This window comes from Sceloporus undulatus, chromosome 2 (genome assembly GCF_019175285.1).
Source record: "Sceloporus undulatus isolate JIND9_A2432 ecotype Alabama chromosome 2, SceUnd_v1.1, whole genome shotgun sequence".
In the NCBI taxonomy this organism is placed as follows: domain Eukaryota; kingdom Metazoa; phylum Chordata; class Lepidosauria; order Squamata; family Phrynosomatidae; genus Sceloporus; species Sceloporus undulatus.
Window position 1 is genome coordinate 219,725,761 of NC_056523.1, and position 144,179 is coordinate 219,869,939.

The 144,179-nt window shown below is 42.2% G+C and overlaps 2 protein-coding genes and 1 long non-coding RNA gene across 6 annotated transcripts; 1 reads left to right on the forward strand and 2 right to left on the reverse strand.

Moving 5' to 3' along the window:
- Positions 1–2,619: 2,619 nt before the first annotated feature.
- On the reverse strand, positions 2,620–18,829 carry LOC121923134. Its single transcript, XR_006102317.1, has 3 exons — positions 18,608–18,829; positions 8,725–8,919; positions 2,620–3,271 (listed from the first exon to the last, which is right to left on the reverse strand). It is a non-coding gene; the product is annotated as an uncharacterized LOC121923134 (long non-coding RNA).
- Positions 18,830–32,341: 13,512 nt separating this feature from the next.
- LOC121924304 (low-density lipoprotein receptor-related protein 2-like) lies at positions 32,342–95,940 on the forward strand. 4 transcript variants are annotated; one of them, XM_042455644.1, is made up of 32 exons: positions 32,342–32,358; positions 34,227–34,346; positions 36,331–36,558; positions 38,040–38,153; positions 38,253–38,372; positions 41,393–41,518; positions 42,343–42,549; positions 44,588–44,756; positions 46,433–46,601; positions 49,812–50,034; positions 50,933–51,058; positions 52,287–52,511; positions 54,611–54,928; positions 57,592–57,801; positions 59,671–60,027; positions 63,878–64,093; positions 66,903–67,141; positions 68,750–68,879; positions 73,641–73,816; positions 77,505–77,691; positions 78,737–78,955; positions 80,843–81,023; positions 82,607–82,808; positions 83,093–83,257; positions 86,505–86,705; positions 88,651–89,197; positions 91,105–91,233; positions 91,856–91,963; positions 92,598–92,834; positions 93,582–94,104; positions 95,263–95,380; positions 95,870–95,940. In XM_042455644.1, exons 2-32 carry the CDS (start codon positions 34,319–34,321, stop codon positions 95,912–95,914), a joined length of 6,243 nt encoding a protein of 2,080 aa, XP_042311578.1. In that variant the 5' UTR covers positions 32,342–32,358; positions 34,227–34,318; the 3' UTR covers positions 95,915–95,940. The 4 variants fall into 4 exon arrangements, with proteins under 4 accessions (XP_042311578.1, XP_042311579.1, XP_042311575.1 ...); XM_042455641.1 differs by lacking the exon at positions 32,342–32,358 and adding an exon at positions 32,638–33,592; XM_042455643.1 differs by lacking the exon at positions 32,342–32,358 and adding an exon at positions 32,638–33,548.
- Positions 95,941–104,269: 8,329 nt separating this feature from the next.
- Positions 104,270–105,908, reverse strand: CLDN23 (claudin 23). Its single transcript, XM_042448238.1, has one exon. It carries the CDS (start codon positions 105,408–105,410, stop codon positions 104,631–104,633), a length of 780 nt encoding a protein of 259 aa, XP_042304172.1. The 5' UTR covers positions 105,411–105,908; the 3' UTR covers positions 104,270–104,630.
- Positions 105,909–144,179: the final 38,271 nt, after the last annotated feature.

The following is a 144,179-nucleotide window of genomic DNA, read 5'->3' on the forward strand; positions in this document are numbered from 1 at the left end:
TCCTTATGAGAAGATAACCAGTACCATGACGGAGTGGGCCAAGCACACCCTTTTGGCCGCTGCTACAGCAAAGAAGAGGACCAAGTGCACCTTTCGCAGTTTCGCTGCAGCAGCAGAGGTCACTCTCTGGGTTGTCACCTGATGGAGGCAGTATATTTGAGGGCACTGGCAAGCAAGAAAGTGCACTTTCCCACTCGTCCAGCACCCACATGGGACCCTACACGGGTCCTTCAGAGGCCACAGTGCCAACCCATTCAATAGTGGCAGCAGCTGGGGGCATAGTGCCTTCAGGGTGTGCTGATTCCTGAAAGCCTTTCTAGGTGGGGGGCTGCAGTGGTCAGGGTGGCTGTGCAACCGAGGATAGGGCAAGGCAGTTCTCACACACATACCGAGTGACACCAGCTTCAGGGACACTACTGATAACAGTTACAATGCTATCTCTAGCTAAGGCTGATTTATCAGGCTAAGGATTGCAATATGTATTTCTGCGTATATATGTGTGTATAGCATTGCTCTCCTTTGCTCAAGCAGCTCAGAGTGGCTGTTTTCATCCTTTTCATATCAAGTGATCATCCGGATGTTGCAATTCAATGCTGAAAGTCCCAGGTAAAGGATCCACCATGGTCCTGTTTCCTGGCACTCATGCATATCAAATGGTTTTTGTTTATGCATATGAAAAAGGTTTCTGGGTCCTCCATTGAGAATAGCATGAAAAATGACCAATACAAAAACAACATAAAGTAGCAAGCAGGACTCACTGGGTGGCCAGAATATTCCAAAGTCAAACACCATACTTTGAACTATGGAGAAATCCAAGTTGAAACGCAGTCCAGAGGGTATCTTTTAAAACACTAAATGTATGTTCAAAAGATTTATACACTTGGGATTTGTTACAGCTATCTTCACCATTAAATTTCATATGGTCTTTATGACTAACACCATAGTTGAAGCTACAAAGTACTTTTGTAGTTTTAGCTGTGCTTGGCATCACCTTTCAGATTTGTGTTAAAGTAGCAGTCTTTCTATTGGTTTAAATGGCTGATCAGCTGAGACTCTGGAGAGGAATAACTGTGTTCTGGGTAGATGAATAGTCCTATGCACAGTTGCTCTGGGGGCTTCTGGTTTGCATTTCTGGGCATGCTTCCGTTTGTGCATCATCAATGGCTAATGTTTAAACAGTTCTTTCTATTTAGTCTAGCTCATCTGGGTGTTGCCTGAAAAGCATTCTGTCATAATATAATTAGCTGCTGAGATATGACCCTCATAATGAACTCAGTCCAGATCCTGTGACTGGTTCTTGAAACACAGGAGATTAAGAGAAAAGGCATCTTCCTTGTGTGTAGGTTCTGCATACCAGGAAAAGAGCAGGGCTGAGTGTGCCAGCATCAATCACCCACTGCACCCAGTTCTCATCCTCGTCTACATATAGAGGGAAACTGTATGTAAAGGAAAGCCTCTATACCTACACATTCTCTTCAAGATTTTAAAATCTTTGGGAAGCAGGGTTCTAAAATCTCAACAGAGAACCTCCATAGACAGCAAATGTTCCCCTTTGCAGCGAGTTGCCCTTTGTATACAGCAAGAACAGTGGAAGTAGCACAGAGCTAGCACACTCAGTTCCACTTTGTGATCACACGTAGAGCTTTGTGAATGAGCAGAATATATGCGCAGGGATAAACAGTGCTGTAACTTTGACCTACTGACATCTGCACCATGGAAAAATTTCTTTCAGAGGGCCTACCCTCCTGATACTCCTGAATATGTCAACCCGAATCTAGTCCAGGCCAAGGCCAACTGTAGCAGGATGGCCACACTACAGATCCTTCAACAAAGCCAGCTGTGTTTGCAGAATGATACCCAGGGTGTGGAGTGGACTCTAATGAACCAACTCAAGGCTGGTGTTTATTCTTGTGTGCCTTCAAATAGTTTCCAACTTAAAGCAACCCTAAGGCAAACCTGTCATGGGGTTTACTTGGCAAGATTTGTTCAGAGGAGGTGTGCCATTGTCCTCCCCTGAGGCTGAGAGCATGTGACTTGCAAGGTCACCCAGTGGGTTTTATGGCCAAGCTGGGAATTGAACCCTGGTCTCCAGTCATAGTCCAAGACTAGGCTGGTACTCTAGCCAAATGATTTCCAAGGTTCACTGAGGTGGTCAGTACCCCTCCAGACAGAAGGCAGGGGAACATAACTAGATGCTCCACCACATTCTTAAATTTCTCCAGAATGAAAACATGGTGCCCAAAAGAAGGTTGCACTAGAACCCTTCTCCCTGATATGGTAAGATTCCATTTGCAGGCATTTTTATGTTGTTCCTTTTTTTAGTATGGAGGAACACTGAGTAATGTAAACCTCAACCCGCAGTCTAAAGTGCTACAATCCAAGCACAGGGTTATTACTTCTAGAAAATATTGGTCGGAAACACACTTCCAGTTCCCCCGTAAGCAGGCAGAGTATCAGATAAAGTAAGAGGGTAAACAGAGCCATGCAGGAGACAGAGAGCAAACAAAATAGGAGCCAGATAAGCAACAGCAAGGCAGGGAACACAGGAGTTATTCAGACATTGTTTTTGTTAGTGCGACTATGCAAATAATCTCATGCATTCCAGTTTTGTTGTTGACATTTTTTTTTATCAGAACCTCATCTATGTGCATCTCTGCAAATTCTTTTGCTTACATGTGTCAGCACTGCACAGAAAGATAGCGTTGATGGTGCAGATGCATTCAAAACATATTTAAGGCATGCAGAACTTTATCACAATTTATCTTTCCATTCACATTCAGTTATTCACACAGCTGACAATGCAAATCTTTTAGGAAAAGCTGAGAAAGAACCCAAGATCAGTTATTCTGGGTTATGTGGGGTGTGTGTGTGTTTGCACACACCACTAGCTTTCTCAGGTTCATTTGAAATAGATGTGAACAAGAAATATTCAACTCACATTCTACCAGGATTATTTTTCACCATACCGGGAAATGCAGTCCAATAACATCCAGAGTGCCACAAAACTCTCACCCAACTTTATGTGAATGAGCCAAAATTCTAGTACGGGCATTGGTTTGCAAGTCAATAAAATATTTTTGCTAGTTGTCAATAAATATTGCCAAAGGCAAGCTTAGAAATAAATGGGTAAGTCAATGACAATTAAGCAGAAATGCTTGTGCCACAGATTGATTCACTTGATGGCTGGTATATGCAGAGCATTTCTGTGTGACCTGTTTTCCTCTCCTCACTCTCCATATGGTGCAAGCTGGTCCAGTGAGAGGAGGCACATCTATAATGTAAAACAAACATTGATTTAAAATTTACTCCTTTTTCCCAGGGAACACTAGTTCTGTAAGGTTGTGAGGGGATCTCTTGTATATGATCCATAATACATCACCCAGAGATAGACATGTGGTTTATTTTTATTTCATTTACATGCCACCTTTCTTCTGGAGTGGAACCCAAGTTGGCTCACACAAACAATGGTTGCGTTCCCACTTGCCTATAAAGCAGATCATGAAGCGAATTAAGAGGTGTCGTTCCCACTGATGCCCGAATTAGTTCCTCAATGCCCCGGAATCATTTCCACTGCAATTTGATTCAAAATCGAATTATATCGTATAATTCGAATTAGACGCCTATAAACCGGCTTAAAAAATAGTAGGTTATAATGTGGGTTATTTTTGAAAGCGGGGTACGATTCGTGATATCCGAATGGGAACGACAAGGCTGTCTGATGCGGGAACCTGGAGATGGGAGGAGCAGCGCTCAAGGGGCTGGCCTGGGGGTATCACCCTCTTTGGTCTCTTTCTGCATTGCCAGCGCCATTTTCTTCAATTCGCATAGACTTTCCCCCGGTGGATTGCAACCTCCCCTCTGCTCCACATTCATAGACCGATGTGTGAGGAGAGCCATTGAACAGCATTTTAAACTATTCTTTTTTCTTTTTTTACCTCTGCCTGAGCGCCTGAGCAGCAGATGGGCTTTGCAGTACATCCCTGCTTGATCACCCCCCAGACAGCCCAGGGAACAATAGGGAAGGCAAAGCAATTTTGGGGAATGGAGAGCCTGGATGTCCAGGGATCTGGCGGGGGGGGGGGGAAATCGAGCCTTATCTTCTCTCTTCCCCAAAGATTCATTCCCCAATAATGAAGCCCGCTGCCTTCTCCTCCTTGATCTGATTTGCCAAGCCTCCTTCTACTCTGGGGAGACACAACAGAAGAGCCTTGGATGCAGCCAATTTTCATTAGCTGCCCTAAAAATTAAAAAAAACCCTAGACTTGTGATTTCTGAAGCCTATGCGCTTTATTGACAGCTTGTGGACACAAATGGGAACGGGGAGCAAGTTAATCCGCTTTAAAATAAAGCAATTTAAAATAAATGGGAATGAAAACAGGATCTAAATAAATCAAGGTAATTTGCCCCTTTTGGTAATGGAAACGATGGAAAAAATTTGAATTATTCCCGGAACATAATCCGAATCAGAATCGTGCCAATATAATCCGTTTTATCTGCCAAATGGGAATGCCCCCAATGCACTAAAAAAACTGACAATCACATTTAAAACATGGTTTACAAGCAATCACATTAAAACCAATGCTATAAACAATATGAAATCATTCAGAAGCATAGAAAAGGTTTTTGTTTTAAAAAAAAACCAACCCCATTCCATAACAAGCAATTACCCATTAAAAGTTTCCTGGAACAAAAAGGTCATGGCCACTACAATTCAACCAAGTCAGTCACAAGCCTAACTAAACCAAGGCGCATTACAGACGGGCCTAAGCGGCGGCGTCATTGTGCCAGGAATACGCGCGAGAGGCGGCGCTTCCGGACGCACCTTGCCCCTCGTGCCGATTCCGTATGGCAAGATGGCGGCGCCCTATACAGACAGGCGCAGCCATCTTGATGTAACGGACGCACAGCATCCGGACGTCTAAACACGGAAGAGACGTCGCGAGTGTGCGCTTTGGCACTTGCGACGTCTCTTCCAGGTTGCCGGAAGGAGCGCGATTTTCGCGCTCCTTTTTTACAGCGCGGGGAAGTCACGCGGTTTGGCTGCAGCGGCTTCCCCGTGTTGCTACCGGCAGCGGCCCAAGACCACGGTCTGTAACGGGCCTATGTCAGGCACAAGAAATTTTATAAGGTTGCCTTGAATGGAATGTTTTGTCCTGTACCTGTCTTTGTTCTGTGCCAGATTAGTTCAAAATTATTCCATAATCATAATCTCTGGTAATCAAGAAGCTGGAAAACTTGGTTCCCAGGGTCAATATGCTATTAATGAAGTTGCAGCAAGACTGGATTTGGCATCACATCAAAACACTAAAGTGGAATTGATTTTATAAAATATTGAAATGGATAATAAAATATGGAAGTGAAAACCAAAAGGAACTACTGTATAAGTGCAGCCTCATGCTTTGCAAAGGGTATGTGGAAGGCAAGAGTTTTAAAGCACATGTTTGGGGAGAAATGCATTAATGTGGCCTTGTGATGGAATAAGAGGGAAATATAGTGAATTTACCCTTACACACAGAAGGTCTTTAAACCAAGTGTTATGAAAGATTAACAAAGGAAGTCTGGTACTTATAAACACTTATTTGACAATAATGCAAAAATTTAGTAAACTCATAAATTGCATATGTTGATTCCAATAATACAATTTCAACCATCCAGTAGAATAACAAAACCATATACGTCATCTAGAAAATAATCATACAGCAAGAATATTTTAAAGTGACCATAATGTAAAGCATTCTATCCTGAAAAGGCAATCCTCTTGAAGAGCAAAATTAAACCCATTCAGTGTTTAGTTGTCAAGTGCCAATCAAATCAAGATAAAGATTTGTATATTTCTGAAGTGTATCAATCCCTACTTAAAAACCCATCATCTTTGGGAAGAATGCAGAATCCCTGTCCTTCCTCCTTCACTTCATTCCCTTAATCCTGCTCCCTTATTTCCTACCACCTCCCTTTCACTGGTGAGGCTGCTGCTTCATGGGGAAAGACAATACCTCCTTTTCTCAACCTGCTCCTGTTTTTGCTTTCTCCTCCCCCCTGCTTCCCAACTGATCATGACCTCTAGATCCCAAGGGGTTTTAAAGAAAGCTTCTCCCTTCCAGTACCGAAGATGTGCTTGGGATGGAACTAGGGGGAAAGAAAGAGAAAATCCCAAATTTAGTTCTTCTCTTTGGCCATTTACATATGCAGGAAAACTAGAGGAACAGCGATGGGAGGCTAAATATGCTTTCTGACTTTGCTGAAGCTAATTCAGGTAGTGTTGCTGTTGTTTTTTTAAAAAAGCAATGAAATAGAAATGTCTTCTCTCAACTGTGTTTAATTATATTTCATTAAATACAGAATACAGAGAAACAGAATCGTTCTCAATTGGCAAAGGGGTCAAGCAAGGCTGCATTCTGTCACCTTATTTGTTCAACTTGTATATAGAGAATATCATAAGAAGAACAGGTTTAGACTCAGAAAAAGGAGGCGTGAAAATAGCAGGAAGGAACATATTCTACAATATATAGATGACAGGATACTGCTAGCAGAAAACATCACAGACTTAGAGCATTTACTAAGGAAGATAAAAGAAGGAAATGCCAAGGCAGAAATTGCAGTCAAGAAATAAAAAACTACAGATGGGAAGGGCCGCCATGAAGATCCTAAAAAGTAAAGATATACAACTGAACACTAAATTTAGAATCCCCCAAATCACTGTATTCCCTATCACCATGTACTGATATGAGAACTGGACAGTGAAGAAAGCTGATAGGAAAAAAATCAACTCATTTAAGATACTGTATGGTGATGGAGAAAAGTACTGAGAATACCGTGGATGGCCAAAAAGACAAATAAATGGGTCTGAACTCTCCTTGAAAGCCAAGATGATCAAACTGAGGCTGTCTTATTTTGGCCACATCATGAGAAGACGTGACACATTAGGAAAGACAATAATGCTAGGAACGATAAAAAGTAATAGAAAGAGAGGAAGACCGCACACCAGATAATAATTAATAATAATTTGTTTTATTTATATACCGCTATTCCAGAGATCATAGCGGTGAACAGCAAGTAAGCTAATTAGCAAGTAAGCTAATTTGCCCCCAACAGTCTGGGTACTCATTTTAGCGACCTTGGAAGGATGCAAGCCTGAGTCGAGCTTGGGCCCTTTTGCTGGTCTTGAACTCGCAACCTTGTGGTTTCGAGTGAATGGCTGCAGTACAGGCATTTAACCACTGCGCCACCAGGGCTCCAGATGGATGGACATAATTAGAGAGGTCACAGACCTGAAGTTGCAGGACCTGAGCAGAGCAGCAGAGGACAGGGGTTTCTAGAGATGTCTCATTCACAGGGTTGCCATGAATCATGGTTGACCTGAGGGCAGTTAACAACAACAACAATGCATTTTGGTGACTGATGTGAATGGGGCCATTTCCCCATTCCATTTAAAGCTGTCTGAATTGGCTGCCATATCTAATTGCCTACTGTTCAGTTTCTGGAAGCAAGTCACATTTGGAGGCTTCCGCACCCTCTAACATTTCAGAGATGAAAATTGGACATGTGTGGCCAAGCAATATCAGAGTCTGTTCAAGAAAGCAAAATTTATTGATGAGGAAGAACACACAAGCTAGGAGAGGCTGCAGCAATTTGCTTTTCTTGGGGCATTCTGGGAAGGGCAAGATTGTAGCACCTTCTTTCTTTTCTCCCTGGTGACGTAACCAAGTACAAATTACCTCTGTACTTTGAACTCAGTTTGAAACACCTGAATTAAGAAGAGAACAAAGAAAGAAAATAGGAGGAGGAGAGAGAAACTGGGACATTTTACAAACAGCTGAAAGATGAGATGACAGAGGTTTATTTGAGATTGTCACTGCCAAATTGGCATAGCTGAAGGGCTTCTTCCATTGTGTTAGTCTTGGATACAAGTGATCAGCACTGGCTCTTCAGTAAAATAGGGGTGATGCCTTTTGAGTACATTCTCAAGGCTTTGGTGTGGGATTCCCAGCCATTCTGTACTCAGCAGCAGCCTCAGTAGATGCCACAGCCAGCAAATCCTTTTGTACTTGGTAGAAGATAAATATGCAAAGGGTTCTCGTAGCACCTTTGAGACTAATGGAAAGAAAGAAGTTGGTAGCATGAGCTGTCGTAAATTTGAGCCTACTACTTCTTCAGATGTATCTGAAGAAGTAGACTCAAGTCTATGAAAGCTCATGCTACCAACTTCTTTTTTCCCGTTAGTCTCAAAGGTGGTGCAAAATCCCTTTGCACACTGATTTTCCAGACGAACCAGACTATGGAGTTTATCAAATCGGAGGAATTTCTCTTAAATTCCAGTGAAAAGAAAGTGGGGCCAGAACACATTCACTTAAAGTTGCTAGTTTCGTGCAATTACATGAATATGCATTGCATTCGAACTGTCTCCCCATTGCCCGAAAATAGCATGCCATTGCCCGAATTTGCATGTGGCAATCTATCACACAATAACGTGAAACCACATGATTGCGTTTGGACTGACTTCCCATTGCCCGAATTTGTCTGTAGTGAGTTATCACACAATAACGTTAAACCCCATGATTGCGTTCAGATTGCCATCGGATTATACTTCCAATTCCCCTTGTCTAATAAACTCCTATGTCTTGGTAGAAGACAGTTGCCATACTCTACCCAACAGAAAACCTGCACTGATGAAGAGTTCATCCAGATATTGTTTTTTAGTGTGTCTTTGCGAATAATTTCACTCACGCATTCTAGATATGTTGTTCACCTCATCTCTGTGCATCTCTGCAAGATCAGTTGCTCACACATGTCAGCACTCGAATAAAGATGTCGTCAATTATGCAATGTATTCAAAGCATGTTCACGGCATACGGATTTTTATTCAGATTTATCCTGGGTTTCTTCACATCGGTTATTCACACAGCTGGGAATCCAAATATTCTAGAAAAAATCAGGAAAAAACCCTCAACATTGATTATCTCAGGTTAAGTGGGTTTTTTGGCAGCCCCCCAACTTAATCAGATGAATGTGAACAACAAAGATTCAATCCAGATTCTACCTGGATTATTTTCACCATCTGAATAACCCCTAAGATTAAGATTAAGCCAGACACACTTGTTTTAACTGTTAAGGAGTTTCAGGAATTCCTTCATTCCTAGTATTGTTCCAAAACGTCTTCCCGTAACCCCCCTCTTTTCCCCCCCATCAGGCAAAAAGAAAAGAAATTACAATCATAATTTAGAAATATGTCATGTGCAATGTGCCCATTTACCAGCAGGTGCCGTCATGAATATACAGTCAAAATATTTCTTCTAACAGGAAGCCCTTCTTCTGTTCCTCAGTGTTCAAAGAGAAAGGAGGGCTCCAAACTACTCTGGAAAGGGAGCATGTCCCATTGAACAAAACGGTCCTTACTTCAGACATGTTTGGTTTCTGCTGTATGTGATAATTCCATACTGGATGGGGAGAGAAAGAACTGCTAAAATTAATGTTATAGTATTTTTGCTCCCAATCATTAATTAATGATGCAGTCATTTAGCAGGTAATTTGTATCTGCATACTACCCATTTGGACACTACGCCACCATAGTGTTGGATTTGAGTGTTGTACCACAACTTTGGAGACCACCTCAGCCATAAAACCCACTTGGTGTCCTTGGGCAAGTCACACTCTCTCAGCCTCAGAGGAACACAATGGCAAACCTCCTCTGAATAAATCTTGCCAAGAAAACCCCATGATGGGTTCACCTTAGGGCTGCTGTCTGTCAGAAATAGCTTGAGGGCACACAACAACAAACTACCCATCTAATGTTGAATTTTATTATTATGTAATGGTGGGAGGGTCTAAGGGGATAATGTAATACTACTATTGTTGTATTTGTAATTTTATTTTGTGTTGTAATCTCACCTCGATCCGTAGGAACCTTTTGCTAGTGGCACCAACTATGATGCACTTAACTGTGCCATACCAAGACAAAGCAAGCATCAGTAGTTTTGGAGGAAGGGGAAAACCAGGTGGACAACTCTGGCAGTGACTGTTGCCCACCAGCACCTGCTGTCTGAGGCAATTCCCTCACCCTGCCCAATGATAGGGCTGGGTTTGAACCTCACCCAGCCCAAAACTTGTTCATTATAAGAACTGTATTATAGTGGGCCCTTAAGTATCTGCTGGGTTTTAGTTCCAGAAGCCCTGGATAACAAAATACATGGCTGCTCAAATCCCATTAAATACAATAGCATAATAAAATGGAATCCCTTTATAAAATGGCAAAATCAAAGTTTGTGTACTGGAATTTACATTTATTGTGAATATTTTCAAGCTGTGGATGGTTGAATCCATGGATAAAGAATCTGTGGATAAGGAGTGCTGACTTTGTTCTCACTTTATTTCCTTGGCAGGAGAAAGAGGAGGAGGAGGAGGGACTGCTAATCTCATTTCTTGCACAGTCTCATTATTTATGGAGCATAGCCAAGCTTTTCTGGCTATACTTTGGGGCTTTAAAATGATTGCTAATATTGATGTTCCACGGTCACTGAAATTGCAAATCCTCCAGTAAAATGATCCCGGGCTAATGTGGTTGTCTGCAATAAAACACTGCATGACCTAGTTAAACCAAAACGTTGAGAGTGGTTTTTGAATTGCACTATTTTTGTCAGTGCTTTATGATTCAAAAAGGGAGGACGATAAAAAGTCATCAGTGCAAGCTTAAATGTTCCGCACACTGTGAAGGAATTAAAATTAAAGCAGTTATTTAATCCTGTCGAGAATGGGATCAGCTTTGATGACACACATGCCATGCCAAGTCAGCTGGTGCCCATTGCAGCTGGTGGAGTGGAGAACAAGGTCTCCAGAGGTGGAACTAAGGGGTCACCAGAGCCAGAGTGGCACTCTGAATCTACAGCAGCACAAACCACCAAAAAGGGAAACTGGGGCACTCTGAAATCATGAGTGCAAATTGTGATGGGAACAGGGTCAACTCAGCACAAAGAAGCACTTCTTTGGACTTGACATTTGCCTCAGAGCACAGAGTATCAGAGTGTAAAACAGTGGGAAGGAATTTGCACAAAAGAATAGTTTATAATAATAAAAGAAAATGTGTGTCCATGCCTGCGTGTCTATCTTTGCCCTAGGTGCAAGACTCTGAAACACCTGTAACTTGGTATGATTCTTAAGGGGACAATAGAGGTTGTTGTTCTTATTTATTGCCAATTTGACTTTGACATATGGTGACCCTCTGAATGAGAGATCTCCAAGAGCACTGGTTATCTTTTTAATTGATGCTAGTTAATTAAATACATACCAGTGTGGTGCAGTGGTTTGAGCATTGGAATAGGACTTTGGAGACCAAGGTTTGAATCCTGGCTCAGCCATGTAAAACCCAGTGGGTGACATTGGGCAAGTAACACTCTCTTAGCCTCAGACTGAGGAATGGCAATGGAAACCCCCTCTGAAGAAACTTGCCAGGAAAACCCCATGATAGTTTTTTGCCTTAGAGTCACCACAAGTTGGAAATGCCTTGAAGGCACACAACAATAACAACACAACAACAAATTCAGTAGTATTATCTTCATTCACCAAAGAGTTGCTGCCACACAGCAGAATTAATGCAGTTTGACACCGGTTTAACAATTATGGAGCCATGCTATGGAATCCTGGGAATTGTAATTTGTTGCAGTACCAGAGCTCTCTGACACAAAAGGCTAAATGTCTCACAAAAGTACAAATCCCAGAATTCCACAGGTAGTGGCTGGCCAGAGGACAGGTGAGTGAGGCAGCAGGGTGGATGGGGTGGTCTTCCGCTGCTGTCTTGGCATGCTCTTCCAGGTATCCACACCAGATGACTCCAATCCTATTGACACCACTGCCTCCTGCCCTGTTTTTAGTTGTTACGTTTTATATGTCGTCCTATTTCAGGCTTGATATTTCCAACTGCCAGACATTTCCACCCCAGAATGACATTACTAGAGAGGGACAGAACAGAAAGAACCAGAGCTTGGGTACATTGCTTGGGCCAAAAATTAGCATTTTTATGCTTTGAAACTGCGAAGTACCAGCAATGTCTTTTTTCTTCGCCCAGATCAGCTAGAAATTAAAGCCACAATCCTGTACATACCTTCCCCTCACCTGCAGACACTTAACAGCATTGAACTGGCAACCTTAAGTGCATACAGTAGTAGGCTTTTGGACCTGGTCATGAGGCTCAGCACCCAACCTTTTGAAATCTCATTGCCACCCTCACTTTAAACCGGAAACGGATGCCCTTGCGTTATGCAGAAATTCATATTCCATGATATCATTGGGCCCAGATGAAGGAATGGCTATGGGGAAGCTTTCTGGAACAGCATTACATCCAACATGTCTCAATTTCCTTGACTTTTCTGAAAATCCTATTGCATAAGTCAGACAGAAATGCAATTACATCAGCAGCATCTTAGCTTAAGTCCCTTAAATGTACGTTTTTCATCAGCACAGCATGAACAAGCATGCTGAGGTCAGTTGCTGAATTCTGTACAGAGAGCAAAGCTGAGAGGCGGGCTTTCATGAAGCAACCCTAGGAGTCTTCCATGCAAGATTTTCCTCCCTTACTTTAACTTCCCATCTGTTCTTGGCTGTCCATTTTAAAGGTAGTGCTTCCTCCCCCTCCATCTCCCATTAATACAACTGGAGAGCATTTCCCGTTAAGTCTTCCTTAGCGACTGGCAGACATTCAGATTTAATTGGTGTTTCTTTGGATGCCTACCAAAACTTTGTTTATATTGATCTGCTGCTATGGCTCAGGCTACATCAAACAGGCAGACGGTCCAGCAGCAAAACAATGTCAGCAGCTTGCTTCTGCACAAACTATGCGGCATCCTACATTTGCTTAACAAATGCATGCATGGTAGCATCACACCCAAACACAGTACTTCCTAGTATCACCTAGTTGTTTACCACAAATTAATGTGGTATTGCAACTCACTTTTCACATTGAGAGGTGTAGGTTTCTCTGTGTGTGTCCTACTTAGGGGTTATTCAGATGGTAAAAATAATCCTGGTAGAATGTGGGTTGAATCTTTCTTGTTCACATGCAGTTCGAAAATCCAGCCAGCATTTCCACCACTGCCTCCATTTCCCTCGGCTTAGCATCGGAAGGCTTACTGATACATTTGTACACTTTTTGTGTTCGAATTTGAACTACCCATGATAACGGAAGCAGAGTCACATCACCAACAGTGAAAGTGGAAATGAAATAATGAAGATGTGCATCACTTGACTGACATTAAAAACAATAACCCAAGAACAACTGAATGTGTTTGAAATGGAGGCTCCATTTTAAATTGATATGATGGCAGTGTGAAACAACAGGGTGAAAATGCCACGGAGAGATTCAATCACAGTAAATGTAGTGGGAACTTTGATTCAGTATTGCATTGCCACAGATTCTGATCTCCTCAATACAAAAACATAAGTGAACAGCCAGGTGCTCCCATGCTTATCTTTGAGACAAGCTTTGGGTGGCTTCTGGAAAATGGACTGAAAGGTTTCCACAAAGCTCTTGAAGCGGTTTGTAACGTGTTCAAATGTCATAGGCGTTGAAGCCAACTGATGTGTGGAGAACCTCTGCTTCAACATTTCCTTTTCTATCTCACTCTAGTCCTGGCAGGAGAGAAGCACATTTTACAAGCTCCAAATGTTGCCTGCTTTGTGTTCTTGTGTATCTACACTTCAGCAACAGCATGGAAGCTACTTAGCCATAGACTCAATCCACTGGGTTTCTGTTACATTTAAGAACCTGAAACTAAGTGGGAGAGACCAGTTGCACAAATTCTTCCTCAGTTGGGTTCAGGGGAGACGATCAGCTGGGAAAGATCCAGATGACATACAGAATCAAACTATTGGTCCATCTAGCTCAGCTTTGTCTCACTTACAATGGCTAGCATCCTGTTGATGAAATACGCAAATGTAATTCCACCCTATGCTTGCCTATGTAACTTTTTGTGTAGATAGGTATTCCCTTGTTCCATCTACAATGACCAAAGTCATAATTCAAAATGACTTTAATAGATTAAAAAGCTAGTCCAAAGCTAACAACATTAATTTCAATATCGAGAAATTTAAGGTACTGTACTTGGACAGAAAAAATGAAATGCAAAGATATAGGCTGGGGACACATGGCTTAAGAAGAGTACATGTGAAAGGGATCTACGAGTCCAAGTAGACCACAAGCTGAACATGAGCCAACAGTGCGATGTGGCAGCTAAAAAGGCCAATTCAATTTTAGGTTGCATCAATAAAAGTATAGTGTCTAGATCAAGGGAAGTAATAGTGCCACTCTATTCTGCTTTGTTTAGGCCTCACCTGGAATATTGTGTCCCAGTTCTGGGCACCACAATTCAAAAAGGATGTTGAGAAACTGGAGGATGTCCAAAGGAGGACAACTAAAATGGTGAAGGGTCTGGAAACCATGCCTTATGAGGAACAACTTAGGGAGCTGGGGATGTTTCGCCTGGAGAAGAGAAGGTTAAGAGGTGATATGATAGCCCTGTTTAAATACTTGAAGGGGTGTCATACTGAGGAAGGAGCAAGCTTGTTTTCTGCTGCTCCAGAGAACAGGACCCAAAACAATGGATCCAAGCTCCAGGAAAAGAGATTCCACCTCAACTTTAGGAGGAACTTCCTGACAGTAAGGGCTGTTTGACAGTGGAACACACTCCCTCAGAGAGTAGTGGAGTCTCCTTCCTTTGAGGTCCTTAACCAGAGGCTGGATGGCCATCTTTCAGGGATGCTTTGATCGTGAGTTCCTGCATGCCAGGGGGTTGGACTGGATGGCCTTTGTGGTGTCTTCCAGCTCTACAATTGTATGATTCTATGATTCTAATGGGTGCACTCTATTTTATATTAAAAATTGGATTTAACCATGTATTAGCTTTCTGCTTTATCCCTCCACGCATGTTACACATGGAATGTCTGTTTCTCTGAAGGGCTGCATAATTCCCACACCAACTATAAGACTGGACATTGTCCCAATATAAGAGAGGAAAGGCTTCCTGTCTCTTCAGTATCCGTGTAAAGAGAGGATGTGCACAAGTACACATGGCTGCATATGAAAAGTGAACTTATCAATGTCACAAAGCACCTTTTTGCATAAGAAAAGAAAGCCAAAACAAAGCCAGAGAGAAGCAGCTTTTTCCTTGCCTTTCTGCATGCTGTCCGTATGACTTCTGTTCTTTCCCCAAGGGAGACATTTGTCAAAGCATACCTTTTGTGCTCTGGAAAAATCCATTAGACAAAAGGCATGCCTTTATGACTGTCTCCTTTGAAAAGAGAACGGAAGTCCTACAACAGCATGGAGAAAGGCACTGAGAAAGATGCTACTCTCCCACTCCGTTTTGGCTTTTCCCCCTCCTGCCATCTATCCTGGAGTCCTTTAGGTAAACAGCCATGCACAGCAGCAGTGGGCATAGTGCATACTTCCAGATGTTGGTGGACTACAACTCCCATCCACCCTACTGATGGGGATAGTGGTAAAGAATGCTGGGAGCTGTGATTTAGCAATGTCTGGAGGCCCACACTTTGCCCAAAACTGATAAACATGTGGTTCATTTTTATTTCATTTATATGCCACCTTTCTTCTGGAGTGGACCCAGTTGGCTCACAAAAACAATGAATTAAAAAACTTGACAATCACATTTAAAACATGGTTTACAAGCAATCACATTAAAATGAATGCTATAAACAGTATGAAATCATTCAGAAGCATAGAAAAGTTAAAAAAAAACCAACAACAGCCAGTTTCTCCCCATAACAAGCGATTACTCATTTAAGCTTCCTGGAACAAAAAGGTCACGACCACTACAATTCAGCCAAGTCAGTCACAAGCCTAACTAAACCAAAATCAGGCACAAGCAATTTTACAAAGGCCTGTACCTGCCATTGTTCTGTGCCAGATTAGTTCAAAATTATTCCATAATCATAATCTCTGGTAATCAAGAAGCTGGAAAACTTGATTCCCAGGGTCAATATGCTATTAATGAACTTGCAGCCCCACTTCTTTAACATCATGACTGGCAACTGACAAGCACTGCATTTTTGGTGGTATGAACATGCTGGCTATAGTGTTAAATCACCAGGAACAGATGATAGTCCTACTGAACTGGTACAATCCACACAATCCAACTCCAGTGTTAACTAAAGCATGCCCCAAAATATGGAAAACAAAGAGATGGCCAACACACTGGAAACAATCAATGTACAGTCGGCCCTCCTCATAGACAGGCTTGCCTTCCACAGCTTTGAGGTTATGCAGAAGGTAAGTCCCGTCAGAAATAATGGGGCACCGTGAGCACGTGCCCCATTATTTTCTATGGGCCTTGAGCATATGCTCTTTTCCCTATATGCCGGGGACGGGGTCTGGAACGGAATGATTCCCCCGCCTATGGGGAGGGCAGACTGTATATCCCAATACACAAGAAGGGAGATATAAAAAATGCAGCAGTTATAGGACCATAGCATTAATCTCATAGGCAAGCAAAATTATGCTCAAAATTCTGCAACACAGAATCCAACCATACATGAAGAGAGAAATCCCAGAGGTGCAATGTGGTTCAGGAAAGGAAGAGGCACTTGGGACTACATTGCAAACATACAATGGCTAATAGAGCGCACAAAGGAATGTCAAAAGAAAATCTTCATGTGTTTTACAGCAAAGCCTTCAACTGAACAGATCATGAAAAACCATGATAAAGACATAGCAGTGCCACTACGTTTGATAGTGCTGTTGAGAAATCTGTACTTAGGACAAGACACTACTGTCAGAACAGAACACAGAATAGCGGTTTATAAATCAAACTTATTATTATTATTATTATTATTATTATTATTATTATATGCTGAAACAGAATGCTTACCAATTGATAAAGCGGTTTGGCAAGGTTGCATTTTGTCACCCTATTTGTTCAACTTGTATGCAGAAAATATCAAAGGAAAAGCAGGATTAGACTGAGAAGGAAGCAGGAAGATAGGAGGAAGGAACACCAGCAGTCTAAAATATTTGGATGACACCAATATCATGGACTTGGAACAATGTCAAGTGCTCAGACCACTACACCATGCTGGCTCTCACAGGAAAAAATGACGGAGGCCTATGGTTTGGAAGAAAGGTCAGATGTAAGCCTGAGGGCAGGGAATTATAAAGATTGTATGTGCGCTGTGTAAATTTACAGCGCTTTATAAATAAAGGTTAATAATAATAATAATAATAATAATAATAATAATAATAATAGCAGGTAGCATTGTAACCACTGATGCTTCACCATTGCTGGCTGCACTGCTGTTACACAGCCTTGCTTGCAACACAATAATTCACCCGATTCCTTACAAACAGCTGGAGGTTTTCCTTGACACACTCCAATGGGAAAGAGCTAAACAAGAATTCCTCAAGAGGTTAAAATCCATCTCCTGTGACTTTAAGAGGGACAAAGGCTTTTTATCTTCATATGTCAATCAGCTCATCTTTATGGGTATGTTTGCTTTACCACCCACCTTTTAAGATAATTTTCTCTGCCTGTAATATTTGCATTTCTGTTCCCTCTGGCCCTTCTGATTTCAACCCCTGATCTAATGAGTTTAGGGAGAGGTGAAGCCATAAACCCTAAACCAATCTATGCATGTACAAAGATTTTTCTTCACGATACATATGCTGATATGTACATGTTCCTATCGCCTCCCAGTGATTGTGAAACCACCAGGAGATGCATCAGTGTTTGCATTTTGCTTCCTCTACTTCTCCCACACATCCCAAGCATGTGTATTAGTACTTCCCAAGTATTGTAGGCATGTGATGAAGGGAGCTGCTTGTTAGCCTTTTAAGGTCCATTGTTTTTTAAAGTGTTTCTTTCAATTAATGCCCTTTTACTTTTTAAATGCAATGTTACCCTTGGGAACATTATCAACCAACTACTCAACATTATCAGAGGCTGGATGGCCATCTGTCGGGGATGCTTTCATTTAGATTTCCTGCATGGCAGGGGGTTGGACTGGATGGCCCTAGTGGTCTCTTCCAACTCTACGATCCTATGATTCTATGAGCAACCAACCAACTACATATTCAAATTACACTTTTGTCATTTAGATCTGAACAGAGCTTTATGAAGCTTTGGGGTTTTTGTAACCACAACTCCCCAAACACGCTAGCCAACATGAACATATTGGCTGGGCGATTCTGGTAGTTCAAGTCCAAAAAGTAACTTTTCCAAGCTCTGACTTGGACTCCCAGTCCAACTTCTGCATCCATTTTCAAAAGGCAGGAGGAGGATGCAACATTTACTGTAAAATGATTATTTGAACTGAAGATCAATATACTGCAATTAAAGTTATGTACATTCATGACACAATTCTACTTCCAACACTGTTTTCATATTCATTTTCAAGATGGCTGTATGTGTTTTTATGACATATTTCTCTCTTTTATCTTTCAATCTCAAATTTGCCCAGAATTATATATTTCAGTGAGGAGTGGGTGATGCTGAAAACAATTGCCCGAATCCAAAATGTTAGGCGTTTATCAGACAGGGTTTCTGCAGCTCAGATCTGGGGCTTCTGCAGATTGGGCCATTTGCATTGACATGATAAGGAGAATGTATTTTCATACCTGGTTGCTCTTCTGTTGCTCTTCTGAACTGAGGAGGAATCGAATTGAAGGAAGTCACATGATGCGGATTCAGGGAAAGCGGAGTGAGTGCAAATTGTAGTTCCACACCAGTGCATACCATGGGGGATTCAATGCTTCGAATTGGGACCCTTGCACATGCTCAGTGGGGCCCTGAAGGCATCCTGAACCTTTGCATTTCCGGGACTAAGAAGGGAGCCAGGCTCCACTTTCATGCTAGCCTCACCTGAATGACAGCTGCCCCTTTTTTCTTCCTCCCTTCTAGATTCCCTTCCCTGGCAGCCAAATTCAAAGGGTCTTCCGTGTCACAGCCCCGAGCCAATTCATCCACATCTATATCTATCTATATCTATCCCAGTGGTCCCCAAACTGTGCCCTTTAAAGGATCCTGGACTTCAGTTCCCAGAAGCCTCAGCCATGTTGGCCAATAGTCTGGGATTCTGGGAGCTGAAGTCCAAAAGCCCTTAAAGAGCTATATCTCTATCTATATATTATCTACAACCATCCTCCTGTCATTCAGTTGCCTTCTCTTAGGTTGCATCCACACTGGGGAGATAATCCAGTTTAAATCCAGTTTAACTATCCTGGCTCAGTGCTATGGAATTCTGGGAACTGTAGTGTCCAGAGACATTGAGCCTTCTCTGCCAGAGAGCTCTGGTGTATGTGTGTGTGTCTGTATGTATGTATGAGTGTGTGTGTATATATATATATATGAGTGTATGTGTGTGTATGTGTGTGTGTGTGTATATATACATATATATACACATATATGTGTGTATATATATATATATGTGTGTGTGTGTATATATATATATATATATAGAGAGAGAGAGAGAGTGTATGTGTGTATGTATGTATGTGTTTGAGATAGATGTTGAGATTGACAGGAGGATGGATGTAGATGTGCATGAAATTGACACTGAGCCTTCTCTGCCAGAGAGCTCTGGTGTATATATGTGTGTGTGTGTGTGTGTATGAGTGTGTGTGTATGTGTATGTATGTGTGTGTGTGTGTGTGTGTGTGTGTGTGTATATATATATATATATATATATGAGTGTGTGTGTGTATGTATGTGTGTGAGATAGATGTTGAGATTGACAGGAGGATGGATGTAGATGTGCATGAAATTGACATTGAGCCTTCTCTGCCAGAGAGCTCTCGTGCCTCGGCCAACTAGTAACCTAAATTATTATTATTATTATTATTATTATTATTATTATTATTATTATTTTAAAATAATAAATTATTATTATTATTATTTTAAAAATAAAGTATTACTATAATGGGAGTTGGAGTTTGTTGTGGGGTCCTTGACTCGAGGCTATGGAATTCTGGGAGTTCCATCTCTCCCTCCATCCTCATGTTTCATTTCCTTCACATCTATTTTGCAAACATTAGTATATATCCTTTGGATAGATGTACATGAGGATGAAATGAATGGGGCTCTAACACAGGATCCCTTTGAATTTGGCTGCCAGGGATATGTGTGTGTGTGTGAGAGAGAGAGAGGCAGAGAGGGAGAAAGCGCTGCTAGCCTAGCAAAGTTGCATTGGGGAAGAGGGGGGAAGCAGAGAGAGAGTTCCAATGGAGCCCCGGTTGCCCTGAAAGCAAAAAAGAGCCACTGAAAGTAAATGGGGCACATTTCAGCAGGGCATCATGGGAGATTTGCAACCTGGAGGTCTTGTGATCGTGTTCAGGATTGGGATTCCACACCAGACCAATTCGCAATGAGTTTGAATTGAGCCCCAAAGTGAATTGTGTCAATCCACTTATTTAGCGAACTTGCCAAATCGCCACAAAATGAGGAGTCAGTAAGGATTCAGTTCGCAAGTCCCGCTGAAGGGGCTCACATTTAAAGCTACCAGGTATGAAAATACATTCTCCTTATCATGTCAATGTGAATGGCCCAATCTGCAGAAGCCCCAGATCTGAGCTGCAGAAACCTCGTCTGATAAACGCCTTAGTCTCCAGCTACACTGGATCACTTGTTAAAAGATAAATTAACCATTCAGTGAGACCATTTTAATGGGGACTAGCAATTGGATTTGGTGACTGTAATACAAAATCTTCCCTGTGCATGGTTGAATCGTAATAAAACTTATTAGTAACAGTTTGATCCTGCAAGCATTTTAATAAAACTAAATATTGCTCAATTTAGGCCTCCTCCCAAACACAGTGCTTTGCCATTTAATTCTTTACAAAATTTAGGCCAAAACCAATCTTATTTCTTAAGTAGCAGGATTCAAAATTTTAAATAGATAGTTCCCCAAATTAGCCCATTCTTGTTTTGTGAGTTTTCTTACAGCTACATTTCCAACCAGGGCTCCCATACCTTTAAAAATTATGTGGAAGACCCAGAAAATTAACTGGGTGGCCTTGGAGCAGTTATGCTCTTTCAACCTGACTTATCTCTCACATGGTTGCTGGGAGGACAAATGCGGAAGAAGGAAAGCCATTGTTATTGTGTGCCATTAACTTATTTCCAATTTATGGTGGCCCTAATGCAAACCTATCACAGCAAGATTTGTCAGAGTTTTGGCTTTTTCTTCCTCTACGGCTGAGAGAGTATGGCTTCCCCAAGATGACCCCGTAAGTTTGCATAACCAAACAGGGATTTGAGTCCTGGTCTCCAGGGATATAATCCAAATCCTCAAACTACTATACTCTCATTGAAGGAAAAAGAGGGATGTAACTGTAATTAATAAATAAAGGGGAAACACTGCAGGTGATGTTTTACATGTCAAGCTACACCTGAATTTCCCTCTTTTAAACAACTGTTAAAGGCGCAAGAACCCTGTCCTCTTTTCATTTGGTTAATATTATCTGTAAATATTATTACAGTATTATTAGAGAGCTAGCATGGTCTAGTGGTTTGAATGCTGGACTAGGACTCTGAAAGACCAGGGTTTGAATCCCTGCTCAGCCTTAGGGCTGACCTAAGTTGAAACCTTGGGCAAGTCACACTCTCTTGACCTCAGAAGAAAGTAAAGATAAAACTCCTCTGAATAAATCTTGCCAAGAAAACCCTATGATAAGGTTGTCATATTGTTGAGACAACATGAAGGCATATAACAAACATACAGCTAAGTCACAGAGTGGCCAGATGACAATGAAATCATCTCCTCAACTGTTGTCTCAGCAGGTTTAAACTGACATGCAAACTTCATTGTTCTTGTGTGCCTCCCCATCAATTTCAGCTTATGGCAATCCTATCACAGGGGTTTCTTGGCAAGTTTCTTCAGGGGTGTGTGGTATGGCCACACTCTGAGGCTGAGAGAGTGTGACTTGCCCTAGGTCACACAGTGGCTTTTCATGCTCAAGTGGGGATTTGAACCTTGGTCTCCAGGTTTGAGAGTCAGTGTAGTGAGCATTGGACTATGACTCTGGAGACCGGGGTTTGAATCCCACTTGGTCATGGAAGCCCACTGGGTGACCTTGAGCAAGTCACAGTCTCCCTGCCTCAGAGGAATGGAATGGGAAACCTCCTCTGAACAAATCTTGCCAAGAAAACCCCATGATAGGTTTGCCTTAGGGCTGGCCTAAATTGGAAATGATTTCAAGGCATGCAGCAGCTCCAGAGTGGTCCAAGGCAGAAATTCCCATGTGTAGAAACATACTAGGGATAGCCAGAGCGGTGTAGTGGTTTGAGCATTGGACTACAGCTCTGGAGGCCAGAATTCAAATCCTGGCTCGGCTGTAGAAACCCGCTGCATGACCTTGGGTGAGTCACACTCTCTCAGCCTCAGAAGATACCAGTGGCAAATGTCCTCTGAAGAATCATGATAGGGTCTCCAAAAGTCGGAAACAACTCGAAGGCACACAACAACAGCCAAACTTTTTAAGTCAGCCTTGGACCCTGACTCTAGATCCCATGGTTTGATTCCCAGCTCTGCCATGAAACCCACTGGGTGACCTTGGGCAGGTAGCATGCTCTCAGCATCACGGGAAGGCAAGGGCAAACTGCCTTGCAATCCTGCCAAAAAAAAAAAACCATGATAGGGTTGCAGTAAGTTGGAAGCAAACTGAAAGGACACAGCAGCAGCAGCAACAACAAAGCCTGTGCAATGAAGCTGCTTTTGTTACAGAACCCAGTTTCACAGCGCAAATTAATTAAGAATTAAGCACACTAAATTAGGGGTAACATTCACAGGTCATTAGCTATTAAGATTGCATCATGGGCTGCATCTGCACTGCAGCAGTAATCTGGTTTGGCCCCACTTTGACTGCCATAGCTATGCCATGGCATTCTGAGAATTGTAGTTCCTTGTGGCATTGGTGCTAATAATAATAATAATAATAATAATAATAATAATAATAATAATAAAAGTTTACTTATATCCCGCCCCTTGAGGTCAATCGGGGCGGCTAACAACGATAAAATACAATACATTGTAGATCAAAATTCCCTCCCCCCCTTAAAAAATTATTAAATCAATTATAATTAAAACCAACTAATTAAACAATATTAACACATACACATTATTACAAGACAAAAACAAAACAGAACAAAACAAATAAAACAGTAAACTACGGTAGCATTTCCAAGGAGGACCTTGGGGACTGTCATAAGAACAGGATTCTTGAGGCCAGGGTTATCTATTCCGGAAAGGCCTGCGGGAAGAGATCCGTCTTGACAGCCTTTTTAAAGCTGTCTAAAGATGTCAATTGACGGATCTTGTCCGGCAGGTCGTTCCATAATCTAGGGGCGACTCTATCACAAGATTTTCTTGGCAAGTTTCTTCAACGGAGGTTAGCCATGAGCACCTTCTGAGGCCGAGAGAGTGTGACTTGCCCAAGGTCACACAGTGGTTTTTCATGCTCCTATGGAGATTTGAACCCTGGTCACACCATGGCTTTTCATGCTTGAGTGGGGATTTGAACCTTGGTCTCCAGGGTTGAGAGTCAGTGTGGTGTAGTGGTTTGAGCAGTAGCCTATGGCTCTGGAGACCAAGGTTCGAATCCCAGCTTGGTCGTGTAAACCCACTGGGTGACCTTGAGCAGGTCACACTCTCTCAGCCTCAGAGGGTGGCAATGGCAATGCCCTCTCTGAAGAATCTTGCCAAGAAAATCCTGTGGTTGGGTTGCCTTAGGGTCACTATAAGTGGAAAACAACTTGAAGGGACACAAAAATAACAAAGCTTGTGCATACAGGAGTGACTCCACACTGTCTTATGGCCAGTTAGTCAGGGGTGAAGTTTTAGGATCTGCGTTTCCCTTATTTAGAATTAAGCTCCACCGAGTTACAAGGGGCATTCACTGGGCATCAGCTATTAGGATGGCAATATGCATCCGCACTGCAAAAATAATCCAGTTTGATTCCACTTTGACTGCCATAGCCCCATGCTATGGAGTTCTGGGAATGGTAGCTGTGCCTCAACAAATTATCATTCCTAGAATTCCATAGCATGGAGCCAAGGCAGTCAAAGTGGGGCCAAACTGTATTATTTCTGCAGTGCGGATGCAGCCCTAATCTGACCCCTTGCCCTCATTTCTTCCAAAACCACCCTCTGCACTGCAGCAGCTTCTGTCACGGAAGTAAGTGTGCTCAGGATGATTGCCAGGTGAAACAATCAAAGCAGGGTGAACAAGCTGATTGGCTCTTACCTGCGCTGGTCTCATCCAATGGGGTTCTTGTGCGGGGGATATAAGCTGTCCAGGGACTTTGTCTTCTTAATAAGCTTTTTCTCTCTTGCTGATCTGCTCTCCTCTCCTTTTAGTGTGCCTGGAATGAGGCACTTTCGGCTCCAGATCCTCCTGCTTTTGGCTGCCTGGGGCACTTGGGGTGGCTTGTTACCTGTCCCAGGTAAGCTTTCAGTGGGGCTTTTGCCAGGGAGAGATGGAAGATGCCTTAAGGCTGGAGGGTGGAGATCTCTGTCTGGATTGGGGTATCATAAAAATACTTCTGGCCACCGGCTGGTTTGGTGGGGGGAAAGGATTACGTGCAGAGTGACCAGATGTTCTTCTTTTCCAGGACGGGTCTTCCATTTCTGGCTTCTGTCCAGGAGGAATTCTAAAATGTCCTCCATTTGGAGCATGGAGAAGAAGCATGAACTTATATTTCTATGAGTGTTTTTTGAGTTTTTTATTGGTCATGTTCTCCATTTTTTTTGAAGCTCCTACATTTTTGTGGTGCCTTTTCTTCCTAGTAGTTGAGACAACTGGTCCATACTGGTTAGGTGACACTCCAGTGACAAATATTCACTTAAACTAGTGGGATGTGCTGTTTTTGAACCAAGGCACCTAGGGTTGAATTCTGCTAGGATGGCTAAATAGACCTTTCTGTTGGCATTGGCAGAGTCAGAGTGGTGTAGTGGGCTATGACTCTCTCAGCTTTAGAGAATGGAGATTTCAGTCCGCTGAAGAAACTTGCCAAGAAAACCCCATGATAGCTTCACCTTCAAGGCACATAACAACAACAACAACAACAACAACAACACTGGCATTGGGAACTTTTGGTGTACCAATTGGCCATGGTGGAAAGGGACCTTAGTAACTTGCTTGTGAGCTTTCTAGAAGGGTCTGTATGGTCACTGTAGGAAAGAAGATGCTGGGTTTAGGTAACCCATCTTCCTTCGGTTTGGTGTTCTCCAAATATGGTGTCAAACATGTTGCCGGCTGGGGTATGATGGGAGTTGTAGTCCAACGTGAACAATATCCAGATTGCAGAAGGTTGTAATAGATGTTCTGTGGGTGATGTTTAGCAGACTTTCATCTTCTTGAAACATTCCCTTCCATTTTTGGTTCTTGGGCAAGTCACGGATCTTTGTGTTTTGCTCCTGACCTTGTCATAATCGGTGGCTTCATAATCCCCTGTTTGGATTGCATACAACTGTTTGTTTCTGACCATCCCTGTCTGTTTCTGCAGATTATGGCACCTCCTGTAACACCTCTCTCCAAGCTGCCTGTGGAGATAAATGCATTCCTTTGGCATGGCTTTGTAATGGAGAACAGGAATGTCCTGACGGCTCAGATGAGCAATGTGGTAAGTCTCTCAGAAATAAGATGGCTCTGAAAGACACTTTTATAAGCAAGTGATGGGATATAGAGACTTATGGCCAGTAGTGGTTTGAGCACTGGACTATGACAAGTCAGACCAGGGATTGAATCCTAGCTCTGCCATGCAAACCCACTTGGTGATCTTGGTCAAGTCACACACTCTCAGCCTTACAGGATGGCAATGGCAAACCCCTCCGAAGAAACTTGCCAAGAAAATCCCATGATACAATTCAAAAGAATAATACAATATAAATATCCAAAAAGGAACACCTTGGTGTCGCTGGAAAATGGAAATGACTTGAAGGCACACAACAACACTAATAAACATTTGGGGATAGATTTGGCAGTAGCCTTTATTGTTTATGGCAGCCTGTTTCAGGTAATAAGTGAAACTGGTAGCCTCTTTGTCACATCCTGAATGCCTATATGCCCGGATTATTTGTCCCATGTGTACACACTTGTCTAAGTCTCTTTCCACTTAGGGTTGCCATAATTCTCTACAATAAACTGGGACAAAATGTAGGACAAAATTTAGACCAAAATATAGGACAATTGTAGGATAAAATTTAGCCCAAAATGTAGGACATGTAAGGTCCTCCATTTTTCTGAAATGTCCTACATTCTGGTCTAAATTTTATCCAATTGTCCTATATTTTGGTCTAAATTTTGTCCTACATTTTGTCCTGGTTTATAGTAGAGCCCTGGTGGCGCAGTGGTTAAATGCCTGCACTGCAGCCATTCACTCAAAACCACAAGGTTGCGAGTTCAAGACCAGCAAAAGGGCCCAAGCTCGACTCAGGCTTGCATCCTTCCGAGGTCGCTAAAATGAGTACCCAGACTGTTGGGGGCAAATTAGCTTACTTGCTAATTAGCTTACTTACTGTTCACCGCTATGATCTTTGGAATAGCGGTATATAAATAAAACAAATTATTATTATTATTAGAGAATTATGGCAACCCTATTTCCATTAGGAGTTTCCAGATTATGCTTTGTTTGCACTGCTTTGAAAGGCAAAGTGGGCAGCTTTGATGTTGGTGGAGTAGTGGATTTACTCTGGGTAATAGTGTGAGCTTAACAGGAGCTATCTTAGAATAGGTTCTTTAAATTTCCTTTAACTATGTTCCTTCCATTATCATTGTCATCATATTTATAGTATTTGTAACCTATGTTTCCCCCCAAAATTGGGACTCAAAGTGACTTGCAATTCAAAAGAACAATATAATACAAATACTGTATCCAAAAAGGAATACACTACTGAAATAGAATTAAATTATTCACAGTATTGACTCAATTCAGACCTCAAGTTAAAAGAATAAAATAGTTCAGTTAAAACAATACAGTACCCCTAACTTGTTTTAAAACTTGCGATCCTTAATAGCAAGCTGCCCAGGGCTTGGGTCACCTTGCTTTCAGTTTCAGAGCAAAACCCATAGTGGGTTTATTATCCCACTGATGTTGAATCTGTCCTGCTTGTCACCTGAGGGGACCTAAGTGTCTTGCACAGAATTTTTTGAAGTATAGGGTGGTCTATGATCTGCAAAGTAGCCCAGGATCATCTGATCCATTTGTGAGTGAATGTTGAAATTCTTGCCATATTCTCCACTCCCCTGTAGCTAAATCTCATTAGCAAGAGGCTAAGGAGTTGATTGAGGCAGGCACAATGCTTTAGATCAGCGGTTCCCAACCTTTATTGGGCCACGACCCCCATTGGGGATGAAAGTCCCACCCGTGGCCCCCCTGATAGGTTGGGAGGCCAGGAAGGGGCGAGATTTTCGGCTGCATACAAGCCCCGAGCAGCTTTGCGGCCAGAACCCCGCCCTTCCCAGCCACCCAACCAATTAGGAGGCCACCAGGGGAGAAGGGGCAGGACTTCCGGCCTCAAAGGCCTCTGGGGCTTGTAGTCCCTCCCCTTCTCCTCATGGTTGCCTGGCAGCCGCGGAGAGAAGAGGGGAGGAAGCCCTGACCGTCCCTTCCTCCCTGCGGCTGTCGTGCAGCCGCGGGAAGGAAGAGGAGGAGGAGGGACCCTCCCCTTCCTTCCTCCCCGCGGGGTGTCAGACAGCCGCGAGGAGGAGAGGGACCCCCGCCTCCATTCCCTGCCTCCCGTGGGTGCTTGCACCCGCGGGAAGGAAGGGAAGAGGAGAGGCCGGGCCCCTCCTCCATTCCCTTCCTCCTTGCGCGTGCCTGTGCCAGCGCGGGCACTCGCAGGGAGAAGGGAAAGGAGGGAGCCCCGTCCCCTTCCCCCTTGCCATGCCTGCTCCAGCGCCGGCACCCCGTGGGGAGAAGGGGAGGCGACCCCCAGGTTGGGACCCCCTGCTTTAGATTAATCTGATGAGAGTTGTCCCTTTCTTCATGCAGTGGACAGTCAGCATCGTGACTTATGAGAAACATGTTGTTGCACACTGGTCATGCTCTTTTCACTTGGCTGTATGCACTTGTGGGAGTGATGAAGCATACCAGAAAAGCTCTATCCAGAGTTTTTTCAGTGTTGTATCTAAACAGGGACTCCTTGCAAGCTGGAATCGTAAGCCAAGAACAAACCCTGTCTGTGATTCTGACTTGTTAGGACAGCAAGCAGATAGGAATCTTGATTCCAAACTGATGATAAGTAATCCACAGACAGAAAGGGTTCTTGCCTTGTTTGGGTGCTTCTGCTGGCTGGAAGAGCCAAGTGGGGTGAGAATGTGTTTTCTCTTTTCCAGTTGGCCCCATTCCCACTTGCCCATTTTCCTGGGTGGGACCGGGCAGATCCGCCTCCTCCCAAATCTCTCCGGAAACAAGTGCCCACTATAATTTACTTTAATCAGGGTAATTTAACCCTGAATAGCCATTGCAGCTCTTTGCGGAGAGTTCACATTTGCAGGTACCAGTTTAAAAGAAGGCTCCTTTGCTGTCAATCAAATTCAGTTCCACTTTCGTCAAGGTGACGTTTCCTACAGCAATTGGGCAATCGGTTGGGTGTTTCCCCCTCCTTTTTTAAAAAAAAAACTGGCAGCAGGGTGCGCATATTCTGTCAAATTTAAAAACCTCCAGGTGTGTGTGTGTTGTGTGTATTTGGGTCACTACAGATTATGGATCTACCTCTGCCTCCGTTTTCAACCCCAAAATGCAATCCATGCGACCTCAGAATGGCTCATACACATACAGTAATAATAGCAGTAATGATAATAATAAATTCCTCACCTCGGAATGCCATCTTTTCATCCTTTGCTTTCCCTCAGCCACCCCAGAATTCCTTACAGACACATACAGTAGCAAAAGCATTCTGTATCAATTTGCCAAATTAAAAGAGAAACATTTGTAACATTCGCATTGTAGTATTTTTGCATTTAAAAAATAATTTAGAAAAAAAGCCTCTTGCAAAGTGAGCTGCCGTGCTGGAAGCAAGCAAATGAAAGGGAAATGTAGCACAAGCACACACACATTCTAGCTATCTATACATATCACCCTGTAGCAAAAAGCATTCGCATAGTCTGTCAAAAATAAAAAATAAAAAGAGAGAAAGCTGCCTGTGAGAGGGAGACTTGTTCCATTCTGTGCCCTCCCTCTGACCTACTCTGATCTTGACCCTTCATCCTGCTCCTTCCTTCTCCTCCTTCCGAGTCTGCCCTTCATGGCCCCCTTCTTTCCTCCGGCTCCTTCATCCTTATCCTTTGCCCCAATGAAGGGGAGGCATGTTCCGCCCCCCTCTGACCTAAATCCCTCCCCTGAACTTGACCTGAACATGATTGGGGACAAGTTCATATTTGCCGGACCCATTTCCCCCCAAAAGATACAGCTTTTACCCTGCTTTCAAAAGACTTGTGCCAAGGGGCATTTGCCCTTGAATGGGTGTGAAAGCCTTGTTTTTGCTTGTGGAAGGATCGGGGCCAATATGATCTTCCTGTGGTTAATCCGGGTTCTGATCTGGGGTAAAAGATAGTCTGAATGGTCCCTAAGTGAATATTAATAAACCTGATAGGAAATCCTTCTCAATGCCACAGGTGGCATAGGCGAGCACCTGAAATCCCTGGCATGCTGAGTGGATCTGACCTGTACCTCAGTTTGCCCCATGAGCATTTGGCACTGCATTGGTGCTAACTCACAACAAAGCAGCATAGATTGTTCTTACATTTGCTTCTTATATGTAATTGAATACTTTCACATCATTTGCTTGCATGTTTACGAGTGGCTTTAGTGAACTGGACCTGGGAAAAGAGCTATTTTGCCCCTGAGCAATAAGGTCTCATTACCTGTTCACTAGCATTCTTTTACCCCTTATTGAAACATATCTATTGTGGATGCTGATTGGTTAGAAAACACCCTAAAGTAAGAGGGTCCTTTTGGACAATCATAATAATAAAAATAAATACAGATGCTGGTGAAACATCAAGAAGAAACTCTTTTAGAACATGGCCACATAGCCTGAAAACCCCACAAAAAGCAATAAATATTACTGCTAGAAATAATATCCAACCCTTTCTCTAAAATTGGGATTCAAGGTGGCTTACAACCCAAACTAAAAACATACAAGAAGTGAACAATTAGAGTTCAATTCATGGTACTGAAACAATTTAAAAAAACATTTGAAAAATAAAAAATGCAATTAATATGTGGCCGCCCGATTCATCAGGCAGGCCGTGTTGCCTCCGGGAGCTTTGGCGCTGCAAGGCTGCAAACGGGCTTGGTCGTGCCTCAGTGTGCCTTGCTGGGGTGCTCAGGCCTGGGATTGGTGGCCAGGGTGGAAATGGACATCCGCCTCCCGAGGCCTCTCCGGGAGGCGTGGGGTCCCTCTCTATGGTCTCCCTGGGACCTCCAGGGCGGGCGATTCGTCGACTGGCCTTGGGCGCGGGGCGACTTCCCTCCTGTCTCTTCCCACATACTGGCTTATTTAAGGCCACATGGCTTCCTGCTTGGAGCCATTTTGCTGCTCGCTGCTATTGCTGCTCAGTGCCATCTGCTGCTCGGTGCCATTTGCTGCTCGCTGCTATTGCTGCTCAGTGCCATCTGCTTCTCGGTGCCATTTGCTGCTCGCTGCTGTTGCCGCTCGATGCCATCTGCTGCTTGGCTCTAGAGCTCAAGGCTTGACTCTTTTCCTGGCTTTAGGCTATAGAATTCTGGGAGTTGGAGTTTGTTGTGGGGCCCAGAGCACATGACTTGACTTTTTCTGGCTGGCTATGGAATTATGGGAGTTGAAGTTTGTTGTGGGGCCCAGAGCTCAATGTTTGACTCTTTCTGGCTGGCTTTGGAATTCTGGGATTTGAAGTTTGTTGAGGAGCCCAGAGCTCAGGCTGGACTCTTTTCCTGGCTCAGGTCATGCTATTTTGAGAGTTGGAGTTTGTTGAGGGCCCAGAGCACTTGGCTTGACTCTTTCTGGCTGGTTATGGAATTCTGGGAGTTGGAGTTTGTTGTGGGGCCCAGAGTGCCAGGCTTGACTCTTTCCAGGCTGTTGGCTATGGAATTCTTAGAATTGGAGTTTGTTGTGGAGCACAGAACAAAAGCTTGACTCTTTCTGGCTGGGTATGGAATTCTGGTAGTTGGAGTTTGTTGTGGGGCCCAGAGCTCAAGCTGGACTCTTTTCCTGGCGCAGGCCATGCAATTCTGGGAGTTGGAGTTTGTTGTGGGCCCAGAGGGCAAGGCTTGACTGTTCCTGGCTGGCTATGGAATTCTGGGAGTTGGGGTTTGTTGTGGGGCCCAGAACTCTGTGCTTGACTCTTTCCTGGCTCTTGGCTATGGAATTCTGGAGTTTGAATTTGTTGTGGAGTCCAGAGCTCAAAGCTTGACTCTTTATGGTTGGCTAAGGATTTCTGGGATTTAGAGTTGTTGGGGGCCCACAGCTCAGGCATAACACCTTTCTGGTTGGCTATGGAATTATGGGAGTTAAAGTTTGTGGGTGGAGCCCAGAGCTTATGGCTTGGCTTTTTCCTTGCTGGCTATGGAATTATGGGAGTCGGGTTTTCTGGGGGCCCAAAGCTTTGGGCTGGACTCTTTCCTGGCTCAGGCTATTTTATTCTGGGAGTTGGAATTTGTTGTGGGGCCCAGAGCTACAGGCTTGACTCTTTTTGGGCAGGCTTCCCAGCAGGGCCTCCAATCTGGATGCTCTGCCCAATCAACTGCTGGCATTTGGAATGGATCGGCCAACTCTGATGCCAAAAGATCTGGGGGCCTTAGTTAATTTGCTGATGTCCTGCCTTCACTTTCCATTTGCTTTATCTGCTTTCCACCCACATGCCCTCCTCTTAGGGATTGCTTGTTATTGCTGTTTGGCCTGGATCGGTTTTGCCTACCAATTGTCAGATCTTGGATTTTCTGCTGTGATAGATACCTATTGCCGTGATTCCAGATGTATCTGTGCTACTGATGGCTATTTGGCATTTGGGCTTTCCTCCTGAACATGTGGAAGACATTCAAAATGGTCCGACAACTGCTTAGTCACTATCTGGAATATTGCAGATTCAGTTTTGATGGGCTGGTACAGGTTGAGGGAATTCACTGGCTGTGCTGCCTGCCCTTGGACTCTGGTGCTGGACTTTTGTGCTTGGGGTGGTAGAATCATAGAATCGTAGAGTTGGAAGAGACCACTAGGGCCATCCAGTCCAACCCCCTGCCATGCAGGAAATCCAAATCAAAGCATTCCTGACAGATGGCCATCCAGCCTCTGTTTAAAGACCTCCAAGGAAGGAGACTCTATCACCCTCCGAGGGAGTGCGTTCCACTGTCGAACAGCCCTTACTGTCAGGAAGTTCCTCCTAATGTTGAGGTGGAGTCTCTTTTCCTGTAGCTTGCATCCATTGTTCCGGGTTCTGTTCTCTGGAGCAGAAGAAAACAAGCTTGTTCCCTCCTCAATATGACATCCCTTCAAATATTTAAACAGGGCTATCATATCACCCCTTAACCTTCTTTTCTCCAGGCTAAACATCCCCAGCTCCCTAAGTTGTTCCTCATAGGGCATGGTTTCCAGACCCTTCACCATTTTTGTCGCCGTCCTTTGGACATGCTCCAGTTTCTCAATGTCCTTTCTGAATTGTGGCGCCCAGAACTGGACACAATGTTAGGATTGGCGGAAGGCGTTCCTGTGGAATGGCCTTTTGTCGCGGCAGCATAGGTCATGGATCTGGTGGGTGTGGTTTCCAGGGCTGCGTAGCACTGGTTCGGGAGTCCCTTTGGGACACGGGAGCGCTGAGGGCATGTGTTGTGGCCATTGTGGGGGCCACAGCATGACAGCGTATCCTGGTGACTAGGGGTTTGATTAAATACATGCAATCGGATGGTTGCATGGACGAATATATGACGTTCTCTTAGCTCCTAGGCCATCCCGAAGCCTGGCTGTTACCAGGTATTACGGTTCATCATACAACAGCGGGTTGTATGATGATCCAGATCCAGACCTCATGCTTTGGGCCAACCCTACTTTGCTAGCTGGTTGCTTAATAAAGCTGTGGCCTTTCCTCCATATTGCTGGCTCCTGTTTTTCTCGTAGCGGTGGCCTCCCAGGCAAAAGCTTTCTAGTTTTTACAGAACCATCTTTTTAAAAAATGCCATCCTTTAAAAATTGTATGTTTTAAAATCCTGCTGGAATAAAATGGTCTTTGCCTGGTGAAGGAATGATAGCAAGGAAGGGGTGATTCTTGCCTCCCTAGGAAGGCAATTCAGACTCACAGCTTAGGGGCAGCCACCGAAAAGACCCTCTCTTATGTCCCCACCAACCAGGGTGACCAAATAGTATACTTGCAAAGGAGGACAAGGCACCATGAAATGTAGAACATTCAACAAAAATGTAGGATACCAGGATACCAAATCAAAGCAAAAAACACTCATATAAATCTGAATTCATGCTTCTTGCTCATGCTCAAAATGGAGGGCATTTTGGAATTCCTCCTGGACAGAAGCCTGAAATATAGGACATATCCTGGAAAAGGAGGACACCTTTTCACCTTCCCACCAACCATGGTAGGGCTGAGAGAAGGACCTCTCCTGAGGATCTCAGGACCTGGGTAGGATCATACAGGGAGATTGTTAGCCTAGACCTAAGCTGTTCAGAGCTTTATTGGTCATAACCAGTACTTAGAATTGTGCCTAGAAACAGACTGACAGCCACCAAAGCTGCTGTAGTGGGGGCATTGTATAGTCTCCTTATACCAGCTCTGTATACCAGCGGAAATTTCTGAAAACAATCTTCAAGGCAGCTTCCTGTATAGCATTTTGTGTGTGTCATGTGCCTTCAAGTCATTTCCAACTTACGGTGAACCTAAAATGAAGCCATTATGGGGTTTTCTTGACAAGATTTGATCAGAGTGGGTTTGCCAGTGCCTTTCTCTGAGGCTGAGAGTGTGTGACTTGCCAATAGCCTAAATGGGATACAACCAGACCATGTGCCACTGGCCAGAATAGTCATCTGAAGGGACAGTTGCAGTTGTTGCACAAGCTTTAATTGTGCAAATGTACTCCATGGTCACTGCAGAAATCTGGGTCTCTAGATTCAAGAACGAGTCCAGAAGGATACTCAGACTGTGAAGATGCATCTTCAGGGGGAGTGTAACACCAATCCGAAACAGGATGAGTCAAACAAAAACTTAAGGGAAATGGTTTGGTGAAACATACTTGACTGACTTTAATTCTTCTCTTCAGATGAGGAATGTCATGGTGATCCCACTGCCTGGCAGTGCAATGATGGAAAGTGTATTGCTGTCTCCTGGCTTTGTGATGGAATCAGTGACTGCATGGATGGCTCCGATGAAAAGAATTGTGGTATGTAGACAAAACATTTAAACAAAATTGCCAGGTAGCTAAAGAAATCCATTACTATATGTGACACAGATGCCACTTGCCCAACACTTATAATAATAATAATTTCTTGCTCACCTCTTCCAATGGATCGAGGCAGGGAACAATGACAAGGAACAGAGAAACAACATCAATTAAAAGGCATCAGTTAAAATACACATCAGTTTAAAATGACAAATAACATATCCACATATTTAAAAGATCCACATTTAAAATTCACAATTTAAAAATCATCTGGATAAGTCTGCTGGAAGAAACTGTTCTTCAATGCTGTTTTAAATTCAGAATATTGAATCTCTTCTGGCAGGTTATTCCACAGTCTAGGGGCGGCTGAAGAAAAAGTCCTCTGACTTTTTGTGTTCCAGCAGTACAGTTCTTGAATCCATGGAAGCACTCTGCATAGGAATTTCAATGGATTAGTTGTTCAGCAGATACCCTAATTTCTGCTCACACATTTATTTATTGGATTTATATCCTGCTTGCCTCCCAAAATGGGATGCATAGGAAACCAATAGAACATGGGATATTTCCCTTCAGATTGGTTGGATAGTCCTTGCCCTGTGTGCCAGTTTCTTCTGATACCAGGTCTGCAGTCCCTATGAGCACTGCAGAGTAAAGTTTACTGAACACAGGGATTTATTTCAGAACAAACATATCTAGAACTAAGCTGTCTGCCTTGACACTGCTTACTCGGCATGTGGCAACTGTAGAACTACCTGCCAGATCATCTAAACTAAAATTAATAACGGCTCTACTATTTGGTCTGAGACTAAAATGATTGTTTTATACCATGTTTTTAATATTTTATTGGAATTATTGAATTGTACCTATAATTATACTTACACTGTGTGGTAATAATAATAATAATTTTTATTTATAGACCGCTATTCCGCAGTGATCATAGCGGTGTACAATAAAATTCCAAAACAATACAAAAAATTGCAAGGCCTCTCTCCCCCTCAAGATGGTGGTTGGAGGAGGGCTCTTTTTCTTCCAGGCCAGGCCTCTCTCCCCCTCAAGATGGTGGTTGGAGGAGGGCTCTTTGTCTTCCAGGCCAGGCCTCTCTCCCCTTCAAGATGGTAATATGATACATATATATTGACTGTACCTGTAAACCGCTTTGATCTTGCTGGAAAAGCAGTATATAAATAAAGTTTTATTATTATTATTAAAAGGAAGTGGGATTAATGCTGGCATTCTTCAACATTTCAGGGCACACTGTTAGAGGAAGGCATGGTACAAGCTCTTAAATAGTATAATGGAGTAGGATATGTTGTTCTGGCTTCATTTGTGATGCTTGTCTCAACACTGGGGATACAGAAGTTTTTGTTTTTCAAGCCAACACTTGCACTCACAAGCAGATTAGTTTAAAGATGCATCAATCCCAGAACCAACTGGAACATGCTGGAGATCATGTGAATCAACAGCTTGAATATCAGAGCTGGAAGACATTTTCTGAATGAGTACATCCTTGTTCTGAATCCTGGATGTTCATTGTGTTTTTGAGCCATTTCTTCTCCTCATCCATGCTGTTTCTGAACCCAGTTTGTCCTTGTTCCACATATACCTGACTAGCCAGAGTGAAAGCTATTTTAGGAAGAATAACCTTTCTTAATTATGAAGTCAAAATGCTGAAGTGTGGGTATGGGTTCACATCTTTTAGAGTGCTGGAGGCATTCACTGAACAACACAGGGATGTCTGGAGGCTGCTTTATTGTTGCTGTTGCCCATATTTGCTTCATGATTCTAACTAAGAAGGGGAAAGTACTGTCTATGGGCCACATGTAGTTCTCAGATTGTTCCCCAAAACTGAAAAAATAAGAGATGAAAAATTCCCTAAAATGCTCACAAAAGTCTTTCTAGTGGCTGGTGGTGAGAATGACAGTGTTTAAACCACAGATCACATGAATGAACTCTGAAGAAATAACCTCTTCTAATATCATTGCAGTTTGTGCAGAGAAAAAGGTCAAATGCCAAGGAAGTGATCAATGCATTGATCCGTGGGAAATCTGTGATCAGCATAAGGACTGTGAAGATGGCTCAGATGAAGCAAACTGTCCTCCAAATAGTTGCCTGGCTGGCCAGTGGCAATGTAAGAACAAAGTATGTGTTATGGAAGACTGGAAGTGCAATGGCATTGACAACTGTGGAGACAACTCAGATGAAGAAGTTTGTGGTAAGCAATGTGGCGTGGTTAGAACATGTGCCTGTTGAGTATTCATTTTAACATTCTATATCTTAAACCTGCATAGGCTCCTTGGAGTAGTGGGAATTAAGAGGCTGTGGGATCACAACATTTAGTAGATGAGCTGGGTTAATCCCATGATAGGTCAGATATAAGTATTTAGTTATTTTTATATTGTTGTTGTTACTCTTGATGACAAACTTAAAAGTACCCAGTTCATTAAGATTCAGTTTTTCAAAAGCCTGAATAGGCATCACCTTGGAAGCAATTTCTTGACCCCAAACATGTGGAATTCCACGCTGCTGAGGGATTTAAAAACTTACATGAGAAATTCTGTACAAGCATTTCAATGATTACCTTGAGTTTGCCATCAGTATATACAGTTGGCCTTCCATATCCACAGATTCTTTATGCACAGATTTAAGCATCTATGGCTTGAAATTATTAAAAAATACATAAATTCCAAATAGCCAACCTTGATTTTGCCATTTTATATAAGAGGCACCATTTTGCTATGCCACTGTATATAACGGGACTTGAATGTCCACAGATTTTGGTATCCATGGGTGGGGGGTCCTGGAACCAAACCACAGTGGATACCAAGGGAACACTGTCTTAACACTTAAGAATACAGTATAGCAGGTTCAATTCAGACTAGGCCTAACATATTATTATTGTTATTGTTATTATTATTATTAACATTAACAGTGCCTACTGTGAATGGACAGCTGGAAATGAAGGATAATTCTTTCCTACAGAGGTCTTACACAGACACAACTATTAATTGACCTGTAACTTACTAACAAAGAATGTTGACTGGAGGCCAGCTTAACTGAATGCCTAGGAAAGCTGATACCAACTTCTGCTGAGAATGCAGCATTGTTATCTCAGCTCTATTTACCTCAGAAGACCATACTAGACACATATCCAGGGTTGAAACTGTTAAAACACTTGATCAGCATCTTGAATGAATCTCACATGAAGCATCTCTAGTGCCTGGGTATCAAATGGGTTCCTCTGGCTGCAGTTGCACTTGGCCAGCATAATGAACTCTGTCCAGCATAGAAGCGAATGAGTCTCAGACTGAACACACCACTGGTCTTTGGCAGGATTTATTGTCTTGGTCTCAGATTACAGTTGTCTCTCTGTATCTATGGATTTTTTTAATTCATGGCTTGGAGCATCTATTCTAAGGCGTGAAAATATTCATAAAATATATAAATTACAAAAATCTAAAATTGATTTTGCCATTTTATATAAGGGACACCATTTTACTATCCACTATAGTTAATGGGATTTGAACATGCATGGATTGTGGTATCCATGGGTATCCTAGAACCAAACGCCAGTGGATACCAAGGGCCCACTGTACTTTTCTTTTATCTGTTGTGTTCTTCTGTTTGGAAATAAATAAAACAAAGCACATTTTAGCAGTGTCAAAAATTCTAACTAAATTGGACTTCTGAACACAGCATCCTGCCCTGGAGGAATGATCAACTGTGATAAGGGGAAATGCATCCTGGAGTCCCTAGTGTGCAATGGAGTGGCAGACTGTGTAGATGGTACAGATGAGCCCAGCACTTGCGGTAAGGAAACTTCTCCTCTCTAAAGCTTGTAATAACTAGTATTCTACGCAATAGAACTGATACCTTTCTAAGCAGTTAACTCTTGCTCTGAACTTCTAGGCAAAAACTGCTCTCTTAACAATGGAGGATGCATGGACAAATGTACGGAGACTTCCTGGGGTGTGAGGTGTTCATGTGATCCAGGCTGGAGTCTGCACGCTAATGGTCAAAACTGTACAGGTAAAATAAAATAGGCATGTTTTATTTAGGACTAAAGAGGAGTCTCATAAAACTGTAGGCTTTCAGTCAAAGTGGACACACCACAGAACGTTTTGGGGTGCCATGACAAAATTAGGAAATGGAATATTTGCCAAGAATAGCATGAAAACTGTATTTCATAGCTTAATGGGCAAGTAGACATTCCCCCTAGGAGCCCTGATGATATCCCCATGGAATTGTAGAGAATTCCTAATTGTTAGCTACTGCTGCAGTAGTCTTACAGCTTTTCACTCTGTATATAGTTCCTGGCTTTAGAAGTAAAGCAGAGTGAAGCCCTAGTATTTTAAAGTGTCAGGAAGTGAGTATAGGGTTATGGGGACTCAAAAGTAATGAGATATAATAGTATGGGGTATAATAGTGTTGGCAGGACATATGCCAGCTTTGTAATGGATGTAGCGGGCAACATTGCTACCTAGGATCAAGAAAAAAGAGCAGTAGGTTCAGTTCTGTCAGATGGTTACAGAGGACATTATCACACATGGGGCAAGGTGTTATCAGTACGCTGATGACACCCAAATATGGTTCTCTATGTCTCCAACTGATGCAGTGATAAGGGAAGGCATCTCTCCTCTGAACGCCTGCTTGAAGTTGATAATGGGCTGGATGAGGGAAAACAAACTCAGAGTGAATCCAGAGAAAACGGAAGTACTAGTGATAGGTCCCCAAGGTCTAAGGAAGGATATTTGTCCACCCATCCTTGACGGGGTCACACTTCCCCTGATGGACAAAGTTCGCAGTCTAGGAGTACTCCTGGACTTGTCCCTACAGTTGTCATCTCAAGTAGATGAGATGGGCAGGAGTGCTCGCTATCAACTTTGGTTGATACGTCGACTGTGACCCTGCCTAGACCAAAGGGATCTTGAAACAGTGGTACATGCTCAGGTAACCTATCATCTAGACTTCTGTAATGCGCTCTACATGGGGCTACCCTTGTACCAAGTTCAGAAGCTTCAATTAGTACAAAACATGGCAGCCAGATTGGTCACCGGCTCTTCAAGGTTTGACCATATAATACCTATATTGAAAGATCTTCACTGGCTCCCTATTAGCTTCTGGGCACAATACAAGGTGTTGGTTATTACCTATAAAGCCCTACATGGCATGGGCCCAAGTTACTTAAGGGACGACCTCTCCCTTTATAATCCGCCCCGCACCCTTAGATCATTGGGTAAAAATTTATTGGAAACAAGGAATCCCAAATATGCCTCCGCAAAGAGCCTTTTCTATAAGGGTTCCGAGTTTGTGGAATAGCCTTCCTGAGGACATCCGCCTGGCGACCTCACTACAGGCATTCAAGAAAGCGATTAAAACCGAGCTTTTCCGCCAAGCTTACCACGATATGATATAAAATACTGACTGACATGTTCCCAGAAAGAGATGCTGCTCTATTCCCTGATTGTATTGTTAACTGGTAATTTAACTGATAATTGTTATTGATATGCTGAGATTTTAATGTTAGTAACTTGTTTAAAGATTTCTATATATATGTTGGATTTTATCTAGTCTGTATCCCCGCTTAGATCCAATGAGAGAGGCGGGGAAACATAAATAAAATTTTTATTATTTATTTATTATCCTATTGGTTTCCCGATGCGATTGACACTAGTTTATGTGTCCAAGACAGTTCTTACCACATTCTCCACTGGCTGAGCATACACAGCCTGTATACAACCCAGGCTTATCCTGCATCTTTTCGTCCAGACTTTCCCAGGGACAAAAAGCCATAAAATAAGCCAGGGTTGCATATGGGATGCATATGCCCAGTCACTGGAGAATGTGGTAAGACCCGTCTTTGACATTTAAACACATGTTTAGCCCATTGGGAAAACAACAAGATAAGGCATGTGCGATGATGTCCAGACTCTTGAATCTTATCTTGACTATTCCCCCTTTGGACTGACCTTTCCAACTCTCTTAAATGGGTATGCAGAGGCAAGGTTCCCTCAGGGAATATAAACCTTTTTTCTTGACCTACCAAGGTGTCTATTTTCTGATAAATTAAGGCCTTTAGATGGTATAATCTGAGAAGGTAATAATAATAATAATAATAATAATAATAATAGGATTTATTTATATGCTGCCCAATCACTGGGAATCTGGGCGGCATACAACAGAGGCAATCTAAAAAGTCATGACACAAAAGGAGAACGGACTGGTGAGGGGGGGGACGGGATCAGGTCCAGCAGTTCTTCTCTCCCTCTAGTACAATTGGCCCTCCATATCCATGGATTCTTTTCCCATAGATTCAACCATCCATGGCATGAAAATACTGGAAAACATAGTAAAATTCCAAAAAGCAAAGTTTGGTTTTGCTATTTCATATAAGGGACACCATTTTGCAACACCATTGTGTTTAATGGGACTTGAGCATCTATAGGTTTTGGTATCCAGGAGGGGTCCTGTAATCGGGCCTTAAGTCCACTGATGCCCCTAGTCTAAAGGAGCATCTCTATGTAGCACAAACCAGGCAATGTACAGTTAGTGTCCACATGGATCTCCTAGGCTTTTTTTTAGGGGGTGGGAGTGGGGGCAGGTCTTCCAAAGGTACCTGCAGACATCCCAGGTTTGGGGTGCATGTGTATGTGAAACACTTTGTATGAGTGCACTTTACAACCATCATCTGTTTAGCACCACCAGGGTTCTTTTTCAATCAGTCTCAAACAAGTGAAAAAGATGTATGCGAAAGACTAAAAAATGCAGCAAAATGATCAGTAGACAGGCATTCTCCCAAGGCTTTGGGAGGAAGTTACTGGACGTTTTGCAGATAAGTTATGGCCCCCACATTTTGTGGGGGGCTGAATGGCCCTGGACTGAATAAGACAACTTTTTAGGGCCCTGCATGGGGAGGGGCAATGCAGAACAGCCTCTCAAACCCAGCAATACAACTCCTGCCACTGTATATATTTTTAATTATTGAATTTATATCTCACCTTTCTTCGAAGATGGCATTAAAGGCTCTTGCTCTGCTTATTGATTTACAGACATTGATGAGTGTGCTCTGCCCTTCAGTCCCTGCAGCCAGTTGTGCAAGAACACAGTTGGTTCTTTTACCTGTGATTGCGTCCAAGGATATCAGCTGTCCAGTGAAACGGTTTGTGAGGCTGCAGGTAAGCCATGGATCAAGGCTTTTGGAAGAAAGACAAGACACACTAGCTTTTCATAAATACTCAGGAACAGTTCTGTAGAAGTGAATGTTCTTGTACAAGGAGGCTCAGGTGTAATCTGAAATGTCCCAGAGTATATCCTTCGGAAAGAGTACCTTTCATGATTGAGGGCAGATAGATTTTGGAACTGACAAAACAGTTTTTATCCAAGACTTTAGTCAGTAGCTCTCTTGCATTTGTTTAGGCTAGGAAACACCCTTTCAATCTGTTTTGTGACTGTAAATTTGGTAAACACATGACAAATACATGCTCTAGATATTGATGGATTATTCAGCATAGGCCAAGCATTCAAGAGCTGATAGGATTTGGGATTTAAAAAAAATCATAAGGGCCATGGGTTCCCAAGTCCTAAAGTATAGGGTTGTGAAAGCTTCAGATTTGAAAAGAGCCATAACGGCTGCTGTGAGCAAAGTGTGGTTGTATTGTCATCTTAAAAATTAGCCATAATTGGGGTAGGAATGCGCAGTATAAGAAACTTATCACACACATTATTTTCCCTGTTATGGGAACGGGAAGGGGATGCTTGGGGCCAAGCACAACTGGGGAAAAAACGGATTTTATTGCACAGCAAATCATCCTCAAAATGGCCCCATGTCGTCCCCCGGCGCCAAGCCGTCCCCATTCAGTGCTGTAATGTACAGTTAGTGTCCACATGTATCTCCTAGGCTTTTTTTTTTTTTTTTTTGGCCACACCAAAATGATGCTCCTCAGCACTGAAAAGGGGACAGCTTGGCACCAGGGCTAACCAAAAAAAAAATGTCTTCCAGGTGGTGCTCCAAAGGTACTGCTAGCTGTCGATCATGAACTTGCTCTCCTGGATATCAAAACTTTCCAGTTAGAGACTTTAGTCTCTACTGAGACAACAGCTGGTTCTGTTGCCTATGACTTGTTAAGGAAAACTTATTATTGGGTTGATGAAGGGAAGAGGCTGCATATCTATACATCTGGAAAAAGTGAAAGAGTCCTCTATCCAGGTAAGCCTTTAGTGTGTTTTTAGGTACACTAAGCTAAGATGTGATTTATCAGCACTCTCCCTTTTTTCCAAGGCTACAGAAGAACTGGTTAGGCTGCACTGATGCATTATATTATTTTGAGAAAAACCAAGGAGATGAAGCTTAAGTTTCACAACTAGGGACCCCTGTTCTAGTTGTAAAGCTAACCAAGTATCCTTGGGCTAATTATGCACTCAATCCCACCAGTTGGTCTAACCTACTTCTCACAGTGGTTGTGGGACTAAAGTTAAGAGATCCATAGACACTGCCTTGGGTTCCTTAAAGAAAAAGAAGCACATGTCACTGTTTGGTGTCTAAATATATGCTTAGTAAACTCGACTGGCTCTGTTTAAATAAAGCATATGTCACTGTTTGGTGTCTAAATATATGCTTAGTAAACTCGACTGGCTCTGTTTAACACTTAAGAGTTAAACATTACTTAACCTAACAGAATCCCTGAAGCCAGAATAGAGAAGATTGTCTACATGTGTTTTCCCAAAGAGTAAAAGAGCTAGAGAGCATTTAATGGTGTTAAAGATGTCTTTAACCAAAGAGCGAGACTTTGTGGGCTGGGCTCTAAACTCCTGTTTGGCTTATTGTGGTAGAGTAGTGGTTTCCAACCTTTTCAATGCCCCACACCTCTAGACAGTGCATCACTAGGGATGGTGTCACCTGGTGCAGTAATTCCTGGTGTAACCCCATCCCCACTGACCTCCTGCCATCCTACACCATACAGAATCCTTGGCCCTGTCCAGACGGGCCTATAGGGCACCCTTGTCATGTGGTAGGAGTTGGCCGAGGGCGCACCACCCATACACGCCTCACCCCTAGCACATGACGAAGGTGTCAAAATGGCGGCGCCCTGTACACGAGCGTCACCATTTTGACGCGACAGGCGCGTAGCGTCTGCATGTCACGCCCCCATAATGATGTCACGAGTGCGCCATTATGGCACCGCAGAAAGAACCCACTTTTGCGGGTTCTTTTTGCTGTGCGAGGGAGCCATGCGGTTTGTCCGCTGCAGCTTCCCCGTGCAGCAAAACAAAGCCCTTTTGGGGTGGTCTGTACCCCCCCCCCTTAGTAATGTTTTTTTTACTAATTTTACTCATTAATCATAATTTCTGTATATTACTTAATGTAATGGTAAATAGTTTGAAATAAAAAAATTAGAAAAACTAAAATTATACCTTTAAAATATAGGAGAATATACAGTCTAAATGTACATGAAACATTATGTACTTTCATGTAGTTAAAGTGAAAATTTGGTAAAATGTGATGTTTTTAAAGACTATTTTTAATGTGTTTTTTTTAAAATAAATTTTAAAAGCTGGGGCCTCTCCTTTCTCCTTCTCCTAATCCTCACCCAACTCATGCCATCTCTTCAGCATTTTAAAGGAATACTCAAAAAGATTGAGTATTGATGACTCAGGACTTGTCATTCAAGGGCATGAGCCACTCTTGCACTCCTGGTTGGGAACCCCTGTGGTAAAATAATGGACTTGGTGAGTAACAGGGAGAATAAACAGTGAATAACAGTGAGGCCATAATTCTGGATTGTTCCTCTTTGGACAAAACCTGTTATTTCTAAACTCCAGCATTAGAGCTAGATGTGAAAGGAATATGTTCCACATTTCATGGGTTAACTAGGAACTTTATCATACCCGTTTTTGTCTCCCTTATGAGTATGGAAAGAGGATGCTCGTGTGTGTGTGCGACCGGCCAAAAACGGGAGTCCTCTTTCCGTACCCATAACGGAGACAAAAACGGGTGCGATAAAGTTCAAAGACTCATGGCAAATAAAATACTGTACAATCCAAAAATAGTATGGGGATCTGTGCTTCTCATGCTCCCAAGGAGAGCTGTATTACTTTCTTATATAGGTAGCTGTTCTTTGATAATCCGTTCCATGGAGAGTGGGGTAGCCTGGGCATATTAGTACCTACTGAGTAGTCAGAGATTGTTTCCTTAAACCATGAAAATGTGGCATGAAATATCTGAACTTCTGTAATCCTATTTGTAGATGTAAGAGATGTCAACAGCATATCTGTAGACTGGACCACAGGACAGCTGTATTGGACCAGCAGCAATCCTCATTCCATCTCTGTTGGTTTGAGTGATGGTAGAGGATATGTGAAGATCCTGGAGAAGGATTTGGCGCCTGAACAGCTAAATGTATTTCCAGAAAAAAGGTAAGATTATCAGAATAGGCATGACAATAGGGATTTCCTTCTGAGGCAAAGTAGCAAGTTGTACACACACCCATCTCCATCCCCACTTGTGGAAAGGTACATACTCCTAAAGACAAGCCAACTTGTTCTAGTACATCAGGCAAAAAAGATAATAATCCTGGAACCACTCCTCTTCCCTTTTGTGGAAGCAAAAATAAAATAATAACCAAAATGAATGCTGATCTGCTATGCTTTTTATGGCATCCAAGGTGTGCTGCCTGGGGACACACCACACTTTGCCATGTTGAATGTGATAACTGGGTTGTGAGAGATTCTGTCTAGAATGGCCTGACTTTGAGTCTCTGAACTGAATATGTGATCTGGTAGCAGAGGGAAGAATCCTAACTTTTGAGGTTGTGGCTATCTGAAAGGCTGTCATCTTTCAGAAGGCCTACCCATTAAGGTTGTCAAAGCAATGCAATGCTGTAGTTTCTTCTGTTTTGCACTGGACGTAGCTTTTAATAGAGCTGCCAAGTCAACCACATTAGCAGTTCTACAAAGTGGATTTTTTTTTAAAAAAAATAGATTTCAAGGGATACGAAAAAATGGAAGGCTAAACAAGGAGAAGAGGGGTTCTGAAAAAGCTGGTAGTGCTTTTAACTGTAATTAAATGCTTGAAAATGCATTTGGATGTGTGGGTAGCAAAGATGTATTGAATGCTTTTTGTTGATGCAAATGCTATTTATGAGTTCTGTTACCCTTTTCAAATTGGCACACAAAGAGGACAACTGCATTAGCCCCCATATTCCTCTAAAATGTTATTTGATGCATGTGGGGAGATGCTAGCATGCTCACCGCCTCGCATGTTGGTTTAAACTAAGTAACTGAACATCTGAACAGTTATAGGAGAAAAAGTAAATATAAATGTGCAATGATAACTCATACTTTTCCATTTGTATAAGCTAATTATTCATAAGGTGCTGGGAGCAAATGGGATTGTTCTCTCCTCTTCCCTCTTGTTGTCTCCACAAAATATTCAGGCATCGTCTGGTGTACGTAGAAACCAAGTGTTACAACTTTTATGATAAAACAAAAGTTTATGGAAGGGCAACTTTTCTGTACATACTGTAGATTGGTGGTGCAAAAGGTAATCTGAGCAGATGCTCAGTGGCAGCACTGATCTGCCTAGAGTTTCAAAAACTGTTCAGATCTTTAACCTGAAAATGTAGGGCAGGGATGGATAGCAAAACAAATGACTATAAAGCTTAGCTTCTAATGAGACAAAAATCGTTGGTCACCAAGGTCAGGAGTATTCGAAACACAGCTCCTGCAATTCTTAAAGCAATTTGTTTGTGCTCTGACTTACTGTGGACTTTAACACACATGAGGAATTTCTCTTAATTTCAAATGAAAAGAAAGTGGGGCCAGAACTAGTTCAGCAAATTTACGTGAATGCGAATTGCATTCGAACTGGCTTCCCATTGCCCAAAAATAGCATGCCATTGCCCGAATTTGCATGTGGTAGTCTATTACGCAGTAACATGAAACCCCATGATTGCGCTCAGACTGACTTCCCCTTGGCGAATTTGTGTGTGGCGGTCTATCGCGCAATAACGTTAAACCCCATGATTGCGTTCAGATTGCCATTGGATTATACTTCCAATTTCCCTTGTCTGGTAAACTCCCGTCTCTCCCAGATACATGTATTGGGTGAATCGTGGTGCAAAAGGAAGAACAGTGATCGAAGCTGCAGGGATGGATGGTTCTGACAGGCACATATTTGCAATCCTAATGACAGAAGAGCCTGTGGGATTGACTCTGGATTACATAACCAGTAGACTCTACTGGATCAGTGAATACAAAGAGGTATGGATGCCAAATACACGTTAAATTCAGAACCAGCTATATTCATCCTGTAGCACAGGGTTAAGAAGTTTTGCAGTTGCATCAAATGTAGGAAGTGGTACACTAGCTAATTCAACTTTAATTCTGCACAGGTAAATACTTCTGGCTACTGCTGGAAATGTGGCTTGCCCTCTCCTGGTTCATCCAAGTACAGTGATCTCTTGGTATCTGCTGGTGTTTGGTTCTAGAACCCTCTGAGGATACCAAAATCCATGGATGATCAAGTCCCATTAAATATAATGGCATAGTGAAATGGTGTCCCTTAAGTAAAATAGCAAAATCAAGCTTTGCTTTTTGGAATCTATACATGTGTGGAATATTTTCAAACTATGGATGGTTGAATTTCTTGATAAAGAATCTGTGGATATGGAAGGCCGACTGTATAATAAAGTGATGTGAAGAAACCCAAGCTCACTTCCCTTGAGATGTTTTGAACTGTATCTTCTATGATTCTTCAGTTTGACTATGCTGGCTGATTGAAGTTGCAATTCAAAGCTGGAAAGTACCAGGATAGAGAGGCTACCATAATTTAAGTTATTCTCCACATGGCTTTTCTTCCTGTGTGTTGGTTTACTGCTCTCTACTTTGAGAATAATCTTCATAACAGTTAATTTTTTCCAGGTAAACATTATCTTTAATCGTAAATGGGGTGTCCTGGCCCATGTACCAAAGTTCAGTTTGTGTAGTGTGGGTGGTCCCTAAAATCGTCATTTCTTGAGTAAGCCCTAAGCATCTGCCTAAAGTGGCTACATCTAAACAAAAAACAAAAAAAACCTGCAACTAAGTATTTCCCCTCTCTTAAGTGCAACAAGCAGCTAAGCATTGTCCTCCTAGTGTCTATGGACACTATCACATGGAGGAGGCAAGCATCATGAAAATGTGATTAAAACATGGTAATAGCATGATCGGGGGAAAGATTATCACACCCTGCATGCTTTTCCCATTCGTGTCCCATGTGTAAACTGTAATGGACACTTCTTTGGGTAATAGGAATTTTCATTATTACCCAATGACGCATCCATTACAGTTTATGCACAGGACACGAATGGGAGAAGCGCAGAGGAGTGTGATATCTTTCTCCTAATCATGCTATTAAAATGTTTTAATCACGTTTTCATGATGCTTGCCTCCCATTTGATAGAGCCCTTTGCTCTGAAGTTAACACCAGGCTTTTAAGTACAGTTTATTTACTATTGCATGGCTACCTTGTAAGCGTTGCAGAAATAATAGGTCTTGGTAAGAAGAATTTTGTGCAAGTAATATCTCCAGCCATGGTTCAATGATAAAGATGATCCTTGTTAGTCAGTTCTTAAAATGCAGTGTGATGTTTAAGGGGTATTTGATGTGAGATGGCTATGTTGAGATAGCAAGGTAATGCCTTTGCAGAGCTAAGGGCAATGCTGCACTGGAATACGCACGCAAGAGGGCTGGCTGCCTGGATTGTACAGTCTAGTGGCACCATCCTTGCAGGATACTTTAGCCAAGGAAGCATGTGAAAGAAGGAAAGGGATGGCTGTTTTTTTAAACAGGCTAAAAAACCTGGCTTAATACTGATATTTATATTTTACATTATTTTGTAATATAAAATATTGCATTACAAGTGGTGTGTTAGCTGTGCTGTTTTCCAGTTTTATACACTATAATTTTATCTTATAAATAGCTGTGAGGGAGCTCTCTGCAAAAAGAGTTACAATTCTGAAATGTCTTGGGTGCAGTCCATGCTTATTCCTCTACAACAGGTGTTCCTCCTGCAACTCCAGTGGGTGAGAGATGGAATTTCAGGGGGTGCTGCCAAGATACTTGCGTGAATCTGGATTTAGTTCTCTTTTGTCAGTCAAGACAAAATCTAGGAATTACCTGAATCCACAGGCAGACCTGCGGATCACAGCCAGCAAAAACGTTCCGTTTTGACAAAATCCTGAATGAGAAGCAGGAACAAAGAACTCACTGGATTTTATGTTCAGAACTGGAATTGATTTTACTATTTACAATTTTTGAGTAAATTAGGATATAATGCTGAATTTAAATTTGCATTTTATGCACTGAGTTAAAAGCTTATTTTTTTAAGTTCAATTTCTTCACTCACCGTATTACATGTGGTTCAATTTGTGGTTCAAAAAAAAAAAAAAAAAGAGAAGAGAAGAGAAATTAGTCTACTTCATCTTCAAATGGGATATTATTTTTGTAAAGGGCACGACCATTAAAATTTCCTAGGGGTGTGAGGCATCAAAAAGGTTGTGAACCACTGATCTAGGAGAGTCATCAGCTTAGCCTTGGAAGGAACTGTGCTCTTGCTGGGGAAGAGTTCGATAGGTAACTGCTAAACATAGATATTCATACTAGAGATTTGATGGAGTTATGTCCTTTCCCTCCCCACCATCTCACAGACAAAAAGTTCTAGGGTCTGCCTGAGTACCATTATGGCCTACATACAACCCTAGAGGAATACTCCCGTTAAATATAAATGTAAATCCAAAGTTAAGTAAGCAGGAAGAATGGTATAACAGAATGAATGCATTAAAAGGCTGAGAGCCAGAAGTACAAATGGCTTGCTAAATTTATCCATCTGCAAGCATCTTAAATGTTTTTAAGGCAAGGACATCCTCTGGATGATATTGGACTACATCTCCCATTAGCATTTATCAGCATTGCCAACAGGAATGATGATGAGAGATGCAATCTGGAAGACACACCCCGTCCCTATGTAAAGGCTGTGTACAAAGGGGGCTGTGAAAACAGGGTTTTGAAGTGAGCTTTCAAAGCATGACTGTTATGTCTCCTAGTGTCTCTGCATGCATCAAAGCATGACTGATTTGGCAAAACAAAGCCCAGTCTTGGTTCACTGTCTCCTTCGGACTGTAAATTTGCTTTACTTTAATACTAGTTGAATTGTCATCAATATGGGGAATGTGTGTGTAGGGAGGTGCATTTTCACATAACAAGCCATAGCATTTGGGTGTGCCTATGTACAGTGTATCAGAGCATTTGAATTTGTGTGTGGGGTGGGGAGGCTGGGGAAGGGGTAGTTATGTGTTAAGACATGGCCAAGTGCACTCACAAACATACAACTGAGCCATGGAGAAGCAAGCTGGCAAAAGCTGTAGCTATTACTATTGAGAATAGTTCTCTCTGTGTGAAGTTTGAATGCTGACTTGCCTTGCTCTGCTCCAGTCCATAGAGACCATAAAAACAGATGGCACTGGCAGATACACTTTTCCTGAGATGCTGCTGAAAAACCAGGACCCTCTGGGGTTTGGCGTGTTTGAAAACTGGTTCTTCTGGGCTGACAAAGATCACTTGGTCTATTCGTCCTACACCTCCCCACGGGTCAGTGTGTTGCTGAACCATTCTGTCTCTGCGCTGACAGTGCTGCATGAGTTACAGCAGCCTCAGAGTAAGTAAAGGTCTCTCTGGCTAAGAGTGGGCAAAGCTGACCAAGGAGCAGGAGTTACTTTTCCCTTCTCCGACACCTCAGTATTGTATGTTGTATGCATTTGTAAGCCATGTCATCACAAATGCATGGGCAGAACTACTTTAGCGAACTTCTTGTTGGCCTTTTAACCACATTAGCTCCTCAGCTAATAAAAATAAAAATCAGAAATTATTTTTGGCTTGTAATACCTCCAATTCTTGAAGGCAACCAATATAGCATCTTCAGTTATATTATCAAGGCTTCCCAATGTAAACACTACAGTGTGGCATAATGATTTAAGTGTTGGAGTGCAACTCTGGAGACCAGGGTTCGATTTCCAGCTTGGCCATGAAACCACTGGGTGACCTTGGGCAGGTCACACTCTCTCAGCCTCAGGGGAGGCAAAGGCAAACTATTTTTCATGGAAATGACCTGGAGGCACACAATAGCAGCAGCAGCAGCTTTTGGAAGGGCGATAATAAAACCTCATGGGTAGAAGCCAAAACACCAAAAGTGCTTCTGGGGCTCAAAGTATGAAGAGAAGTAGCATTGCTGCTCACTTGAAAGCACAAATAGGCTCCTGTAGGAAAAAGCAAGCTCACAGATAAGCTGGGCCCAAGTATTGTGGGGCCTTAAAGGTTATACTCACCATTTTGAATTAGGTCTAGTAATGGACTGGTAGCCAGTGAAACTATTGTAACAAATAAGCTATATAATGCTTGGTAAAAGGCCCAGGAAAACAGTCTGTCCACAGCATTTTGGACCAACTGAAGTTTCTGAAACATCATTCAAAGGCAACCTCATATAGAGTGTGTGAAAGTAATCCAAATGCTATCTATGTTGGGACTTCTGAAGTCTAATTTGTGATTTTGGTCATTAGGTAATACAGCTGTGTGTGTTCCTGGATCATGCAGTCACATCTGCCTTCCGTCACCAGTTCATCCCAAAGGGTACAAGTGTGCCTGTCCAGAGGGCTTTTTTCTCCTGCCTTCTGCTGAATGTGCAGGTAAGCTTTCATTTAAACTGGGGAGGCATAGATAAGAGAAATCTTTTTATGAACTGTTTGGTGGGAATACAGTGGTGCCTCGGGTTACGAAAGTAATTCGTTCCGCGGCCGCTTTCGTAACCCGAAAAGCCTTCGTAAGCCGAAATGCCATAGGCGCTAATGGGGAAAAGCCGCGTTTCGTGCGAAAAAGCCGAAAAAAGCACCAAAATTTTTTTTCGTAACCCGAATAAACATTCGTAACCCGGAACAATTATTTCTTATGGGATTTTTTCGTATCCCGAAAATTTCGTAACCTGGGTATTTCGTATCCCGAGGTACCACTGTATAACCATATTCATCTTAAATGCCAGTTTTTGGATGAGCTTATTTGTAAAGGGATGCACATGTCAGACCTTATGCAACTACTAAACAAATTAGTGGTGTTGTGGAAACATAGTAATGGAAACATGTTGTTGGTTGTGAACTGTCCTCAAGTCACTCCTGACTCATGGCAACCCCATGGATGGGATATCTCCAAGACCACTTGTACATTGCTTTGCTTAGGTCTTGCAAATTAATGCCTGTGGCCTCTCTGATTGAGTCCATCCATCTGACATGCAGTCTTCTCTCTTTCTACTGTCCTCCACCTCTCTTAGTCTTATTGTCTTTTCTAATGAGTTGTGCCTTGCCTTCTCATGATGTGTCCAAAGTATGTCAGACTCATTTTGATCATCTTGTCTACAATATCCTCAGCACTCTTCTCCAACACTACAGTTCAAATGAGTTGATTTTCCTCTTATCCACTTTCTTCACTGTTCAGCTCCTTACATGGTGATGGGGAATACAATGGCTTGGAAACTTGGAAACTAAACTGGCGAATTCCAGCCAAGATGACCTGTTATCAAGTTGGTTGACACGTTTTTTAAAAAATGGGACTGTAATTAGATGCTTTTCTGTGGTCTGTTTTCATGAACAATCTCTTAAAGTTGTCTCTGATCATCCAGCACTTTTTGTGCATTGCCTATGAGCTTGCATCTCTGTTCAGAGAAGCACATAACAGTTACAATAAGGTGCCAACTCTAGAGCATGCTTAGATGGCTACTGAAGTCCATACTTGTTTTCTTACCTGGGCGGAGCAGTACATAGGTTGAACAATACTGAGGTAGTCAAACACTGAGCTCTGATAGGTAGCAATTCATATAAGGCTAGAACCAAAACTGCTTTGTTCAATACTTGTTCTCTTCCATAGAACTGAATGTCTTGTATTCAACTGCTAATCAAATCTACTGGCTGCCAGTTGGGCTCGAGGGACTGACACAGCAACCTCAACTGATGCTGGAGTGGCCAGAAAACATTGACTTCCAAGACATGGACTGGAGCAGGGGATTAATCTACTGGACCAATGCCAAGAGAGAACTGATGCGCTTCCATAAAGAGACAAGGACAAAGCTCATAATTCCTACTGACTCACCAGGTGAACTGCTGCATATTGGTATAAAAAAGAAATATAAGAATTTAAGCCACTTCCTAACATTACTTCTTTCTAATGCTAGTAGTAGAACAACAAATGGGAATTAAGAGAATCGTTTAGAGTTATGGAAAGCTAACAGTTTACCCAATTGACAAAAAGAGTTTCCTAAAACAGTGTGGAAAGCAAGATGCTAAGGAAAAAGAAATCTAACCATAACGCTGCACTTCACCAAAAAACAAAACAAAAACTAGAGTTGTTATTTCAATATCTGATGCAACTTCATATTTAAAAATTGTATGTAGTATCTTAAAAGGACAAATTTCTTATGGAATTTGTACCTGTATGAGAATTTACAGCTGGATGACAGGAAAGCAGGTAGAAGCCAGTGGGCCAATGTATAGAAGTACCATAAGCCTGAAAATATAGAATTGAGAAATGGTTTTATTGACAAAAAAAAAACATATACATGGACTTACTACTGATTATCTTAAACCATTGTCTAAAATGCAGGGGACTGGAAGCAGTCTGCTTTCTCTATCTTGGATAGGCTTGATTACAGGGGTACCCCGGGTTACGAAATTAATTCGTTCCGCCGCCGCTTTCGTAACCCGGGATACTTCGTAAGGCGAAAAAGCCATAGGCACTAATGGGGAAAAGCCGCGATTTCGTGTGAAATAGCGCCGAAAAGCACCAAAAATTTTTTCGTAACCCGAAATAACCTTCGTAACCGGGAACAGTTTTCTTGAATGGATTTTTTTCGTAACCCGGAAATTTCGTAAGGCGGCGCATTCGTATCCCGGGGTACCAGTGTATTGTTCTTTAAGAGGGGCCTTATCTCAGTGCTAAAGCATCTGCTAAAGGTAGTTAAATTTTAAAACATTTATTCTGGTTGAGTTAGAAAAGATATGTGATGGCTGAGATTTGAGAGTTTGTGCTAGAGTAATCCATCTAGGTCAGTCCTGCATAATAAACTGATAACAAGGCAGCATCATAATTGCTGCTAGTTAGTAGATTTGCCTTTGAAGCTGATAGTGGGAAAGACAGGATGGTGTTAGAAATCTGACAGATCCTGCCATGAAATTAACTGGAGTGTATGCTGCTTTATTTTCTGCTTGCTTTATCATTGTGTATGCTGTCTATCATTGTGTATACTGTCAATGACCTGTAGAACTGCATAAGAATGGAAGAGGGAGTTTGCTGGTAAGGTCAACAGGGTTTGTAGTATCTGTGCTATGTAAAATAATTGCTGAGCTAGACAATGAACAGATGGATGAAGGAAGCTGGTAGCACAGGATCCACTAAGGTCAGCTGTATGAGCAAGTTGAATGGGCTTAGGAGAGATGTGTGGGGAAAAAGCAGGAGCTAAATAACACTGGTTGCAAAAATGTTTGGTTTGTGAACAAATGGAGGAGGGCATGAGTTTATGGGTCATGCACATTGCTAACGCCATGTAGGTGTCTGGGGATTGTGGTAGTTTTGTCTGTAGAAGTCATACTGTTACCTTCTTTGGTTTCTGAAATAAAGCTTTCTGTTAAAATACAGAAAGACTGATTTACTGACCCAAAGGAAATGGGCAGTTTCTGGCAGGTGGGAATGCTAAAAGCTTCCTTGCCTATTTAGCAGCTCTGTAGTCAGCAGAAGGGTCTTGAAATAGGAGAGAAAGAGTACATATTCATGGAGGAGTTCGTACAAGGGATGGGGCATAATCTTGAGTGTGGAGTTACAGTTTCTGCCTCTTCCCCTACAAGTGGTCTGTTTGCTTTCAGGCTGTAAGTTTGGGTCAGCAAATGTCAGGTAAAGAGATATATGGCCTACTGGGTGAAACTGAACATGGTTTGGAACAGCTACTTTTTGGACTATAATTTTCAGAAAGTCAGAATTCTGCCAACTAATTTAACTGTGGGTTGTTGGGTGGGGCCTAGAAGTTCAAATCCAAAACAGTAACTTTTCCAAGCTCTAAAACTGAATTGGAGGTGTGGTGTTGATACTAAAAGCAAAAAACTGTTTAGTAAGGATAATCCTAGAACTGATCCCTGTGTATCTAGCTGAGGATTATAAAGGAGGATGATAAGATGAGTATTTACTGCTTTCTTTCCTTCTAGTTTGTGCAGCAACTGTTGATATACCTTCTGGAGACCTCTACTGGCTGACATGTAACAGAACTCAGATCAAAGTTACTAGCTTTGCTGGCATGATTACCAAGATCCTCTATCAAGTGGCAACCAATGGTGTTATAAGGAACCTATTCCTAGACTGGCAAAGAGCGTCCCTCTACTGGCTGGAAAGTGGCAAACCTCTTCAAAGGATGGACCTTCATGGTAGGGATATCAAAGAAGTGTGGAATGAAACTTGGGCAGAAGATACCCTAATAGCCTTGGACTTAAGCTCGTGCAACTTCCTCTGGACTTCCAAAGAAATGGGTAATGTGTCTTTCCTTTGGGGACATAATTGTTAAAACTGTATAGCTTCTCATTCCTGTTGCTGCTGTTGTTGTTTACTGTCCCAAAGAGAGTGGGCAGTTGCTGACAGGTAGAAATGCTGAAAGCTTCTTTGCCTATTTAGCAGCTCTGTGGCCAGCTCTGTTGTCTGCCTTCAAGTTGTTTCTGACATATGGTGACCCTAAGGTGGAGCTATCATGGGGTTTCTTGGCATGTTTCTTCAGGGGGGGGGGGTGTCATTGCCATCCTCTGAAGTTGAGAGAATGGGACTTGCCCAAGGTCACCCAGTGGGTTTCCATGGCCGAGCCGGGATTCAAACCCTGATCTCCAGAGCCCTAGTCCCAACACTCAAAGCACTACACCACACTGGCCAGTTTCCATTAGCTGTTAATAAACTTTACTGTGGCAAAACCTGGGCTCTGATAACAGGTTTTCTCTTGCTTGTCATTAGTATACTACTTGTATTAACACTTTGCAATTTGGAACAAAACATGGGGCTGCCTTACGAAATGATTTAAGACAAGTCTGTAATGACCTCCAGTCCATGGGAACATTCATTTAGTATCTGGGTTAGAGGTAAAAAATTTCCAAAAGGTTTGAAGCCATTGAAAAAAAACTGCTTTTCTCCAGTTCTGGGGAAAAAATGAAAATTTCAGAAAAAAAAGAGAACATGTGATAATAGTACCCTTTGGCGATTGAAAGTCAGGTTGTTACTTCAGCACCTTTAAGTGTATCATTGTACCATAACCTTAGTATTAAACCAAAGTGTATAGTTCAGTTTAACATAAAACTATTTTGTTTGGTTTATTAAAAGGCAATAATTAGATCGTGAACTTGTGTTTTGTTGCAAATGGAACTTCAGAGTCATGAACTGTTAGGAATTCCCATACTGCAGGGAATGTCTGTTTTTTGACAGCATATCAGTAGCAGAGAACAAAACAATACAAAGAAGAAACCCACAATATTAATAAAAAAGAGAAAATTATTTTGTTCCCTCTAGTCTTCAATAGCGCCAATCAAACCAAAGGCATGCATTCCTGAAAAAGGAAGCCAAGACCACAAATTGCAATGATGTGAGATGCTTTACATAGTCTTATATAAAAGTTGTTCACTTACATAGTTTTAGAAATAATTTTGGGAGAGTGTCTATACAAGCACCTTGTCTTAAAACGTTTTATTATTTTAATCCAGCAATTCAATTATTTTCATTTTTTTTCTAGAAAAAATTTTCTTCCTTGGGTTTTCACATCTCTAATCCAGGCATGCAACTAGCTAAAGAAGTTATGCCTGTGATGTGTGCACTGGATTCTCCATGAAACAAAGCTATAAGAATAGAAATAAAGAGTTGACATTCCTGAGATTTAAAGGCAACCGGTCTTTAAGCTGGATCTGTAGAAAATATTATTAAATTAATAACCTTATGAGAGCCAGTGGTTTCACTGTTGCACTAGGGCTATGGAAGACTAGGGTTTAAATATCCTATCAGCCATGAACCTTATATGCAAGTCACATTCTCTCAGCCTCAGAGAAAACCCCCTCTGAACAAATGCCGAGAAAACTCTGTAATAGGTTCACCTTAGGGTTGCCATAAGTCAGAAATGACTCAAAGGCACAAAACAAGTACGTGGGCCCTTGGTACCCACTGGGGTTTGGTTCCAGCCAGGACCTCCCGTGGATGCCAAAATCTGTGGATGCTAAAGTCCCAATAAAATGGCATAGTAAAATGGTGCCCCTTACATAAAAGGGCACAATCAAGGCATGCCTATGGAAATTTGGATATTTTTAAAGTATTTCCAAGCTGTGGGTGTTTGAATCCGTGGATAAAAAAATCCATGGATAAAGAGGGCTTACTGTAACCATATAAAGTAGACTGTATTCCAGTTATCCAACTTGATGTTTGCAAGTTATATACAGTAAGAAGATCTTAGAATGGTCCCACTTTAATGTCTATGCGTCTGATAAGAAAAGAGAGCTGCTCTCTTTAGCAGATGCAAACATTATTTGTCTTTATTGGATTAGGGGAGCCATAACTCATGGTGCATATCATAGCTTCAAGGTTTAACTGATTTAAACATGCATCTGAGAAATTAGGCTCAAGTCTCAAAAGCTCATGCTACCAGCTTCTTTTTTTTTTTGGGTTAGTCTCAAAGGTGCCACAAGATCCCTTTGCAGACAGATTTTCCAGACTAACACAGCTATGTCCTTAATTTAAATGTGGTGAAAGCTAAAACGTAAAGGCAGCTCAAATACTCTAACGGTTGGTCTATGGAATCATTCTGCAATCTGATACCAAGGGCTATGTTGGGATTTGTAGTCCGGTACATCAGGAGAACTCTAGATTGGCTTTAATAGAACCTATCCTTCTGAAAAGATCTTATTTCTAAATAAAGAGTAGGGCCTCTACCCACAGCCCAAATCTAAACCTCATCAAAACCTCCCTTTACTGTGTGGTATTTTCACAGCATAATGCTGAAGACAAGACAACTTGTTAAGGCATCAGTATGTTAACACTAGAGCTGTTGGTCTGCTCAGTTCAACTTTGCTAGGAATTAGAAAATGCTGTCATTGAGTGGTGTGCATATATGTTTATTTATTAAATACTTTTAACCAAGATACTGAGTACCATCTGCTACACTCCTTCACAGTGCTCAGAGCATTGAATCTCATCACACACAGAACATACAATCTGATGGACAGATGGAGCCAGGGAGTGGCAGCTGCTTATGGGCCTTACCTGGTGACATTCAACGAAACAGTGCTTAGCGTCTGGAACAGAAGATCGATGGAGCCCTCTATTGTTCAAGCAGCTAATGTACATAAAGCAATGGTGTTATTTAACACAACTTTGAGGACTGGTAAGATGAACTTACATTGTGATTTATTTCTAGGCTAGTCACTTGAAATGTTAGTAGATGTTAATGGTGTCACTTATATATGTTTTATAGGAATCTCTTCTGCACACTCACTTGATCTGTATAATCTGCATGCTTATAGATGGCATCCCTGTTATCCCTCACTCTTGATTGGAGCTGCTGGGACATCCAGTGCAACTACATATACAGGGCAGGGTTTCATGCTCCTGTTTTTAATATATCCAGCTTACAACTATCATAGCTTTTTAAAGCAACCAAAGTCCCAACTTTGCTGTAAGAAAATGATTTTCTGTCACCACTCTCTTCTGTGGCTTGCTGCATTTGGCTTAAGCACACCTGCCTCCATTTCACTTTACAAGTGCTATGGAAGACTAGGGTTTAAATATCCTATCAGCCATGAACCTTATATGAGTGTGGAATGCTGCATTTAAAAAGTAATTTGTTCTGGTTACTTTTTCCACATTTCAATAAGTAATTTGTTGCTTAATTTAACTTTTTTCTTTTCTTTAAAAAAGCACATAAATACCAAAATGGTCTCCAGTCCCTTACTAAAAACCCAATATTCAGGGAGCAGCATTATTTCTTAGACCAGAAGCCTGCCCCCAACAATAATATGATACAGGTCAAGTTGTGGCTCATTTCTAAGCTCTGCTGTACAGGAGAAGAGGGCAGGACTTGTGAAATGAGCCGCTCAGAAAGCAAATAGCTGAGAATTTAAATCTTGAAATTCATTATGACATGCAGCAGTGCTTACTGGAAATGGTGGTTCCTAAAAAGGACCAGATGAATTCATGGAAGGGAAAATTGGTGGATGTCAGCTATGACAAGTTGAGTGGAGCCTCTTAGGTTAGATGCAGGGAGAGCACTATTGGGGGGAGGGTATTATGTGCCCTACCTGTGAGCTTCTTTCAGCTTAGGACTGGCCACAGATGGACAAGATAGACCCTTGGGTCTAATCCTCTGCTATTCTGGTCCCATAGAAGTGGCCCACCTTCCAAATTACAGTGCAAGAAATAGCTAAAATAGTGGATGCTGTTCACTACATTCAAGTGTTTCATGGACAGACCTGCAGGCCATACCTTCCATGCACATTGCCCCAGGGAGAATCCATAGTATCTCCACTTTAAAACATCAGGGGCAGGTGATCATCTGACAAAATTTTCTTGGAAAGCTGCTTCATTTGGGGTACCAATATTGGACAGGAAAATCTGACTTAATATCAGGCAGCTTCCTATATATTCAAATTCTGCAGTGCCAGTCTCACTGTACAGCTGGGCATAGGGCTGTCAGGTCTTTGGGGTCTTGAAGCCTACCCTGGTCCAGTTGCAGTAAGAGGAAGGAAGGAGGGAAAGGACGGGGAAAGGACAGCACTTTGTAGGTCTATGTTGGAAAGAAAAGGCAAATGTTCTTGAGACAATAGAGGAAACAGCTTGAATCTGGCACCTACTGGGAGTTTCTGGAGGAAAATAACTAAAGCCCTGAGTGTTTGGGTATGATTTAAGGCCTTTTACACCAGCTTGAACAGAAAGGTCTGGTAAGATTTGCTAAGGTATATAATATATGCCTACTTGTTTTTCATGTCATGGGCAAAAACTTAGCAAGGAATCAGTGGACCAGAGGCAAATTCATGAGGCATTAGGGCTGAAGACCATCTGCAGTAATAGACTACAGCACCACTATCCAATGATGGGGCATATCAGCAAAATCATTGACCACATCTTTTCTAAAATTTAAAGCAAATCCTCTATTGCTTCTCATAAATATTAAATGCTGAATATGATTGCATGAATACTGATGTGTTGGGGACGGTAATATGGTAACTTACTATTGGAATTTTATTATATTTTGTAGTTGTAGCACAACCTGTTCTTGCAACAAAACCTACCATTCCTGCAACAAAGCCTGTCATTCCTGCAACAAAGCCTACTGTTGTATCATCACCTACTACTACCACCAGTACTAAAGCAGTGCCACGGACGGTATCTACAAAAGCAGTACGCTCAACTACCATTAAGTCTACTACAACAATGCTAACTAGTACACATACAACCAAGACTACATTCTTGACAACTGTGTTTTGTGGATGGGCAGAAGCAGCTTGCCGAGATGGAAAAGAGTGTGTGTCTTTTGAATACATCTGTGATGGAGAGAACGACTGTACAGATGGGTCTGATGAGGATGGCTGTCCTGAATACTGTAATAGACCAGGTATTAAACTCTTGCATGCCATATGCCAATAGTGCAAGCAAAATACATTTGGTGGTGTAGGATAATTAGGTTTTGCTCTGATCAGAAAATGGCAAAGGGAGTATATTGCCCAATAAAATCATATAGTACTCCATGGACTGCAGTTGGAGCACCTCCTACCCTATGAGATGAGGGGCTTAACTTAGACAAGCTGTTGGATTAACATCAGGCCACTGCAGGCCAACTTCAGTGGCTGAAATCACCTTTTTCCTAGTGTGATCACTAGGTAGTAGATGCTTTTGTTCATATTGAGATCAGTTTAATAAGAGAAGGACCTAGAGATTCCTAGAGAAAATATATTAATCAAATCCACAGAAGTCAAAGCCGCAAATGTGAAGGGCCAACTGTACCTGTATATATTTGGCTATAAGCTGACCTCATGTATAAGTTGAGGGCAGGTTTTTTTGGATTTTGATATGACCCGTGGATAAATTGAAAATGAAATTTAGGGGCATGTAATAAAGGATGTAAAGGATGAAGCAAAGGAAAACAGTGCCAAAGAATTTTCAAAATTCAAGCATTTCTGTGCTCACCATAAAGGCTGGATGGATGAGAGAGTAAAGGGGGTTGGTCCTTCTTTTAAGTGCTCCAAGAGAGGATTAAGCTCTCACCATTCACCAGAGAATGGTTCATTTTTTATTTTTATTTTTTGGGAAAAGATTTTAAGTGCAGTATTAACACTGACCAGTGGATAAGTTGACTCAGGTTTTTTGAGTCAATTTTTGACTAAAATGTCTAGACTTGCATATGAATATATACAATAAAACATGAGTTAAGATTAAAGAGCTGACAAAATGTGTTTTAGCAGTTTTTAGGATATCAGAGTATAGTGGTGGTGTGGGATTTGCTAGACAGTGTGAAATAAAATCAACTGACAAGTTGCTGATTTCTTAAAATAGACCTGCGGATGGTGATACATCATCATTCTTATGAGAACACTGAAGCAGTGACAGTAATGTTCTGTCTATTCTTCCTAAGCTTTAGCATGGAAACATGGTGCTCTGTGGCACAATAGCCATCAATGGTATGAGAATATCTTAAATCATGTTATCTGTGAATGACAGTTACTACCTTCACCACCTTAACCTTTGTATGCCTTTGAGAGTTCAGCTCCAAAGCCTGCATTCAGTGTTCTAAAAGAATCGGACTAGGAATTGTGCTATCCTCCAGATTATGTTGGACTGCACCTCCCAGTATTATTTATCGTTAGCTATGTTGGTTAGGGTTAATGGGAGCTGAAGTTCAGCAACATTTGGAGGATTGCAGATTCCCTACTACAAGCATAGAGTTAGGATTCTTTCTGGAACTTAAGTGGACAGCATATCATATATACAGTAGAGTCTCAATTATCTGTCCTATGATCATCTGACATTCCAGATTATCCGACATCACGGCTTCTTGGGGGCATGGCTGTAGGCATTTCTGCAACCCCAGACATGCCCCCAAACCAAAAAAAAAACCCAATGTTGTTACTGTAATGTTACTGCAACGTTACTTTTACTGTTACTGCAATAAAACTTCAATACATTTGCAATTCACAGTAATTTCAAGGCTTTTCTTGGACCCTCCAGATTATCCAATATTTTCAGCTATCCGACTATCAGCCCACCCGTTTGTCGGATAATCGAGACTCTACTGTATAGAAATTTTAGACAGAAAAATTGAACCCCCAAAATCCTCAGTTGACTTATGCACAGGAAAATGTAAGTACAGTGCACCCACACCGTACGTGGGCTCACCATACGTGGACCTGAAGTCACATGGATGGCGAGCCCTAATATGGTGAATGGGGACACTCTGCACTGCGTGCTTTGGGGCTGTGCCCCATTCAAACGAATGGGGCTTGAGCATACCCTCAATTTACCTTACACAAGGGAGGGGTCCAGAACAGATCCCTGCATAAAGTGGGGGTGTACTTTAACTTTTATTTTAAAAAGGACCATCCCTGGTGAAGTCAAGAGTATATTCTGCCCTGAAAGCACTGACCCCCCACTCCACTCTTTCATTCATTCAGCCTTGTGTGAGCACAAACAGTTATCCCTGCTAGAGTTTTTTTAAGTTCTTTGGAATTGTTTTCCTTTGCTTCATCCTCTAGATCAGCGGTCCCTAAACTTTTTCTGTTTACTTCCCCCTTTTGTGTTGGGTGACAACCCTAGTGTTCCTCACCCTATGCCTATTTCTTGATATTAAGTCTACTGCTCTTCTGCAAATTCAAAACAACCAGTATTGGTCACTACAGGGGTACCCCGGGTTACGAAATTAATTCGTTCCGCCGCCGCTTTCGTAACCCGGGATACTTCGTAAGGCGAAAAAGCCATAGGCGCTAATGGGGAAAAGCCGCGATTTCGTGTGAAATAGCGCCGAAAAGCACCAAAAATTTTTTCGTAACCCGAAATAACCTTCGTAACCGGGAACAGTTTTCTTGAATGGATTTTTTTCGTAACCCGGAAATTTCGTAAGGCGGCGCATTCGTATCCCGGGGTACCAGTGTACTCTTTTTGCATCTGGTCATCCTGGGAGTAGCAATGGAGCAAGCTGGCCGAATAGCAACTGAGAAACCTCTCACCCATGCCATCCCCCCAGCAACGGCCACTGCAGGCAACAGGCCTCTCGATTGCTGGTCAACCAGCTGCTTGGTTGCTGCTCCCAAGGTGACGTGTACAAAGGGAGAAGCTTCTCCATGATGAGGAAGGACTCTCAATCCTTCTTCACTGGGTGGAGATGGGCACAGCTGGTGTGTGTGTGTGTAGGGGGTTACAGAGGGCACATGCTCTGGACCGGAGACTGGCACAGATGGGGAAAGGGAGAGATTTTAACTACAGGAGCCACTCTAAGGTGAAGGACTCTTTTCAAGAATCAGCCCCAGATGCTCCTCCCTCTCCTTCACTAGAGACACGTCTTCCCCCCACACACATACACAAACATTGCTTCTTCTGTTACCTCTTCTTTCAGCCAGTCCTATGAAAGAAAACAGGAGCAACAGAGCAGCTCCAACCTGCCAACCATGTCCCAGCAAAGCTCGCAAAGCTTAAATAGAGTCCCAAATGTGAAAATTCCTTTTTGCCACCACTTCTCCCTTATTACCATGTTCTCCAACTCCTTGCTCCAGTCAGTCCATCTGTCCCAAAATGGTACCACTCTGAGCCATATAAGCAACATCCTTCATCCAAGTCTTGAAAGAGTTTCCCAGCTGCCACTGCCACCATCAGTGAAAGATGCAGCTAAGGGAGTGAGCTTGTGTGGGCAGGCGAAGAGCAGGAGTCACCACCATGTGAAACGATAAGTGAGGCTGCCATGTGGTTCTAAGGGACCCTGAAAAGAAGTTTCATGCTCTCCATGGTCCTAAAGGCTGTTGGTTCCCCTTGTCTTTCTTACACACCAATACTTTGTTTGAACCCCCCCTTGCCATCCCCTTTTTCCTCACCCCCTCCTGCCCACTTTCCCCCTCACTGCCCTCCTGAGTCTTTCAACCACCCCTGGAGGAGTATACTGCCCACTTTGAGAATCACTGCTCTAGATCCTTTGTTACATGCCTCTAAGAATTACCCTTGACTTACCCACGGGATATATCAAAATTCATAGTTTTGGCCCAAAACTTGCCCTAGACTTACATGTGAGATTGATATAGACTTACACGTGAGATTGTAAGTATATACGGTTGCTACAACTGTGCAAGCAGACATTGCCTCTTCCCCTGCAGAAACATTTTTGTAACACATCTGTCAGCGGTGCTTCTGTTTCAAATATAGCCCTGTTGAATCCAGAAAGTCCTGACTATTGAACCTATTTGTTCTTTCTATCCTTCGTATAGGAATCTTCAAATGTAAGAGTAGCAACAAATGTATTCATGAGAGATACAATTGTGATGGAGTATGGCATTGTCCCGACGGCTCTGATGAATCAGATTGCTGGAAGCCAACGCCGGAGTGTGCCCTACGGTGTGATAGCAACACACGTTGTGTGCCTGAGAGTTGGATTTGTGATGGGAGTCTTGACTGTGCTGATGATGCAGATGAACAGGGCTGTGGTGAGCAACTTTATAAAAGTCACCAGGGGTGCCCCAATTGGAACAAGCAGTGGCTTTCTCTACCAGTTGTGAGTTGTTATCTTGGGGAGGGGTATATCTCCTTGAGGCTGCTTCCCTAAAACAGTGTGGGATGATAATAATAATAATAATAATAATAATAATTTGTATTTTCCTGACTCTCTCAGGTGGATCAAGGTAGGATTACAGCTCATAAAATGCATACAAAACAGTTCGGTTGTTGTTGTTGTTGTTGTTGTTGTTGTTAATCTTTATTTATATAGTGCTGTAAATTTGCACAGCGCTGTACATACAAACAATAAAATAGATAAGAGTAAATCTGCCCATGGCGTACAATCTAAGAAATAATAGCATAATACTTATAAATAATACACAACAATACAGGAAATGTTCAATAAAATACTATACAGTAGTAATTACATTAAAACTTACACTATCATCAGTTACAATAATAATGCAGTCATACAGTAATCAAGGAGCTGGAACAATATCTCTTACACAAGGTCAGGTGGATAAGCTCACCGGAAGAGATCCGTCTTAACTGCCCTCTTAAATGCCTCCAAGGAAACAATAAGACGGATCTCCTCTGAAAGACCATTCCACAATTTAGGAACAACTACAGTGAAGGCTCTTTGGGAAGTTGTTGCTAATCTAGACATTTGTTGTTCTAACAAATTTTTCACAATTGTTCTGAGAGTGTGGGGTGGATTGTGTAGGGAGAGGCGTTCCTGCAGGTAACTCAGGCCCAAGCCATGTAGGGCTTTAAAGGTAATCATGTCTGTTGTATTATAGGCTATCATGTGGGAAGACTGTAGACTCATGTTTACTTGCAGATTCATAAAAAGACAGCAGTTATCCTCTGCAACAAAGATTTGGATGGGATTGCCCAAATTAGCCATAGTTTTAAAATGCAATCAAAGCCTTAGAGCCTGAACAAGGAGAAACTCATGAAATGCATTTGATAGAGTGAGCAATATGAAATGTAAGAGAAATGGCTTTTGATGTTGTGTCTGAAGAGTGAACAGCCAAGTTCTGAACACAGCAGATGGTCTGGGGCTCATTTTGCCAGTGTGTAGATACATGGTGCAGTGGTTTAAGTGTTGATATACAACTCTGGAGACCAGGGTTCGATTCCCTGCTTGGCCATGGAACCCACTGGGTGACCTTGGCAAGTCATATGCTCTCAGCCTCGGGGAAAGGCAATGGCAAACCTCCTCTGAACAAATCTTGCCAAGAAAACCCCATGATAGGTTCAACCTAGGATCTTCATAACTTGGAAATGACTTGAAAGCAAACAACAGGTAGTTACTCCGGTTGTTTACAGTAAACCCCTCTACAGCTAGGGGCTGCCACTTCCTTGCCTGGTTTCTGTATCTGTGTGATGTGTAGGAGAGTAATGTGCATTAGCATGCCTACACATTTGATATCATATCTTTTAATCTAAGTCCACCATTAGGGTCCTAATTGAGCCTGATAGAGCCAGGAACCCCACAGGGACATAGCCAAGGGGGGGGGTTCTTGGGGCCCGGACCTCTCCCTTCCATTAGAAAAATGAATGGTGTGTGCTGCTGCGCCGCCGCACCCAAGCCCCATTATAATGGTGGCACTTAGTCTGGACCCCCCCTTCCTAAAATCCTAGCTACGTCCCTGATCCCCATAAAGCACCTCCACTACCACTTAATTGCTCTGTATATTACCCTTAAAAGGAAGGTGTTGCAAGGTCCCTTCCCACTGTGTGTCTTCAGATAGCACATTACATTAAAGGATTTAAGAAAATGTTTTGCATCCAAGGCACAGAGATGTGCAAGTGACAAGAGCCTGATTGTGAAGGGAAAAAGCCTTAATAAAATAGAGCACCAGGCATCATAGCCAGTGATCCCCCCCCCCGCCCAAGATCTGCCAAAAATTGAAAATGCAATGATACACAGCAGGCCAAATGAGGTATTCACTATTTGTTCACCCTCCTGGAGACAGATTTTTAATGATTTCTTTTTATTAAGTAAACAATAGAAATATAACAATTATTTACATGCTGATATATACATATTGTCATTGTTCCAACATGTTATTTCCACATTCATTGAATAATATCTTGTCTTTTCCTTCTTATTTCATCTTACATCTTGCATATCTTCCAGTCTTCCTTTCTTAATTTCATATGCTTTTCTTCACTTCACATGATTCCATTTAACATGGTTCCATTTGTTATGTTTCGCATTTTCTTTCCCTTTCTTTTTTCCCCATTCTTCATTATCCTTTCCCCAATTAGATCTCCTCATTCTACATTCCAGTCATTCTACCCTCTCACTTCTCTATGCTCCTCTGACATTTTCACATATCTTCAAATTACTACCTCTTACTTTCTTAACACTTGCTCATGCCTTCCTTGACTGACTTCTCCATTCCACCTTCCTCCCCTTTTCTCTCAATTTTATAAAATCTTTTCCCTTGTTTTAAAAATAATGCTATTTTATCCTTTGTGTGCCCTCTAAACTTGACTTTCCAGCCCTTAGTCTCAAGTGATTTAGCTATGCTTCTTGCAGATCCCATTAGCTTTCTCCCTTTTCTGGAGACAGAATTGGAGAACAAAGAGCTAAATGATACTCTTTGACAAATGCTATGGGAGTCATGATTTTATTAAACCCAGATATTTTCTTGTGTAATTCACACACCTGTAACTAGAAAATGGATGCCTGTTCATATGTCTTATTGGATGAGATTTCAGCGAAGTCTGTCTCAGGTGTTTTGGAAGGGACATGGAGACTTAAACCGTGGTGCCATGTACTTTCAGTTCATCCAGAGTGTTCTCAGCATGATTTCCAATGTAAAAGTGGCCAGTGCATTGCTTACTATCTGCGTTGTGATGGAGACCATGATTGCAAGGACCACTCAGATGAAGCTGACTGCCCAATCCCCAAAATACATCTGTGCCCTTCAGATGAAGCCAAGTGCCCTGGAAGTGGAGAGTGTATCCTAAAGGAATGGCTCTGTGATGGGGATGTGGACTGTAAAGATGAATCTGATGAACAGGTATAAATGGCAAAGGATAATAAGCTCCGCAGTTTATTATTATTGTCAAGTGATCCATCTAATAGACATATGTGTAGAAAAGCAAACTATAAGCAGAATGAATTAGGAATCTGAAGGTAAAATACAGTGGCATAACATTGTCACTTTGGCACAATACTGTTCAATATGGGGAGAGAACAAGATAAATTCCATCCAGGGAACTGAGGGGTTATTCATAAAGTGAAAATAATCCAGGATAAATCCAGGTTGAATCTCCGTTGTTCACCTGTACCCCAAATGCACCCAATTATGTTTGGAGGGGGGCTGCTAAAACTCCCACTTAACCCAGAATAATTGCTACTGGGTTGGGGTTTTTTTTAGTTTTTTTTTTAAGATTTGCATCATCAGCAATGTGAATAATTGATGTGAATAGACCCACGATTAAACTCTACATGCGTTGAATGCTTTTCAAATACATTTTGCACCATCGACTCCATGTTTATTCAAGTGCTGGCTCGATAGTGTGGTTCCATAGTGTGAATAACCCAGAATGCATGAGTGAGGTTATTCATATCGTTCTGCAAAAATAAAGATGTCTAAATGACCCTTTTGAGTCTTACTCACTAGAAAATCTTCTTAGCCATTTTGTTGAGGCTTTTTGCATGGTCTGCATAATTTGTTCCAACCCTAGTTTTGGGGGGTTCCTTCACGTGTTCAATTATGCAAATAATCTCACTCACGCAATCCAGGTTGTACTTACACTGTAGAACCACATCTATGTGCATCTCTGCAAGTTCAGTTGCTCACACATGCCAGTGCTCAAATAAAGATGGAGTCAATGATGCAAATGTATCCAAAACACATTCAAGGCATATAGAACTTAAACCTGGTTTATTCCAGGTCTTATTTGCATTGGTTGTTCACACAACCAAGTATCTGAAAAACGTGGACATAAACCCAACATTTATTATCTTGGATTAAGTAATTTTTAGCAGCCCTCCCTCCCCTACTTAATTGGATGTATTTCAAATGCATGTGAACAATGAAGATTCAACTCAGATTCTATCTGGATTATTTTCACCGTCTGAATAACCCCTTAAATGCTAGGACTAGAAACTTACTCAAACAATGCTAAGATTGTCAAGAAGACAGTATTGTGAGATCAGATTTGAGTTTACAATATGATAATAATAAAAATATTTATTTCTTTGCTTCCTCTCCCCATGGATCGAGGCGGAGGACAACAACAATTAACAAACAACATCAGTTAAAAAGCATTGGTTAAAACACCCATCAATTCAAAGGACAAATAAGATGGGCCTATATTAAAACAATCCATATCTAAAATTTGTCATTTAAAATTCACAATTTAAAAATAATCTGGATAAGCCTGCCTGAAGAGACTATGTAATAGCTATATAACTACAACAGCTATGTAACTACAGTAATCACTGCCTTGGTGACCGAATCCCTTTACCAACCAAGCCTTTCTTGGGACAAGATCCCAAGTGCAGTTGAATGCTTCAGGTACCATTCCTGCCAGGTACCAGGATAGCTATTCCTCCTGGACAAAAGACTGCAAAGGAGAAAATATAACCCATATTCTTTTCAAATGTTGTCTCCTTTCAGGACTGCAAGTTGTTGAAGCGAGAATGCAGCGCCAACCAGTGGCAATGCAGCAGCTTAGTGGAGTGTATCCCAGATCTTTGGCGCTGTGATGGGCAACCTGATTGCAAAGACAGGAGTGATGAGATTGGGTGTAAGCAATTATCTTTCTAATCTTTTGCCTGGCAAAAACACTTATAGGCACTAAAAGGCTCCAGTATTGAATAGTTTGAATTGTGCTCCCTTTAAAAGCCACAAGGAAAATAGATTTTTGTGGGTTTTTCGGGCTATGTGGCCATGTTCTAGCAGAGCATGGCCACATAGCCTGAAGAACCCACAAAAAACTATGGATGCCGGTCACGAAAGCCTTCGACTTTACACAAGGAAAATATTTTGCCTTGAGTCATGGTTGCTAAAACCACTGGTGCTGTATAGGAGCAAGCAGGATAGGAATTCTATAAAGAAATCAGAATGACAGAATTTAATTTAAAAATCGAAGCAAGTTCCCCTCTTTTCTAGCCCAAGACCAAACAGAAGCAGCAGAAAGTAGAGTGAAATGACACTTTCTTTATGTAGCTGAGGCTGCATCCACACTGCAGCAATAATGCAATTTGACATCACATTAGCTGCCACAGCTCAATTCTAAGATTTGTAGTTTTGTGGGATATTTAGCCTTCCTCTTGCAAACTACAAATCTGAGGAATCCATAGAAGGAGCTATGGAAATTAAAGTAGTGTTAAATTGCATTATTTCTACAGTGTGGATGCAACTGGAGTTCCATACCGGTGAAGGACCAGCGCAGCTTAGGTGGGCGGGGGTGTGTGTGGCCTTGGTACATAGGAACACCGTGTCCCTCACCGGGAACCACATCCATCAGACCTCCTATATCGAGTGTATTTACCTGACCCTAAAGGCTAGGGACAGTCTAGGGATTCTGTTAGTGTATCGGCCACCCCGTGCATTAGCGGACTCCCTTAACGAGCTGACACAGCTGGTCGCTGAGCTGATGTTGGAGACGCCCAGGCTTCTTGTCCTGGGCGACTTCAACATCTCCCTCACGGCCAGCCATGTTCCATCCGGTGCGGCTCGGGAATTCATGGAGACCATGGCGGCCATGGGCCTGTCCCAGCTGATACAGGGTCCTACGCATTGTGCGGGTAATACTCTCGATTTGGTCTTCTGTTCGGATGCAGAAAATCCGTGGGTGGAAATAGCAAATGTTTCTCCCCTGTCATGGACGGATCACTTCCTGGTAGAGGTGAAAATCAAGGCCTCTACCCAGATCTCCCCCAGGGGTGGTGGACCTGTTAGGATGGTCCACCCTCGAAGGCTGATGGAACCTGAGAGGTTCCAAGAAGCCTTAGAGGGGCTCACGGTTGGAAATGACGGCGACTCTGTTGATGCCCTCACCGGTATTTGGAATACCGGTCTTTCCAGGGCTATACACAGGATCGCTCCCAAGCGTCCTCTCAGGCCCGCTTCCAAACGTAAGCCCTGGTATACGGAAGATCTCCGGGCGAGGAATCGGGTTCTGCGACGGCTAGAGTACCGTTGGCAGAAACACCTTCGCTTAGACGACAAGACTCTCCTAGACCAACTGTTAAAGGACTACGGAGAGGCAATACGAGCAACAAAGAACTCGTTCTATGGTGCTCGTATTGCGTCCGCTGAGTCGCGTCCGGCAGAGTTGTTCAGGGTGGTCAGGGAGCTAACTCAGCTCCCTCCCGCCCTGAACCAGATCCTTGAACCTTCTAAGGCCTGCTGCGACCTGTTTAACGACTTTTTTCGCGGATAAAACTTCTCGTATAAGCGAAGGTCTGAACGCTGACATTATAGTAGAACCTAGGGTAGAAGTGTCCAGAGCCTCTGTGGACTATGTTAAACTGGATCAGTTTGAGTTGGTGAGTACCGAGGATGTGGACAAGATCCTCAGAAGTGTTCGGAAAACAACCTGCTCTCCTGATCCCTGTCCCTCGTGGTTAGCGGCCCAGGGGGGACCGGCGGTAACATTATTGTTACGCCGGATAATTAATACATCTTTGAGGGATGGGCTATTTCCATAGGATCTTAAATTGGCCATAGTAAAACCGATCCTAAAAAAGCCCTCCCTCGACCCCCTGGTACATAATAATTATCGGCCTGTTTCGCTGCTGCCATTTTTGGGAAAGGTGATCGAGAGGGCGGTTGCGATCCAGCTTCAGGTGGTCTTGGATGAAACGGATTATCTGGACCCATTTCAAACTGGCTTCCGGGCGGGTTACGGGGTTGAGACGGCCATGGTCGCCTTGGTCGATGATCTCCGTCTGAGCATCGACGGGGGAAGCGTGTCCCTGTTGGTGCTCTTGGACATCTCAGCGGCTTTCGATACCATAGACCATGGTATCCTTCTGGGACGCCTGGCAGAGGTGGGAATCGGGGGCACTGCGCTTCAGTGGTTCCGGTCCTACCTCTCCGGGAGGTCCCAGATGGTGCAGCTGGGAGACGTGTGCTCCGACGAGAGGCCCCTTAAAACCGGGGTCCCTCAAGGAGCCATTCTGTCTCCCATGCTATTTAACATTTACATGAAACCGCTGGGAGAGATCATCCGGAGACATGGGGCGCGGGGTTATCAGTACGCTGATGACACCCAAATCATTTTCTCTATGTCTCCGACTGATGCAGTGACTGGGGATGGCGTCTCTCCTCTCGTGGCCTGTCTAGAGTCAGTAATGGGCTGGATGAGGGAAAACCGACTCAAATTGAATCCAGAGAAAACGGAGGTACTAGTGATAGGTTCCCCTGGTCCAGGAATGGCGGTGGTTCCACCTGTCCTGAACGGGGTCACGCTCCCTGTGAAGGACTCCGTGCGCAGTCTGGGGGTGCTTCTTGACTCGTCGCTTCACCTGACTGCTCAGGTGAATGCGACGGTCAGGAGCACCTGTTATCAGCTTCGGCTGATTCGCCAGCTGCGCCCATACCTGGCCCAGAGGGACCTAGAAACTGTTGTACACGCTCTGGTAACTTCGAGACTGGATTTCTGCAATGTACTCTACATGGGGCAACCCTTATACCAAACTCGGAAGCTACAAATGGTGCAGAATATGGCAGCCCGGCTGGTCACTGGTGCTCCCAGGACCAGCCACATAACACCGGTTTTAAAAGATCTCCATTGGCTGCCCATTCGCTTCCGAGCTCAATATAAGGTGTTGGTTATTACCTATAAAGCCCTAAATGGCTTGGGCCCAGGATACCTAAAGGACCGCCTCTCCCCGTACATTCCGCCTCGCACCCTGAGAACATCTGGGCAGCAATTACTGAAGGTGCCTGGGGCTAGGTTGACCTCCACCGCACGGAGGACATTTTCCACGGCTGCCCCAGCCCTTTGGAATACGCTGCCCATTGAGCTCCGCTCATCTACCACCCTGGCCCAATTCAGGAAGGATTTAAAAACCTTCCTGTTTCAACAGGCATTCCCCGATTAAATATCCTGTGGGCCTCCCTCCTCTTTCCGTGGCCAAGAGGTTGGGCTATGGGGCTTTTTTGTTATTTTTCGTTGTACTGATGTATTTGCACGTTTTAATTTTTTGTATTATTGTGGATTGTGTCTGTTTTTAATTGTCATGTAAGCCGCCCTGATCCCTGGAAGGGCGGGGTATAAATAAAAAATTTATTATTATTATTATTATTATACTAGGGAACTCTCTGCACCCTCTCTAAGAAGGCCACCTCCTATTAGCAGTAAAGCAATACCCAGTTCTACAAGGCAACTGCAACCTCTAATAAGTACTCCTGATCCTGTAGAGCAGGGGCAGACTGTAACTCCCAGCAGCTTCAGACTGCAATACTGATACTGAGGGATGGTGGGAATTGCCAGCTTACAGCACCTAGAGATCATCTTGATTCCTATCCTGGCAGTTGAGTAATTTCATAGTATCACTTGCAAAATAGTTTTAAATTTTTTTTTTTTTTGCACCTAATGGGAGGTTGAGAAGTAGGGTCTTGCTGGTCATCAAGAATTGTGCTTAACAGACAAAACACCTCTACAACTTTGTCGCTTGAGGTCCAAAGAACATGTGACAGTACCATGCCATTGCTTTAAAAGCTTTTTTTCTTTTTCTTTTTGTATTCCTTCAGTAATGTTGGTCTATATTCTCTGTTTTATGTATTGTAGTTGTAGTGCTAGTATACTGGAAATTCTTTGTAGTAAAAATACTTTATGAAGTATTCACTACTCCCCTCTCCTGCAGTCTTTCTGCTCAGCTCATTCTCCCTTCTCAGGATTCTGAGATGAGCATGGAGACCACAATATTCATTGTCATAAAATCAGAAAATAACTCATTAACAGCAATTACTTCAGTGACAAATGTAGAGCACTAATAATGTGTTATTTGTCAGTGAAAAAATAATTACACAACCAAACGTAACCTCCAAATGGAAGTGAATTAAGACTAGCCACAACTCAAATTTCTTGGTTTTTTTTAAAAGACATCTAATTTAAAGATATTTAAGGTATACTAATGAAATATACTGGTCACAAAATGTTGTAATAATTACAAAATAGGCGTTGAACACACACACACACACACACACACACACACACACATTCTCTCTCTCTTATGTAAATCTTTCTTCCTTTACAATGTCCAGTTACCAAAAAGAACAAATGGGAGTGGGAAAAGTTTGTTTTTTCTCTTTAAATTATCACTCTCTTTTATAATTAATTATAACAATATTTTTAAAGTAAGCAATAAAAGCAATTCATCTTTAATGAGTAGCTTCCACTCAGTACTCCAGGACCCTGCTAAGACTGTCAACTTTTGTTTTAAAAGAATAAAATATAAAGAGCTTAGTCTGACCCCTTAAGAGCACACAAGGTGTGTTTTGTTTTGATCTGGTTGCTATCACAACCTGAAAAGCTCTCCTTGTTCTCTTACAGGCAAGGCCCAGAAGTGCCAGGGCCATGAATTCCAGTGTGGTGACATCTGTATCAGTCACACACTAGTCTGCAATGGGAAGCCTGACTGTCAAGGTGGATTTGATGAAGGTGGCACATGTGGTTCACCATGCCAAAGGAGATGCTCGCAGATCTGCTACCAGTCTCCTACTGGGTCTGTAAGTAGTAGTAGTAGTTGTAATATATTTTTATTTCTTATCTGCTTCTCTCTAGGGCTTGAGGTGGGGTACAACATACATTGAAATACTTGTTGTTGTTGTTGTTGTTGCGTGCCTTCAAGGTGTTTCCCACTAATGGTGACCCTTTCATGGCGTTTTCTTGGCAAGATTCATTCACAGGGTGTTTGCCGTTGCCTTCCTCTGAAGCTGACAGCATGTGACTTGCCCAAGATTACCCAGTGGATTTCATGGCTGAGCTGAGAATCGAGCCCTGGGCTTCAGAATCATAGTCCAACACTCAAACCACTTGAAATACAGTGTGTGACTAAACACATGAAATGAACACATAGGTTAAAACACATAAACATAGGATTAAGATGACCATTACACACTGAAGTCATCCAGACATAAAATTAAAAATATACCAATTTAAAATTCATGCTGTCAGCCCTCTATATCAGTGGACAAGCCATCCATGGATCGGAGCATATGTGAATTGCTCTATCTCATCATCAATGACAGAGCATGGATACAACCATGCCAACACAGCTATGTGCATCCATTGGCACTAAAACATTTATGTTTTCTGCTATTTGCAAGGGTGTGTATGTCTGGAACTGTACCCCACCAATATGTAGGGCCAAATGTAGTTTAAAATGACTGGGTAGGCCTACTGGAAGTGAGAGGTGTTTTAAATTCAGATAGCATATTAGCTGTCACATCTCTCACAGCTGTCATTCTACAGTCCAGAGACAGCTATCAAAAAGGTCTTCTGGGTGACAATTGCCAACTTATTCCAGAATGGTTAAAATAGATGAACCCCCAGATGACCTGAGAATACAGGGCAGATTATATGGGTAACCTAGACCCAATCCTTGTAGGGTTTTGATAGTAATAACCAACACTTTGTACTTTGCCTAGAAACTAACTAGCTGCCAGTAGAAGGATTTTAATATTTAAGTAAAGAACAGTATTGAAAAACATCTCCACCTCTAGGTCTATCTGAGCATAAAAGTGGCATCTAAGGTGATTTGCTGCTTCCTGGGTTCTGCCTGCATGGTTCAAGCTTACTTTAAGTAGGAGAGCTAGAAAGTTTTCATGGTGTAGCTCCAGGATTCAGCTTTAATGCTGTTGGACAATCTGCAATTAAAAGAGAACATCTGCTCCCTTGCACCTTTTGTGGTTTTTTTCCAGGTGCCCTGTTGAAAGATTTTTTGTAGCACAAAATGCCAGAATCTGCAGTAGAAACATTTAGAAATGTTAGAAGATTACAATAACTTGTGCCCCCTTTAAAAAAAAAATCTCACAAGTGATACCAGGTGATCACAGAAACACATGTCTAGAAGCATCCGGTGTGTCTGTATTCAACAGCAGAATTCTCATTGGACTAAATAGAGTGAAAATAGGAAGATGAGCATTGTTCTTAGTTTCCTACCCTTTTTTAAATTAAATGTGGGATCCTCACTCTTTAAGTCTCAGTATGGGATTTTGTAAGATGTAGTTTACAATGAAAAAAGCCTTGGGTGACCAGAGGGCCTCCTTTTCCTGGACATTTCCTACATTTTGGCCTTATGTCTGGGAGGAATTGTAAAATGTCCTCTGTTTTGAACCATGAAACCTGTCCTTGCAGGCAAGCAAGAGGTAGCTCAACAGATTTATCACTGCTGCAAAGGGCTCTTTAATTTTTGCCAAGCAAAAATGATAACCAAAACATGACTAAAATGTTTAGCCTGCCCTGCAACAATACACCCTCATGACTACAGAAAAACTGTTAAAAATATTTTTAACTTTGTATGTTTTATATTGGTAATTTTGTTATATTTTCGATTTTCATTATACAATTTTAATTGTTGTTTTAATGTGTTCTATATGTGTTGTTAGCCACCTTGGGTCCCATTTTGGGAGAAAGGTGGGATAAAAATAAAATAAATAAATATTAAATAAACTGTTGAGCAGCAAGATCCAAGTGTATGGGCAGAGGAGAAGCGGTGAGAAGACTGTCACTGGCCATGTGGTGGTTTTGTATGTGTATGTGTTTTCTGACAGAGCTGTGGAAAGAAAAGATGGATCTGGGTTGTTGAAGCAAATCAGTGGCATCATGGGGAAGGCGAGAGACAAAACTGTGCAATTTGGGTTGAGGAAGAAGCAGGAGGGATGAAAGTAAATAAATTCAGTCAAGGGTTTGTTGCTAGTAAAGTACAATTTTAAACATTTGTCTTGAGTTCTATAAGAGTACTGCAAGCTAACAAAGCATTTTATCCAAGATAAGTTATCTCAAAGAAATAGTTGAGTGCATAATAAAATACAATACATGTAATATAGCTGTAAATAAACTATATGAAATGAATTTATATTTATATTAGTGTTTTTAGCTTTTATTTGGTGATATCCTACATTTTTTCTTGAATGTTCTACATTTTGTGTTGTCTTGTCCTTTGTGGTTATGACACCTGGTCATCCTGAGAAAGCCTGATATCCCTTACATTAAGTGTTAAGTTACCGTATATATTCATGTATAAGTCGACTTCATGTATAAGTCAAGGGCAGTTTTTGAGGCCAAAATCATGGATTTTGATATGACCCGTGGATAAGTCAAGGACATGTTACAAAAGATCTAAAGGGGGAAACAAAGCACCACTTCCCTCTCTACATCTCCCTCTTTGGACCTCTCTCAAGGGTCACAGTATCAGCATGGGGAAACAAGTCTGGGTGCATATATACATACACAAACACACACACACACACCTCTTTGCATCGGCATTTCCAGGCTCATGGCTTGCAAAAAAAAGGGGGCACCAGCCTTGCTGTCTCCCTGCCTTTAAGCCCAGCATTTCCAGACCTTGGCTAGCAAAATAAAAAAATGAGGACATCAACCAGCCTTGCTTTCTCCCTGCTTTTAACCCCAGCATTTCCAGACCCATGGCTTGCAAAATGGGGTCCAAGCCTGGGCATGCTCTCTCTCTCTCTGCATCCCTCTCCCTTCCCTCAGTAGCTCCTTTTAGCTCCAGCTGTGAGGAAAGGCTGAAGGATCTCTCTCTCACACACACACACACTCTCCCTCGCGGAGAAAGGAGAGGCTGCTGGCGCTGGGACTCAAACGGGGAGCTGTTTACTTGGCCACAGAGGAAGGTGGGCACTTTTTTTTTTATTAACCTTATCAGCAGTAGTAACCTATTGAGAGATTCCACCTCAACATTAGGAGGAACTTCCTGACAGTGAGGGCTGTTCGACAGTGGAACAAACTCCCTCGAAGTGTAGTGGAGTCTCCTTCCTTGGAGGTCTTTAAACAGAGGCTGGATGGCCATCTGGATGCTTTGATAGTGATTTCCTGCATGGCAGGGGGTTGGACTGGATGGCCCTTGTGGTCTCTTCCAACTCTACGATTCTATGACCCTATGACCCTTCCATAAGTCGATTCTTGATTTTGGAGTCCATTTTGGGGCATAAATTTCTCGACTTATAGTCGAGTATATACGGTATCCTCCACTTCCGTTTCCTTACCCTATCCAGTAGGAGTCTTCTAGCTTGGTATAACTAGTTGTGGAACATCCACCAACCTTGTGTAGTGAATCTCAGAAAGCAATTTATTTCCCTTGAGGCCGGGGGAAGCAAAGGAAGCAATGACTTATGCTTATCTCTAAACTGAAGATGCAAACAGCTCTTGTCAAACTTTGTTTTTTTTTTTTAGAAATGTGCTTGCCATGAGGGATTCAGGCTAAGAAGCGACATGCGTTCCTGCAAAGATATCAATGAATGTAAAGAACTGGCAGAAGAGAAGTGCAGCCAGACCTGTATCAACACAATTGGTGGCTACAGCTGCACTTGTCACCCTGGCTACTTGTTGGAGCCAGATGGCCACACATGCAAAGTGGTTGGTAAGATGGATAGCTTGGCTTTCCCTGGAGGGATCTGTCAGTTTGTCTGGAAGTGGGATGAACTTCAATTTCCCATAAAGCGTTTATAGCCGTGGCCCCTAAATTATGGAACAACTTACCAGAAGAGATCCATCTCATTGCCACCTTAGAAGCCTTTAAAAAGGCACTTAAGATGGATCTCTTTCAGTGGGCCTATCCACCTGACCTTTTATAGCTGATTTTTATGGAACATTCCCACTCTGACTTGATAGCATGGGAAATTGATAATAATTTGGCCTTTTTAGTGATTGGTAGTAATATTGCTGTTGTTTTACTGACTGTATTTTTAGATAATATTGTATCTTGTAGAAAATGGCAGGTGTCATGCCTCCAGAGCATCTTTGATGCTCTTGAGACATTTACTTAGTCGAGATTATATAGGCTTTTCTGTGTATCAGTTTGGGAGGGGAAATAGAGATCTACAGCTTTAAGAAAGACAAGGATTGTGGGAAATCCCAGGGTCTTATGCTGTCTCCCTCTAGTTAATTTCAGTGTGTAGTAAGATTTCAGCCAAGTCAGACCTGGAGAGAGTATTTTCCTTTGACAAAGAGATAAGTCCACAGAAGAAGAAAGATAGTCCTCAGAAGAAGAAAGATAGAATCCACTGAGAAGAGAGCAAGGTATTTAGGAAGGACTGTTGAGAAAGAAGAAATCAGTTTCATGTTATTTGTGTTTATAACCAGTAAAGCTTTTGAAACTTTAGAAATTTGTGGACAAGTCTTTTGTTCTGGCTGTGTTCCCGAGAGCCAGAGGCCTTACTACACCCAAAGTCCATAGCATCGCTCTTGGGACAAAACAGCAGGAGAGATACCACTAGTAAACTATCCCTTGGGCTTCTATCTTTCTGAATTGCCAATTGTGAAAGAGTTCATATTATAGGACATTAGGATTGCTAATATACCCCCACCCATAGCTAGCAATTCCTAGAACACCATGCCAGCATTTTGCTCAGGGTCCTGCTGCAAAGATGTGAAACGGTAACATAACAATTGCTTTGTCTTTGTAGGCTCTGAACCAATGCTGCTAGTTGCCATTCAATTTGACCTGATCCTGTACGGATTAAGGAGCATGAAAGAGGATGTCATCTTGACAACTGATAAGAACTTCATTATCTTTTCCATTGACTATGATTTGGTGGAGCAGAAGGTTTTCTGGATGGACCTTAATGCAGAAAGCATTAAATGGATGGAAACAAAATCTAAGCAAAGAGGGACTCTAGTAAAAGGTAGGTCTTCATTTGGTTCAGATACTTGAGAACTAGGAGACGAACTAATTGGCTTGGAATGAGATCAGCGTAGCCTAAATTTGTATCATGGAAATCTTGATGAAAGCTTCTAACCGTAGAGTGAAAAATCTGGGTCTAGTTCCAATTATTGTGTGCTGGCTGGGTTATCTGGAAGCTGCAGTCCAAAAACAAACTTTCCTTGCCCATAAATCTTCATAGGCTAGCAGGAGGCAACTGTATATCCAAACCCACCTCATCTTCAGATGTGGCTGGAAGTAAATTAGAAAGTTAGTGAAGAACTATTTCTGCTTGTAAGAATTATCTGAGAGAGTGGAGGAAACTTTACAACAGGGTCCTCTGTGAGATGTAGCAAAATAAAATACATAGTTTTGATCACTGCTGACTCCTAGGTTACCGGCCAATATTGGCATGTCACTTCATTAATAAGCTAGGAACGAGGGCTTTCCTGCTCTCATGAGCTTCCCTCAGCTGTTCTTCATGAATTTCAAAGAACCTTGGAGTAGCAGTGTTTCCCCTTCATGAACTGCTCTCACTCGGAAGCACTCTCTATGGTATTAGGTAGACTAGGATCTTTGACACATCCAGATGTTGTTTGATGCACCCATTAGTCCCAGCCAACATGTTATTGGTCAGGGATAATGGGAGCTGCAGTTCAGCAATATCTGGAACCCCACATGTTCCCCAGCTGTGATTTAGACTAATAGGTGGAAGCAACAAGATCTCAGTGTAACTTAACAGACAACATGCATCCTTCTATGACTTCCTAGAAGGTTCCTCATGAGACTAGTCTGGGAGGATGCTTTTTAGGTACTAAAATTGTTAACTAACTTTGTTAACTGACTATTTACTAGCTTGTATGGGGTTTATTTATTTATTTATTTTGGCATTAAAGGGAAATAATAGGCAACCTATGCAAATTGTATGAGCATCTCTGTCTCTTTCATGGCTTAAAAGAATATTGAAAGCTGCTGGAAACTGTAGCTTGAGTTGTAGAAAGTTGTAGAAATTAGTGGTTAACACTGTACATGTGGACAATCCACAGAAGAAATGTCGCTCTTGACTGCCTTGGGTTAAGCCCTCTTGAAAGTGCAACTGATAACACAATCCTATAGGTGTGCATTAATAAGTATGTCTCATGAAGCCTGGTCATTATTTATTGAATTGTTTATTAAATATGTCCTTTTTGAGGAAGTAGACCAAGTCTATGAAAGTTAATGCTACAACGTCTTCTACACAGTTAGTCTCAAAGGTGCTACAAGATCCCTTTGCATATAAGTACATCCATGTTTAGTTACTCCTGCTGAGATGTAAGCAATTATTATTGGGTTGAATTCTATAATTGGCTGCTAACTAGAGCACTGGTGCCCAAACTCTGGTCCTTAGTGTTTTTGGGATTTCAACTCCCAGCAGCTTCAGCCAACTTAGCTAATGGTCTTGGATTCTGAGAGCTAAAGTCCAAAACACCTGGAGGACCAGAGTTTGGGAACCACTAAACTAGACAATAAAGTATGGCTGAGCAACTGTGGCAGCTCCAGGGCAGAATTTCCAGCCTTGGGACCTTGCTCCATGCTGAGGCCACAGAGTCTACCAAAAAATTCCCAAACAAAAAATGGCTGAAAGTCCAGTTCTGGTGTTGAAAGAATAGTTTAAATTTGGAGGGACTGTGACCAAAAGGTTTCCAAGAGAGGCACATCACCCTATTTTTCAGCCAGAAAGGGGGAAATTGGTGGAGGCTGGGGGGAGTCACAACTTGCATAATCCTGCAGTAAAGTCTGGTAAGTCAACCATGGTTCTTATAAACCTGCTTTTAGGAATCTTCCTTTCACCGACTAAGTCTTTTTTCCTTTTTAAACGTCTGAACCGTAGGAATCAAATCTGACAGCATAGCAGTGGACTGGATAGGTAGGAATCTTTACTGGACTGATGGGACAGCCGGGCAGATCTTGGCCACCCAGCTAAATGGTACCTGGAAGGGAAATCCTGAATACACCGTGGTACTCGATTACCTTGATCAGCCGCGGTCCCTGGCGCTGAATCCACTGGATGGGTAAGACTCTTGTGGCTGTTGCTTGTAAAAGGTCAGGCCTTGTTGGAATTGTCTGCACATGCCAAATGGAGGCCAGTCTCTGAAGCTAGGTAGAGACTACACAGAAACAACATAAATGCCCCTATCCTTTACTGGATAGAGGTGTATATTAAAGGATGGATGAATAGCTGCCTTGCTTCCAAGATTTACATGTGCTCACTCCTCTTTGTTTTTGTATTCTATGTGCCCCCATCACCACCCCTAAAATATTTTGTAAGTTTTCAATGGTGGTTTGCTAGAAAAAGACACACATACACATTTTCTCTCATTTGGGTTTCCCTGGCTTGAAGTAACTTGGGGGAAATGACTCCTCTTGGTGTAGAACCAGCCAAGGACCATCCAAAATATGAAAAAAGTGCTCCCCATGCCCCCTAGAGCAGTGTTTCTCAGGCTATCTAATGTGATAGATGCAGTCCAACAATATCTTTAGCTCAGGGTTTAGAGGACCACACATTCTGCACCCCTGAGATAAAGGCCAATGATATAGCAACCTTTTTGAAGTTAAACATAAACTACATCTGTATAATAACATGCAAAATCCACAAAATAGTGAATATGCTGAAGTCACAAACATTATATAGTAAGAGGGAACTGTTGATATTACTTTTATTTACTAAAAATCAAGTAATTTAGATAAACTTTTTCCTTTATTGTTAAATAACAAAGAAAAATGTATATACATAAATGATTTAGTACTATCCATTGTATGTAACAAATTTCAATAAAAATAAAAATAAAATCCACAAAATAGTGATACTATTATGGAGCCAACCAAAAGGCACAGAATACTCGTTGCAAGCTTTTGAACCTCTACTGGCTTCTGCATCAGGCAAAGGTGTTTAAAATCGTACTGGAGGGGAAAGGATTATGATGAAGTTAGTCACAAACCTGCATTTTGTCAAGATTTTGTAGCTATTCTCAGTTCAAATGGTGTGGAGGGAAATTCATGCAGGCAGTCCCCTTCTTCCCCTGGCCATGTGCATACTTCAGAAAATAAAATTTAAGTTCCATTAGCAAGATAAAAAGATGCTCCTTTTGAGAACCAAATTGCCTCCATCTTTAGATCTCAAGAGGAGCATATGCTTGTACATGGTCAACACACCTACTTCTGGATCTAGAATTGGTTGATATCTGGATGGGAGATGATCCCAGGAAATCGACATCAAATTCAGAAGAATAAAGATAGGAGACAAATTAAAATTAATACTAATAATAATAATAATAATAATAATAATAATTTTACTTCCTACCTCGGCTTGAGGCTGGGTACAACATATTAAAATACAAAACACAATTTAAAACAGATAAAACCACAGTTAAATGACAGCACTAAAAATCATTAAAATGCACCCAGAGTACATATACAATTAAAAGTACTGTAATGATTTAAAACTGGGACAGATGCTGATCCTGAAGATGGGTAGCCTGAGTTGTAGCCTAAAAGAGCAGTAGGGTGAAATGTGTAACCTTTCATGAAACCATTTGTTTGTTGTAGTGCTGAACTGCTGTATGTAATTCCCTAATATTAATACTCTCTTTCCCAGATTGATGTACTGGAGTGAAATCGGGGCTGATCCCAAAATACAGCAAGCTTGGATGGGTGGAAGCAGCAAAAAAATACTAATTGATGAAGGACTTGGCTGGCCTACCGGCATAACTCTTGACCTCTTGAGCTGGAGAATCTTCTGGTCTGATGACAAGTTTCATTGCATTGGATCAGCTTCCTTGGATGGCATTGGCATAAAGGTATTGCACACTCTGTTAGCTTACTTGAGCTAGGCCTAAGGCAGGAAACAAGCAAGTGCTCAAGTAATTTGTTTTGAAAGAAGCAATTTCTACTCATAGTCTGAGAATCTCACTTTGCTCTTGGGTAATTTTTTTGGTAGTCCCCCCCCCCCCCCCGAAATCCTAGGCCTGACCAGAGGTGTCAAGAAAAGCATGGGATGAAATGCCCTTTAAATTTTTCAGATAATTGTTGATTTTCACTGGTGATCTTCAGTACCAGGCTGTGATGAACGTTTTTCTCTTAGGTCTTTCAGCTGCCTGAGATCCATAGTCCCTTCTCACTGACTATCTTTGAGGACTACATTTACTGGTCTGACATGATATCCAGGAGAGTACAGAAGATAGACAAAAGGACTGGCAAAAACAGAACAGTCCTTATCAAGCGCCATGGGCAGCCATATGGACTGAAGGTATTGCCTTAACATTTTATTGTAATAGTAGATAACGCACTGGACAAGACAGTGATGCTCAGCAAAGTGGAAAGTTTTAGGAAGGGAGGAAGATAGCATTACAAGTGGGTTGATTCAATCATGAAAGCCTTGGCCTGAGTTTGCAAAATCTGAGCAGTGCTGTTGATAACAGGGTGACTTGGAGGTCTCTGATTCATAAGTCATAGTTTACGTTGACAACAAATAACAAGAAACAAACCAAGTATGAGTTGGCCACTGGAGCAAGAGCTTGTCTCTATCATTTGTCTTAGGAGGAACAAAATGAGAACCAGTTTCTCTGCTCCTTCCTGACATACAGGGACTACTTTGCTTAGGAACTTTTAATGTCAGAGTAAACCCATTCTGATTTCTAGTCTGAACTTTAAAGGAGATATCCAAGGTGACAAGCCTATTTTGATGATAGAATTCTGGACCTTGGATATTTAAGTTCTGACTAAAACCTACGGTTCAGACGTTTAAAAAGGTGTCACTGGGGAACACAGGGTGCGGGCCACAGCAGATAACACCCTAAGGAAGGGTGACACCACTGCTACCTAAACAGCTGCTTAGGCAGAAATGGTCTGTAGCAGTTCACCCTTTAAAATGCTGAAGAGTTGGTGTTAGTGGAGTGAGGCTCAGTGGGAAGAGAAAGGAGAGGCCCTAAGTTAAAAAATATATTATTTTAAAATTATTTTGAAATTTCGTTTAAAACCATCACAACTTATCAAACTTTCACTAGTTGCAACTGCATGAAACAATGTATATGTAAATAGCTTTAGGCTGTGTGTATCATACACACAGCCTAAAGCTATTTATTTAAAGGTATAATTTTAATTTTTCTAGTTGCTTATGTCACAATTGTTCTCATATTCAATGATGATTTATGAGTAACATTAGTACAAAAACATTGCTAAGGATTCTGTATGGTGTGGGATAGGAGGAAATCAGTGGTGAGTGACCATGAGTTACTGTACCAGGTGACGCTACCCCTTGTGATGCCACTGCTAAAACCCAGAGCAAATTCACTGCTGACTGACATTGAAGCTATCAGCCACCACTGCTGTGGCAATTGCTTAGTTGGCTTCATTAATTTTAAAGGTGTTCACTTCAGTTGGCCCCATGGGCATTGGGTTTGGAGTGTGACAAACATTGAAAGTGAAGCAACTGTTACATCTAATTTGTATACTAACACGAATCCCCCTTTATTTAACCATTTATGCATTCAGCTCCCATCCAAGTGTAGAATATGACTTACGACTTGTTCCAGCTAAACTAGCCACTCTTTAAAATGCTACTTGGAAGTATGTTGGCCCCAAAACAAGGGATCATTTTTAATACATCTTCACTAATAGTCATCAAGATAAACACAAACTATACTGCTAAAACATTCACCTGAGCCATCTAAAATCCAGTCATTTGTGTGAGACTTGAGAGTACACTAACCAATGACCCACAACACTTATTGCAAAACAAGAAAGTTTATTATGAGAAACATTGCAGAAGTATCTCAGAACACGTCTTTGCAGAATCTGAAGAACACCAAAGAGAAGCCTCACTTTAAACGACCAGCCCCTACCTTTTTTTCCTGTCCCTCCCAGATGGTTCCCCCAACTCACCCCCCTCACCACGTAGGTTGTGGTCCTACATCAAAGCAGACTCAAATGTATGCATCCCTTGGTACTTAGCCATCATCTCCCATGAGAAAGCAATTGATACCGGAATGCCTTGTATTTGTGAAACATCACCCAGTCATAAATCTGTCTCACAGGTGTGAAGGATTCTTCCTGTTTGCCCTGCTAGCCAGTCGTTCTGCTTATGTGACCCATCCGATTACAGATCATGGCTGCAGATGGGCGTTTCCCATAAGGCCTTTCCAATTGAGTCCTACAGATACATACCTTTATTTAATACATACGTATATTGCTAACACAACTAAGATTTATATTTATATATGAGAGGATATAGATACAGTATAGGTGTGTGTGTGTGTGTTCACTACTAGATAGGATCAGCAGCTTTTGACAGTCTGCCACTCCTAAGATGCAGCATTCAAGCATTCCAAGCATGACTTAATCTAATCTCTTTAACTCATCATGACAGAACCCCAAATGAATGAAGGGGATTTCTGACAATTTGCTACAAGAGCCAATCTTGAAGTGCTTGCTATGAGCTTCGGTTGATACGCCAACTGCTACCCTACCTGGGCCAAAGGGACCTTTGAACAGTGGTACACGCTCTGGTAACCTCTCACCTAGATTTCTGTAATGCGCTCTACATGGGGCTACCCTTGTACCAAGTCCGGAAGCTTCAGTTAGTAAAAAATATGGCAGCCAGATTGGTCACTGGTGCATCTAGGTTTGACCATATAACACCTAAGCTGAAAGCTCTGCACTGACTGCCTATTCGCGTCTGGGCACAATACAAGGTGTTGGTTATCACCTATAAAGCCCTACATAGCTTGGGACCGAGTTACTTGAGGGACTGCATCTCCCCCTACAAGCTGCCCCGCACACTGAGAACATCCGGGAAGAACTTATTGGAAACTCCATCATCCAAATATGTCTCCTCTTCCCAAAGGGCCTTTACAATAACGGCCCGCGGATCTGGAACAGCCTTCCGGAGAAGCTCTGTCTCATGACCTCTTTGGAAACATTTAAAAAGAGATTGAAAACCGTACTCTTTTGCCAAGCGTCCCCCCCCCCCCGAGGAGTGATGTCTACATGACCAATATGCCTGCTGACAATGATATTCTGTCTTACCCCTGGATGTTGGATGCTGTTGGATTGTTGTATTTTACTGAAGTTTGTATAGATGTACCATTTTGTGTTTTTATAGTGTATTGTATTGCATTGTATGTATTGATTTTAGTAGTCTGTAACCCCGCTTCGATCCTTTGGGAGAGGCAGGGAAACACAAATTATTATTATTATTATTATTATTATTATTATTATTAGTTCACCCTATGCATCCAGGACTGAAATTTCAAAGTAACTTGGCCCTCAGGTTTGTCAACTTGTGGATGAAACTAAGGTGCTATTCAGCAAGACTTTCCAGTGGAATGGTGGCTGCAATTTTCCATTGAAGCTGTTTTGTTACAATTTTTGTAAAGAAAAAGCGAACAGATCTGTATATCCTAGATGCAGACTTCTGTATAATCTATTAAACTAGAGATGACCCAGACTTTCTAGTTTTGTTCAAGATTTTAAAATCTAGGGAATTTGGATTTCAGATTATGCATGAGGTCCTCCAGCCTACAGCCCACAATCCTTGTGCAGGCAGCAGCTGTTCACACTTGTGCCTCTTGAATCCAAACAAGAAAGGAAGCTGCCACTGTCCGATTGGACTTGTTCTTTCAGGTGATGGAAAGACATGCATTCCTCTGAAGGAGTCAACATTCGTGTTTCTGGTTGCACAATCTAACGTTACTCAGGTATGGCTTTAAATGATTTTTGTGTAATAGTTAAGATTTTAAGTTACTGAAACTCCAGGGACCCAACAATCTTTAAATTGGGGATTTACTGTGTAAAGTGCCACTAGTTCAGTAAATGGTGGGGATGCTTTAGATGTTATTTCTCCGGATTTTAGTAAAGTGTTTTATAAAGTTTCCCATGATATGTTGATTATCAAACTGATGTAGAATAGATGGGAATACTATCAGATGGATTCATAATTGATTGAAAAAACCATGTTCAAAAAGTCATAATCAGTGGCTGTGCTTCAGATGGGAAGAAAATCTCAAATGGAGTGCCACAGGATTCTGTCCACTTTACAATAGTTTTATCAAGGACTTAGATGATGGGTTAGAGGAAATCTTTATTATGTTTTCAGATGAAACTAAACTGTGAGGTGTAGCTAATACACTGGAAAATATGAACATAATTCAAAAAGACCTTGATAAACTAGAAAATTGGCTGAGACTAAAGGAATGAAACTCAAGAGACAAGTGCAAAATTCTACACCTAGACCACAAAAAGTCAATGCACATTTATAGTATAGAGGCAGTTGGTTTAGCAACTGCACATGAAAAAAGGACCTTGGGATTATTGCTGATCATGTCAAACATGATCCAGCAATGTGATGCTGTAGCAAAGAAGGCAAATCATATTTAGCCTGCCTTAAGAGAATCATACTTACCAAGGCAAGGGAAGAAATAGTTCCACTATATTCTGTACTAGTCAGGCCTTACTCCTGCTGCTCCATCTCTTCCTTCAGTCTCCCCTTCAGATCCATGTACTTGGAAAGAGGGAGGATTACTCATTTCCCTTCGGTGGCTCAAGTGGTTAAGACGCTGACTCTGTTGATTGCAAGATCAGCAAGTTGGCAGTTAAAGGCCCAGGTGCCACATGATAGGTTGAACTCCCATCATTAGTCCCAGCTTCAGCCAATTTAGCAGTTTGGAAACATACAAATGCATGTAGATAAATAGGTACCACTTTGGTGGGAAGGTAAACATTGTTCTATGCAATCATGCTGGCCACATGATCACAAGAGTAGTCTCTGACAACAACGCTGGCTCTTTGGCTTAGTGATGGAGATGAGCACAGGTGAGCACTGCCTCCTCTGGTCGGACACAACTTGACAAATTTGTCAGCGGGGAAATACCTTTACCTTTACTCATTTCCCCAACAGAGCTGTAGTGGTTTGTGTATTGGACTATGACTCTGGGGGCCTGGGTTTGAGTTTCCACACCCCACCATGTAAATCTTGGGGTGAATCACACTCTCTCAACCTCAGGGAAAAAATAACCATGTTAGGTTCACCTCAGCATTGTTTCCATAAGTCTGAAATGACCTGAAGGCTCCCATCAGTGTCCTGGTGCTGTGCCACATCCCTGGCTGGCAGTTGAGTCCCTCCTGAGGGGGCAGCTCATGCTCCTGTCACCTCAGCCACCAAGCAGTGAGCTCCCTCTCCGCTCCCTGAGATGCGGAAATTGAGGAAAGCTACAAATGCCTAGAGAAGTGTTTCCTCTAGTAATCTCTAGGTTTTCTAGTGTGACTCTATGGTCACCTTCTGGCATATGCTGGCCACAGAGTTGTACTGAAGGAGCTAGAGATTCCCAGAGAGAACATATTAATCAAATCTATGAATAATCAAATCTGCAAAAGTCAAAGCCACAGATGCGGAGGGCCAAATGTATTACAGAATAGGTGCAGCAATCAAGCAGCTCTCAGAGAAAAGTTTTGGAGTGTGTTATGAAAATCTTCAGTCTTTCAGCCCTACAAATGGTGGCTAGACTTGTGCCATGAAGGCTTTTCTGACAAAATATGTCCTCTAAAGGCTGGGGAGGTGATTGCTTTATGAACTGTGAGGTATTATACAGCTCCTTGTATGCCAGAACTCTCTAACTGCAGTATTCATTCTACACCTAATTTTAGGTCTACCTGAAGAAATTGCCTCCTGTGATGGGACAGGGAACTCTACCTGATCACAACTCTCTTCCCTTGAGCAACATTACACGCATAACAGCTATAGACTATTCTGTACGTGATGCAGCTCTTTACTTTTCAGAGTTTGAGAGTGGGTTCATAAAAGTCCTCGCCTTTAAGGATGCTGGGCGAATTTCCTTGAAGAAAATTCTACCAGTCGAGGACACTGTGATCTCTCTAGCCCTAGACTGGCTAAGTGGCAACATCTATTGGGTTGACAACAAACATCCAGCCATCCAAGTAGGAACTTCAGATGGCAGATATGTACATGTGGTGATTGGTGAAGGGCTTTCCCGTCCAACCTCTGTGGTGCTGCATCCTCCATCTGCAGCTATGTGCTTTGCTGACTTGGGTACAGAGCATGGCGTGCCTGGTCCCATGATTGAATGTGCCTCCATGGATGGAAGCGAAAGAAGGGTTCTTTGGAAGAAAGCCCAGTCTCCTGTTGGCTTAACAATACTGGATGATGGAACCCAGCTCTATTGGGCAGACCAAGGTAAGTAAGCAAACATGCATGTTCAACTTTCCTAACATCTGAATGACATGATCATCTTCCCCAAACCATTCCATTCTAGCCAAACCACATCCTGATTTCTTCTTGGTCAGCCTGTGTTTTTGAGTGGAGGCAAAACAAGCAAAGTGTTTCCTTTACCATCTTCACTGGTTAAGGCTTATCAAGCTTTGCCAGAAAGGGGTGAGTGGCAGAATTCAGGCCATTTTCTCCAGACTTCTTCTTTCCCCCTATTATTCACCTTAGCATCTCCAGAAAAAGCAGGCTTTGCTCCTCATCTGCTGTGTCCTAGACTGTAGCCCACTCTGCTTCCAGAGAACCTGATAAGAGCCATTTAATAAATGAACCAATGAGATCTACATAACTATGGCCTGTATCTGTTCTTTGTCATGATACAAAGCAGGGATACTGAAGAGGTGGGGAACCTGAGGTCCTCAAGATGTGGAGCCACATCACCTACCATATCTCACTGCTGGCCAGGTTGGCTTGGGTTGATGAGAGTTGCAGTCATACAACAGCTAGCAGATCACCAGTTCTCAGCCCTGCTATGAACTGCTTTGTTACTAACAGGACTTTAGTGTTGCATATGAAAGCTGCTCTCATGTTCAATGGCAACTTGAAACTGCTAGCTCTCTCTCTCTCCTGGTTTTTAAACTTGTAAGTCTTCAAGAATAATATATTAGTGGCAGTGAGACATGGCATGGAAAGCAAGGTGTGCTGCTGACTGGCACTATGATCAGGTCTCCCAAATCTAATCCTGTCCGCATGTCCTCAAAGCTTCGGTCCCACCATATTCTGAACTTGTTTACAAAATACAGTGGGAAGGAAGTATATCACTAATGCACTATAAAGTTCCAACACCCTTCCCCCATACTGTTGATTTGAATTCCAGTGGGGTTTTTTTTGGAGATCAGTAGTACATCACCCACAGACAACAAAGTTTTGCTAAGCTACAGACCCTTTTCTAGTTGTGCTCTTGACTGCATAAGCCTTACCTGATAGTTGTGCTAATAGATGCTATTCAGACTTGACCACTTGTTCTGGCAGAGGTGACCCTCCGTTGTTAAACACTGGCTTTCCTAAACTTTCAGAATAAGGACTTCCTTGTGGCTGCTGCTTGCCAAGCCAGTTGCAGGATACCCTGGCACATCTAACAACCTAATTCTCCTGGCTGGCAGCAGGCCACTCATGGTTGTTTTCTGTTGCTGAAAATAATATGCTGATTTCTTAATAGTCTGGCTTTCAAATCTGCTTTGGATAATTTGCTAGTTTAAGTTGTTTCTCTATTCTTTAAAACAGTGATTTCCAAAGTGGGTGGTACCTCCCCATGGGAGCAGTGGAGGGCTCCAAGGGAAAAAGAGGTAGCTTGGGAGCCTTCAATCAAAGTATTGGCATGCAAGAAAGACAAAGGAAACAGCAGCCTTTAGGACCATGGTGGGGATGATGAGTTAAGGGCACATGGTAGCAGGGGAGAAGCAGTGGCAAAGAAAGAGCTTTCATATTTGGGACCCTACTTAACATTTGAGCTTTACCAGGACTTTGCTGGCAAAGGCCACCATGGGCAAGAGGCTTCTTGGTTACTGCTCAGCCAGCTACTTGGTTGCTGCTCTCAAGGTGACCAAGTGCAAAGGGAGGAGCAATCAAGCAGCCAATCGATCAGTGACCAAGTAGCTTTTTCACCCATGCCAGCCTTTCCTGAAAGGTCAACACAGGCGAGGGGATTCTTGGTCACTGCTTGGTTGCTGCTCCCAAAGTGACTGGGTGCAAAAGGTACTGTGAGTCGAATGTCAACGATATTTTTGGTCTGGCTGCTAAGAAGCAATGGAAGAAGTTCTTACACAACAACACCATATTCCTACCATGACTTGGTTCAAACTCACTACTCCCTCTAGCAAAAGGTACTGTGGAAAGCATACGGATGGATGGATCCAGATATAGACTCCTTCGGAGACGACTACACGGCCTTACACTCTTCACAGTAAGGGAAGGAACGATCATTTGGACCACAGTGGCACACAACAGTAAGTAGGTTTGAAACATGCAAACTCTTTATCAAAACATCTGGAGGGCAGCAGCTTGGGAAGGCTAACACACTTTGATGTTGGACTCAAAGCCCTGACACCTTATGTGAATGAAACAAAGGGTCAGTTTGTAAGGGGCAGAGGCTAAGTAGAATACTTGAATCATCAGCATTCCTGGGGTTCAGATAAGAGATGATTTCCAAAACTTTGAAACAATTCCTGAGGAGTGTCTCTATTGGGCTCAGTCTAGTATAACTTACAGTGGGCCCTTCCTATATGCAGGAGATCCGTTCCAGACCACCACCACCCGGTATGGGAAAATGTGTAAACTCAAATCCCTTTGTTTCCTATGGTGGCATGCTCCTGCACATGGTGCAGTACACCTGCAGCACATACACCATTTTGTCAACCCAGGCTTGCCATACACATAAGCTGTGTACGGCAAGTTGGTGTATGGTGCAGGCGTGCTGTACCTTGTTGGTTAAGAAATAAACAGATTTTAGCAAATTGCCAGAGTAGGGAACCCTAGGGGAGATAACCATCACATAAAAGGCTGGCAATTCCATACACAGGAGTAAGAAGATTTTCCCTCCTTGATTGGGCTAATTTTTTGTCTTAACAGGTGCAACAAAGGTATGGCACAGCAAACTGGACTTAAAAGAAAGCTGGTGGTTTCAGGTTAACCAAAAACTTGTGGATATGAAGATTTACAGCAAGCTAAGCCAAGAGGGTAAAGGTTACATGTGTGTGTATATGTGCCTTCAAGCTGCCTGTTGACTCATGGCAACCCCATGAATTTCAAAGGGTTTTCTTAGGCAAGGAATACTCAAGAAGTGGTTTTGCCAGGTCCTTCCTATGAAATACATCCTATAGCACCAGGTATTCTTTGGCAAGTCTCCTATCCAAATACTAACCAGGGCTAATCTTCCTTAGCTTCCAAAATTAGTTGAGATCCGGTGCCTTTAGGGTGTTTAGGTCTGAATTTCACATACCTATTTATTTGTGGCCTCAGAGACATTTGGACTACAATGTGCAATCACCACCTGGTGAAAAGTGGTGATTTTGAACTGAATGCAAAATGCAGAATGAAGGATGCCTTTGCAACCTCAATCTCAGATGAGGGCTTGCCAGTTGCCCTGACTGATAAATTGTCCCCTTATGAGTGTTGCCAGGTTGAGAACATAATGAAAATATTATGGACATCTTTTATTCAGATTTGTTTTAGACTGTTGGAATGGGGTGTTAGGAATGCTCACTATACCAACAATAAGCTTTTTTAAAAAAGGATGCTTCTTTAAGCCATCCAATTTTGGCAAATAGCAGGTTAGTTAAAGCAGTTAATGCCATTTTCTTGCTTTTTTTAGGTAGCAATGGCTGCTCAGAGAAGAATGGGGGATGCAACCATATTTGCTTGCCAGTTCCACAAGGGAGAAGATGCAGGTGTACCACTGGGTACAACCTAGAGCATGGCACTGAATGCATCAAAATCTCAAGATGCCCAGACCAGCTTCAAGCCTGCAAGCATAGCAGCAAATGTATTGCAAAGGTCCAAATTTGCGATGGTAGTATTGATTGCCCTGATGGCACTGACGAGACAAACTGTGAGTAACCCGATGGAGAAACTGTATGTGTATTCTGAGTAAATAGCTTTTTTGGAGCATGGCCTTGCTAAAGGATCCATATCATAGCTGAAACATAGGTAACTTGGGGGCACAATGGCTGAAGAGTTGGATATGTTAAGACTTAAACATTCCTCCCATTGCATAGAGCTCTGACAGCTAGGACTGAGGTTAGGGCTGAGATTTTAACACGCTTTCCTAATGCAAAAAAACTACACCGCAGACTTCTTCAATAAAAGCAAGAGAAGGGATGTCTATGCTATATCCTATGAAACCAGTATGCCCTGATCACTTCCAAAGGCATCCTGGCACATGTAATCCTATTAACAGGATCCAGGAATATCAGAAATATCAGGACTTGCAGTTCCTAAAATTTTCTTGGAGGAAGCAATAAGAGTCAATGGTGTGAACTGCTGTAGTAGAGAGATGATAAAATGAGTAACTTCATGAATTTGAAATGGAACATGCCCACAGCTGAACTATGAGGTAAACTTTCAGCTGTGTCAATAGAAATTCCTACAAGGTAGTTGTTCTTAAAGCTTATCTGAATTCTGCATCATCTGTACTAGAAAAGAAATATGATGGTGATCTTTTAAGTACCTAATGCAATTTCTGAATAGTACACTCTGCTTACAGCTATGCTTACTGTCAATCAACTATCAGGCCTGTCATGATACCAGGCTGACCATGCTATGTTTTGTACATGATTTGATGGTATTACACTTGCAGGCAAGTACAATTTCAAGACGAAACCCCAGAGCACAACCCCATCTTGGACAACAAAGCTGAAAAGAAATCCATTTATTGGTAACAGAAAACCATTGGCACCTACCAAAACCACCACCACCAAGAAACCTATCACTAGAAGAGTGTATGTACAACCAGCAGTAACAAAACAAAGGACTACAAGTGCTACTGTGACAACAACACAGGTGCTTCCTCCAAGGAAAGCATACAAGACCACATTGTCTACAATGCAGAAATGGAAAGGACATTCTCTGATGCAGGGGGTCATGGGAAGTGGTCCAAAGTCTTGCAGCAGTGAGACCTGTAACATGAGGGGAGATTGCATTGTGAAAGGCAATGGGGTGACATGTAACTGTATGTTGGGGTACAGTGGAGACTACTGCGAGGAAGAGGAGGGAAAGTCTAGAGCTGGCTCCGTTGTTTTGGCCATCGCTGTTGTCTTGCTGCTTGTGGTGGCAGCCGCAGGGGTCTATATCTATTTCAGGAGGCACAGAACTCGCCAAAGGTAAGCTCTGATTTACCATATTTTCTGTCTTTAGAAATAATGTTGTCTCTAGGAATTTGGAAGCACTTGGGTGTCAACAGGGACTTTTTACTTGCTAACCTACAATGCATGAACCTGTTTGCCTATACTTAACCTTTGATGGATTGGGAAGAATCTTGGGAAGTACTGCATTTATATAACATCCCAGAACAGTGGTCAGAAACTGGGGGTGCTACCCCATCACCCCACAACCACACCACACAATTCCAGCAATGAAAAGTAAAATGCCTTTAAATCAAGGAGGAAATACTCATTTTAAAAATAGCAAACCACCAAAGTTGCCTCCCCTTGTACCAGGACTTAATGCTACACTGACTTTTTCATGTACTACCAATGAAAATGGACAATAACCTCCCCACTGTCCTCCTATGGTTTCTTATTCATTCTTTTAACACTTGGGTCTCCCTTTACGCAAAGGATTCAAATTGTGTAGAATTTGGGCATGCCACTAGTCACTATTTTCATCTGACATCTCAAGCCAGCTGGCCTGGGAACATTTTAACAAATGTTCATAGGTTTAATTTTTATTATACTTAAATGATTCTGTGCTATGTATTGTTCATTACCTTAGCATTTTTGTATAGTCAAAAGGCAGGACCAGAACGGTGAGGCTATAAACTTGGAGATAAACAGCTGTGTGTCAGTGTGCAGGAACGTGCATTTGTAATGACTGAGTAGGAATTTCAGCCCACTCAGTCTTCAGTCTGCTAAAGAGCCAGATGGCTTTCCTATGCTACAACTCAGTTTTGATAGGAAAATTACCCATTCATATACTTCTGGTAATTCTACCTTTAGCTGAGTCTTATGCTTGAGTGGCGAAAATGGGAATATTACCCCTTCTATGCCAAGTGTGTGAATTATATACTTGTAGTATTTGTAGATTTAAGCACAAAGCAATACAGTAATGCCTCATAGTATATGTGTGCAGTTGGAAGAGTTTTACACATTGCTATTTGCATTGTTACATTGAAATTGCACATCAGTGGTGTAGTTGGTACAAGAGCAAAATTATTGAAATTTTATATAGTATACTACTGCAGCTTTGCAACAAGAACTTCAACCTAGTACTTGAACTGCAGCTGACTTGTATATCCTATATTTTATTTTGCTTCTTCATAGAACGTCAAGTACAGAATCTTCTAAAACATTGACCAGTTACCAGAAGGATAATGAATCAGAAGGACAGAACTTTGTAGAAGATGAAACATGTATTAATGCAGCTTATGAGCCAGAACAGGTAAGGGTATCCAGAAAGAGCCTTGCTCTTACCTTCCATCTCCAAGTGTGCTTACTTCGAAAATCTTAAGCTCTTGAACATATACTGTTCGTTCCTACTATATATAGTAGGAATGTACAAAGTGCAGATGGATTATAATCTCGATCATTTTTAGCATTGCCAGTGATGAGGAATGCTAGGTGTTGCAGTCTTATTACATTTGGAGGACCGCATTGAAACCTCTATAACAAAAAGTATTAAATTTAGTCTACCTGTTCTAAAACACAGAGCTGGCAAGATTACAATGTGTAGTTGCCTTAATTCAGTGAACTATTAAAATTCTGGAAGGGAGTGGCAAGTTCTGTAGTCTGAATCTTTCTTAAGAAAGCATTCATCTACAGTTCTTTGTTCACTACAGAATTTAACATGGGTTGTTTTCCATGGAAAAGCAAGGAAGGTAATGATCTAGCAAATAATGACCCTAAATTCTGACTTTGCTCTCCTCCACAGGAACTGCCAACTCCTCTGAAGATAAACACTGATGCAGATATATAAAACACATCAATAAATTATTAATTGAACATTTCTTGCTGCATTTTTCACCTGCAAGACAATGGCAACAATTTAGTATGGAGCAGAACAAAGAGATACCTTCTAGATTTCTGAATCCATTTTGCTAGTCATCAGTAAATGAGTCTAATAACAACAGATAAATAATGGTCACTGTAGCACTTTATTTCCATTTCAACTTCGAAAGAGTTCTTGCATACAAGGGGCTGTATCTTTACCTAACAGTTCATAAGACAATGTTCTCCCTAGTCTTTAGAGGACAGATTTTGGAGATTATCACATTCGTTTCGCAGCCGGGATAGACCAAGGATGTACATTTCTTAAGGCAGATCTTATCGTATTTACCCATTGGTGGGCAGTATGTAGCCCATATGTAACCCAGGCTTCTCTCACAGCTTTTCAAGAATGGAATTTTCCCATTCTTATGTATGTAATATATGGCCCACACATACACACCAGAACCCCATCCCATAATCCTGTCTCATGAAAGTGCATTTTCAAGGTTTGTGTAAATATACATTCAGGCCTCAACTGGATTTTTTTTTCTTATATCACTTTTGTATTTAATGTAACATCCCATCTGTCAAGTCCCACAAAATTTGCTGAGTTACATTATGTAGTTTTGTGATCAGTGCTAATAATATTCTTACCCTGGTGGGGTTTTTTTATTAACACTTTGCTTGAAGGATTTAATAGATGGGCCAATTTACTTTAAAGCTTAATATTTCTGGCCTTTGTCATTGCACAAGCATGAATTAATTTCCTCAGTCAATTTTCATTTTATAAATTCAATAAGACAAACAGCAAGGTGGATAAGTTTTTTTTGTGGCACACAGCATACCAGCTGTGTGAAGTTAGCTGGCTGAAATTGGCTCAAAAATCTAGTTGCAGGTTTTAATCATTCTCATTTAATCAGGTAGGTGAGGTATACATGTAAATTTGAAGTCTTTTTTTTTCTTTAGAATCTTCATTTCACAAAGAAACTTGTCAGATTTGAAGAATGCTTGAGAAGTTAAGTTTAGATCTGTATTGAACACTAGATAACAACCTTTGCCACATTTTGTGGCAATGCACACTCTTAAGTATGTAATGGATAGAGTAAAGTGGTCCCTTCACATTTGCAAGGGTTAGGGGTGAAGGACCCCCATGAATGTGGGGGGGAAGCAAATAAAATACACTATTCCTTTTACCTGAGAGAACATCTCTGTAGGTATCTCCAAGTCCTTCAGTGCAACTCTATAGTCAACATCTACAAAAGGTTGATCATAGAATCATGCTACCAATGCCTAGAGTGTTTTCTCTAGGAAATTCTGGGTTCTCCAGCACAACTCTATGGTCAATTTCCAGCAGAATTGTGCTGGAGAATTTAAGGATTTCTAGAGAGAACATATTAATGCAAATAATCAAAACCGCAAAAGTCAAAGTCACAACTGTGCTTGCTTTTTCTCTCTCTAGCTTCTAGAGTTGCTCAGTTGCATTGGGTAGCTCTAAATTACATATACAATTTTCACGAAATCCACACAGTCACAGTCCAAGTTTTCATTGCACAGTTTCCATGTCACATGGCAAAGTCTAGTAAGAGGTGCTACAAGCTTGGCATTATGATACCACTCACATGTAATGTATGCCTCTGTAGTTAGCAGAAATCAGCTCAATATAGCCATGTCCTCTCTAAAAAGAGTTGTGCTACAAACCCAGAATCATGTCCCTTATCTCGAGCATGAAAATGGTCATAGACCAATCTGAGGGGGGGAGGAGTGGACAGTAAATTCTTTAAAATGTCACATTCTCATCTTCTCTCCAAACTTTTTAGAAGTTTTGTTCCACAATCTGATACTTTTTTCTCTATGTGAAGAAACTCTTTCCTGATGTACACAGAGCATCCTGCCACCTTGCCATGTATGCGAAAATACCCATTGCAGCAATGGATTAAACAAAACAGAAATGGTCCTGACTTATACAAGTTGGCTCTATTAGTGAGCAGTAGAGGCAAAACCAACCTGACCATATAAATTTATGGGCTAGTTCTGAGGCTTTCTATCCTGTAAACTTTTATTTATTTATTTATTCATCAAAAAGCTGAATTGTTTCTGGCAATAGATTGGACATTCAAAATAAAATGGGCTTCCATCTAGGTTTTCTTTGGGCCCATTCCCACTGAAAGAATAACACGCATCCTGATTCAGGTCTGCCCTGCTATTTTAATCAATTCCAAAAGGCCCCGCATTCCCACTATGAAATGAGGCCTCTTTGGAATCAATTCTCCACCAGACCCTTTCTCTCTTCTTTCCCTCCCCTCCTCTCTTCTCCCCTCCCTCCCTTTCTTTCTTTCTTCCTTCGTTGCTTCCCCATCCCTTCCCCCTTCTTCTTCTCCCATCTTACCTTCTTCTTCTTCCTACTTCCTCTGCTGGGCACCCACCGCTTCCCTGGGGTTGGGGGGGCTGCCAGCACTGCTGCTGCAGCACTGTGGCTGCTTGCCCCGTGCTGGCCAGCATGGCAGCAGCACCGCTAGCCCTGGAGAAGCGGCGGGTGCCCAGCTGAAGCGCCAGCAGTCCTGCCAGCCCTGGGGTGCCTGGAGGAGGAAATAGGAAGAAGAAGAAGATAGGATGGGAGAAGAAGGAAGGAAGGAAGGAAGGAAGGAAGGGGGAGAGGAGAGGCACCGGCGATAGGAAGAAAGGGAGCTGGGGAAAGGAAAAGAATAAATTCCAATCTGACGTTCCCACATGTTCGATGCGGGGTGGAATCTATTCTTACCAAAAGCAGCAAAAAATAACTGCTAACAAAATACCCCGGCTTTTTTGTGGTTTACCCCATTTTTTCCCCATTGGAATAGATCAGATGAAGATCTGAATCGATTTTCAGTGGGAACTGGGACATTTTAACTCTATTTTGGATTCAAGGCTTTAGGTAGTGGGAATGGGCCCTTTGTTAACTGCCCTCGAGTTGACTTTGACTCATGATGACCCTGTGGATGAGACATCTCCAAGACCCCCTGTCTTCAACCTCTCCACTCAGGTCCTGCAGACTTGGACCCGTGTTTTCCCTAATTGAGTCTAACCATCTGGCATGCGGCCTTCCTCTCTTCCTACTGCCGTCCACATTTCCTAGCACCATTGCTTTTTCTAATGATTCATTTTTCTTCATGTTGTGACCAAAATACAAGAGCCTCAGTTTAGCCATCCTGGTTTCTAAGGATAGCGTGGGCTTGACCTGTTCAAAGACCCATTTGTTTGTCTTTGTGAATGTCCATGATATCCTCAGCACTCTTCTCCAACACCACATCTCAGATGAATTGATTTTGTTCCTATCTGTTTCACTATCCAGCTTTCACATACTTCCTTCCATTTTTAATACTTTTTAGAAGGTGCTGAGAGCAGAAAATTGGTCCTTGAGAGCACAAAGGTTCTCCATCTCCCTTTGCAGTGTCTAGCTCAGGGGTCGGCAACCCCCGGTCTGCGGGCTGGATCTGGCCCAGCGAGGCCTTGGGACCGGCCCCAGCCTGGTCCTGCCGCCGATTGCTGCCAGGACCTCTTGTGCGAGCGGCCATGGGAGGGAAGGAAGGGGGCAGGGGTCCTCCTCCTCCTCCTTTCCTTCCTTCCCTTCCCGTGGCTGCCAGACAGCCGTGGGGAGGGAACGAAGGGGGTGGGGGCCCTCCTCCTCTCCCTTCCCTCAGCTGCCAGACAGCCGCGGGGAGGGAACGAAGGGGGCGGGGGTCCTCCTCCAACAGGGCTCCCTAGAGGCCCGCTGCGGCTGCTGGAGCCCTCCAACAGGGCTCCGGCGGCCGCCCTTCCCTTCGGCCGAAGGGAAGAGCTGAAGGGAAGGGCATGGGACGGGTGCCCAAGCCCTTCCCTTTGGCCGAAGGGAAGAGCTGAAGGGAAGGGCCTGGGACGGGTGCCCAAGTCCTTCCCTTCGGCCTCCCCTTCGGCCAAAAGGGCCCCTTGGAGCCCTTTCGACCGAAGGGAAGAGCCAAAATGAAGGACCTTGGACCGGTGCCCAAAGCCTTCCCCTTTGGCCTCCTTCCCTTTGCCATCCCTCACCAAAAGGGCCCCTTGGAGCCCGTTCGGCCGAAGGAAGGGACCAAGGAGGAGAGGGCGTGCACACGCCTTCTCCTCCCCACGGGGTTTCGGCAGCACTGAGGTGTCCTTCGGAGGACACCTCAGGCCTGGCGAAGCCCCTAGTAAAGGAGCAGGGGCCGCCGGCCTCCTCCTCCTCCTCTTCCCCGCAGGGCTTCGGCAGCCCTGAGGTGTCCTTTGGAGGACACTTCAGGCTTGGCAAAGCCCGGAGGAAAGGAGGAGGAGCCGCCGGCATCGTCCTCCTCCTCCTCCCCACGGGGCTTCAGCAGACCTGAGGTGTCCTTTGGAGGATACCTCAGGCCTGGCAAAGCCCCGAGGAAAGGAGCAGGGGCTGTGCGCCTGTTGCTCCTGCCCCTCACGGGCCATTACTGGTCCCCAGCTGTCTTTGAAGGCAGCTGGGGGCCAAGGAAGGGCAGGAGGAGCAGGCGTGCGCCTGTCACCCCCTCTCCCAATCCCCCTCCCACTTCTAGCTGTCTCTCAGACAGCTGGAGGTCAGGGAAGGGAGCAGTGAAAGCCCCGCCCCCTGGAGGGTGGAAGCTCCGCCCCTAGCATGCAACTCCACCCCTGGAGGGTGGAAGCTCCACCCCCAGCACGTGGCCCTGCCCCCGGAGGGTGGAAGCTCCCCCTCCGGCTTCGGCCCCCCAGGTGTCTGAGGAACAGCAACCCGGCCCTCGGCTCAAAAAGGTTGCCTACCCCTGGTCTAGCTGTTGGACTCTAAATCAGGGCCTGTTTGAGACATAGTTGAGCTTAATCTTTGTCACTTCAAAAGTATGTATTCAAATCTCCCTCACTGTCAAGCTGAATGAGTCTAAAAAAATCTTACCTGGTTTGTACGCTTTTGCTGATTTGTGTGTGTGTTTAAAGGATAACGCTTAGGTTACATATCCTAACTGGACTAAAGGCATCTCAATATCAGTTAGCACACTTCCTAGGACAGGGCTGAAAATCATGGAGCCCTCCAAAAGTTGCTGAACTGCAAGTCCCAGCAGCCATATTCTGCATAGCCAATGATGAGGGATGCTGGGGTTTGCAGTTCAATTGTATCTGAAGGGCTGCAGAATTAACCCACCCACCCGCATCCTTGGTTGCTGTAAAATGTTTATCGCTAAACTGCATCAATGAGTTTTTTTCAAATGCTTTAGGAGAGCAGGGTGCTACCCGCACCCTCGTGAATGTTCCTGCACTGCAAACATTGTATAAACTGGTAAAATATTAACGCATGACATGGCTGTATGGCATTCACAGCAAAAGCAGAAGAAAGAGTGAAACAGGTATTCTTTTTGTAGAAGCATTTCCTCAATAAATATGGATATGTGTTTAAAACCTTTAGTATATCTTGGATGTTACGAAACTTTGACTGGCAAATAAAATACATTTTTAAATAATAATCTTTATTGCTATTAAAATATATAAATAAAATTGTATAACTGTATGCATTCTGAACCTTCTAATACATTTTCTCCATTAGACATCCTCTTATTGCTTTCCTAGCACAATTACATAAAATATAAATTGAATTTATATATTCCTTTACCATCATTTCAATCATTTGCTGTAGTAAATTTTTAAAAAGTTGTTATCGTTTTACTCTTCGCCTAACCATACAATTTTTGACTATTTTTTAAATCTTAAACCATTTTTATAAGGATAATAAACATTTTATTCCATTGCCTTATTTCATAAATACTCCAAGTTATTATTTTTTCCATCTAAATTATACTATTTTAAAAAATCTCTTTATATTCTTATATTCCACATCTTATTCACATATTCCTCGAATGGTTTCCAGTTCCCTTCTTCCTGCTCTTTATTATGTAAAAATGTAGTCAATTTGTCTATTTATCTTAATTCCCCAATTTTTTGAATCCATTCTTCTAATTCAGGTATTTTTTCTGTTTTCCAGTTCTTTGCTAACAATTATCTAGCTACAGTTATACAGTATAAAGCTCCTTTCCGATATCTCCTCTCCACCTCATTGCCTAAAAATGAAGTCATATTAAGTAAATAAAACTCTGGAACCAATGAGAATTCTATTTTGAATATCTTTTGCATACAGTATTTTTATGTATTTCATACCAAAAATGGCAAATAAAATACAAGTATTTGAATGTTACTATACCCTCAGTGAGGTGGCAGAAAGCTTTCAAGCACACTCTGGACCTTTTCTATGGCTTAAAGCATTAAATGGTGGAGAAGGACTGAACTCACACACACATGCGCTCTTCAAAGTCAGGGTTACCACTAGGCTGGTTTCCTTGACATTGGCATGACTTCTGCTAGTACATATATTAAAATTCACTATTGGATCCCCTAAGGGCAGGTCTAAACTATCAGGTTACTTTGTTTATTTGCACTTTCAAATTCTGAGGAGCTCTGTAAAGAACTGAACAGAGACCCCTCACAGAAATCTCAGCATTTGGATAAATGTCCATTCCCAAGGGGAGAAGAGAATTAGAATGGCTGTATAGGATATAGATACCTCCTTAGTACAAACATAGGGAGACCACTCTGAAGCACAATTTGTTGTTAACTTTCTTCGAATCGATTCTGACTCATGGCAACCCTATGGATGAGACATCTCTAAGCCTCCCTATCCTCCACTGCACTGCTCAGGTCCTGTAAATTTATATCTATGGCTCCCCTAATTGAATCTGTCTATCTAGTGTGTAATCTTCCTCTCTTTCTACATCCCTCCACCTTTCCCAGCATTATTGTCTTTTCCAAGGAGTTGCGCCATATGATGTGGCCAAAATACAACAATCTCAGCTTTATCAGCTTGGCATCCACGACGATTTCAGGCTTGATCTGTTCCAGGACAATATACTCAGTGCTCTTCTCCAGCCCCACATCTCAAATGAACATATTTTCTTCACAATTACCACTCCTATTACAGAATCATCATTGCATTCTTCAGATTTATTATTCTTATTGCATCATCTGCAGTGCTCACTGCTGGCTGTATTACTTTCAGCCAATTTTCTCCCTTGATACGTAGGATCCCATATATCCCAACCAAATAGTTAATTTTGGTAAGGTGTAGCTCAGGAAATGAGTGTGGAGCCATGAAGGCAATATTTGGAAGGCAAGGTGAAGATGCATGTAGGATTCATGGAGTTGCACAATACAGGTGTGGCAGCCCAGACTCTCATACACAAAGAATATGTTTGTTCTTTGTGTGTGGCACTTTATGTGTTCTGTAAATAAAACAATGCATGTCCTGAGTATATAGTCACACCCTGAGGAACAATCCCAAGGTTATTACTTTTGCTTCTGCTTGCACATCCATTTCTGTAGTTACATATTGAGAATGTCTGTTTTGTTGGCCCTTATCTTTGCCTTCATCTCTTTAACCCGGAGATGGCATGTGAAGCCATTTTTGAGGGCACATGAAGGGCAGGGAAGATGAAGAACAAGACGAATGCCTGTTCTCCTCTTCCCGGCCATCCTGGGTCTTCAGCTGTCTCCGAGGAAGTCCTGCCCCCGGAAGGCAGAGGTCGAGCTCCCAGGAAGTGGAGGTCCTGCCTCCCAGAAATCCTGCAACCCAGCACTGGGTGACACCCAGTGCAGGAACTCCTTTGAGTTTGGGAATTCAGTCTAAAAGGTTTGCCATCACTGTCCTAGACATTTTCTGGTGGTGTTTGACTACAGATCCCATCATTCCCTATTCAATATGACTTCTAGCTGACTGGGGATGCTACAACTGCAGATCAACACATATGGAAGGTATACTAGCCTGTGTGTGTGCCTTCAAGTTGTCTGTTGATTTATGACGATTCCATGAATTTCAAGTTTTCTTAGGCAAAGAATCCTCAGAGGTGGCTTTGCAAATTCCTCTCCTGAAATGTAGCCTGCAGCACCTGGTATTCCTTGGTGGTCTCCCATTGAAATAGTCACCAGGCCTGATCCTGTTTAGCTTCCATAATGAGATGGGATCTGTTGTCTTTAGGGTATTTGGGCCATAGCACCCTCAAATTGCTGATTACACATACTTGAGAAAGAGTTTGCAAAAGCACCTTGCAGCACCTTTGTTATGAAGAGGCAAGACAGACCACCCCTTTGGAGCGGTGTCCCATGCCATGCCCCCACTCTGCCCCAAGGCTGGTATTAAATGCCGGTCTGTTTAGCTCCTAAGTACTGATTTTCCAGACTAACACAGCTATGTTTTTGATAAAGAGAATTATTCATATTTTTATTTTAGTAATTTTACATGTTACCTTAATATACTATTAATGGGAAAATGTATTAAATAGATCAAGCATCTCAGTGCTTCAGTCTATTCCAACTGTTAGAATAATAATAATAATCATAGATTTGGAAATGACCCCAAGGGCTATCCAGTCCAACCCCCTGCCATGCAGGAAGACACAACTAAAGCACCACCACCACCACCCCCTAAAAATGGCATCCCAGCACTGTTTTAAAATCTCCAAAGAAGGAGAGCCCACCACACTCTGGGTGGCTGATTTCAATGTTGAACAGCTCTTACAATCAAGATTTGCATTTGTTTGTAGAAAGTGGAAAAGGCTACACTTTCAGGTGAGCATTCCTGGATGGGCACCTCAGCTGTTCTGTTCATGAGCTTTTGTGGAGCTCACGCCTCCCATTAGTAGGAATTCCCCTGCTTAGGGCTACAAATCTGAGTCACAGGGAAATCTGCTGCCACTCCTACTGGCTCTCTCATCTTCCAATACATTCAGGGAATTGCTGTAGTATCTGAGCGCTGGATTCCTGTACGGCGTCTGCAAATCTCTGCCATCAGTAATGGAAGGGGAGTTAATGGCTGTCACACTTGCTGGGCCCTGCTGGTTGCTAGGTGGATAACTGGTGTCCTTAGCAGCTTTCCTAAGCTTGCGTTCTTTACAGCACTCGTGAAAGCTAATAGTCAAGGAGATGCCCCCAATAATTTCCATGCAGCTAGCAAGGTAACCTAGGACTAGGCAGTAGCCCACCTCTAAGGTGCTACCTGTTGGGGCAGGCAGATCATAGAGTTCATAATTGTACCAGGAGATGGCAATAAGGCTCAGCAGCCCAGAAATGAAGAGCAGCAAGCCTCCTAGCCCAGCCAGCAAGTGATGGGGTTGGTACTGCCAGCAGCGCACACCCAACGTGGTCACCACCAGGCCTATGGCAGTGACCACCAGCGAGGCAGGCATGAGCCCTTTGGCCACTTGCACAGGCAGCTGGGAGAAGTAGCCCAGGGTGTCCTCAATGTTGTAGCAGGTGGTCATGTGGCTGCTCTGGTACATGTTACAGAAGTCCCAGATGCCTTGTTGTTGGATCAAGTCATATGACTCCCGGGGGATATTGCTGACAGTCCTCCAGCCTTGAGCCAGGGTGCTGGTCAGATTTAAGACAAGTCCACATGGGCCAAGCACTATGCCCACAATCATGGGTGTCGGGGTCCTCATGCTGTCGGATCCAGGCAAGGGAGACCAAAATGCTGTTGTGGCTACAGCAGGGTGGTTTGCAAATCTGTTGCTGCTCCCAAGAAGCTCTGTCCACTTTTATTTACCTCCCAAAGAAAAAACCTATCATGTAGTTACTGTAGAGTCACCCTATATGTCGAAAAAGATTCTAGATGGTGCTGGGCTGAAGTGCCAGGCAGGTTTATCTTCCCAACAGATCAAGACCATAGTAGAACACAACTAATGTTCCACTGCAGCTGGAAAATAGAAGAGAAAATTAGCAACACCAGAGAATCTGCATTTTTGGAGACCCACCTTCCTCTATCTAGCCATCAAGTAATCCCTGGCTAAGCTTCTGAGGAACTCCAGGTATATTTATATATTTACTGCACTGCTTCTGGATATGGCAGGACTTTTTCAGTGGTGGCACCCTGGTTATGGGTCTCCTTTCTTAGAGAATCAACTAACCCTCATTCTTCTGTCTTTTAGGTGCCAGTGAAATCACATCTGTTTATACAGGCTTTGAGGAAAATAATCTGATTTGACTTTGACCGCTACTGATTGTATTTTAAATTACTGTTTGTAACGTATCATTTTAAATGTTTGCCTTTTTAGATTTAAAATTCTGTGATTTCTAGGTTTGTTATTTTAAATTTAGGTGATTTGTGGTATTTTAAAACCTTTTGTTGAAACATAAAGAAATAGTTTATCAAATAGCATGTAGCATCATATTGACAAGTTTTTCCAAGTAGGGAAATATAATAGATAGCATTTTAGATTAAAATCTGGATCTTTGTAATTTAAAATATATTTTTCCAAGGGTTAGCAAGGGGAGTTGGGATGTGAAACTCAGTTTGGCCTCTCCTTGCATATGAAATACATGGGTACCATCTTTCATAAAAGAAATCAAGTCAGACATTCTTCAGGGGGAAAATATTGATAATGTCTGACTTGATTTCTTAAACAAATGAAGTAAGCTTTTCCATGAGTGCAATGGACCAGAGTTTGGATTTTTGTTGCGAAATGGACAAGATATTTTGACTTTTCCAGTTTTTTGAAATGATCAGTCTTGTTATGAGGCAACCCAAACTGATAAGATCCATATTCAACAAATTCATTAGCTTCTGTAAAGAGAAACAGAAGACCTAAAGCAGGAAGTAATTTTATATTCTTGTTGGTGGTCATTATCTCTATTTTGATTAATACAGTGCGCCTGCGCCATACGCAGCCTTGAGCATACGTGCTCAAGCAACGGGGCGCGCGCAGGGCAGCGCGTCCCATTCAAATGAATGGGCGCGCACGCCCGTTGCGCCCCGCACGTGCGCCACCGCACCGCCGCGCACGAGCCCCATTGTTTCCAATGGGGCTCGAGCATAGGCGGAATTCGCCTTACGCGGAGGGATCCGGAACGGATCCCCGCATAAGGCAACGACGCACTGTATCTTGTATCAGAACTGGAACATCAAGGGGCAAAACTGTTACATTTGGATATAGCCCCCTCTTTTTTCCTGCAGTACTCATAATGGAGGGAGAAATACCAGAGGTGCAGGTGGGGTTCAGAAAAGGAAGAGGCTCTGAGGACCAGACTGCAAACATGCGATGAATAATGGAGAATATAAAGGAATTCCAGGGGGGGGGAATCACTATGGCCCATCCAGACAGGCCCTTTAGCGTGTCCTGGTGACATGCTAGGGTTGCCTCGGGGCACCGTTTCCAGACACCCCGCAACCCTAGCACATCACCAGTATGTCATCACTGTATGGCGCCGTATACATGGCGTGCGTAATGATGACATCACTGCTGCGCAGTGTCCAGATGCAGCCATGCAGCAGTGATGTGCTTGTACCACCGCCACCTATTTGCAGCAGCACAAAAAGGAGCTGCGTTTTAGCACTCCTTTTTCTTTAGTGTAGCCGCGCCGCACAATTTGGTTGCTGTGTCGCGGCTATGGGAGAAAGAGAGGTGGCTCCTGGCCACCTCTTTCTGGTGCTCTGTACCACACCTATGTGTTTATAGCAAAGCATTGATCGTGAAAAAATATGGAAGGCTCTTAAGGTCATGGGAGTGCCACTACATCTGATAGTCCTGATGAGAAATCTGTAGTTAGGGCAAGAGGCTACCATTAGAACAGAATTTGGAGAAAAAGAATACTTCCCAATTGGCAAGAGGGTCAGGCAAAGCTGAATTCTATCACCTTATTTGTTCAACTTGTATGCAGAAAATATCATAAGGAAAGTAAGTTTAGACTCAGAAAGAGGAAGAGTAAAGCTAGAAATAAGGAACATCAACAGTCTTAAATGGGGACCACATCATATTACTAGTGGAAAACATGACCGACTTGGAACAATTACTAAGGAAGGTAAAAGAAGAAAGTGCAAAGGCAGGCTTAATGCTGAACATTTAAAAAATGACCATGGAGAATCTACACAAATTCAACCTCGACAATGAGGAAATCAAAATTGTTTAAAAATTCGTGTAACTAGGGTCAAACTTTGATCAGGGAGGAGACTGCAGTGACTATAAATGGGAAAGGCAGCCATGAAAAAACTAGATAAAATACTAAAGAGTAAAAATATATAACTGAGAAGGAAAATTAGAAATGTCCAAGCTATTGTATTCCCTGTCACCATGTGTGGATGTGAGAGCTGGACAGTGAAAAAACAGATAGGAACAAAATCAATTCATTTGAAGTGAGGTGCTACAGAACAGTGCTGAGGATCCTGTGGACAGCCAAAAAAACAAATGGATCCTTGAACAGATCAAGCCTGAACTCTCCCTGGAAGTCAAGATAATTAAATTGAAGTTATCATACTTGGGGCACATTATGAGAAAGCACAGCCAATTAGAAAAGACAAAAATGCTGGGAACGGTTGAGGGTAGCAGAAAAAGAGGAAGGCAACATGCCAGATGTTTGGACTCAATCATGGAGGTCAAGGGTCTGAAATTGCAGGAACTAAGCACAGCAGCTGAGGATTGGAGGATCTTGGAGCTATCTCATCCACAGGGTCTCCATGAGTCAAGGCTGACTCAAAGGCACTTAACAACAACAAACCCACCTGGAATCATTCTATTAATATAATTGATCTTGGAAAGTATTAAATATCACTGATTCACATGTTTAAGACTGTGCTCTTTCAGATCATTAGATAACAAATTCATTGACGATATTTTAAATTCTGCTCTAGGCATTTACTTCAACAGAGATTCCTTTCTCCTGTATCTTACCCCAGCCCACACCAAGAATGGGGCTATGTCCCCAAGATCGACACCACAAGTCCTTGCAGCCAAGCTTTTCAGATGTGTTTCCATTTGTAAAATTATCTTCTCAAAAGCTTCTTTTTCTGTGTCCCAAAACTTCCTTTTGAGAGTTAAACTGAGCAATCTCTTAGGATCTGGAACCAGTTCTAATCTGTTCTACTCTTTTAGGACATAAAGCAACAAATAAATCTCAAAATCAGTATAACCTTTGCTGCCTCTTGACATTATCACAAAAAGTTGGTGTCATAAAAAAGGGACAAGTCATGATGGCAAAAAGATAAAGGAATATTTTGTCATATTTTCAAAACCCTAAAATTGTTCAGTTGAAATTTATTCCAATTTAATTTGGGGGGGATTAAAAAAATAGACCCACTATTTCATTCAGATTGGCTTCTGCATCTAGAGCTGCCCAGACACGCTTGAGTATTACCTACTAATCTAATTAATTGTCCAGGAAGGAAGACTCCAGAGTAATATCATATATTGGGTTGGTTTTGTATTGGTTTTGTATTGTATTGGTTTTGTTTGGAATTTTTTGATGTAATAACTCTAGCAACAGCAGTTAAACACACTAAAGGCAATGCATCCCATCTAATCTTAGAAGCTACACAGTCAGGCTTGACTAGTACTTGGATGGGAGACTACTGATGAAGACCAGGTGCTGTAGGCTATACTTCAGAGGAAAGAATTGGCAAAACCATCTCTGAATATTCCTTGCCAAAGAAAACCCTACGGAGTTCATGGGGTCACCATAAAATGAGAGGCAACATGAAGACACACACATTATACTGTAGCAACAATAATGGCATAGATACATCAGTGTCAGAATGCAAGGAGGATATAACTGTGACTGTAAAATTTAGTGCTAATATTTTAGTTCTTCTTAAAATAACTTTTGAGCCAACCACTTTACAGTATTCCAATATAATGGAAATTATCACAGTGTTCTTAAATAGCAGATTAGAACTGGGATTGTAATTGTAATCAATAGATTTTACCTTGTGGCTAGGCAGTATGTATCCTGTAGTCAATCTATGCTGCCATTGCTTTTAATTAACAAAAAAATCCCATGAATAACTATCAGTCACACAGCTAACTCCTTATTGAAGTATGTGCCACAAGTCATTCGGGGTAATTCAGAGAGAGGAGGATTTAAACAGGTTTTCCTGCACACACACCCATTCCTAATGAAGGCAAGACTTCTTATTCCTAAGGAGGCAGTTATTTCATACCTGATGAGTTTAAGACTAAACATATGCCTGATGGCCTGTGAAGTTTTATTTCTTGTTTTTTAAAAAATTCTACTTGCCTCCAGCAATATTAAAGTGAACGAGCTTTCGACGTACCCACCCTCAGACCAGAGCCAGTGAGTTCATGCTTTCTTCCAGTCCCACACAACCAGCAAAAAAAGTGCTCAATTGCAGTGCGGCATTTCTCATTTTACACCAAGCACCAAAGGAGGTCATCACTCATGCAAGAGAGTTCCTGGATTTCCTTCACATTCATGGGAACAGAGAGTGCCTTTAACAGAAGGCTCCCCAGACCTTGGAATTGGAACTGATGTGGCTATAGATATCAAAGAGTATAAGCCTTTACCTGTCCACCTGTCTGCTTTTTTGCCAGTCCTGCAGCAGACGCACTTGCTGTATCTGTCGCTTCCCCTCCTTTCAGTGCCTGGTTTTAAAAAGCTGGATAATTCAACCGAAACCACTGTGTGTACAGAGAAAGTAAGTCAGTGTTGCGGCTGTCAAACTTGTTCTGAGTACTATTTTATGATGAAGGGAGGGGAAGGAAATGAAAACAGAAGTGGCACCAGGAACATTTGTCATCACAGGTGATGCCAAGTCAGACTTCAGGGAGGTGGGGTTTCTTCTCAAACCGTTTCATGATCTTGGCAGCTTCTGCATGGTGCAGGATGAAGGTAGAAATTACTATTGCCTTGAGTAAAGGTCAGCTCTTATGGCTCAGGAAACAAGCCGCCAAAGCAATAAAAAATGTCAACATTATTCATGGCTCTTTTAAAACATAGTGGTATAAATCATGTGCACCATAGTTTGGATGTTGGACTATGACTCTGGACACCAGAATTCGATTCCCAGCTTGGCCAGTGAGTGGCCTTGGGCCAGTCGCACCCTCTCAGCCTAGGGGAAGGCAATGGTAAACCTCCCCTGAACAAATCTTGCCAAGAAAACCCCATGATAGGTTTGCCTTAGGGTCACCATATGTCAGACTTGAAGGCACACAACAACAAAACAGTATAAACTGCAGGTCTAAAACCAGCATCTAACACATACAGAAAAAAGCTGAGATGATATTATATTCTTTATTTCTATCCCATTTTCCTACTCAAACTGGGACCCAAAGCAGCTTACATTCTAAAACAACTGAGTGAAGTATGTGTGTTGTTGTGTTGTTGTTGTTGTTTTAAAAAAACTGGTCTTAATGACCTTTAAGGGAAAAGGTCATACAGCCCAAAATGATCTGGAGCAAGACAGACTTTTTAAAAGAACTGAATAACATACCTGCTGACTCTACTACACTTGTTTAGCTCATTTTTCTAGACTTCTCGTTTGTCATACAATTTCAGTCTCAAACAGTAATTTATTCAAGAAGCACAGTGATTAAACTGTATTTGACACTTTCCATTTATTTTTACAAAATTCAAAATTCTTTATTTGTGTTCTTTACTTCTTCCTGGTTCAACCAAAATCTTAGCTTAATCTAATCTGTGCATATTAAGTGACCATTGATCTGTTAAGGGTATTGACTGTATTTAAGGATGATCAAATGTTAATGGATGGGAAAAGTAATTTGCTCTCTCCCTGATGGTGTTCTATACCTGATTCTCTATGCACCAAGCTTGGTAGATATACTTCATCTCCACTCCTTCTCTCCCTTTTTCTTTCTTTTTTCAAAGATTGTTATGTGTTCAATCTTGTGTCTTCTAACATATCTCCAAAGCTTTTGCTTTTAAAGTAGTGTAAAGGAGGCATGGAGAGCCTATGTGGTGTAGTGGTTTGAGTGTTGGACTATGACTCCGGAGACCAGGGTTCAATTCCCAGCTCAACCATGGAAACCAACTGGGTGACCTTGGGCAAGTTACACTCTCTCAGCCTCAGGAGAAGGCAATGGCAAACCTCCTCTGAACAAATCTTTATTTCATGCTTCAGTTCATAGTTCTTGTTATTTTAATACAATGCATTCTGTGTTCCCACTGTTCTGAAAGAAAAAATATGTACCAGTTAGTAGGTAAAATCAATCATGTCCTACCTGCTAATGCTGAGCACTTTAAAAATAGTACCAGCTGCCCTGCTATGTGCCCACACTGCAATCTCTAAATAATGTGCAATTTGTCCACGCTTTAGAAAATTTCTGAGAATGTGAAGATATTTATCTCCATGTTATAAAATGCTTCACCAGCTGTTTTCTGCCCATCAAGCTATTAATGCAGTCACAAGAAGAGAATATGACTGGATGTTTGTTTGTTTTTTGCTTTCTCCAGATCCTTTAGCTACATTCTATGGTTGGAAATTTCCAGGCAGGGCCCTTCTGTGCATGTTTTCTTTTGTTGGCAAATGCCTGCTTGATCCTGCAAAAATAGTAAAAGCAGCAACAACAAAATCAATAAGAGAAACTGGCAGAACTCCAAGGTATGGAGATGCATTGATGGGTAGAACCATATTTGCTTAATTTCTGCCTACTGGACAAAGTGGCTTTGCCGTTACAAATGGGCAAGTGGGGAATAAAGAACCTGGCATTGCCAAGTTTAGCCAAGCCATGACATGGAAACTCTCCAAGCCACCCTCCCAACTAAAATGACTTTGCTTCTTGATAAAACACTTCTATATTATGTTGGCTTTTTCTTCATACTACAAAGCCTATGCTAGTTCATCCTCATTATGCTATTTAACCCAATTGAAAGAAGTGGTACAGAAACCAGGGGGAGGTTCTTACCTTTCTTTTACAGGTTTCCCATTCCACCTGTACAGATGTTAGTTCCAATCTGCAGCAACAGCAGCATGATATCTACGGTACTCAAATGATCCATGTTAAAATGGGAGTCAAGTGAGCTTTACTTGGGAGTTTATAGTATGAGGCAAGTATAGCAGAATTGAATTTGTGTAATAGTGCCCTCTGCTTGGCTTACTGCATGATAAAGTTTATCGCATGAAGCTTCCCTCCTGATGCTGTTATACTTTTAAACACGTGAAGCAGCAATGATTCTTTTCAGCATTACCACACAATTGTGAATTAACAGGTTGGCAATGCCTCTTATCACACTACCTTTCTGTTTACTTGTCACCTATCTGAAATTAAGTAAGTAAAGAAGTCTTTAAACCTGTTTGTGGCCTTGAGTCCCTATGTTGGGAAAAAGGCGGGATACAAGAAATAATAATAATAATAATAATAATAATAATAATAATAATTCATTGGGAGTGGGAGGTGTGCAGTGAAACCCCTTTAAATCCCATTTCTTTTGCCCAAGAGGGATTGCTTCCTCAGTAGTAAGAAATCTTGTCTTCATTAGGAATGGGGAGGGCTGCAGTGAAACCAGTTTAAATCTCCTTCTCTCTGAATTACGCCTGAATGACCTCTGGCACATACTTCAATAATGGGCTAACTGCATGACTGACAGCTATTCATGGGATTTTCGCATTCATGAAAAGCAGTGGCAGAAGCATGGACTGACTACAGGATACCTACTACCTAGCCATGATGTGGTGTGATAAGATCCTGCGATTACAGCTTTGATTCTGCTTCTATCCTGCTATTGAAGCAGAGTGCTATAATCTTTGATATCATCACTGTTCTGTTGTTGCATTGGAGATCATTTAAAAAGTTATTCTTTTTGCTATCAAAAAATGCCATTACGAATTTCCTTTCCCACTTATGTCATCCTGTGATGCAAAACTTCAGTTGAGCTTTGATAGGAAGCCCTATATATCCAATGGGTTATGGGACCGCAGCACCATCTGAAGCTGAAATTGGTCAAAATGCAGAATCCCGTTTAATTTTTGTTGCAAACACCAATTCTGTAATGGTTGCATTTGGTATGCTTTATCTTTTTGTTGACAATCATGTAGGAAACACTTATTTAGATTTTGATTTATTGGAGACCACTTCAACTTTAGGAAGAACTTCCTGATAGTAAGACCCATTCAACAGTGAAACACACTACCTAGGAGGGTGGTGGAGACTCCTTCTTTGGAGGTTTTTAAACAGAGATTGGATGGCCATCTGTCAGGGGTGCTTTCATTGTGAGTTCCTGCATGGCAGAATAGGGTTGGACTGGATGGCCCTTGGGGTCTCTTTCAACTCTATGATCCTATAGAAGAGATCTGGAGAGACTGAAGTATATGGCTGACTGAAGCGATGTTGTGGGCTAAATATCTCACCAAAGCACAAATCCCAAAAATTCCATAGCTTTGAGCCATGGCAGTTATAGCAGTGTCAAACTGCATTAAATCTGCAGTGCAAATTAAACCTAAGTGTAACCAGACATTTTAAACAAGGGCTCCCCCCCCCCATGATGTCTCTGGGAGTTAAAGACAGAAAGTCCTTCTTACACATCTTAACTCCTCACAATAATGTTGTGTAGGCTTTATCACACAAAGCTTTCCCCAGCACACATGGGTGTTTTTTGTTTGTTTGTTTGTTTGTTTGTACACAAGGGGGGTTGTTCAGATAGAGAAAATAACCCTGGTAAAATTTGGGTTGAATCTTTGTTGTTCACATGATTTTTGAATCAACCCAAGTAAATGGGGGGGGGGGGTTTCTGCCAAAAAAACCCCCACTTAATCTGGGATAATCAATCTTGGGTGTTTTTTTTTTCTGAGTTTTGCTAAAAGATTCTCATTGTCAGATGTTTGAGTAACTGATACAAATAGACCCAGGATAAACTAGGATAAAACTCTGCATGACTTGAACGTGTTTCGAATACATCTGCATCATTGACTCCATCTTTATTTGAGTGTTGATGTGAGAGCAACCAAACTCGCAGAGATGCACAGAGATGCAGTTCCGATAAAAAAGGATGAACAACAAAAACGGAATGTGTGAGGTTATTCACATAAAATAATCAACATCCAAATGACCCTAAGGATATCCTTTTATGTATCCCATTTTGCCATTTCTGTTCAACTGACTTATGAAAAGTGAAAGAGCTGTAAAGGGCAAAACTGAGGAGGGAGAAGAATAACTGCACATCCCAGACTCTCTTGTTTCAGGCGTCTGAGAGGGAAGAACGGGTGGGGATTATTTTCCTCTTTTGAGGGATTTCCCGAAGCCTGGAGTCCCTTGAGTTTTTCCATCTGAGGCATGTAGCTACCTGTACTATGTATTGAGTTAGCTGAAGCTTTCTCCAATTATTATTCTCCTGGGATTAGTTTCTTTTTTTCCTCTTCATCTCTTGAGCCATCTTTAAGTCTACAAACCTGTTCATTACAATCCTTCGTCACCCTTATCAGCTTACTTCTTTTGCTGCCTTTGCATTATATTGATGTGGAAAAGCCAGATTGCTATAAATGGGAAGGTTTATGCTCATTTTGGTGCCGGAGTGCTTAGTTTGAATGCTGAACATCTGGACCAGCATATCATTAAATAAACTGCTGCCTTCAGTTCACTAATGCCGCCATTCTTGAAACAAATGGAAGGGGGCAGGTTTTCCTTATCATATTTTCCACACTTTCATGAAAAATGTTTCCCATCCAGGTTTTCCCATTCAGCAGCTAGCCGCAGATATCTTTAAGACTTTTGGTTCCTTATCTGCTTAATGCTCTTTATGGTTGTTGAATCCATGCCATTGTATTTAACTTAATTTGCAAAACGTGGGGGTCATTCAGACTTTTTTTAGCATGACTATCCAAAGTCAACAAGTTTATTGATTAGTCAGCTCACCATATCAAGAAATGCACAATACAAATTGCAAAATACAAAATGCAAAATCTGAGTGTCAAAATACATATAAAAATAAAATTTGGTCACATCTAAAAACTCATATAAAATTAAGACAAGAGTTAAGAGCTAAAACCAATACTAGCTAAATAAAAGAAAATATAATAAAATTGGGTGCAAAATACATTAGACTAAGATAAGACATGCCATGACTATCCACTTAAGTTCACACCTTTCGGTTTTGTTGTTCACACTATTTTTTAAATTGGAACCACATCTATGCGCATCTCTACAACTTTTGTTGCTCACGTGTCATCACGGCGAATAAAGATGGATTGAATGATGTGGGTGGATTTGAAACATGTTCACGTCATGCAGAGCTTTCCCCAGTTTATCCCAGGCCTATTTGCATCGGTTATTCACACAGCCAACACTGCAAATTTTTTAGGAAAATTCAGGGAAAAAATCCAAGATTGATTATCCTGGGTTAAGTAGTTTTTTTGGCAGCACTCCGCCAAAATAACCTTATTCAGATGCATTCAAAATGCATGTGAACAACAAAGATACAGCCGACATTCTACCAGGATTATTTTCACCTTTGGAATAACCCCATGGCCCACAATAAAGGTAAAGGTGATTTACTTTGATATCTTCAGATATTGGGCAGAATATAAATATTTTAATAAATGAAAAAAATAAGTTAATTGGTTATTAAACAAAGAAAAAGTAAAGCACCTGTGATTAGATCATATCCCATAAAATATGCAGTACATTAATTTCTTGATAGAAATTCCATAGGCTGTTTATCTACTAGCTACATACTATAATGTTCTTGTTGTGTGCCTTCTGGTCATGTCCGACTTATTGGCTAGATCAGAGAGGGTTTGCCTTTGTCTTCCTCTAAAGAAGACACACTCAATTAGAAATAATATATGTATATCAATATACATGTATTATATATGTTATGTATATGGTAAAAGTCAAATTTTGAACATCACTTTGCTTGCAGGGGAAATTAATACAATGGTTCTGTGGTTACTGAAATCCCCGGTGTCCCCTTCCTTGGGGACTGGCATGTATATTGAGCATTTCCAATCTATGGGCCATTGTTTTGTTGCCATTTTTGTTGATAGATTTTAGTTAGAACTAGAGTAGATTCTGTTTCTGTAGCTTGAAGCAGCTCTATTGATATGCCATCTGTTCCTGGTGATTTATTTATCCCAAGTGCTCTGAGTGCAGATAAAATTCTAAAATTGGAAGTTCATTTTATATGGTTCTTCCTTGAATTAATCTCTCTCTCTTTTTTCTCTCTTTTATATAGTTCCACTTTAATATAGTTCTTCCACATATTATTTTCATAGACCATCATGGAAAGTGTTCCTCTGCTGGTCATGGGACATTCCCACTAGAGGGCAGCAATCTCTTGTGAATATACTCTGACTAGTCACTAAAAACCAGATCATAAGTGCAGTTTCCATGATCTCTTCTTTTGAAAGGAATAGTATTGCATTTCCACAAGGAGCGTTTACAGATTGGTGTGTGTGTCCACTTGAGATGCACAGTTATTCATAAATTATCATGGGAAATCAAGACAAGATTTTAGAAATCAAGGTTCTGTTGCAGCAATATCATTTTTAGCAAATAAACTGCACTATTGAAGAGTGAAACTGCGCCACCACACTCACACACACACACACTATTGTGTTATTGTTAGAGTCCATATGCGGTATATGCATTGTCAAGATGGGAACCTAATGACAGATGTGTATCACAAAATATATAGCAAATTCCCCCCTTACCAGCCCCATAGTGCTGTCCCACATCAAATACTTGAATTTAAAAAAAAATGTGCACAGAGCACCATTTCTCTTTTATCTTGCAAACAGTATGAATAACTTTTTGAAAAATGAAATTAGGGCTATGGAAGAATTTTATCTTCTCAAATCAGAGCTTGGAACACTGGGCCTAAATAATTGCTTGGCAGCTATTGTTAGAAAGGCAGGAATTTGTTGCCTTAATGGTTAATTAATTTGCCAGTTAACTTGTTAATTGCAAAAGAAATGATAGAATTGACAGGGAATGGTAGGCTTGGTTGTGTCTGCTACCCTTTAGTTACATGTTTACAAAAGTGTTCATTGCCTAATTTTAAAGTTGCTTTCTAGATGCATTGGATTACAGATCCAGCTAGGGTTCCTCAGTCCTCTCCTCTCTTCTTCAGACCTCAGCATGAAGGGAATGAGTGTGCTGTCTTTAAAGCATGTATAGATATAGATATGTCATGCCATGTGGAATTGGGTCACTGAGACCCTTTCCCATCCACCGGTCACCAATTTTAACAGTGTCTTGCATCCTCTCTTCCTTGCTATGGCCATGCTGAAATCTATCCACTCTCACTGCAGGAGGCTCTCACCCACACCAGTTTCCATAAGCATGGTCTATCAGAGTCTCCTGACAGGATTTTCTCTTACATAGCTGGGTGGAGAACTAACTGGCATAAATCCAGCTGTTAGTCCTCACTAAAATAAATGCATTGAATCAATGTTGTTGCTGTTGTCAGCTGCCCTCAAGTTAACCTTGACTCATGGTGACCCTGTGGATGAGACATCTCCAAGACCCCTTGTCCTCCACTACTCTGCATAGGTCATTTAGACACATGCCCATGTCTTCCCTAATTGAGTCCATCCATCTGACATGTGGTCTTCCTCTCTTTCTACTGCCCTCCACCTTTCCTAGCATTATTGTCTTTTCTAGTGATCCATGTCTTCTCATGATGTGACCAAAGTACTGCAGTCTCAATTTAATCTTCTTGGCTTCCAGGGAGATTTCAGGCTTGATCTGTTCTAGGACACATTTGTTTGTATTTTTGGCTTTCCACGTTATTCTCATTAATTTTCTTCTGTGCCACATCTCAAATGAGTTCGTTTTCTTTCTATCGGCTTTTTTCACTGTCCAGTTCTCACATCTGTAGATGGTTATGGGGAACAGAATGGACTGGACAATTCTAACTTTAGTACTCAGTTGTATATCTTTACTCTTTAATATCTTGTCTAGTTCTTTCATGGCTGCCCATTCCATTCCTAGACCTCTTCTTATTTATTGACTGCAGTCTCCTCTCTGACCAATGTTGAATCCAAGGTATGGGAACTCGAACTATTTTGATTTCCTCAATGAATCAATAGGAGCTTGGTATGTCAACATTTATGTAAGTTCCATTAAGTCAACAGATCTACTCCAGCTGGGGCTAATAACTGCATTTATGTTGTGTGTGTGTGTGTGTGTGTTTTAAAGGTAACCTTTCATGATGTATGCACACACACATTTAGGGAATCTAACCAGAAGTCTTCAAATGTACTAAGGAGTTTATCACACGGGAGGAGTTTCTCTTAATTTCGAATGAAAAGAAAGTGAATTTGAATTGCATTTGAACTGATTTTCCATTACTCCAAAATAGCTTGCCGTTGCCTGAAATTGTGTGTGCTAGTCTATCACGCAATAACATGAAACCTCATGATTGTGTTCGGATTGCCATTGGATTATACTTCCAATTTCCCTAGTTTGATAAACTCCAGAAGGTCACCAAGGGCTGCACCTCCTCCTGGCTTCTAATATCCTGCAAAGCATTAGGTCCATCCCTTTCTCCAGCAGTGGCCAAATACAGTAGATGCTTCTGGAAAGCTCACAAATCAGAATATGATGGCAAGAACCATTCTGGCAAGAGCCATCCTTGGCAATCAAAGCTAAAAAAACTCTATTGTGTACAGTCTATAATGTTAAAGTAACTACAGTAGTTATAAATAAGTATGCTAAAGGATCTTGTAGCAACTTTGAGACTAACTGAAAGAAACAAGCTGGTAGCATGAACTTTCGTGGACTTGAGCCAACCTCCTCAGATCCATGTTTGGAGTGGAGAATCCAGAGACAGACCCATATAAGCCAGTGGTGTATGAGAATGTCAGTTCAAATTCAGAACCTTGCAGGTATGGAAATGAGGTGACAAGTTCAGTTTTAATGCTGGCTGTTGGGGGACAAAAGCAGGAGGAATAATTATAGTAGGAATAATGAATTATAAATAAATTGTTACTTGTAATTAATGCCCTTTAACCAAGGCTAGCCAAAGAGCATTGGCCATGGAAGCCCACTAAGTAAACTTGAGAAAGTCACACTTTCTCAGCCTCAGAGAAAGGTAAAGGCAACCCCTCTCTGAACAAATCTTGCCAAGAATATCCCCTAATAGGTTTGCATTAGGGTTGCCACAAGTCAAAAATGATTTGAAGGCATATAACAGTAGCAATGTTACATTACATTTTTAATTTCATTTTAAAAAATCCTTTTGTGGTATAGCTGTGACTTTTAAAACGACTTCCATCATTACACAGGGAGATGGCCTCACTGAATGTGAAGGAGGAATATCACATTATTCAAATGTTATCACATGGTTTGCTTCATGTTGCTGTGCCATAGATTACAGCTTCTTTAAATCTTTAAAGCTTTAAACTAGCATCTTTGTGCCTTCCTAGCTGGAGATGTATATCCTTTATATTCTGAAGAGTATTTTGAAATGTATAGTGAAACTTCAGAAACCAAAGGCGTTTGGTGCATCAGCATAGCTAATGTTTATATCCATGTTTGTGCTGAGAGAGGTTGCCCCTGTAAAGTCTTTGTCTTCTGGCCTTAAGAAATATCTTTCCATTTTGCTTCAGGTGAAGGTGAAAATGGAGGACTGTAGGAAAGAACTCAAATTTGGCTTAGGCTTCGAACTTATGCTTCAAAGCCTGTGTAGAAGAGCATTGCTTTTCTTGTTAATAACATTTTTATAGCATTCAAACATGGAGACGTCACTGCCCTGCACAACCATGTGGCAGGCAAGAAACAATGGGCCTCCGCCTGCCAAGTTGAAGAGCCCTCCCCCGACCACCATCTTGAGGGGAGAGAAGCAGGCAAGAAACAACGGGCCTCCGCCTGCCAAGTTGAAGAGCCCTCCCCCGACCTCCATCTTGAGGGGAGAGAAACAGAGTTTGTTTGTTTGTTTGTTTGTTTTGTTTTTTGTTACTTGCTTTGTTGTTATATATGCATATGTATGCTGTAAACCGCTTTGATCATAGGAAAAGCGGTATACAAATAAAACATATTATTATTATTATTATTTGTCCTTCTAAATACCAGAAACCACAAACATTAGGCAATCTTAAAAAAACAATGCTAACATTCATAATTTATACACATTGCAAATCTAAGGGGTTGCCATGAAATCTGTCTTATTGTGGTGCAGAAGTTTCACTATTTGTGAGGTGCCAAGCCCTCCTCATATCTTACCTAAACACCACAGCTTTTGATTAAAATATACCATTTATTAAATGTGCAACTGTACACAAGCGCTTCTGGAACTGATTCTTTCCTCTCCTTGTTTTATCTCACTTCTGTATATTCCTGTGTAGCTCTGGTCTTGAAAATCAGCATTCCTGAAAGCTCCTGTGACTCCTGAAAGGAAAGCAATAGCAAATTAAAACTGGAAATTTAAATGTAATAAGTTTTAACATCAAAGCAAACTTGGAGAGCAACTTAGCTGCCCAACCGTGATCTGACAGATATCCTAATTTGGAATGGTGCCATATTTCTTCTAGTCATTTATTCAGAGAATGCTCCTTGGTGGCCCGCAACAACAACAACAACAAAGCCTGTGGTTTGTTGATAGTATTGGTTAAATTAATTGTTTAGTGACTACCTGTAACATTAAGCAAATCATTTGTTTCTGGTGCCTTGCCAACTTGCAAAAAACCCAAAACGGAACTGAGCAATCATGTGGGAAAGTTCAGTGCTTTGACTCAAGCCAAGATAATTTACAAATGTGGTCATATATATATATATATGTGGCAATTATCAGAATAAAGGAAATGTTTCAGAGGCGAGATCAGCAACTGGCAGCCTTTGAGACAAGCCTACCTTCCCTTCTAAGGAAGCCATTTAGACCCTAGTTGCCAACCCACACACAAGAGGGTATGAAGCTGTGTAGAAAGTGCAGTTGCTCGAAACACAGGGCTGGCAAGCAGCCATTTCTCCCCAATGTGGCCTCCGTTCTTGATTAGTGACTTACAATGGATTTCTATGCATGCAGCCATGTAAACCACTAGGCAACCTTGGACTAGTCACATGTTCTCAGCCTTAGGGTAAGGCAATGGCAATCCACCTCTGAATAAATCTTGCTAAGAAAACCCCATGATAGGGTTGCCTTAGGGTCACATTAAGTTGGAAACGACTTGAAGACACTCAGAAACAACTACTTTTCAAAACTTAGCCCCATTGATGTGAATCAAGTAAGCGGATATCTGATTACAACCTCACTGAAAATCACTGTTTTCTGAGCACCCCCAACTAGGCTGATAATAGTGTGAATTTTGCTGACCAGGACATTAACACCACAGAAAAGGAAGGCAAGTAATCTGGACCAATTTTGCACACTTTTCAGGTGAAAAGGAGTTATAATAATAGCTCAGAAAGGGAGGCATGGATAGCATTATTTATATGCATCTGGTGGCAGGAATGCAGCTGAATGTTACCCACGCACTTCCTGGGCCACTAAATGACCATGAGGGCATGCTCCATCGGCTGAAGATAGGCTGTATGTGTAGAGGTGGGACTTGTTGCTTAAAGAAGGTTTGGGATACCTCCTGCAATGACTTTAAAAGGAAATATGCAGACATAACACCTCTGTGTGTCCTGTTAATGCCCGAATATATCAGCAACAGGATTCCAGTCACTGTCTCCCTTTTCCTAGGCATGTCCTATATTTCCAATTTACGGTCAGGGGTCCAAGGGGAATTGCAAAATGTCCTCTATTTTGAGCCATAAAGCCTGTCCTTGTGTTGTCTGGTGCCTCAACGAGCAAGGAAGAAGTAGCTCAACAAATTTATGACTGCTGAAAGGGCTTATTAGTTTTCGCCAAGCAATAAACATGACCAAAATGTTTAGCCTGCAACAATACACACTAATGACTATAGAAAAACTGTTGAGTGGCACGATCCCAGCATATGGGGAAAGGAAGGAGTGAGAAGACTATTACTGGCCATGTGAAGGTTGTGTGTGTGTGTGTGTGTGTGTGTGTGTGTGTGTTTTCTGACAGAGAAGTGGAAAGGAAAGGAGGATCTGGGTTGTTGAAGCAGATCAATGGCACCAAGGGGAAGGGAAGAGGGTTGAGGAAGAAACAGGAGGGATGAGAGAGCAAATAGGAAAACTACAAATGAAAGTAATAATTTAGATATAGATTCAATCAAAGGTTTGCTGCTAGTAAAGTACAATTTTAAACATTTGTTTGCTCAGAGTTAAGAAAAATAGTGCTGAATACATAATAAAATATCATTTAGGAGCTGTATAAAGAGCCCCTAAGAAGCGGCATGCGGCTGTCTGTTTACTGGCCGGATCAGGGCCGCGGCCACCACATGCCATGGCCCTGATCCAGCCTCTGGAGGGCAGAAAAAAGGATCCACAAAATGCAGCTTCTTTTTGCGCCCCCTAAAGGACATCAGCCATGGTGGTACAGCTTTGTGACTCCTTTTTAGCGCTGCATCATCTAGATGCAGTGCCAGGGCCACACCATGTTGCCGTACACTGTCTAGAACGGTGATTGGCATCAAGGCACAAAGGAGTGTACCAGGCAGTATGTAATGTAAATGAACCATATGAAATGAATTTATATTAATGTTTTTAGCTTTTATTTGGTAATGCCCTACATTTTTCATAACTATCCTACAATTTGCATTGCCTTATCCTCCTTTCTGCTTATGACATCTGGTCACCCTGTATTCATAAATTTAATACCACATCTAGTTTGGTATGGCTAAATTGTCATATACCTGTGGACCAGTTATGTCCACCTCTGTGTCAGCAGTGTATTTTTTTTTTCCCCAACAGAATTTCTATAAATACTTCATAGCATTTTGCCCTCCTGTTGACAATCAGCTCTGCAGGATCTTGACTCTATTCAGCACAAGGTCAGGGTGGCAAAAGAAAGATATTAATAAGAAGTCATGAGTTGTTGCTTTGCATGACAACTAGATGCTGTGAGAAACTGTCTGCCCAGAAGCTTTTTCCTTCTTTCATATTTATGCCCCCAGGTTCGGGTAAAGCTGCTGAAATTCAGTGTGCTGTGCTGCTGTTAAACACACCAAGGCCAGGATTATTAAAATGAGTAAAGCATTGAACGCTGAACATTGAACGTTGAACTACAACTCTGGAGACAAGGGTTTGAATCCCTACTCAGCCATGAAACCTGCTGGGTGACCCTGGATAAGTCACATGCTCTCAGCCTCAGGGGAAGGCAATGGAAAAGCTTCTCTGAACAAATGATAGGTTTGCTTTAGGCTTGTTGTAAGTTGGAAACGACTTGAAGGCACACAACAAACACACATGTTTTTGTTTTTTGCACTGAGAGATTTGCATTTGTGAATCAATTCAAAAACATTTAACCATTCCCACTACATTTTAAGGCAGTGACTCTCTCCGTGGCATTTAAATCCAATTTGAAGTTCCCATTTGCCACCGTTCCAGATCAAAATGGCGGCAGCTCCATTTGCTAGATGGTAGCTGTGTGATCCAAATCGATCCAGTGGCACATTCATACTATTGGAAATGCGTATTGTTGTGGTTCTTTAAAAAAGAACAGCTAAGGGATCCAGTGCCAAATGCACCAGTTTAAATGGGCTTTTTGGTGTCCCCTCCCCAAACTGCTTCGAGGCAACTCGTTGCCAGTGTGAACGACCTTGAAATAATCCGGTTTCCACACCGGGTTATTTCGTAGTGTAAATGACGCCAAAGGTAAGCTTTTGTGGCCACAGTTTACAGCAAGATTTGAGGACTATACAGCCCTCCAGACATTCCTGGATTGCACAGCTCAGCAGGCCAGCCCAGCATAGCCCATGGTGAGGAATGCTCTAAGTTGCAATTCAACTATGTATAGAGGGCCACATGATTTCTATCCTTGGTCTAGAGACTTACAATAGCAATGTCTGCCATCCCCCACCTAGTTTCTGAGACTGAGTGCAGGGAAAGTGTAGGCTAGACCACCACTGAAGATTCAAAGAGAGTATTGATCCTGTTCACACTTATTTGGGAATAGCCTTATTGAACTCAGAGAGGTTTGGTCCTGGATGCAGGTGCATCAAGTGAAGTTGGACATTTATACAGTTATAATCCAACCACTAAAAATGCAAAAAGGTTATTGATCCCGTTCACACTTATTTGGGAATAAGCCTTATTGAACTCAGAGAGGTTTAGTCCTGGATCCAGGTGCATCAAGTGAAGCTGGGCATTTACACAGATATAAGCCAATCTTCTTGTTAATTGCTAACAAGTCAACTTTGGCTTATGGCAACCCTATGAATAAGAGATTTTCAGGTCACACCATTATCAACAGCCTGCTCCAGTCTTGCAGACTCAGGACCACTGTGGCTTTTTGGCAGTCCAGGGTTTCCACAGAACTCTCCTCCAGCACCACATTTCAAATGAATTGATTTTCTCCCTACCAGCACTCTCCAACTTTCACAATCATACACAAAAATCGGAACTATGATGGCATGGATAATCCAACAATTATATTCATTTACTGGCTGCATCCACACTGCAGAAATAATCCAGTTTGACACCATTTTAACTTCCATGGTTCAATGCTATAGAATTCTGGGAATTGTAATTTGTTGTGGCACAGAGCAGACAGAGCTCTGATTGTAGATTGTGGTTGATGAGCAGTATGAAATTATGAGCTACCTGAAGAGTGAACTATAGCGACAAAAACATCTTGCATTTATAATAATTCTATAATTAGGCAGAATGGAGTTGACACTCCTTCCTGAGGTTTGGGAAAGTCAAAGGGGATAATGATAAAGCTATGAACAAGTAAATGATAAACTAGAATAAAGTAGTATTTATTATAGACATACAAATACTGGGATTACTGTTGTTATTTTTAATGTTATATAAGAAAAGGGAAAAATACCTATATAATGTGATATTTGTGTAGACTCTTTGAATAAAGAATAACTAAACAGAAAGGGAGCCTCTGGATTCAGATGCTGCATGGACTTGAGTTTCAGATGCTAGGAAGAAAGGGGGCAGTCGGTTGCACTTAGGACTTTCTTGCAAAATGCAAGATCAAGTGGACCTTTTTTGCCTGAGCCAACAGGGCTCTTAGTTCTTACGTTGCATTTCCGCCCTTCTTTCCTCACATAACTCATATCAAGCCTTTGCTTTTCAGGCAGGCAACCTATTAGATGCTTCCTGTTTGTTTTGCCTGGAAAGATTAGCGATGTAGCATAGTGCAGATTGTACAGCAGGACATTGTACCTTGCAGTTCCTGTTTATGTCTTTATCCCAAGAGAAGGGACACCATGGAGTACAGCCTTCCCAGAAGGATCCTTTCCACAGGGTGGTGATCTTGGGCTGTGGAAGAAAAATCACCTGTTCTCCTGAAGGGCGTTGAGAGGAAAATAGTGTTCCTCTACTGCTTTGAGCCAGTGGAGAATCCTTTCCAGATTTTAACTGAAGTTCAGACGAGCTATTCAACCTTTCCCCCAAAATAGATCTGGCACCATTGATAGCACCTTTAAAATTTGGCTCCTCAGTCTAAATTCAGAGTGAGTTCACTCCCTGAGATGGGAGCCCCAACCTGCCATTGCTCTTGGCCTAAGGCAGTAACCCATATAGAAGTTTACTAGCAGAAGGGATAATCCGCACAGGCCAAGTGGCCCATGTTCGCCCCAACCTCACATCATCCAGTTCAGATGATGCAGGCCAAAACCCTAGGGTCAGGATTAGGACTGTATACTGGACACAAATCCAGTGGATCCGCCCCAATCCCAGGGTGAACACCCTTTACTCTGGCTCAGTTTGATCCTTGGTTTGCTATGGAGTCTCCTGTAAATTCTGCAACAACACCTGGCTGTTTACAAGGCCCCCTGAATGCCGTAACTTGCCGTGTCATTGCTGGTACTGAAAAGTCCCCATTCACCCCATCTGATGTGGAAATGGGATGCCTGGCCACATGGATGCAGCCAGGTGCCCTGTTTCTGGATCAGACTCAGCACCAGGAAGGCTTCTCAGTACCAGGGATGACATGGCAAGGAAAGGAGCACATCCTGGCAGCAAGTTCCAGGTTGGCATGGGAATAGATATGTAAATACCTGCCCATTCCTGTGCCAACATGTAGGCCAGCCCGGCACTGGGACCATGCTATCCAGGCCTGTCTGCTCAGCCCTGAACTCTTTAAGACAGCATTGCTGGTTGTGGTGGATTAAGATAGCTTTATGGAAGAGAGACTGAAGGGGGAGGGTAGCAAGCCCTCCCAACCTATGTCGGAAGGGTCCTTGGAGCACCCAGCAACAAAGAAAGTTCAGAGTCCAACTGTAGCTCAAAATAAGCACACCTTTATTCTCCGTACGGGGTGACAGCTGCCTACATGGCAATTCCAAGACTTTCACACCCAATTGTCTTTCTTCAAACCTTTTATACATTCAAAAATGCATAGTTTTAGCAACATCCTCAGTTTGAAGGGCTGTTTAGTCCAAGGACCCATAGAGGAGGAGTGAGGTCTTTACACTGCTTATCAACAGTTAGCCTCTGGGCATCAGACTAAGATTATCTGGGGCACTCTCACACTACACAACTGTAGCACACTGCTGGATGGAGACCATGGTGGGATGTCTTTGCTTCCCACTCTCAGAAAGAGGAAGCTAAGCAGCACAATACCTAACTAATTAACAGCTAATTACCACACAGAATTCTCTTTTGGATGACAGCATGAGAGCATCCACTCATGCTCAGGATCACTACTCCACAGTCTACTAAATCATGCAAATGGGAATGGAATGGGTGTTCTTTCTCTCTTCTCCTATCCCATCCCCTTTTCCCCCATCCAAGTGAGCAAACATATGCATCACCAGGACCAGCCGCCCTACCAATGCAGATACTTTGGTATGTGTGTTAAATATGTTTGGGATGGTGGTAGAGATGTTCACAGTTTTCCCATTTTTGTGGAGGTCCTGCACTCCTAACCCCTGTGAAAGTTGGGGGCTGACTGTAGTCTGAAGGAGATATTTTAGTAGTTGTTGTTTTTGTGCCTTCAAGACATTTCTGATGTATGGTGACCCTATGGAGTTTTCTTGGCAAGATTTGGTCAGAGGAAGTTTGCCATTGCCTTCCCCTGAGGCTGAGAGAGTGTGACTGGCCCAAGGTCACCCAGTGGCCGAGCAGGGAATAGAACCCTGGTCTTCGGCGTCCAACGCTCAGACCACTACAGCATGCTGGCCCTCAAAAGAAACATTACTGCACTTAAAAAAACACCTGAGAACAAGATTGAATGGGACTCAGTGAAAGCAGTGATTAAGGGAGAGTATATGAAACTGTATACTTATTTTAAGAAAAATACAGAATTGACCAAAGCTAAATTAATAAATGAGATGAAGAGCCTGGAAGACAGATACAAAATTTCACACAATCTGGTAACAAGCAACACTTGATGGAATCCCTCTTCTACGCATCATTGGAAGTAGTGCTCTACATGTTCCATGCCCATAATTCATGTGACTCTGCAGTCCAAAGAGTTATTATCAAGATCACAGGCCAAAAGGAAAATGAGCTACTACAAGCACCCAGGTTTCCTCACATCCAAGCACATAAAAGGAAGATTTTAATTAATCTCATGCCTCGTTGTGCTTTGAGAAACAATTCAGTGGGTTTGAAGCATAGGAGATAAAGGAAATAGCTAGCCTTCTCCTCTAATAGGGCTCAGGTAATTTTGGTGCCTTGGTAGAAAATCCAGGAGATGGGACTTTAGGAACAATATACAGTTAGCCCTTTGTATCCACAGATTTTTTTCCCCTATGGATTCAAAAATCCATGGCTTGAAAATACTCAAAAATAATATAAATCCCAAAAGAAAAGTTTGATTTTGCAATTTTATATAAGAGATAACATTTATATGCCACTGTATTTAGTGGGACTTGAACATCCAAGGATTTTGGTATCCATGGTGGTCCTGGAAGCAAACCCCAGCAGATACCAAGGGCCCACTGTTGTACTAGACAAAATTTGCTGATTTACGACATCTCAAAATCTCTCCCATTTGATTGATTGAAGCCAACCTTCTATCAGTCTTTCCACTGGGATAGAAGCCAGCCTTCCCTTTTCTCTGGGACTAAACATAGTGCCATTACATAAAACCTTCACAAACTGTTAGGAAACATTTTGCATGCTGTTGGAGAATAAAGCACAGATTTTTTTTCCCACATGTTAGTTTCAAAAATATATTTGGCACCTGGTTTTTACATTCCCAGACTGGCTTTTAATTCAACAGCCCAGGGCATTAGGCTACATACCAGAACATGACCTTATGTGTAAAAATCAAATTTGAAGGCACATTATCTGTCTGTCCTATGTAAAGAAATGCCAAGTGACTAATAAATGACCCTTGTTTGGTGTCTTAATGTGTCCCATTCAAAACCTTGCACAAAAGGAACACTATCTAACGGAAGGAAGTTAGAGTGTGGAGGCAAGAGCCAGGGAGGGAAGGCCACATAGTCCAGCAAAGCAGTTTTATATCCTGTTTGTAGTTTATATCCTCTTTGCCTGGGCCTGCTGAAGGCAAAGCAATACATCAGCAACAAGGTGACATGACAACATTAAAATGGTGTGTGTGTGTTCCAACTGTCCATAATGATCAAGGACCATGTTTCTTTTTCCTGTTGTTTATCCCTGGTAAAACACCCCCCCCCTTATTTTATCTGTACAGGAGATTGTAAAAATTCCTTTTCAAAACAGTGTTAAGAGGGTACACACAAGAAGCAATGTTCTTCCGGTTTTAGCCCAGTGATGAGGAACAAAGTTTAGCAGTTTAAGTTGTTATTGGACTAAGGGTTTACAGTGGTACCCCGGGTTACGAAAATAATCCGTTCCGCGGCGCCCTTCGTAACCCGAAATCTTTCGCAACCCGAAAAAGCCATAGGCGCTAGCGCTGGAAGCCGCGATTTCGTGCGAAAAAGCGCCAAAAAATTTTTTCGTAAGCCGAAAAAAAAAAGTAACCCGGAACAGTTTTTTCCTATAGAATTTTTTCATATCCCGGAAATTTCGTAGCGCGGTGCTTTCGTATCCCGGGGTACCACTGTATTCAGACAGTGAAAATAATCCAGGTAGAATCCAGGTTCTTGTTGTTGTTATATTTATTTGCATCCCACTCTTTTCTCAGAACTGGGACCCAGAGCAGCTCACAATATTAAAGAACAGTACAATTAAAAACACAGAAAAGTGGTACATTAAAATAGAATTAAATTGTTATAATATTAAAATAGATTGCTTATTAAAAGACTAAGAGGGTTGAATTTTTGCTGTCCACATGCATTTTGAATGCATCTGATTAAGGGGTATTTTTTTGGAAGGGGGGGGGGCTGCCAAAAAAACCCACTTAACCCAGGATAATTGATCTCGGGTATATTATTAAAAGATTCACCTTGTCAACTGTGTGAATAACCAATACAAATAGACCCTTGATAAAACTCTGTATGCCCTGAACATGTTTCAAATACATCTGCATGCTTCATTGGTGCCATCTTTATTTGAGTGCTGACATGTGTGTGCAACAGAACTCACAACGATGTGCAGAGGTGCGGTTCCATAGTGTGAACAACAAAATTGGAATGAGTGAGTGAGATTATTTGCGTTGTTGTGCTAAAAAAGTGACACCTGAATAACCCCTTAAACATCTATCAGCCCCAGCCAGTGGTGAGGCATGGTAGGCATTTCAATGTATCGCTATCTAGAGGGTCCCATCCCTGATGCCTGGTTTTAACCACCTGCTATCAGCTTCTAGATGGGATGCATGCTTACTGGCAATGCACATGGACACAAAATGAATTTGTTATTGTTGTTGTTGTCTTCCTTCAAGTTGTTTCCAATTTTTGGTGACCCTGAGACAGCTCATATCATGTAGGGTTGCCATATCCCGCCGGGGGGCGGGACAATCCCGGTTTGGGCAGTGCCATCCCGGTCCCGGTCCGGTTTGGCGCCCAAACTGGGACGGCCCCACCCACCGCAGCCACCTCAGCCCCCGCGGCGGCTCCAAGGCCTTGCTGAGGCCTGGGAGGGCTCTCCGCGGTTGGAGCTCCAGCCGCGGAGACGCACCCTCCCGGGGCCCAGCGAGGCCTTCGAGGCAGCTCTGCGGCCGGAGCTCCGGCTGCGGGGTCCTCCAAGGCCTCGGCGAGGCCAGGGAGGAGGCCGCTTCCCACCATGGCGATCGCCGCGATGAGGGGCGGCCCCCGCCTCCTTCCCGGCCTGGGAGCCGGCCGAGGCTTCCTCCCAGACCGGGAGGAGGGGGAGGAAGCTTGGCACCGCGGCGATCGCCGCGATGCCAAGCTTCCCCGCGCCCTTCCCGGCCTGGGAGCCGGCCTAGGCTTCCTCCCAGACCGGGAGGAGGAGGAGGAGGACAAGGTTTAAAAATCTAGGACTTTTTTTTTTTAATTTCCTAGCCAGGAAATTTTTTAAAAAATGTCCTACATTTTCAAACCTTGTCCTACATTTGTCCCGGTTTGGAGGTCCTCAATTATGGCAACCCTAATATCATGGGGCTTTTTGAGGCTGAGAGTGTAGGACTTGGCCAAAATTTCCATGGCTGAGCAGGGATTTGGACCCTTTTCTCCAGTGTTGTTCTCCAACACTCAACTCAACCATTATGCCACACTGCCTCTGACACAAAATGAATACCAGGTGGAAAAGAGGCTTAAGCAATGCAGAAGTGGATAAGGAGGGGAATCCAGGCAGTTAAAAGATTACAAATATTTTCCCCTTTTTTCCCTCTATGAAGCAGTGGAGGGTATGAGCACTATTTTGGCAGAAGAAACTAGAAACACGTTTGATAATTTATAATAAAAATAGCCAAGAAAGCAATATAATAAACAAAACAAATAAATAAGCACTATTCTGTTTTTGAGAGCCAGCATGGCAGTAGTGGTTTGAGCATTGGACTACAACTCTGGAGACAAGGGTTCAATTCCCAGTCAGCCATGAAATCTGGGTGACCCTGGATAAGTCATAAACTTCCCTCAGGGGAAGGCAATGGAAAACTTCCTCTAAACAAATCTTGCCAAGCAAACCCCATGATAGATTTGCTGTAGGCTTGCTGTAAGTTGGAAATGACTTCAAGGCACACAACAAATACACAAAGAGGTCAATCACACTTACATTTTTTGCACTGAATGATTCACATCTGCTAATCAATTCAAAATCGATTAACCATTCCCACTAACCTTTAAGTCAGCGAATCTCTCCGTGGCATTTAAATCCAATTCGAAGTTCCCATTCACTACTATTCCAGATCAAAATGGAGGCACCAAGTTGGAAATGACTTGAAGCAATAGCAAGAGCATTTACATTTTGCTACCACTTATCAATGAACTCAACACTCTCTAAGTGGTTTACAGTCTGTAAGCCAATTGCCCCCGACAAACTGGGTACTCATTTTACCAACCTACGAAAGGATGGAAGTCTGAGTCAACCCTGGAGCCCTGCCTGGGATCCAACTCACAACCTTGTGGTTGCAGTACTGGCACTGCGCCACCAGAGCTCCTTAAGGTACACAACACACACACACACAGAATAGTAGTAAGCACCTTTTAACAAAATGCAATTTATTTCCCAATAAGTTTGGATAGGGTTGCACTGAGAAACAATGTCATGGACATAAACACTGTGAGCACACTAGGCTCTTACTACCCCACCCTAACTCTGCAAGTTGGCTTGGGCTAAGTGACTGAATTATTAACAAGTGCTGCAGCATTTTGAGTGTTCTGCTAGAGAGAGAAAAAAGCATTTGCAATTGCATAGTTCAAGACTCAAAAGCTCAGTTTGCCCAGATTCCTTCCATTGTTTTTTATTCACAATGGAGTAATTTACCAAAAGGCATTAACTAGATGTGATAGTTTCTGTTTACACTTCCTGCTACAATAAGCTAAGGTTTAATAATAATATTTCCAAAGAGCTAGAGCAGCATAAGAGATTTGATATCCATCATTTGAATGAACACTGAGTGATATATCCATTAAAGCTCATCATCCTGATTCAGTAGATATGTACATATAAACACATGGATTATGGATTACACAAATTAGGACATCTTCATAAGCAAGATGTAAAAACATGTCACTTGCTGGATAAGAAACAGCAGATAACCTAACTGGGCATCCATAAACACATCAGGATGGTGATGCTGTTTGTATACATTATCTTCCTTACAACATGGTTTGTATTCAAATCCATGTTCAGATGTCTGGCTACCTAATGGAGCTGTTTCCAAGCTTTTGTTTTTCTACTCATAAAAACAGTGCTAATTAAAATCCAGTGCTGGAATAAATCAGCTATCTGTGTATTTATATTAGTATTTCTAAGGCATGATACAGACTGCCAACAAGCGGCATACTGGTGCCAATTTTAGGGTTAGGGACCGTGCGGCAACCACACAGTCCTTAAGGCTAATACGCCGTGGCAGCGTAACAATGGCGGCACCCTGTGTGCACAGGTGCTGCCATTGTGACATAAGCGAGTGCGGCTTTCACACATCGCCGCAGGGCGGACGTAATGAGTGCACCAATGGCTTTTCCTGGGTTCTTTTTCCTCCAGAGGGAAGCCACACGGTTTGGTGGCTGCGGCTTCCCTCTGGAGGAAAGTAGGCCGTCAGCAGGTCGCCCTTTTTGGGTGGTCTGTCCCAGGGCTAAGATACTTTTTTTTTTACCAAAGAGGCCCCAAAATGGTTCATCACTGTATCTAACATAAGGTTGCCATTTATCCAGGCAACCCTAAATTAGTGGCGATTTACAGTCATCCCTTTGTAAGGAAAAAAAAAAAGAAAGAAAAGCTCTGACTTCTGCAGATTTGATTGTTTGCAGATTTGATTAATATGTTCTCTCTAGGAATCTCTAGATCCTCCAGCATGACTCTGCCAGAAGTTGACCATAGAATCACACTGGGGCACCTAGAGATTCCTAGAGAGAACACTTCTCTATGCATTTGTTGGTCCTCCAGTGCAATTCTATGGTCAACGTCTACCAGACATTGGCCATAGAGTTGCAATGGAGGACCTAGAAATTCCTAGAGAGGTGTTCATTTAGGTTGAAAAAGGTGGGATTTTTTTAGTATTTGTGGATTTTTCACTTTCACAGGGGTCCTGTGCCCCTAACACCAGAGAATGTGGAGGGCCCACTGTATATGTAAATAAAATGTTTTCACAGGTTGGGATGCCCATAGTATCCCACAGAACCTAAATGCAAAGCTGAACCTACACATCAAAAATCTGCAGTAGGAAATATTTCTTTGAGCTTTTTTCTACTGCAGCTATAAACAGCTGTTCCAGATGTTGAAGGAACCATTATCTAAAAATCTTCTAGGAAACTTAATGTAATTGATAAAATTAATGTGTTATTATGCCTGCACAATCTGCAACAGGTGTCTGTAAGGGGATTCCAGTGAGTGACAGGAGTATACATTTCAGAATAGGAGCACTGCCTTTGGTTGAGGTTTACGCTGAAAGTAGCAAGCATGTTAATGAAGATAACATAAGAGTCATGCTACCAGCTGCAGGATACAATTTTAGAAGTTGTTTACATGATCTGCTGCAGAACTGACCACCATAAATTACAGTGTCTTTATATCTACTATTAGAAGCTGAACATTCAGTCTTTATAATTTTGTTGAAGCTGCCATAAAAATCATGGACAATTTTAGTATAGAACGGGCTGTTGAATGGTCACTAAAATCTTGCTTGTGTTTACAGTTCTGGTAGTAAGAAGGCCATGCCATTACCATACACAGGAACAGAACCATATGATAACCTGAGTCTATACAAAAAGAGGTTTTCAGTCTTCAAACTCTCAAACAAGTTGTAGAACCAAGTGTGAGCATGAGGCATGGGACATGCCCCAGTGTCCTGTGTCTCTTTGATTCCAGCCATGCCAAACCAGGCCATATATCAACACTTTTGTCACTTAACCCCAGGCTCTATCACCCACAGCCCTGTTCTTTCTACTGACATCCCAGGAAAGCATGATCTTTACATTAACTCTAATGATCAGAATAATAACTCCCAAATGATGCCCTGGAGGACACTAAATAAATGTAACAGAACTGATAATAAGAAATGTACAAATAAATTAATGAAATTATTTTGTGGATCCAAATACATTTTACCATGGTTGCCTTTGGATATGTATCTCCATACACATATAAATCTGACTTCTCTTTGTCCAAGGAATAAGCCCTTGCCGATCAGAAATGCCAGAGAAAACATCACTAGTGGTAAGGAAATCTCCATTCACTCTAGCCCTCTTTTTAGAACTGGCCTATAAACAATTATGTTTATAGAAATACCCTGGAATTGTTGCTGTGCGTCTTTGTTGCCAACTTATGGCAACCCTAAGGCAAACCTATCACAGGGTTTTCTTGGCAAGTTTCTTCAGTGAGGTTTGCCATTACCATCCTCGGAGACTGAGAGAGCGTGATGTGCCCAAGATCACCCAGTGCATTTCCATAGCTGAGCCAGGATTCAAAGCCATGAGTCATGGTCCTACGCTCAAACGTACTACATCACACTGGCTTATGATTATACAACATGTATAATGTCAAGGGCCTTAATATAGAATCTAACTAACATTAAGTCATTATCATTTTAGATAGTGGAGTGCCCTCCTAAGGTCCAAGTGTGTATAGGTTATTTGAAGAACCGAATCTCCCTTTATGAGTCCCTTCTATCACTCACCACTTTCTCATGCCTCTTTGGTAGAACAAGGTAGAGGGCCTTCTTGGTGTCTGCTCCCAGGTTCTGGAAATCTCTCCCTAGGAAGGCCAAGCTAGCCCCATCCCTGCTCTCCTTTCAACTGCAGACGAAACTATTGCTGTACTAGCAAACCTTTACAAAGTGATTAGAGTTGGGCTTTTAAATGCTGCACAATTCAGATGTCAATGTTTGTATATACAGTAGTTTTTAATACAGTCGACCCTTCATAGTCATGGATTTTTTATCCATGGATTCAGACATCCTTGAATTGAAAATATTCCAGAAAATATAAATTCCCAAATGCAAACCTTCATTTTGCCATTTTATAGAACGGACACCATTTTATTACACCATTGTATTGAATGGGACTTGGGCATCCATGGATTTTGGTATCCATGGCAGGTTCTGGAATCAAAGCCCACTGGATACCAAGAGTACATTTTCATATTTTTAATGCATAATGTTTAAAAATTTTAAATTACATAATTGTTTTTTAAACTTTATATTTATACTTTGTAATGCTTTTGTTGTGTTTTTAATTTGTACTGTGTTAAATTGGTACGTAGCTGAATTAAGTCTCTATATTGGGACAGAGGCGGGATATAAATGAATTAAAAATAAAATAAAATAATGGTAACTCAGAAGTGAGCAATGGAGGTAAAACCAGAGTTTTTCTGCAAAAAGGTTTTGGTTTTTTTAACTGAGAGAAGAAGACAAAGGAGAAATGGCAAGGTGAATTACTAATAGCTATCCCAACGGTAGAACAGTAAATGAAACATGAGAGAACCATGAATCAATAGAAGTTGCACAGTGATACTTCAGCATCCACAGGGAAAAGGAAGTGATAGTGAACATTGTAGAACCTGCAAAACCGGCAATAGGGAGAGGCAAATTACACCATTTGTTCCCTATAATCCAGTGGGGATTTTAGCATCAGGATTAATCCAATACGAAATTACCCATGCTTTTTTGACAAAGGATCACTGACTGAATGTGAATATTATTTTCTCCACAGGAAGCACAAGCAGGAAACACAAATGTAGTTGTGAAGTCAAAGGCTTTCATGGCCGGCATCCATAGAACTCTTTCTTATAGAACTCTTATAGAACATGGCCACATAGCCTGAAAAACCCACAAAAAACTACAAATGTAGTTCATGCTGAAGATCGTGTAACTGTATTCAGCCAAACGTAGATCTCTGCAGTTGTCAGATTAAACATAGTGGGCAGGGAACGGATCTGCTTGGCCTTTTGGCCAAGATCAAATGTAGTCTGCCTATGTCCACCCCACTATTAGAGCCCTTTCAAACCACACAGTTATTGTGCAATGATTTCACTTGAACTGCCATGGCAACATCCAATGAAATCCTGGGATTTGCAATTTAAAGAAGGTTAGAAATTTAGAGACAGCCAGTGTGGTGTAGTGGTTTGAGCACTGGACTATGACTCTAGAAACCAGGGTTAGAATCCTGGCTCAGCCATGAAAACCTGCTGGGTGACCCTGGGCAAATCACACCTTCTCAGCCTCAGGGGAAGGCGATGGCAAACCTTCTTTGAAGAAATATGCCAAGAAAACCCTGTGACAGGTGCACCTTAGTGTCACCATAAATTGGAAACAATTGGCAGGCACACAACAACAAGAAGGTTAGAAAAGTTAGAAGGCTGGCACAGGCAAGAGGCTTCTTGGCTGCTTCTCTACCAGCCTGGTCACCAGCTGCTCGGTTCCTGTTCCCTTTGCACCTAATCATCCTAGAAGCAGCAACCAAGGAGGTGGCCTTTTCATTTGCTGTAAGGCTGGCATGGGTGAGAGGAAGGAGCAGGCCTGGGGACATGGGAGTGTTAGGCAGAGGAAGAGGCAGTGGCAAACTGGGCATGGTTGAGGTAGATATCACTGGCTGGCTGGCTGCTACACCAACAGTAGATCTAATATCAAGATATAGGTATGGAGCGGGTACTAGGATTGTTGCCCAAGAGAAAAGGGGGCGATAGCCCCAAAAAGTTTTGGGGCCACTGTGCTACAACTTCTTTCACACAATTAGTCTTAAAGGTGCTACAATATCCCTTTGCATATCATTTTCCCTGTCGCTGTGTCAAGCATAAGGTTGGAAATTTAAACCATTTCTGAAGCAGAGACAGAACATTAGCACTAGTCCTTAGATAGAGATGCCTGCTATGGCACTGAGGAGTGGAACAGATGGGCCGAATAAAGCGGTTTCCAAACGCTTTGAAGGCAGGGTATTTAGATGATGGTGCCTCCAGTGCGGGTGGAAAGTAGACCAAAGCCACACTCCACGGCTAAAAACCAGAGCAAACAGAACCCAGGATAGTTTGGCAAAAGATACACATTTCAACCTGCTCTGGGAAAAAGCAGGACTGAGCCAATTTTTCCTATTCATCTGCTCTGGCCCTGAGAGAGTCAATCCTTTATGTTTGTCTCTCCAAACAGTAACTCAGGCAAAAACCTTAGGAACGAGGTGATTCTCACTTGTAAACACTGTTAAAGTAGTATTGTAATAAAACTGGGAAAGGTCAATGTAAACACCCTCTCTCTCTCTCTCTCTCTCTCTCTCTGGAGTGCAGGACTTAAGTATATGCCTCCAATTTTAACACGCACATATCCCTTCACGTCTTGACTATTGGATGTTTGGGAAACACATGCTGGGTTAATTTTTTTACTCTGTATCTGCCTTGGATGCTTGGGGGGGGGGTATTCAGACAGTGTAAATAATCCCAGTAGAACATGGATTGAATCTGTGTTTTTCACATGAATTTCAAACACATCCGATTAAGCTTGGGGGGAGGCAACCAGGCTGGAGTCTGCAAGCAAAAACCCAATGAATTCTGCTTTCCTGCAATTGCTGAAACCTTAGCTTGCCCATTCCTAACTGCATGCCAGTTAGGGATTTTGTTACCCTCCCTCTTCCCCCACCACCATAACTTCCCTTTTTATTTTAGATTATAGATAGCAGGAATTCCTCTGTGTGCATTTCCATAAACCCATAAAACATGCATGCTGCAGAAATGCCATTGTTGCCTACTATTTAACAGCATTTCTTTCTGACTCTTTTTCTTAGCCTGTAGGCATTGTGCTCTATTCAGTCCTAAACTCCACTCAGCCTTCCATAATTGAAGGAAAATCTGTCTCCTTATCATCAAGGAAGGAAGTCAACACTGATAGATCCCCTTCCCCCTTTTACTAGAAATATAGGAAAGTGAGACAACACCCACTTCGACATTTCTCTCTTACACACACATACACACAGATCAAAACTTTCTTCTAAAACCAAAATTGTACCTCCATTGTATAACTTCCTCTGTTCACATTGCTGAAAACTAATGTAAAAAACATCACACAGAAATCGATTTTGCAAAAAAGCTCATAGGATTTCCAAGAATCTCATTTTTCATAACAGCTGCTTATTTTAATTTTAAAAGCTCTTCTCAGATGAATGAAGCTGTATTCTCTTTCTCTGCAATTAAGGGTGTAAGATGAAATAAGAGCAGAGAGCTACCATCAGATCCGAGGAAGTTTTATTAAAAGAGCAAAGGCATGTGTAAGATTGTTAGACTGTTTCCAGCCATTCCAAGGCAAATAATAATCTGGGGGTAGGGTAGTCACTTACTCATTTGTGTGGGTTGAAAAAAGCGAAGATATACATATGAATTAATTCCTATGTACAGATGCCAATGTATTAAAAATTAAAACAAATTTAAAACACGTTATAATGCATGTCAACTAATTAGGGAAGACTGTGTGACCATATTACAGCTGGCTCCATATCCATGGAATCTTTACTCATGGATTCAACAATCCATATATATATGTTTGGAGAGACAAACATAAAGGATTGACTCTCTCAGGGCCAGAGCAGACGATAGGATATAAAAAAACCTTTGATTTTGCCAATTTATAGAAAAGACACCATTTTACTAAGCCATTGTATTTAATGAGACTTGAGCATCCATGGATTTTGGTATCCATGGAGAGTCCTGGAACCCAGCCCTAGCTGATACCCACTGTACACAACTGCAGCATTGTGATTCCACACCAGCTGCCATGGCTGCATCCTGTGGACTCTGGGATTTGTAGTTTGGTGAGGCACCGAATGAATTCTCTGGAAGAGATTCCTAAATGCTGCTCCCTAAACTGCAAATCCCAGGATTCCAAAGGATGGAACCATGGCAGGTTCAATTGGAGTTTTTTCATAATGAATTTTTAAAAAAATACAATAAAACTTACAGAAATTTTTTAAAAAATGAAAAGAAATGCAGGATAAAAAGAAAAAAGTGAGCGCTCACGAAAAAAGAAAGAAAAGAGATGAGTTCTGCTGTTCGTTATTGATATGAATGCATACCGTTATTCATAGCTTCCCTGTCTATCTGTATAACAATTCATGTCTTCCAACAGCCTATTCCCATTAATTATCAGAACCACAAATCCCCAATTCATCATGTTTCCCTTTTATCACAAACAACCAATAAAGGAGTTCAGATCTTTAAAAACTATTATTAACAATCTTTCTCTAATCCAGTTAATCATTATTTCCATTTCTACTATATTTATCAACATCAACTGCTATTCCTCCACAAAAGATAGCAATTTCCAGTAAAACAATCCAGTAAAACAGTAATGTTATTTGTCTTGAATGTTGCTTATGTCCCATAAGGGTGGGATGTAATTTTTGCCTACTAATTATAAAGATCTGCTACCACTCTGGCAGTCTTATCACATGAGAAAAGAAAACCAAAAAGAAGCGGAAGTATTGCAGCTTTCTCCATCCTTCTCCACATGCTGTCAATGTCATCCCCACACCTGGTGTCACCTAGTGCGGTGGGTGTAGGGTTGCCATAAGTCAGGACCTCCAAACCGGGTCAAATGTAGGACAACTTTTTCAAATGTAGGGTACATTTTTTAAAAATGGAGGACACACAAAAATTGATGATTTTTTAAAAAAGGTTAACATAAATGCATGTTTCTTAGGCATGATCAAAATGGAGGACATTTTGGCATTATTCCTAGACAGATGACAGAAATGTACTTCACTCCATTCCAAAACACACACAACAGCACATTTCGGCATCATCTTCATCATCACTATCTTTGTTAAAGGAAGGCAGACTTGTTAGCATTAAAAGCACCAAAAACACAAATAAAAGGCACTTGGGAAAAATACATATTGGGAAAAATGCACTTTAAAAATGTACTTTTAAAAAATACACTTTAAAATGCACTTTAAAACAAAAACAAGGCAGGGCTGTATATATTTAATATTAAAAAATAATGAAATAAAATAAAAAACCAAGGCAGACCTGAAATGGCCACTGACTCACCTTTCCACCTCCTCCTCCTCCTCCTTCTCATCCTTGGCGCTCTTGGGTAGCCCACTCTTCTGCCATTGGCTGGCCAGCCAAAGGGGAAGAGCTCCTCTTACCTAGCCCCACGTGCGGGCGTGCAATGAAAGAGGAGCCCGTCCTCTTTGGCTGGCTGGCCAATGGCTGGCTGGCCAAAGGGGACGAGCTCCTCTCTCTTGGCCCCGCAAATGGGCAGGCGGGCGGGCAAGCGTGCGCTGCCACTGGCCCAGGCCAGTGCCGTGGCCTGGGCAGCGCAGCGGCACAGGGCTACAAAACAGGAGCTCTTCTCCTTTCGCTGGCTGGCCCCTAGCCCCGTACGCGGGCGCGCAAGCGGGGCAAGCATGCGCTCTGCCGGCCCAGGCAATGCCGCGCGCTGCCGGGGAGGAGGAGGTGGGTGGCCGGCCAGCTGCATTAGCGGCCGCGGCAATGGCCGCATGAGCGGGCCTGGCCCAGAGGCCGGGACAAAGGCCAGGATTGGGGGGGAACCGGGCCGGGGGGGGCAGGGCCCCCCAAAAAGCAGGATTGTCCCGGGGGCCATTGGGATATGGCATCTCTAGGTGGGGGAAGCTTCTGGGAGTGGGACTTCCAGGGATGCTCCCTCCTTCCGTGCTGCCCCATCTTTTGCCTGATAAGGAAAAGGACAGGACTGCATACAAGGGGGAGCATGTGGGGACAGGGAGTGTGCAGGAACAGGGAGCACATGGGGTAAACTCAGGAACGGCACACAGAAGGGAATAGCTTACTAGGTGTCACTCCACGTCTGGAGTGTCACCGACTGCAGGCCACCACCACCACCCCCACATACATACACACCTAGACACACCACTGCATTCTGTCATAGCACTTCCATTCTCTTTCTAAGGGAGGCGGTCATAAAAGTGTGCATTTTGTCAAACGGATTTTTCCAGTACAACAAAAGGCACATTTTTATGATAATCTCCCTTGGGAAAAGAACATAATATGATAGCATGCAGAGATGCACGCATGAAGTCGCCACTCTCCCGTTCCGTTTTGGCTTTCTTTTTTCATACAATAAGGCTCTAAATATGATGAAATTAACCTAGACAGATCAGTGATATGACTCAGTATAACAAAACTCACATATTCATATAACCTCTTTTTTGATGAGGAAATCATGAGTTATATTTCTGACTGATGAATTGGCACTTTAAAGTAAAACAGGTTTTACCAATACTGGGCTGTTTCTCAGGCATGTAGTGGATAAGGCGTGTAATTTTTGCTGAGATTCTTCTGCTGAAAGTTGGCTTGTTGCTTGTTTGTTTTGCATTTACTATGCAAAGCGGCTCATGTTGTGAGCAAATCTTATTGCCAATTCTGCAGGTGCTAATTTGCAATCATGCTCCCCAGACAATCAAATCCAATTTGCATTTTTGTCCTCTTTCTGTGCCTAGAGTAGCTTCGCAGCATGAAAATGCAATACATACAAAACACAGATCAGCACCAAAACTCAAATTAAAAATAGCAGTTGTAAACTAAAATCAGCAATCTAAACTATAATTCAGTTCTAACATAGCAATACAATTAAATATTAGTCCTGCTGGGGGAAAAAAGTTGTTTCCTTAAAGTTAGAAATGAAAAAGGAGGCTTGATTAAACCTCTGTGTGTGATATGTGCCTTCAAGTTGTTTCTGATTTATGATGACCGTAAGGCAAACCTATCATGGGGTTTCTTGGCAAGATTTGTTCAGAGGATGTTTGCCATTGCCTTGCCCTGAGGCTGAGAGAGTGTGAATTGCCCAAGATCTTCCAGTGGGTTTCAAAACTATGCTGGGAATTGAACCCTGGTCTCCAGAGTCATAGTCCAACATTCGAACCACTATACTACATTTGTGCTCTGATTAACCTCTGTTGGGCAGATATTCCATATCCATCTCACCACCCCAGAGAAAGCCCCAATGGCTTCAGAATTATAACATTATGAACAGGGCCTTCAAGAAGACTATTAAAGCTAGGTAAGTAACAAGGGTCCTGATTCCCTACATGTTTACCTGGCCAAAATCAATATTTTAAATTATGTCTAGAAAGAAACAAGTCAGTGAGAAAAATGTTCTTCAGTTCACTATGAAGATTTTCATACCAGCGGTTTACCACTGGTAAAATACCGGTCAAATATTTAGGAAGCATGTGTGTGTGAAAGCCTGATGCGCTTCTTAAACATCAGGGAATCGTCCTCTCGCCTCCAATGCCCCCAAATCGTTCGGGGAGCAGTCATTTCCCATGAACGCAAAGTTTCCACGGAAAGGCCAGATTAGGGTCGTGGCATGTAGTTGCCAGGGCCCCAATCCTGCGAAGAAAGAGGTGGCTGCAGGCCATTCCTTGGGGCGGTCTGTTCAGCCCCTCAGTGACTAATACTAGGTCTCTGGGATCATTGTCAGTTCAGCCCCTTGACACTTTTTTAAAAATTAGAGACGGCAGGCTCTGCAGCCTCTGCCTGTAAAGCATGTGTACTCTCTCACTGACAAATGCCTTCATCCTTCTTAAACCTGAACTTAAACGTAGGCCAAACATAAACATGCATCTGAGGAAGTAGGCGAAACTCTACGAAAGCTCGTGCTACCAGTTTCTTTCTTTCAGTAGTTTTGAAGGTGCTACAAGATCTCTTTGTATACTGATGAGCCAATGCATATATTGTGTGTTTGTGGGTTCGTGACAAGAGTAACTGCATGGAGGCCTGGAAAAAACAAGGCTAAATGTATCTGAAAAGGTGCTTCAGAGGTAGTATGTTTCTAAATCATATGTCTTCAGTAGATTACTAGCAGTGCATTCCTCTGTCATCTCAGTCCTGAAGGAGAAAAATGGACCTTAGACCCTGAAGGCAGCTGGTGGAAATTGTAGGGCAGATTCCAAGGCCACCTCATCCAGCGGTTAATCAAACATCATACTGTTCCCAGTATGTCTCCAGAACACTTCTGACAATTTAGAGCGATCACATAATTGGCAGACATCCTAATTGAGACAAAAACCTTCCCATGGTCCAGTGAATCATAGGAGACCCCTGAAGTATATCTAATCTACATATCCCCCAGCACTCCTCAAAACTACCAACCAAAGCAGGGATAGGCAATCTTTTTGAGCCGGGGGCCGGGTTGCTGTTCCTCAGACAACTGGGGGGGGGGGACCAAAAAAAATAAAAATATTTTTTAAAAAATTAAATATAAAATAAACCAGGACAAATGTAGGACAAAATTTTTCAAATGGAAAGCACACTTTTTAAAAAAAAAAAATGGAGGACACGCGAAAAATTCTGATTTTTAAAAATGTTAATATAATGCATATTTCTGAGGCTTCTATAGACAATGCCCCCAAAGGCCCCGGCGCAATCGGCGGCAGACGGCGGGGGCTGGTCCCAAGGCCTCGCCGGGCCGCATCCGGCCCGCGGGCCGCAGGTTGCCTACCCCTGCTCAAAGGCATGAGAGGAAAGCAGAAGGAGAAGCTATGGCTATGGATATCA

Coding starts and splice junctions, on each gene's coding strand:
- LOC121924304 (XM_042455644.1), top strand. CDS start 34,319: ATGGATGGCTCCGATGAAAAGAATTGTG. Junction 78,956..80,842: donor AAGAGGGACTCTAGTAAAAG/GTAGGTCTTCAT, acceptor TCTGAACCGTAG/GAATCAAATCTGACAGCATA. Junction 91,964..92,597: donor CAGCAAGCTAAGCCAAGAGG/GTAAAGGTTACA, acceptor TGCTTTTTTTAG/GTAGCAATGGCTGCTCAGAG.
- CLDN23 (XM_042448238.1), bottom strand. CDS start 105,410: ATGAGGACCCCGACACCCATGATTGTGGGCATAGTGCTTGGCCCATGT.